The 138827-nt window shown below is 46.5% G+C and overlaps 10 protein-coding genes and 1 long non-coding RNA gene across 24 annotated transcripts; 6 read left to right on the forward strand and 5 right to left on the reverse strand.

The window, feature by feature from the left end:
* Window positions 1-1095: 1095 nt before the first annotated feature.
* Window positions 1096-14114, reverse strand: LOC307207628 (uncharacterized protein). Of its 4 annotated transcripts, none has more exons than XM_079961639.1 (4): window positions 13960-14114; window positions 7096-8029; window positions 4008-4119; window positions 1096-2581 (listed from the first exon to the last, which is right to left on the reverse strand). In XM_079961639.1, exons 2-4 carry the CDS (start codon window positions 7906-7908, stop codon window positions 1326-1328), a joined length of 2181 nt encoding a protein of 726 aa, XP_079817765.1. In that variant the 5' UTR covers window positions 7909-8029; window positions 13960-14114; the 3' UTR covers window positions 1096-1325. The 4 variants fall into 4 exon arrangements, with proteins under 4 accessions (XP_079817765.1, XP_079817768.1, XP_079817767.1 ...); XM_079961642.1 differs by having other exon boundaries at window positions 13945-13967; XM_079961641.1 differs by lacking the exon at window positions 13960-14114 and adding an exon at window positions 11763-12015.
* Window positions 14115-21932: 7818 nt separating this feature from the next.
* On the forward strand, window positions 21933-24076 carry LOC307208793 (uncharacterized protein). The gene is made up of 2 exons (XM_079963761.1): window positions 21933-22010; window positions 22598-24076. Exons 1-2 carry the CDS (start codon window positions 21944-21946, stop codon window positions 23773-23775), a joined length of 1245 nt encoding a protein of 414 aa, XP_079819887.1. The 5' UTR covers window positions 21933-21943; the 3' UTR covers window positions 23776-24076.
* A 5712-nt stretch (window positions 24077-29788) lies between these two features.
* Window positions 29789-60518, reverse strand: LOC307207197 (uncharacterized protein). 4 transcript variants are annotated; one of them, XM_079960992.1, is made up of 4 exons: window positions 59595-60518; window positions 34978-35798; window positions 33018-33126; window positions 29789-31633 (listed from the first exon to the last, which is right to left on the reverse strand). In XM_079960992.1, exons 1-4 carry the CDS (start codon window positions 59998-60000, stop codon window positions 30621-30623), a joined length of 2349 nt encoding a protein of 782 aa, XP_079817118.1. In that variant the 5' UTR covers window positions 60001-60518; the 3' UTR covers window positions 29789-30620. The 4 variants fall into 4 exon arrangements, with proteins under 4 accessions (XP_079817118.1, XP_079817117.1, XP_079817119.1 ...); XM_079960991.1 differs by having other exon boundaries at window positions 29789-31636; XM_079960993.1 differs by lacking the exon at window positions 59595-60518 and adding an exon at window positions 38483-38660 and having other exon boundaries at window positions 29789-31636.
* On the forward strand, window positions 45995-58318 carry LOC307208683 (uncharacterized protein). Of its 3 annotated transcripts, XM_079963543.1 has the most exons (5): window positions 45995-46110; window positions 46642-46850; window positions 51814-52089; window positions 55358-55484; window positions 57254-58318. In XM_079963543.1, exons 2-5 carry the CDS (start codon window positions 46749-46751, stop codon window positions 58234-58236), a joined length of 1488 nt encoding a protein of 495 aa, XP_079819669.1. In that variant the 5' UTR covers window positions 45995-46110; window positions 46642-46748; the 3' UTR covers window positions 58237-58318. The 3 variants fall into 3 exon arrangements, with proteins under 3 accessions (XP_079819669.1, XP_079819670.1, XP_079819671.1); XM_079963544.1 differs by lacking the exon at window positions 46642-46850 and having other exon boundaries at window positions 46012-46110; XM_079963545.1 differs by lacking the exons at window positions 45995-46110; window positions 46642-46850 and adding an exon at window positions 46863-46886.
* A 2066-nt stretch (window positions 60519-62584) lies between the features above and the next one.
* Window positions 62585-68485, forward strand: LOC307208602 (uncharacterized protein). Its single transcript, XM_079963382.1, has 3 exons — window positions 62585-62708; window positions 64476-64601; window positions 66244-68485. The coding sequence occupies exons 2-3, from the start codon at window positions 64568-64570 to the stop codon at window positions 67839-67841; spliced, it is 1632 nt and encodes a 543-aa protein (XP_079819508.1). The 5' UTR covers window positions 62585-62708; window positions 64476-64567; the 3' UTR covers window positions 67842-68485.
* A 7842-nt stretch (window positions 68486-76327) lies between these two features.
* LOC307208519 (uncharacterized protein) lies at window positions 76328-82983 on the reverse strand. Its single transcript, XM_079963174.1, has 3 exons — window positions 82862-82983; window positions 81496-81681; window positions 76328-78956 (listed from the first exon to the last, which is right to left on the reverse strand). The coding sequence occupies exons 2-3, from the start codon at window positions 81527-81529 to the stop codon at window positions 76846-76848; spliced, it is 2145 nt and encodes a 714-aa protein (XP_079819300.1). The 5' UTR covers window positions 81530-81681; window positions 82862-82983; the 3' UTR covers window positions 76328-76845.
* A 4479-nt stretch (window positions 82984-87462) lies between these two features.
* LOC307207827 (uncharacterized protein) lies at window positions 87463-91769 on the reverse strand. Its single transcript, XM_079961949.1, has one exon. The coding sequence runs from the start codon at window positions 91690-91692 to the stop codon at window positions 89569-89571; it is 2124 nt and encodes a 707-aa protein (XP_079818075.1). The 5' UTR covers window positions 91693-91769; the 3' UTR covers window positions 87463-89568.
* A 3759-nt stretch (window positions 91770-95528) lies between these two features.
* Window positions 95529-108029, forward strand: LOC307208555 (uncharacterized protein). 5 transcript variants are annotated; one of them, XM_079963253.1, is made up of 10 exons: window positions 95529-95640; window positions 98160-98294; window positions 98745-98871; window positions 99807-99887; window positions 100400-100470; window positions 100900-101026; window positions 102122-102202; window positions 103284-103364; window positions 104411-104488; window positions 104967-108029. In XM_079963253.1, exons 2-10 carry the CDS (start codon window positions 98241-98243, stop codon window positions 105995-105997), a joined length of 1731 nt encoding a protein of 576 aa, XP_079819379.1. In that variant the 5' UTR covers window positions 95529-95640; window positions 98160-98240; the 3' UTR covers window positions 105998-108029. The 5 variants fall into 5 exon arrangements, with proteins under 5 accessions (XP_079819379.1, XP_079819383.1, XP_079819381.1 ...); XM_079963257.1 differs by having other exon boundaries at window positions 98160-98285; XM_079963255.1 differs by having other exon boundaries at window positions 95560-95636.
* Window positions 108030-111067: 3038 nt separating this feature from the next.
* LOC307209268 lies at window positions 111068-112724 on the forward strand. Its single transcript, XR_013835494.1, has 2 exons — window positions 111068-111192; window positions 112412-112724. It is a non-coding gene; the product is annotated as an uncharacterized lncRNA (long non-coding RNA).
* Window positions 112725-116605: 3881 nt separating this feature from the next.
* LOC307208269 (uncharacterized protein) lies at window positions 116606-124222 on the forward strand. 2 transcript variants are annotated; one of them, XM_079962912.1, is made up of 4 exons: window positions 116606-117410; window positions 118824-119854; window positions 120698-120812; window positions 121739-124222. In XM_079962912.1, exons 2-4 carry the CDS (start codon window positions 119033-119035, stop codon window positions 122812-122814), a joined length of 2013 nt encoding a protein of 670 aa, XP_079819038.1. In that variant the 5' UTR covers window positions 116606-117410; window positions 118824-119032; the 3' UTR covers window positions 122815-124222. The 2 variants fall into 2 exon arrangements, with proteins under 2 accessions (XP_079819038.1, XP_079819039.1); XM_079962913.1 differs by lacking the exon at window positions 116606-117410 and having other exon boundaries at window positions 118778-119854.
* A 5634-nt stretch (window positions 124223-129856) lies between these two features.
* Window positions 129857-134904, reverse strand: LOC307208720 (uncharacterized protein). The gene is made up of 3 exons (XM_079963604.1): window positions 133727-134904; window positions 132216-132342; window positions 129857-130947 (listed from the first exon to the last, which is right to left on the reverse strand). The coding sequence occupies exons 1-3, from the start codon at window positions 134474-134476 to the stop codon at window positions 130385-130387; spliced, it is 1440 nt and encodes a 479-aa protein (XP_079819730.1). The 5' UTR covers window positions 134477-134904; the 3' UTR covers window positions 129857-130384.
* Window positions 134905-138827: the final 3923 nt, after the last annotated feature.

The raw sequence follows: 138827 nt of genomic DNA on the forward strand, positions 1-138827 counted from the left end.
TGGGGGATAATCATAAGAATGGATCACTCTGCTTTTATTCCTAGATTTCCCCCTTTCAACAAGCCTTACAGGTCGATATTTTTTACCCCAGTCTGTTTGTGTGTTAGATGCGATAATGCTTTTATGTATAATAATGGTTTTTCCAATAGATTTCATGCATTGTATTGTGAAATCACTTTGAGATGCTTCACAGAAAATGAGTCATAAATGAAATATAATAAATAATAATAATAATAATACAATCCAGGTGATAATGACTACGTCTGGAACAGATCTTTAGACAAATTTTACTGAATAAACATGTTCAGAACATGTTAGCTATGGAGGAGAGGGGGAAAGAAGAATAAATCGCCACCTAAGGAATATCATGCAAGACATAACAGGAGCAAAGCAACATATTTTTTAAAACAGACATACAGGAAAGGGTTATTAAGAGGAACTCAGACAAAGTTTGTTAGGAAGGAAGCTTAATCTTAAACAATATTATTAAGTTTCTGCCTTTCAGGCCTTCAAAACATTTCCTGATAACTTAGGAGTAAGTACTTCAAAAAGAACAAAATAAAACCCTACATTATTTAAATACTTAGAGTATTAGCCATTTTTCATCCCTATATGCTGCTGACAGATAGATCTGTGTAGCAAACCTTACGTGATTTTTAAGACACGCCCCTGTAGGATTGAGAGTGCAAAATCTCCTGCCAGTCTCTGGGCGGAGAGAGAGATTATCAGCAGAAGCTGAGCTCAGTTACCAAGGGCATAGAAGCAGCCAGACCACAGCAAATCCTGGAATGTGGTGCTGGCCAAGTGCCCTAAAGGAAAATGCCAAAATGCCAAAAAGATTAGTGTTTTTTAAAAAAACAAAAAAGGGAATATAATTATTTCAAATCATGCAATTAGCAATTCATGATATAAGCAGCACATAACAACATGATTTTCAAAAAAATAAAAAATGGAGAAGTTGTCATTTTAAAAGTTTCCTGTGGATGCCAGCTTAAGCAGGCAAAAGAGCGAAACAGGCAGTTTTTGAAAAACGTTTCCCATGAACCCCCCTATCCCGGGGCAGGGGGAAGAAAGAGGGGAAGGGGTTTTTGGGGGGGGGGAGAGTTTCTCATGAACCCCAAGGGGAGGAGAAAAATTAAGAAGCTGGCATGAGATGTAACGATGGTTGTCCAAATCGAGAAGGGATAAAAACCTAAATTCTTGGGATTGCAAAGGAAGAGAAGAAAAAGGCAAGGCAGAGTGTCAAAGTACATCAACGGGCAGGATGATACATTGCACGGATTAGTACATTCTTAGAAGAGAGAGATCTCTTCCCCGGCGCTCCACTATTCGTTTCTAACTTCTTGCTCGCTGTGGGTTTTCTCGCGAGGAAGAACTTCGGGATCCCCGCCGGCCGCGCTTTTCTCACCCTTCTCTCCCGCATGGACTGTGTGATGCCTGTGCAGTTCCGACTTTGACCTGAAGTTTTTCCCGCAGTCCGCGCACAGAAACGGCTTGGCCCCCGTGTGGGTTCTCTGATGAGAGATAAGGTTGGAGTTCCGGTTGAAGCTTTTCCCGCAATCCAGGCAGACGTAGGGCTTCTCGCCCGTGTGGATCTTCTGGTGCCTGGTGAGGCTGGTGCTGTCGCAGAAGCTTTTCCCGCAGTCTGAGCAGATGTACGGGGTTCCCCCCGTGTGGACTCTCTGGTGACGGATAAGGCTCATGTTGGAATAGTAGCTCTTCCCGCACTCGGCGCACTCAAAAGGCTTCACCCCGGAGTGCGTCTTCTGGTGCGTGATGAGGTTTGAGCTCCACCGGAAGCCTTTCCCGCACTCCAGGCACGTGTAGGGCATTTCCCCCGTGTGGATTCTCTGATGAAGGGTGAGATCCGCCTTCCGGCAGAAGTTCTTCCCGCAGTCGGCACAGTTGTACGGCTTCTCGCCCGTGTGGATCCTCTGGTGGATCCTCAGTTCCGACCTCTCGCAGAAGCCAACACCGCACTCCAAGCACTTGTAGGGCTTCTCTCCCTTGTGGATGATGGAGTGCCGGACCAGGTGAGACTTGACCCGGAAGCTCTTCCCGCAGTCCAGGCACTGGTAGGCCTTCTCCCCAGCGTGGATCCTCTGGTGGATTGTCAGGCCCGAGCTCTGGCAGAAACACTTGCCGCAGTCCAAGCACTTGTACGGCTTCTCCCCCGTGTGGATCCTCTGGTGCCGGACGAGGCTGGTGCTGTAATTGAAGCTCTTCCCGCAGTCCAGGCATTTGTAAGGCATGTCGCCCGTGTGCGTCACCTTGAACTCGATGATGCTCGAGCTGTCAGGAAAGCCGCCGGCATCCTCGTTCTTCACCGTGCGGATCCTCGGCTGGCTCACGGTTTCACCGAGCGTCTCGTCCCTCTCCTGAGGAGAAACGGGCTTTCCCCCTGGGGAACTTCCTCGATGCTCCTCAGGCCCCGGCCAACTTCCAGAGGCCTCTTCGGGCTTGACGCACTGGTGGTCTCCCTCCTCTTCCAGGCTGGCCATCACAACCCCGCTTGCTTCGTCTTCGTCATCGGAACGCTCTAGCTGATCTCGTTCTTCGTTGGGGGTCATCGGCTCCTCGCCTGTGAGGTAGACAGAAAGAAGAAGAAGGGTTTGGATTTGATATCCTGCTTTATCAATACCCGAAGGAGTCTCCTTTCCCTTCCTCCCCCACAACAAACACTCTGTGAGGTGTGTGGGGCTGAGAGACTTCAGAGAAGTGTGACTGGCCCAAGGTCACCCAGCAGCTGCATGTGGAGGAGCGGAGACACGAACCCGGTTCCCCAGATTACGAGTCCACCGCTCTTAACCACACAGGAGAGAAGAATTTGAAAGCCTGCTTAGGGTTCAAGATGAGCTACGGCCATCATCATACACGGGACCGCCTATGAAACGCACCTTTTCAAGTCAGCCTCTCTGTGAGAGTGGTTGTAACTGTTGCCAGAGTAAGGCCAGGAAGATCTGTGTTCAAATCCAGACATGCAGCTCACTGGGCCAGTTGCTGCCTCTCTGTCTGAGCTACCTCACAGGGTTCTTGTGAGGATGGAAGAGGAAGGGGTGGTAAGAAAAAAACCGTTTGTGTGCTGCTTTTATTTATTTGCTGCATTTATATCCTGTGTTTCACCCTGAGGAGATCATGGTGGCATGATCCATGCTAACTTTGATCCACAGAACAACCCGGTGAGGTAGGCAGAGAGACAGAGAGAGAGAGAGAAAGAGAGAGAGAGAGAGAGAGAGAGAGAGAGAGCGTCTCGAGCTGTGGTCCACTAGGTCCTAGTTATCCGCCCTAACCACACCACCAACAATGGTGCCTCAAACACACTGGTCAGGTAATTAATAAGGAGCTATAAGAACCCGCCTCTTGTCTTTCAGACCTTCTGCCAAGGTTCTTCCTCAAGGTGACACCCAGATTATAGAAACCTCTTCCTGGGCGCATTGTAAAGAGGCCCCCTTTTAGATCAGACCACAGGCTGTTGAGTCCAGCATCTGGAGGAGCCTAGCTCAGTGGTGGAGCACGAGACACTTAATTTCAGGGTTGTGGGTTTGAGTTCCAGCTTGGGCATTGCAGGGCACTGAACTAGATAATCCTCAGGGTCCTTTCCAACGCTACCATTCTATGACTCTAGAATTCTGTATACCCAATTATTGTTTCGTATAACAGTTTCAAGCAATTTTTGGTCTTGTTTTGCTGTCTCTACACCTTTATTGAAAATTCTCAATAAATATTTAGAAAAACAAAAAGAAGCAAACGGGAGACCCTTAAAAAAACACCACCTGAGTTACTCCAACAAGACATTTTGACTCCCAAACTTTGAGGAGGGAATCTTTCTCCTGTTGCTGTTGCTAAATCCTTGCGAGTCAGAAATGCTTCAGGTGAACTACCAAGAAATAATCACAATCCACTTTCTGCCTCATCTCGGGCATACACCGATTGAGGACAGGCCTCATCCCACCTCCCAATACAGAGCATGATGGCTTCAAAGCATCCGAAACCCTGCTAATCCTTACCCAGTGAGCTGGCGGCAACTGTGTCACCCTCCCCAAACGCCCGGTTCGGGTCACAGTCCAGCAGAGCCTCTTCTGCCGCAGCGAAATCCAGGCCTCTCTCTTTTGCCGGCACCTGAAACAAAAACAAAGATCCCATCTGGCACAGAGGGACAGAGAGCAGGAGAGGGCAGGACTAAGGTGTCAGTTTGCATTTCTTAGTACAGAAAGTATTGATCTGATGTGTAGAGATCTTTCCTATTCTGCATAGTTCCATCTGTGATGGAACTCCTACTTGGGGACTTCCCTGGCTTTTCTCTGGCCCACGTAGGACCAGTCTGGATAATTAGCCTTGGTAAAGATTTGATGTTTTCATCCCCCCAAAAGTTTTTGAGTTTCTGCAGAAATGAGGCTGCATTTTAATGTTGTATTTTAATCTTAAGTTGTATTTCAATCAATTGTTTTTTTATACCTGGTGTTAGCCGCCCTGAGCCCGGTCTTGGCTGGGGAGGGCGGGGTATAAATAAATTTTATTATTATTATTATAGTTCAAGAGGGTCCTTGAAGGTTTCTTCTCTGCGTGAAAGAAACAAGCAGAAGGTTAATGATGTTTGGGTTATTCCTTCAGAGAAGCTGAGTACAGCTGGCTTAAACTGGTCCTGTTATCTCTTTCTGTCAATGTCATGCTGACTATAATAAGAGGCCAGAAGGAGCCTGGGTCTCACACTTTCTCTTTCTATCTCTTCTCCTTCTAGTGTGGTGTTCTGTACATAGATAGTGTTAAGCCTTTAGTCTTATTATAAGTTATTGTAAGTTTCAGTTAAGTCTGCTGCAACTGGATTTTTTATGGACAGTGCCAACCCTGAATGCACTGGATTTGTGACCATTATGCTCATTTGCCTTCAGTGGTAGTAAAGCTCTGCTGGATGAAATATCCATTGCCTTTCGTTTATTTTTTGGGAATCCCACAACGTGTTTAAGTTTTTAGTCTGCTAACTATACACTGGAATCTACTCTGGATCAATATTGAGTAGAATTTCAACGGCATAGGGAACCTGAATTCTCATCTGATTTCATACAGGTGAGGTGGGAAGGATAGCTAGCACAGAGAATAACCAACAAGTGCAGGAGGCAGATTTGGGCCAAAAGTTAGAACATGTAAAAAGGAGTCCATCTTCAAGCAGTGCATGGTTAAACTACAAGGCGCTTCCCCAAATGAGGCAGTGATGGCCACCAACTTTGAAGGCTTTAAGAGGATTAGAAAATTTTGTGGAGAAGAGGGCTATCAATGGCTACTCGCCACAATGGCTATGTTCTATTAATTTTATTAATTGTAATGCCACATCCCTGCTTTACAGAATCTCCAGAATTCGTTCTGGAGGTTCGTTCTTAACCTGAAACTGTTTTTAACCTGAGGTAACCTTTTAGCTAATGGGGCCTCCCGCTGCTGCCACCGTGCAATTTCTGTTCTCATCCTGAAGCAAAGTTCTTAACCCGAGGTACTATTTCTGGGTTAGCGGAGTCTGTAACCTGAAGTGTATGCATTCCAAGGTACCACTGTATATAGCCAGAGTTGATGGTGGCTCAGCTCCAAAACGGAGTCTGGTCCAAAGAAAATATCTAGAATTCTTCTGAACAATGCAGGAAAACCTCCCCACCAAAGTGCAGCTTTGTTCCAATGCAAGAATATTAAAATGAAGTTGAAATAGATATAACTACTAATACATTGTTATTCTTGTTGTTATCTATTAAATTTCTGTACCGCTCTTCATCCACAGATCTCATGCCGGTTCACGACATAAAACGACAATACAACAAACACAAAATACATAATAAAAATAAGAACGACAACAAACCAATCATCCCCCTCCCCCACAGCACATTTAAAAGGATGTCAATCAGCCAAATGCCTGGTTGAAGAGGAACATTTTTGCCTGGCGCCTAAAGGTGTACAGTTATACCTCGGGTTACAGACGCTTCAGGTTGTGTTTTTTCGGGTTGCGGACCGCCGAAACCCGGAAGTACCAGAACGGGTTACTTCCGGGTTTCGGCGGTCATGCATGGGCAGAAGCACTAAACCTGCACAGACGCAGGTTGCGAACGCTGTGGGTTCCAAACGTGCATCCCGCATGGACCACGTTCGCAACCCAAGCATCTGCTGTATAATGAAGACGCCAGGCAAACTTCCCTGGGGAGAGCATTCCACAGACGGGGAGCCATTGCAGAAAAGGCCCTGTTCTCGCGTTGCCACCCTCTAGACCTCTCGTGGGTCAGAGGCTCTGAATACCTGCCTCTGGATACCTGCTGTTGTGGAGATTGCTGGTGAGCAGAAGCGAAGCGTGCTCATGTCCTGCTTGTGGGGCTTCCTGCTGGGGATCTCGGCGGCCAATGTGAGAAGAGGATGCTAGACTAGATGGGCCATGGGTCTGATGCAGCTGCCAAACTCTTCGTATGCTGGCTAGGGAGCACGTATTTTTCGCTCTATAAGATGACGTTTTCCCTTCCAAAAAGTAAGGGGAAATTTGTGTGCGTCTTATGGAGTGAGTGCAGGCTGCGCAGCTATCCCAGAAACCAGAACAGCAAGAGGGATTGCTGCGCAGCGATCCGTCTTGCTGTTCTGGCTTCTGGGATTCAGAATATTTTTTTTCTTGTTTTCTCCAAAAACTAGGTGCGTCTTATTGTCTGGTGCGTCTTATAGAGCGAAAAATACGGTGCTTGAATACTGAGCTATATAGGGAATACAGTGGTACCTCGGGTTACATACGCTTCAGGTTACATACGCTTCAGGTTACAGACTCCGATAACCCAGAAATAGTACCTCGGGTTAAGAACTTTGCTTCAGGATGAGAACAGAAATCGTGCTCTGGTGGCGCGGCGGCAGCAGGAGGCCCCATTAGCTAAAGTGGTGCTTCAGGTTAAGAACTGTTTCAGGTTAAGAACGGACCTCCGGAATGAATTAAGTACTTAAGCCCGAGGTACCACTGTACTTAAATAAATAAATAAGAAACAAAAGATGAAATGGATCACCCCTCCCCCCCCAAAAATAAAATGTTATGCAATGCTGCATAAAACTCGTATGCACCCATGCCCAAACAATGCGCCTCAGCCCCACCTGCTCCTCCAGCTGTTCATGCTTCCTCTTCCTCTGCCGAAACCCCTCCGCCAGGGCCACCGCCTGGGCACAGCTCTTTGGGCAGCCCTCCATGACCCAGCTCTGCACCTCCGGTGGCAGGACAGCCAGGAACTGCTCCAGGATCACCAGCTCCAGGATCTGCTCCTTGGTGTGCCTCTCCGGCTTCAGCCACCGGCAGCAGAGGAACCAGAGGCGGCTGCAGGCCTCTTGGGGCCCCTCCGCCTCCCGGTAGCAAAACTGCCGGAAGCGCTGGCGCTGGATCTCCGAAATGACGGCGTCCTCGTCCGGGGCCCCTTCTTCCTGCAGGGGCCCTGAGGGATCCACGCTCGGCGGGTCATCTTGCAATGCCCTGCCAAGGCCAGGCTGGGTTTGGGTCTCCCACACTTCTGTGGGGCATCCGGTGGCTTTCGTCTCCAGTTTGATGGAGGGTGGAGAAATCTGGATATTCTTCTGGTGTGGAGAGTTCGATCCCTGCGGGCTCCTCTCATCGGAGCTCTGGGAGTCTGCTGCCCTTGGCAGCTTCCGCCACTGTGACTCCACGTCCACAAACAGCCCTGGTTTGTGTTTAACCCGCTGGCCTGGCAAACTCGGCAAATAATCCCCGATGTTGCCGGCCTGGGTGACACCGGGACCATCATTTCCTTCTGCCCACGCCATGGGCTCTGCAGCTCCAGCCTCCTCCTCCTGCTCCCTCTCTTCCATTTCCTCCTCCGTCACCGATGGCACAGTTCGATCCAGCTTGGCTGGGAATGTGGCACCCAAATCTGGCAGCGCTCCCTGATCAGCAGACATCGCGGCAACTTCGCTCCTGCAGGGCAGCCTCCCAAGGCCTCTCTGCCTCTCTCCAGATTTAAATTGGGGAGCGCCGAGTGTCTAGAAACGAGAGCAAATCATGTTCCAAAGAAGCTGTTTCCTGAAGGAAAGACACAGAAACAAAACGTAAGGAGAGACCTGTTGCATCAGGGCGAAGGCCCGTCTAGTCCTGCATTCTCAAAGTGGCCAAACGGAAGTCTCTTAGGCAGGGTTCAATATCCCCCAGATGCCAGGCTCATTTTGCAACCGGCGCAGGTCCAATTACGACCACATGGAGATCTCTGGATGCCAGGCGGGTGACTGGCATCTCCATCTGGCTGCCCCTCCAGCTTTCTTAAGCAGGTAATAATAATTAATAATAATAATAATAATTTATTTAGTTCTTCTACACCCATCTGGCTGGGTTTCCCCAGCCACTCTGGGCGGCTTTCAACAGAACACTAAAAAACAAAATAAAACCTTCAGTGAAGGAATATATGAAAAAATATGGTTCCGGAACTGGAATATTAATAGATAACGTGTAAAACGTGCAGGGGTAAGCAAGGAAATAATAAAAGAATCAGCTGAACAAGGATTAAATTATAACAACACAACAAGGCGGAAGAAGAAGGGGGGGGAAGTGATCACACATGCATGAAGGGGAATTTGAAATATTATTTATAATATACAAGCTTTAATATAAAATCTCTAACTGTTATATTTGTATACAGCAAAGAGAAGTTTAGAGTAATTAGGTATATTTTAATTTAGTTAATTATGTAATAGATTTATGTTAGCAAATGAATATGAATGTTGAATTTGATGTTTGTAATTTTTCTTTTTTCAGTTTTGGAAATAAAAATAAAAAATAAAATAAAACTTCAAACATTAAAAACTTCCCTAAACATGGCTGCCTTCAGATGTCTTATAAAAGTCGGATAGCTGTTTATTTCCTTGACATCTGATGGGAGGGCGTTCCACAGAGCGGGTGCCACCACCGAGAAGGCCCTCTGCATGGTGAGCAAAAGAGCTCATTTATATCCCACCCTTTTCTCCAGGGAGCATTTGGGTCACCCCGCTCCTCAGTTAATCCCCACAACGACCCTGTGAGGTAGGTTAAGAGGCTGTGAATGACTCCCAGGTCACGCAGTGAGCTTTATGACCAAGTGGGGATTTGAACCCTGATTTCCCACGTCCTGATCCGACACTCTAATCCAGGGGTCAGCAAACTTTTTCAGCAGGGAGCCGGTTCACTGTCCCGCAGACCTTGTGGGGAGCAGGACTATATTTTTTGGGGGAAAAAATGAACGAATTCCTATGCTCCGCAAATAACCCAGAGATGCATTTTAAATAAAAGGACACATTCTACTCATGTAAAAACACGCTGATTCCTGGTCCGTCCACGGGCCGGATTGAGAAGGCAATTGGGCCGGATCCGGCCCCCAGGCCTTAGTTTGCGTAAGGTAAAGGTAAAGGTACCCCTGCCCATACGGGCCAGTCTTGACAGACTCTGGGGTTGTGCGCCCATCTCACTTAAGAGGCCAGGGGCCAGCGCTGTCCGGAGACACTTCCGGGTCACGTGGCCAGCGTGACATCGCTGCTCTGGCGAGCCAGAGCCGCACACGGAAACGCCGTTTACCTTCCCGCTGGTAAGCGGTCCCTATTTATCTACTTGCACCCGGAGGTGCTTTCGAACTGCTAGGTTGGCAGGCGCTGGGACCGAGCAGCGGGAGCGCACCCCGCCGCAGGGATTCGAACCGCCGACCTTTCGATCGGCAAGCCCTAGGCGCTGAGGCTTTAACCCACAGCGCCACCTGCGTCCCCATTAGTTTGCGTACCCATGCTCTAATCACTACACCACCATGGCTTCCTAGAGTCCTTCTGCTGTGGGACAGCTCTATAACTTAAGTAAATAAATATGGAGAAAGCAAAACGTCACTTAGAACATGATCTGAAATATTTTCCTTGAAGCTTGAATTTGTTTTACAGTGGTGCCCCGCAAGACGAATGCCTCGCAAGACGAAAAACCTGCTAGACGAAAGGGTTTTCCGTTTTGGAGGTGCTTCGCAAGACGAATTTCCCTATGGGCTTGCTTCGCAAGACAAAAATGTCTTGCGAGTTTTTTTGACTTTCCCCCCCTTTTTCTAAGCCGCTAAGCTGCTTATCCGCTAAGCCGCTAATAGTGCTAATCCGCTAAGCCACTAATGGGCTTGCTTCGCAAGACGAAAAACCGCTAGACTAAGAGACTCGCGGAACGGATTCTTTTCATCTTGCGAGGCACCACTGTATTCTGGATTGTTTTAGCTGATTAGTTGCAGCTCCTAGTACAATCAGTATTCAGATGCATATACTGCCTTCAACAGTCAAGGTAAAACATAGCCATTATGGCTAGCAGTCACGGATCGCGTTCTCTTTGAAACCCAAACTGGGAGACACGTGAACTAGAGTGAGAGAGATCAACATGTTCATTTGACGGCCTGCTCTCTTTCAACCCTGCTCAAAGCAGTTGTCCTAAGAGGAGGCAGAAAAACTTGTATTCAGCCTCTGGAGCAGAGACTCTCTTCCGATCCAGGTATAGACAGTACTGTACAGTAGTGCCTCGCAAGACGAAATTAATCCGTTCCATGAGGCTCTTCGTATAGCGGTTTTTTCGTCTTGCGAAGCAAGCCCATTGACAGCTTAGCGGATTAGCGTTATTAGCGGTTTAGCGGCTTTTAGCGATCAGATGTTAAGCGGCTTATCAGCGGATCAGCTGATAAGCGGCTTAGCAGCTTAGGGAAAGGGGGGGGGAAGGGGAAAAAACCCGCAGGAACTCGCAAGACATTTTTGTCTTGCGAAGCAAGCCCTTAGGGAAATTCGTTTTGCGAAGCGCCTCCAAAATGGAAAACCCTTTCGTCTAGCGGGTTTTCCGTCTTGCGAGGCGTTCGTCTTGCGAGGCACCACTGTACTGAACTAGATGAGCCAATGGTCTGGCTTTGTGTAAAGTAGCTTCATTTTAACTTTATTATTCAGGTCAAAGTCTTGGTCAAAAACCTCACCCATCCAACAAATGACAACAAAATTGGGCAAGTCAGTTTGTTACTGTAACATTTTATACACCTTTAGGTGCTAGGTGAAAAGGTTCCTCTTCAACCGGGCCTTTGGCTGATTGACATCCCTTTGAAATGTGTTGAGGGAGGGGGTGGTTAGTGGTATGTTTTCGTTCTTATTATGTATTTTGTATTTTTTATGTTGTAATTTGATGTCACGAATCTCCCCGAGATATACGGGTGAAGGGCAGTATACAATTTTTTAATAATAATGACACTGACGATAACAATAATATATTCTTGCAGTGAATCAAAGCTGCACTTTGGGAGTTTTTTCTGTGTTGTTCAGAAGCATTCTAGATCTTTTCTTCTTACCAGACTCAGTTTTTGAACTAAGGCACCATCAACTATGGCTATTTACTGGAGATCTGCTGCCTCTGGGTGGGAGATTCCGTAAAGCATGGATGTAGCACTCCTGGACTAGAATTCCCACCATCCCCTGACCTTTGGCCACAATTGATTGGATTATTCATTCACATTTCAATCATGTGATGAGAAAGAACCTTTCCTAGAGACCTTGGAGGACCACTACAGATCGGAGCAGACAATTCTGGGCTAGACAAACCCTTTAATGGGGAACTTTATAGGACTCCCAGATGCTGCTGGATTCATGATTTATCATCCCTCTTGATTTAACTTTCTACATATCATTTGGAATAATGTGGGTTTATTTTTTTTTAAGATGGGAAGACCAGGGTGGGATACATCCATGGCTGCCATATACTGAGTTAGGATGGAATCATCAAATATCTAAAGGGCTCTCACATGGAAGATGCAGCAACTAATGGATTCACATTACAAGATCGGTGATTCTGACCATGAAGCAGACTCCCTCTGGAGATGGTGGACTCTTGGAGGTTTTAAAGCAGAAGTTTGGATGGCCATTGGTCATGTATAATCTAGTTGAGATTCCTGCATTGCTTTGTTTGTTTGTTTGTTTGTTTGTTTGATTAGATTTATCTACCGCCCATCACAAGATCTCTGAACAGTTCACAAGCTAAAAACACAAGGTAAAATTACAAACAAAAAGTTAAAATAAAAACTAAATAATAACCCCCCTCCTACAAACACATTTAAAAGAGTGTAGAATGTTAATCAGCCAAAGGCCTGGTTGATGAGCAACGTTTTCGCCTGGTGCCTAAAGATTCATAATAATAATAATAATAATAATTTATTATTTGTACCCTGCCCATCTGGCTGGGTTTCTCCAGCCACTCTGGGCAGCTTCCAAAAAAGATTTAAAATACATTAAAATGTCACACATTAAAAACTTCCCTGAACAGGGCTGCCTTCAGATGTCTTCTGAATGTCAGGTAGTTGTTTATCTATTTGACATCTGGTGGGAGGGCATTCCACAGGGCGGGTGCCACTACGGAGAAGGCCCTCTGCCTGGTTCCCTGTAACTTTGCTTCTCGCAATGAGGGAACTGCCAGAAAGCCCTCAGCGCTGGACCTCAGCGTCCGGGCAGAATGATGGGGGTGGAGACGCTCCTTCAGTTATACTGAGCTGAGGCCGCTTAGGGCTTTAAAGGTCAGCACCAACACTTTGAATTGTGCTCAAAAACATATAATGAAGGTGCCAGGCAAGCCTCCCTGGGGGAAAGCATTCCACAAATGGGGAGCCACCGCAGAGAAGGCCCTGTTCTCGTGTTGTCATCCTCTGGACCTCTTGCGGAGAAGGCACAGGAGGAAGGGCCTCAGTGAATGATTTCAGTGTACAGTGGTGCCTCGCAAGACGAAATTAATCCGTTCCGTGAGGCTCTTCGTATAGCGGTTTTTTCATCTTGCGAAGCAAGCCCATTGACAGCTTAGCGGATTAGCGCTATTAGCGGTTTAGCGGCTTTTAGCGATCAGCTGATAAGCGGCTTAGCGGCTTAGGAAAAGGGGGGGGGAGAATGGGGAAAAACCCCGCAGGAACTCGCAAGACATTTTCGTCTTGCGAAGCAAGCCCATAGGGAAATTCGTTTTGCGAAGCGCCTCCAAAACGGAAAACCCTTTCGTCTAGCGGGTTTTCCGTCTTGCGAGGCGTTCGTCTTGCGGGGCACCACTGTATGGTTAGTTCATATGGAGAGAGGCAGTCCTTGAGGTACTGCAGTCCCAGCGCCTGAGCCCTGTTCTGCTCTGGCACTCGAGCACTCAGAGCCTGCAGGGAGTCCGTCTACCACAGGCATAGGCAAACTCGCATGATCCCTAGCTAACAGGACCAGTGGTCAGGGATGATGGGAACTGTAGTCCCAAAACATCTGGAGGACCATGTTTGCCTATGCCTGGTCTACCACCTCCTTGGGCCCTATCGGGCACCGCAGAGCCTGCAGGTCCCCAATCCACGGTGTTATTCCCAGAAGAGATGCATGGCTTGGCTACGCCTCTGGCAGTACTGAGGAACAGATGACCCCTTGGGTCCCTTCCAACTCTACAATTCTATTATTCTACCTAGCTCAGCACTGTCTGCACTGACTGGCAGCAGCCCTCCCGGATGTCAGCCCTACATGAAAATGTCAGGGGCTGAATCTGGGACCACCTTCTGCACGCCAAACGCCTCCTCCCTGACATTTGAGATGACTTCATCCCGTTCCCGGATAGGAACGCAGGGCGCCGCCTTGCACAGAGTCAGACCGTGGGGATCCATCCAGCTCAGCGCTGCCCACACTGGCCGGCAGCGCCTCTCCAGGAGTTTCAAGCAGGGGGCGTTCCCAGCCCGAAATCAGGATGGCAGGATTGGAACCCGGGACCCTCTGCGTGCAGAGCTGGTGTCTCTGGGCCCTCGGGGCGCAGCTGCAGGACCTCCCTAGAGCAGGGCGAGGAGGGGGAGACCTCCCGGGGGGGCTGCACCGCTTCCACCCCTCCTGCACCCCCCTCCCCCGAAGCAGCCCCAGCCCCGCCCTTCCCGGCCCGGCCATTGCATCTCCGCGCGCGCCCCCGGCCCGCTGCGCATCCCCGCTTCGAACCTTCCCTTGCCATACCACGCGGCCTCCATTCATCTCCTGCTGTGCAGCTGCTCCGAGCATTCCAACCGGAAGGAACTCTCGAGTCCGCCCCCCCCCCCGCCCCCGCTTCTGCTTCTCCTCCTCCCCTGGAGTCTCCCTCCCACTCCCGTTCCCACCAAGCGCGGCTTCGAAGTTCGCTTTGCCTCTCTAGGACTTTCGTTCGACGGCGCTCGGCGGCTTTAACCCTTCGAATACCCACACTGGAAAATAAGAAGATACGTGCGGGGTTTCGGAAACGCAAAACACAGGAGTGGTTGGTTGGTTGGTTTTCCCCGCAGGCAGGAGAGCAGAGAATCATAGAATCATAGAGTTGGAAGAGACGACAAGGGCCATCGAGTCCAACCCCCTGCCAAGCAGGAAACACCATCAGAGCACTCCTGACATATGAAAAAACAAAATAAAAAAATTCCTTCCAGTAGCACCTTAAAGACCAACTAAGTTAGTTCTAGGTATGAGCTTTCGTGTGCATGCACACTTCTTCAGATACACTCCCCTGCTATCATGCTAATATTCAATATGCTAATAGACCAACTTAGTTGGTCTTTAAGGTGCTACTGGAAGGAATTTTTTTATTTTGTTTTGACTATGGCAGACCAACACGGCTACCTATCTACTCCTGACATATGGTTGTCAAGCCTCTGCTTAAAGACCTCCAAAGAAGGAGACTCCACCACACTCCTTGGCAGCAAATCCCACTGTCGAACAGCTCTTACTGTCAGGAAGTTCTTCCTAATGTTTAGGTGGAATCTTCTTTCTTGTAGTTTGGAGCCATTGCTCCGTGTCCGCTTCTCTGGAGCAGCAGAAAACAACCTTTCTCCCTCCTCTATGTGACATCCTTTTATATATTTGAAGATGGCTATCATATCACCCCTTAACCTCCTCTTCTCCAGGCTAAACATGCCCAGCTCCCTTAGCTGTTCCTCATAAGGCATCGTTTCCAGGCCTTTGACCATTTTGGTTGCCCTCCTCTGGACACGTTCCAGTTTGTCCATGTCCTTCTTGAACTGTGGTGCCCAGAACTGGACACAGTACTCCAGGTGAGGTCTGACCAGAGCAGAATACAGTGGCACTATTACTTCCCTTGATCTAGATGCTATACTCCTATTGATGCAGCCCAGAATTGCATTGGCTTTTTTAGCTGCCGCGTCACACTGTTGGCTCATGTCAAGCTTGTGGTCAACCAAGACTCCTAGAAGCCAGGGCTCATTATTAGTGGCCCGGTGGATGCTGAGAATACGAGCAACTGATTTGGTGGTTTGTTTCTTTGTAAAAAAATTTTTTTTGATCTTTCTTTGCTCTTGTAATTGCGCAAAAAAGTTACAGCATTTTCTCACAAATACAAAGCATCTTAAAAAGCAGAGACATCACCTTGCCAACGAAGGTCCATATAGATAAAGCTATGGTTTTCCCAGTAGTGATGTATGGAAGTGAGAGCTGCACCATAAAGAAGGCTGATCGCCAAAGAATTGATGCTTTTGAATTCTGGTGCTGGAGGAGACTCTTGAGAGTCCCATCGACTGCAAGAAGATCCAGCCTATCCATTCTTAAGGAAATCAGCCCTGAGTGCTCACTGGAAGGACAGATCCTGAAGCTGAGGTTCCAAGACTTTGGCCACCTCATGAGAAGAGAAGACTGCCTGGAAAAGACCCTGATGTTGGGAAAGATGGAGAGCACATGGAGAAGGGGACAACAGAGGACAAGATGGTTGGACAGTGTTCTCAAAGCTACCAGCATGAGTCTGACCAAACTGCGGGAGGCAGTGGAATACAGGAGTGCCTGGCGTGCTCTGGTCCAGGGGGTCACGAAGAGGCGGACACGACTAAACAACAACAACATACTTAGCGGAGCAGCCCAACACCACATCACATCAGTGAGCGCTCTGTCGTTTAGTGTGACACTTTGGAACTCCCTGCCTATTGATAAATTAAAGCAGACACCTTCACTGTATTCTGCAGAAGATATTGCACATTTTATGAAATGGTGTAATGGTTAAGAGTGTTGGAGAGTAGGGTTCGAATCCCCACTCAGCCATGAAGTTCATTGGAGCTGTCACCATCTCTTAGCCTAACCAACCTCACAGAGTTGTTGTGAGGAAGGAAAACCACATACATCACCTTGAAATCCTTGGAAAAAAGGTGGTCTAAACATGCAAATACAGTGGTCTAAACATGCAAACCTCGGGTTAAGAACTTAATTCGTTCTGGAGTCCATTCTTAACCTGAAACTGTTCTTAACCTGAAGCACCACTTTAGCTAATGGGGCCTCCTGCTGCCACTGCGCCGCCGCAGCACGATTTCTGTTCTCATCCTGAAGCAAAGTTCTTAAGCCGAGGTACTATTTCTGGGTTAGCAGAGTCTGTAACCTGAAGCATATGTAACCTGAAGCGTATGTAACCTGAGGTACCACTGTACATCACCTTGAGATCCTTGGGAAAAAAGGTGGTCTAGACATGCAAATAGATTTCAAGATTTGATTTTATTGCATTAGCCATGTGGCCATAGCATAGACATGCAAATAAATAAGTATATACATAACTCAGAAATTATGCCCCACCCCAGCAGCTTCTATTTTAGTTGCCTGGTTTCAGCTATTTGTGTTTTTGTGTGACCTGTCCCATTTAACAACACCCAAGAGGAGTGAGGCCTTAATCAGGGATGTCAGGAAACCGAGAGCGGAAAAATCAGAGAGGGAGGGAGCCCCTTTAGTGCACCAGCTGTTCCTGAAATGAGCAAAAAATGTGAGGGAGGGAAACAGCTGCTGCAACTGCTACAGGCTTTTTTAAAAAATTATTAAATCTTTAGTGGTTTAAAATACAAACATATAAACATACAACGGAGGTAAGTATTTCAGAGTTAAATACAAAAAGAAAAGAAAGGAAAGGGAAAAAAGGAAAATTTTGAGACAAAGACAAAAAAAATGATAAAAAGGAAAAAAAAGACCAAAGACATTATATCTATCAAATAATTTTTATTTGCAGCTGCTACAGGCTTTAATTACAGCAACTGAAGCCTTGCTGAGAATCTCTGAGTTTGAAAGGTCTTACAGAGACCCGGGAAAGGAAGCACATGTTTTTCCTGCCTTTGAGAACCCATTCACCAAAGTCAAAGGCATTTCTTCTCTAAGGGTGCAATCCTAGACACACTTCTCTTGGAGCTGTGGTGGTTGGTTCATGAGGGCAAATGGGGTGCTGCCCCACCAACGCTGATCTGCCCTCTGCCTGCCCTCTGCCTGCCCGCATTCTTACTTTCAACCAGGCCACAGGAGGGCACTGGCTGGCAGCTTCTCTGTGTTGCCCTTGTAGAACTCAGCAGGGAAGAGGATAGGGACCAAAACTAGAATTAATTGCCTGTGCTCTGCCGCCACCTACTGTCGACCTCCCTTCCTCCCACCCTATCAGTCTCAATGGGCACCAGCCCCTGCTGCCAGGGAGTAAACCCTGTTGCTATCATACTCTGTCCCCATTGCTTATCGGCTGCTATCTGAAATATCAGGAAGAGAAAAAGGAAAAACTTCTCCCGGCTCTGCTTCTCCTGGGGACAATTTTACCTGGAAACAGCTGGGAACTGAACCTGAAACCTTTGGCAAAGTGTACTCTTTCCTGTTGAGCAGTGGGTTAATCAACACATTGTCTCTTGACATCTTTGTTCCCCACACCTGTTGAACACCCGCCTGCCTGGAGGGGCTCCTGTCTTTGTTTTTGTGTGTCTTGAACAGATGCCTACTACAGGCACAACTCCAACATGCAGAACTTTTTCTTCCTAGGATGATTATAAAGTTCAGCTGATGGAAGTCATAACCCAAAATATCTGGAGGGCACCAAACAGATAGCATAAAACAACACAAAGTAATCACAAAAAGGACCAAATCATCTAAAAATCAAAATGGAAATTATAAACAACGGGAGAGGCCCCTCAGCATCAATAAAGTCTGTAGGTTACCTTTTCTGTTGGAAAAGTAGCCCTCAGCATGGGGATCTGGTTGAGGAAATCTGATGTAAATAAATAATGTGCAAATAAATAAATCACATGGCAAGCTTTGGGGTGCCAAGACAGAGAACGAGACTCAAGTCCCAGATCTCTTCTTTCCCACACCTTTGTCTTCTTTTTCTTGTTTATATAATTTTTATTTGGTTTTACAAATGTAAAATTATAACAATCCAAATGTGTCCGACTCTTCGTGACCCCATGGACCAGAACACGCTAGGCACTCCTGTCTTCCACAACAATCCAAATTACATTATTATTAATAATAATTATTATTTATACCCCGTCCATCTGGCTGGATTTCCCCAGCCACTTTGGGCGGCTTCCAACAAAGTATTAAAAATACAACAAAACATCAAACATTAAAAATCTTCCCTAAACAGGGCTGCCTTCAGGTGTCTCCTAAAAGTCAGATAGAGATCCATTTTTAGAGATTTCTCCAAATCTCTGGACTTCCCACCTTCCCCTCCATGAGTCCTATTGTACACCCTCTCAACTGCAGATGATTTCATAATCCATATTTTGTTTCTCTCCATATTGTCCATAATATCCACTACATTGCAAGTGTTGTAGTCTTCCTTTTTTAAAAAAAAGCTTTGCAGGCAGTCAGGGGTTCAAGTTACAGGTAGCCGTAGTAGTCGAAACAAAATTTAAAAAAAATATTCCTTCCAGTAGCACCTTAGAGACCAACTAAGTTTTTTCTTGGTATGAGCTTTCGTGTGGAAACTTAGTTGGTCTCTAGCAGTGTTTCCCAACCTTGGGCCTCCAGCTGTTTTTGAACTACAATTCCCATCATCCCTGACCACTGGTCTTGTTAGCTAGGGATGATGGGAGTTGTAGTCCAAAAACAGCTGGAGGCCCAAGGTTGGGAAACACTGCAAGGTGCCACTGGAAGGGGTTAAAGTGACAGAGCTGGGAGGCCTAGAGAGGCTTGGAGGACAGCACGCCACACACAAATACACAGAGATTTCATAAATACGCATTTGAAGGAGGCTGCTGGCGGAGTGTAAATACCGGTGCCCTTTCCTGTTCTGCCCTTGGGCTGCTCCCCCTGGAAACTGGTTCTGACCCAGACGATTAGCTGCTTGCAGGACAGGCAGCCGAACTGAAGGGCAGGAGCAGATCTCAAAGGAGCGGTGAGTTAAATGCATGGAGAGGGGGTGTTGTTGTTCAGCTCTTGCAAGCAAAAAGTGGGCCCTAGGGCCCCCCCCATGGCCCTGCCCTTCTGCATGCAACCCCTCTTGCTCCCAGTTTGTTTAGAAACGGGGTGGAGGCCGATTCAGGCTGAACGCAAACTGCATCTGAAACCCTCCCCCCCCATAATTCTCAAAGAATTATGGGCACTGTAGTCTCTTAAAGGTTGCTGAGAAGTTGGAACTCTGCAGGGAGTAAACTCAATTTATTTGGTTTTTCAAATTAAAATTTTACAGAGATATATCAAACATAAATAATAATAAAACAAGATTCCTAGGAATCTCCTGAACTTCCATCCTCCCCTTTGTGGGTTCTATTGTTAATCATTTCCTCCCACATCTTTTATGGTACTCCAGAATCTCAACCTGTGGGTCCCCAGATGTTGTTGGACTACAACTCCCATCATCCCTGAGCTCTGGCCTTGCCTGCTAGGGATGATGGGAGTTGTAGTCCAACAACATCTGGAGACCCACAGGTTGAGAACTGCTGCTCCAGATCCTTTGCCTCTTCCCTTATGTCCAGAATTCAACCTTAAACTACAAGCAATATTCCAATCCTACTAACGATTTTAACTGTTTACAGTGATCTTTAAGATAAGTTATAAATTTTCCCCTTTCCTTATTAAAATTTTGGTCTTCCTGATTTCTGACTCTTCTGGTCATTTTTGCCATTTCTGCATAATCCATTAACTTCTCAGGTAGGGACTGTGGCGTTTCACCGTCTATTGATTCCTGTGCCACCACTTTATTTCTAGCTGCCACCACCCTGGCCCTACCTGGTACAATACTGAGTCCAGTCAGGGTTAAATTGGAACATAAACTTCTGTTTATTTCTTGCAGTTTAACAAGCGTGTGGTTTCATAAACGGTATCGGTCAATTACAATCATGGGGTGCCTATCCAGACCTATAACTTCTGCTACATGCGCTCACTCACTAAACCACCTCTCAGATATTTACTTGTCTTCCTAGCCCCTAACTGTTCCTGACTCAGCTTATTTCGCTACACTAACTCAAACTCTATCTCAATTCATTCCCACTCCAACCAACCACCCAACTCCCAACAAACTTCCCCCTTCACCCCTCCCAGAGCTGGTTTTATAGTCCCTCTGACTCCACCCCCCTGGGTCCTGATCGGGTAACCTGTTTAACTATTTCACCTCCAGCACTCTCATATGTTAACGTCACAGGGACTTTATCATCTTTCCATCTTTAGGGGCAGCACCCAAGTGATCTCGTGGGGGCGGAAGCCTGGGCAGTGTGTCTGGAGGTCCTGGGCTGGCCAGAAGACAAGACCCTCCTCTTGGTCTCACTGATGGGGTCCAAAGGAAAGCAGAGCAAGGCGTTTGACAGCAGTGCTAGCCCTGCTCAGAGTAGGGCCACTGAACTCAGTAGACACGAGTAGCTTCGGTTCACCAATCTCAATGGTTCTACTCTGAACATGGAATGTAAGAACCTGCTGGATCATGCCTATGGCACATCTAGTCCAGCATTCTGTACTTGCAGTGGCCAAACAGACGTTTGTTGGGAACCCGCAAGGTGGACCTGAGCACAAGAGGCCTCTCCCCTCTTAAGGTCTCCAACAACTGGCGTTCAGGATCATCTCTGCCTCCGAAGCAGAAGTCAAATAAGTTGGAGTTCTTGTTATTAAATATACCAAGAAAAAAGCACACCAAGAACTCTGGCCAATACAGTGGTACCTCAGGTTACAGACGCTTCAGGTTACAAACTCCGCTAACCCAAAAATAATACCTCGGGTTAAGAACTTTGCTTCAGGATGAGAACAGAAATCGTGCTCCAGCGGCGCGGCAGCAGCAGGAGGCCCCATTAGCTAAAGTGGTGCTTCAGGTTAAGAACAGTTTCAGGTTAAGTATGGACCTCTGGAACGAATTAAGTACTTAACCTGAGGTACCACTGTATAAGTTTCAAAAGTGGGAGTGGTCCCTACTCACAAATCAATAGTCAATTGTAACAAAAACTAATCCATTCAAAAGTATGTATTCTGACAAGGATTGCAAACTCAAACAGAGATTACAAACTCAAACTCATAAGGATATGTATAACACAATAATTCGTTACTGTATTAAATATAAGAGTTTATGAGTAGAGATAAGTTCATGTTAGTCCATAGTAAGATTTGACGTGAAGATCTTAGTTTCAATCCTTGAGCAGAAGTCAGAAGTCATTTATGGATCAGAAACCAGGACAGGGCCCCGTTTCAATGTATTCACCTTCATCAGTGGGAAGTATCAAACATTACATGATAATACATTTAAATTCTAAATTATCATAAATTATAAAACAGTATTATGTAACATTTGGTTCCTTACCTAATTTTTAAGGGGTCGTGTAAGTTTGAAGAATTCGTATAAATATATTCTGTTCTGAAGCAGAAGTCAGCATAGAAGCTTGCCTTTGTTAGAAGTAGTTAAATGGAGGCTGGATGGCTGCCTATCAGGGAGGTCGTTGCAGCGGTTTTCCTACATTAGCCGGGTGATGGCGGTTGTCTCCGTCTGTGGATGTTTTATCCTGGAATATTTCATCTGTCTTGCCTCTGATATATTCCCCCCCTCCCGTCAGTATTTTACCCCTGTAATCTACTCCCAAGAGTTTTGGCTGAAGATCAGCCAATAAAATAATATAGGTCTCTGTGAACATTCTGTGACATCATTGAAACCTAGCCAATGAGGAGGGGTGGACAGGGGAGGGAACAGCAAGGATGACCTTCAGGTTACCGTTTCAGGAGCTGCACTCGTCCTCGGATAAGCTGCCCACGCAAGGAAGTCATGCAAGAGGACCACGAGGAGACCACCGTTGTGGATCCCCAACAGCGTGTCTTTCACGCTGAAAGAGGTATGCAATAAAGCAAAATATGAATAAGTGCTGTGCTGCAGCAGGCCAAAGGCAGGGGTGGGGAGCGAGTTCTAACCAAAGGAAAAGGGATCCCTCCATAGAATCAGGAGACATAGTCCAGTCTTGTAATGGAAAGTCTGCATGGAGCTCTGAAGCCCCAGAAGGTCCCAGATTACAACCCCTGGCATCTCCAGGTAGGACTAGAAAAGAGTTCCCTGTCTGAAACTCTGGAGAGCTGATGCCACAGTCACTATACATACAATAATGAGGTTGAGGGACCACAATGTCCTGATTCAGTTTAGGGCCATTTCTTATATCCGTAAGAGCAGGAAGCAGATTTCAGCCAAAGTTTAGGAGCTGTTAAAACTGTGAGAAGTGGCTTTTAATGTGCGGCATTTTAATGTATTTTTAATCTTTGTTGGAAGCTGCCCAGAGTGGCTGGGGAAGCCCAGCCACATGGGTGGGGTACAAATAATAAATTATTATTATTATTATTACTACTACTACTATTGCTTTCGAAAACCAAGGTACCACTGTATCACAAGGACAAATTGAACACCATCACACTTCTCTCCTTCTTCCAGCAGGCAGTGACTCTCTCCGCAAGCGGAAGGCGCAGACATTTCCCACGGAGCGTCCCACAGGACTGGAGGAGCCCACATTTGTATGGGGTGAAGAGAGCCCTCCCCAGGGCCTTACGGAAGGAGCGGTTTTTCATTCTCACCAGGGACTGGAGACACAGCAGAGAAGCTGCCCTTCAGAGGGAGAAAGAAACTCTGTTCCTTTCTGGGGTGGCTACGAAGGACTTGGTGGGTCTACAGTACAACAGAGAACCCCCCCAGGGGAGGTCCAGGAGGGCAGCGAAGGCCACAGCTGGGGGCCAGACTTTGTGATCAGCAGGAGGAGCTGTAAGAAACGGGACAAGCCGTACAAGTGCTCCGAGTGCGGGAAGAGCTTCAGTGTGAGCTCCGACATTATCCGCCACCAGAGAATCCACACGGGGGAGAAGCCGTACAAATGCCTGACCTGCGGGAAAGGCTTCAACCAGAACTCCCACCTGACGGCGCACCAGAGAACCCACACCGGGGAGAAGCCCTACAAGTGCTGGGAGTGCGGGAAAAGCTTCAGCCTGAGCTCGGACTTCACCAGGCACCAGAGGATCCACACGGGGACCAAGCCGTACAGATGCTCCGAGTGCGGGAAGGGCTTCATCCAGAAGTCGCACTACGTCACGCACACGAGGAGCCACACGGGCGAGAACCCGTTCCAGTGCCCCGAGTGCGGGAAAGGCTTCACGTCCAGCACGCTGCTCATCAGACATCAGAGAATCCACACGGGCGAGAAGCCGTTCAAGTGCTCGCACTGCGAGAAGAGGTTCTGCGCCAGCTCCAACCTCGTGACCCACATGCGGACCCACACCGGGGAGAAGCCGTTCCCGTGCCACGAGTGCGGGAAGAGCTTCAGCCAGAAATCCACGCTGATCGCTCACGAGAGGACGCACACGGGCGAGAAGCCCTACAAGTGTTGGTGCGGGAAAATGTTCAGCAAGAGCTCGGACCTCCTGGCGCATGAGAGGACCCACACCGGCGAGAAGCCTTATGCCTGCCCAAGCTGCGGGAAGCACTTCCGAATGAGCTCGCACCTCGTAAGGCACCAGCGCGTCCACACCGGGGAGAAGCCGTACCAATGCTCCGAGTGCGGGAGGAACTTCAGCGCCAGCTCGCACCTTATCAGACATCAGAAAATCCACCTGAAAGCCAACTGACAAACAATGGAAGACCGAGGAAATCCCGACTAAAGAATTATGGCAAGAGAAACGGATGGACTATGCAGAACCAGCAAAATTGACATATAAACTATGGGACAAGGTTAACTGTGACTTTAAAGAGGAATGGGAACCTTTTACAAAGTACCTAAAGATGCAACAAAATGAATTGGACTCCTTGGCAGGCTTTGAATAAACACTCACAAATTTTTTATTGATAGTCATTAGTTAGATAAATTAAGGACTTATGCAATTCTATAACATGCAGAGAATGGCATTTGTGGAGAAACCAGAGATTGGAACTGAGGGAAGTTGGAGGGACGGGCGGGTTGTTTATGGGAGGGAGGGAAATGAGGGGGGAAATTAAGGATGATATGTTTTAAGATAATATGTTTTGTTGAATTACCTAATAAAAAATTTAAACAAAAAAACAACAACAATGGAACGCAGGAGTGTGGCGGGGACAAAATCCCACCGCTGACACAAGACAAGGTGCAATTTCTCAGATGCTCCTTGAAACTAACAGGACTTTCTTCTAACTCGTTTTAGGTCTGGGCTGGTGTCAATAAGATGAGGCGGTTACATCAAGCCCGGGAAGAGTGTCAGTCAGGAATCTGTCCTGATTATGCACAAGGGAGAGGCAAAATGATGTCGTGCTCCAGCCCCCAACCCATAAACACTATTCTGTAACTGGTTGGCCACTTCCAGAAAAGGTAGCAGAGCCATTGTCAGACAGCTCTGCTCAGCACTTGCTTTCTTTGAAGGCTTCCTAGAGCGTTTTTCTTTAAGGAGGCGGCACCTTGCTCAAGATGACATCATCACAGAGTAGCCACTCTAGGAAGCCTGCATGGAACACCCTGTGCTCTTCAGTGGGACAGTAGAGAGACTCTGCAGCTTCTTACAGCTTTACTCCGCAGGTAGTGAAGAAGAATTAAAACCATGCTAAGCTAAGATAGTGGACGTGGGTGGCGCTGTGGGTTAAACCACAGAGCCTAGGACTTGCCGATCAGAAGTCTGGCGGTTCGAATCCCTGCAAAGGGGTGAGCGCCTGTTGTTCGGTCCCAGCTCCTGCCAACCTAGCAGCTTGAAAGCAGGAAGTGCAAGTAGATAAATAGGTACCACTCCGGCAGGAAGGTAAATGGCGTTTCCGTGCACTGCCCTGGTTCCCAGAAGCGGCTTAGTCATGCTGGCCACATGACCCAGAAGCTGTACGCTGGCTCCCTCGGCCAGTAAAGCGAGATGAGCGCCGCAACCCCAGAGTCGGCCACGACTGGACCTAATGGTCAGGGGTCCCTTTACCTTTACCTTAAGCTTTTTATTTTTTAAAGGCAAAATTACACCCCCCCCCCCGATTGGCACTCAAAATCAGTCCCCTTGCCTCAAGGAAGGGCCGTAGCTCAGTGACAGAGCATCTGCTTTGAGTGCAGAAGGCGGGAAAGATTCTCTCCCCCAAACCCTGGAGAGTCGCTGCCAGTCTGTGTTGACAACACTGAGATGGACTCTCCTTCCTTGGAGGTTTTTTAAGCAGAGGTCAGATGGAGCGTCGCAACACCAGTCACCTTTGACTAGACTTAACCTTTTTTTCCCCCAGTTAAGATTTCTGCATTGCAGGGGGTTGGACTAGATGACCCTCGGGGTCCCCTTCCAACGGTTCTGTGTTTCTAATGGTCTCGACTCAGTATGTTCCTCACGGCAAGGCCACCTCTATCCTTAAGCCTCTTGGAGAAAGTAGGACTTTTTGATCGTGTTCACATTTCAAGCATCTATTTTCTTTCTTGGGGCAAAGGCAAATGGAGGGGAGGGGGGAAATTGACCCTGCCGAAAGCAGGATTGAACCCCCCTGCCCCATCAAGGGGGACTGGATGTTGCTGGGTAGGCTGCACTCACCAGTTCCCTGCAGGGAACCCCAAGAATTAACCTATCACCTGGAACCATGATTGTATCAAATGATTGACAAGTGGGTGGTCTTACCTACCTGTCAAACGGGGGGGGGGTGTTAGGAGAAAGATCAGGCCTGCAGTCCCTCACTTCCTACTTCCTACTAAACCCAGTTGGTTTAGTTGCCCCCCGCCCCAGGTAAGGTCTGCAGTGGACGAGGTATCTCATCAATGCAATATTTTAAATAACTGAATAGTGCATAGGGTGTTTTGCCTAGGGTCAAGCTTGAAGTCCACCCTGAAGCAGTCAGAGATGGGCCTCAAGTGTGTGTGGTCAGAGGACGGGTGTCCTTTGGGGGCATATCCTCTGACCTCCGTTTTCTCTCCCCACTCCCCGCCAGTATGAAATCAAGCAAGATTATTTGTGGGTACATTATCTGTTCTTCTTTTTGGGGAACTTACCGTTACAAAATTCTTTTTTCTCCCCTCACTAAAAACACAAATATACACATGCAAATATTTGTTTTCCCCTCTGCATCCCACGTTAACAAGACTGAATAACCAAGTTATATATTATTAAGTCCCTGCTTAGCGCTCTGTAACTTTCCATTTGCCTGTCAGTATTGACAACAGGGATGCGGGTGGCGCTGTGGTTTAAACCACAGAGCCTAGGACTTGCCAATCAGAAGGTCGGCGGTTCGAATCCCCGCGACGGGGTGAGCTCCCGTTGCTCGGTCCCAGCTCCTGCCAACCTAGCAGTTCAAAAGCACCTCAAAGTGCAAGTAGATAAATAGGTACCGCTCTGGCAGGAAGGTAAACGGTGTTTCCGTGCGCTGCTCTGGTTCGCCAGAAGCGGCTTAGTCATGCTGGCCACATGACCCGGAAGCTGTACGCTGGCTCCCTCGGCCAATAAAGCGAGATGAGCGCCGCAACCCCAGAGTTGGTCACGACTGGACCTAATGGTCAGGGGTCCCTTTACCTTTACTATTGACAATGGTGCTATTAAAGAATTGAAGGCAATCTAGTTTGAAGCACAGCCAATTCCTTTGTGGGTTAACGGGCAGCTGTTGTAAGATGTGGGTTGTAGGAAAAAGGATGGAGAAGGCATCTGTCTGTATGTATGTCTATCTGTCTATCTAAATATCTATCTATCTATCTATCTATCTATCTATCTATCTATCTATCTATATCTATCATCTCTTTACTTTTGGCCTGGTGTTTCAGTTAAATGCTGACCCCCGCCTTGGTTTTATGGGTCGTCGCCTGGTCACCTTGAGCAACTTGGAATTTCACCCAGGTGAGCGAGGAGACTGTCAAAAGAGGACGCCGTGCTTGGTCCTCCTCCAGTAGCACAACAGGCGAATGACTCTTGCTTCCAGCTTTGTAGACAGTTGGACTAGATGTCCCTTCCAACTGCAGCTCTGTGAATCTGGGACTATACTGCAGTCTGTTGGCAAAGGGACCCTATGCCTTTGCCGCTGGAAGAACACAAGTACTGACTGCCTGTTCATTCCTGGGCCCAATTCAAGATGCTCACTTTAAAGCCCTAAATGCCGTAGGCCCCCAATATCTGAGAGTGCCTCCTTCCCGAAACCCTCTCGGGTTTTAAGATCAGCAGAGAGGACCTTGAGGTAGTTTTGCCTCTGTCAGAAGTTTGGGGATGCTGGCGGCCCAGCAGAGGGCATTCTTTGTGGCAGCCCCCAAGTTGTGGAATTCCCTCCCAACAGAAGTGCCCCGGTACCTTCATTGCAGCTTTTGGCGAATGAATACACTCTTTTTTCCCCTGGACTGTGACACCAGAAGGGTGTGTGGGCTGGCTAATATATGCTCCAAAACCAGTTTGAAGTCCATATTGTGATACAGTGGTACCTCGGGTTACAGACGCTTCAGGTTACAGACTCCGCTAACCCCGAAATAGTACCTCGGGTTAAGAACTTTACTTCAGGATGAGAACAGAAATTGCGCAGCCACAGCGTGGCAGCAGGAGGCCCCATTAGCTAAAGTGGTACCTCTGGTTAAGAACAGTTTCAGGTTAAGAACAGAGCTCCAGAATGAATTAAGTTCTTAACCCGAGGTACCACTGTATCAGTTTCATAGATTTTGACTTGGCAATATATTGTGAATCATGATATGTGTGAGGGCTGAGCGATATAACCTCCAAAACCAGTTTGGAGCCCATATCGTGATATTGGTTTCATAGTTTTTTACCTGGCAATATATTGCAAACCATGGCGTGCTCTGCAAAAAGGTGGGAAAACCGTGAAGCCAGCCACTGCATTCCCATAGCTCCATCCTTATTTCAAGACATTGTGATATATCGGAATATCGTGATGTTTAGCTAGTGATATATCACAAAATTGAAAGCCAGATATAGTCCAGCTCTACTATTTGCTGCTACGTAGTTCCAGACATTGTGATAGATCGGTATGTCGCGGTGCTGAAAAGCAGATATCGACCCAAACAAGAGTGTGAGGGCCCACCCTATTTCCAGGGCCCACCCTATTCCTGCAGTGGTGATGTGCTTTAACTATCTTTAATACAGAATTTAAAATTGCAATCTCCCCTGGAACCTGCTGGCGAAGAAGAGTGGGGAAAAAATGTCACACCAGATGGATGCCCCAGCAGGAAACCCCCCCCCCCAGCTCAACCTGAGTGCAACTTTCCCCATTCTGACAGGGGCAAGGGGATATTGCAGAGCTGGGGAAAATGGCAGAAAGGGCAGCCGGAATGATTCAGGGAGGTCCTAGAGGCCTCCTACTTCCTTCCCAAAACCTAGTTAGTGCTTCCCCAGCTTTGGGAAGGAAGTGGGAGGCTTCTGGGACCCTGGCCCTCCAAATAACCAGCTTTGGGAAGGCAGCATGAGGGCTGGTGTGGGTGTGCAGTCCCTGTTGTGTTCAGTGGGGCTTCCAGCCAACTGGGTTTAGCAGGAGTTGGGGACCGGAGGCAGTCAATGGGCCAGATCCTTCTCTCTTTCCCCACAAGCCATGTAGACAGGTGGACAGGCTAATCCTCTCATAGCACTTGACCCATTTTTGCACAGCACAGTGTACCAAAGCCTCAACTCTCTGCCCTCTGTGGGAATATGGTCATTTGTCCATAAGAGCATGGGCAAAAGTTCATTATTGCAAGGATGATTTCATAGCAGAAAGCATTGCTTGGAGCATGATCAACGCGTGGAGAGCTCATGCCATCCAATGATTGGTCCACGTAGCATAGCATGATCAACTGCGTGGTCTGGTGTGAGAACATGAGACTAATGTATTGTATTGTCTTTTATCTGCTGACTGAGGCAAAGCTCTCTCCTTGAATTTGTATCTTTTCGTGGACACACAATAAAGGCTGTGCTCCAGCAGCTTCTAGAGAGAGCTGCGGCCAGACTTCTTCAACCCATCTTGGCGTGAGACTGATTATTTACGGATGGCGAGCGGGTTCTCGTCAGCCCTCTTGTTGCTTTATGCAAGGGCCACGACTCAACCTTCCCCACACTTGGCGTCACGCATGACATACGGGGAGCAAGCGAGCATGGCTTGGCCAGACAGGGAGGCCTGGTGGCCACAGTGGCCCGGAGTGCCTTCCATCAGCTTCGGCTGGTGGCCCAGCTACGCCCCTATCTGGACAAGGAACCTACCCAGACCCTGAGATCAGCTTCTGAGGCCCTCCTTCGTCTCTCACCTCCTCAAGAGGTTTGGAGGGTGGCAATACGAGAACGGGGCCTTCTCTGCAGTGGCTCCCCATCTGTGGAATGATCTCCCCAGGAAAGTTTGCCTGGCACCTTCATTGTACACCTTTAGGTGCCAGGCAAAAAAGTTCCTTTTTAACCAGGCCTTTGGTTGATCTGATTTGCATCCTATGCCCTTTTAAAATGTGTTTTTTTGTAGGTGGGTGGGGGGCTACTGGGTTGTTGTTTTTATTTTTATTATGTATTCTGTGGTTTTATTTCTTGTTTTATTCTGTGAACCGCCCTGAGACCCCCAGGTATAGGGCAGTATATAAATTATAATAATAATAATAAGCGAACCTTCCCCCTCCGCAAGGGGACTGTTGGCGAACATTCCATAAAATCACAACAATGCTTAGAAGCAACTCTCTTATTTCTCCTTGCGGCGAATAAAGCCAACCCTCACGTGAATGTTTACTTCAGGATTTATTTTGCAGCCACCGCCACCAAGACAGGATAGGCGGTTGGTCACAGGAAGGCATTCTACCTACCCCACCTTGTAAAAAATCCACTGCCTTTCTGTAAAGTCCCATTTCCAAAGGACACATCTCCCCACCCCCATGAAAGATTCCTTGCTCAGACCATAAGAAGTTCAGCACAAGCAAAACGAGCAGGTGCCCGGGGCACTTTCCCAGAATTCCAGTGGTTCTTTAGTCTGTTTTGGACATGGGGAGAAGGGGGGGAAAGAGAGCCACTGCTGTGAATCCCACTCAAGCCCCACTCGCTCGACCCCCTCTTTTGGCTTCCGAGTCACCTCCAAATATCATTTGTACGCATATAAACTTTCAAACCTATCTTGGCACAAATGATGACTAGAAACTTGCTTTGATTTTTTTAAAAAAACCAAACTCATCAACAGGAGGCAGAATTCTTTGTCAGATCCCAATTTCGGCAGATACATTGGGCAAAAGTTAGTAGTCCACAAACACAAAGTAGTAAGTATACTCGGGAGATGGGCTGAGTTAGTCACTTGTGGAAAACGGCAGCGAAAAGCCGTTTTCGTAAAACGTCCATGCTAGTCGCTCGGGGCGTGTTAAGAATCGGTACCAAGGAAACAGGCTTTTACAAACAAGGCGGACTATAAGCCAGGGGCAGAGCTTGAGGGCAGAGGTCCAGGGCCTACTCAGCAGAAGGAGCAGAGGAAAAGGCCTTCAAACACAGCAGGACTGGCTCGCCACATTTTGAATTAATGCACTTTGCCATTTACAAAACAAAAACCGGAAAGTCCCATCGTGTCAAATTACCTCGCGCTATAAGTAGCCCCACTCGGTGTGGAGAAGGACACACATATGCCCCACCCTCACGTCCTTCTGCGTAGCGATCCTTTGAGCCGCTTCCGCCGCTTCCTCCTTCGCGGGAAGTCCAATCTCGGCCGGGCCGAAGCCTTTCCCGCCCTCCAAGTGCTGCGGGTACAGTTTCTGCCTCGTGTGCCGCCTCTCGTGGGTGCTGCAGTGTGACCTCTGGCTGAAGCCCTTGCCGCAGTCCAGGCACTTGAAGGGCTTCTCCCCCGTGTGGGTCCTCCGGTGGCGGACCAGATCCGAGCGGTGGCGGAACGTCTTCCCGCAGTCCGAGCAGTTGTAGGGCCTCTCCTTGGCGTGCATCCGCTGGTGGCGGCCTAGGAGCGAGGGCTCGCTGAACTTCCGCCCGCAATCCGGACAGCGGTAGGGCTTGTCACTGGCCGTATGGGTCCTCTTGTGCACCACCAGGTTTGAGCTGTCGCTGAACCCTTTGCCGCAGTACGAGCACTTGTAGGGCTTCTCGCCCGTGTGGGTCCTCCGGTGGCGGACCAGGTACGAGTTCTGGCAGAAGCTCTTGCCGCAGTCCAAGCACTGGTACAGCTTCTTCTCTGAGTGGATTCTCCGGTGTGCGATGAGGTTGGAGCGGTCGCTGAAGCTTCTCCCGCAGTGCAGGCACTGGAAAGGTTTTTCCCCCGTGTGGGTTCTCCGGTGTTTAAGGAGGTCAGAGCTCCGGCCAAACGCTTTCCCGCACTCGGTGCACACTTTCCTCCTCCGGTCCTTGTGGATCCTCTCTTGAGCCGCCAGGTCGCCGAGTTTCGGGACAACTCCCGGACAGGCTACCGGTTTGCACTCCCCGTCTCCCAAGGGGACGTCGTGTGGATTCTCTGATTTGTGTTGGTTTTCAAAGGAGCCCAACTGCTCAGGACATAGGAAAGGGTTCTCTCCGTACGACCCGGAAGGCCCAGTTTTCTCAGAACATCTCATCCGAGGTTTCTCTTCTTCATTCTCGCTCGCCCACCCATCGCCTGCTGGGAATTAAGAGAAGGGAGAGACACATCGGTCATTCCTTGCAAATAAGAGAACTGAATAATGAACTAATTTCTTTATACAACCTAAGGAGAGACTGGGCTGCTGGGCCAATGACCCATCTCATCCAGCATAAACGTTCACAGATGCCAGGACAGATAAAATAACTTCTCCACGCGGCACACAGTTCATCTTTGGAACTTGGTTTCACAGGAGGAAGTGGTGACCACCAACTCAGATGACTTTAGAAGAGGCCTGGTCCTGAACGGGGTAACTGTGCCCTGAAGGACCAGGTGCGCAGTCTGGGAGTGATTTTGGACTCCCAGCCATCCATGGAGGCGCATGTCATGGATGGGCAGCTGTCTACCAGCTCCATCTGGTATGCCGGCTGAGACCATACCTGCCCGTACACTGTCTCTCTGGAGTGATGCATGCGCTGCAATGTGCTCTATGTGGGGCTACCTTTGAAGGTGACCCGGCAACTGCAACTAATCCAGAATGCGGCAGCTAGACTGGTGACAGGGAGTGGCCGCCAAGACCATATACTGTAATACCAGTCCTTGAAAGACCTACATTGGCTCCCGCTACATTTCTGACCACAATTCAAAATGTTGGTGCTCACTTTTAAAGCCTTTAATGCCCCAGTATACCTGAAGGATATTATTAATAAAATGAAGGTCTTCATTTTTGAAAGGTTCAGCCCACCATCTTGATTCAAAATGGCATCCAGTGGTATCCATACACAACACCCTGCTCTTTTTCAAAATTTCGGGTATTTTGTGCAAAATTTGGCTGTGATATCCAAATGTGTCCAGATCAGTAGAGGATAAACAACTTTCCAAAATATATAGTAGAAATAAAATATATTTTATAAAATAAAATATATTTTATTTCTCTCCACCCCCATCATCCAGCCTGGACACTGAGGTCCAGCTCTGAGGGCCTTCTGGCGGTTCCCTCCCTGCAAGAAGTGAGGTTACAGGGAACCAGACAGAGGGCCTTCTCGGTGGTGGCACCCGTCGTGTGAAACTGGGCAAAGGCCTAGGCCGTGTTTTGTCAGAGTACCCTGTTATATTTATTTATGATAGCTTTGATATGCTGTGGGGGTTTTTAACCTCAGGCGATGAAAAACTAACACCCTGCAGGGGTTCCCAAGAAGAGTAAAATACAATAAAAACAAGAGACTATAATAAAACAGTTAGAATGTGATCAGTAAAAGAGAAATACCACTGCAAATTAAAAGCAAGGCTTTTTTTATTTTAAGAAGGCTTCATAACTCACCAAAAGAGCAGGGGTGGGAAATGTGGCCCTCTGCACACCTTTAACTGGCCCTTGGAACCTTCCAGAGACCACACCCCCTGCACAGGCAGGAGGAATACTTACCCATCGAGCTGCCATCGCTGTCCTGCTTTGCTTCCCTGTATAGCTGCCACAGTCCCGCGTCTGATGGAGCCTGCTCCGCCTTGGGCATTTCCTGAAAAGGCTTTGAGATCTAGAACCACAAGGGAGAACAAAGAAGGTTTGCGGAAGACAAGGCAAGGCAGACTAAAGAAAAGGTTTCTTCACACAGAGAGCAGAGTTAAACTGCGGAACTCCCTGCCACAAGGAGGAGGAGCGGCCACCAACTTGGCCGGCATTAAAATAGGATTCTAAAACAAAATTCTTCACATGTTGAATGTGTAATTCCCGGGAAATCATTTCTGGTGATGGTGTGTGTGTGTGTGTGTGTCTCTGTGCTGTCTGTCTGCATCCTAACATATACATAGCACTGTAAGGTAAGTCAGGTCACATGCAGTCCATATGAGATTTTAACATAACATTTAGTGAATTTCCTGATGTTGACCATCCTTTTGAAGCAGAAGGCAGTGCATCTGTAGAAAGGAGTGACTGAAGGTTTGGGTTGCTGCAACTCTAATAAATTCTTGACCTCCGTTGAGCCCTGTTCCTGCAGGAAGACACATGTTTGTATTTCAGGCAGATGCTCCTAATCCAGGACTAATTCCGGATGCAGATGCTGTAGGAGTCACAGTTGTGTTAATCACCTGCACCTACAGAGGTCAAAAATTTATTAGAGTTGGCTGTTATGTGAACAGTGAATACACTGAAACAGAATTGAGAGAAAATCCTCTGGTAAAACCAGATTTTTCTAAGCTCCAGAGGAATATTTTGTCATCTAACCCCAGGGTCACAAGATTCCACATTAATTGGGAGGACAACACTGAAAAACTGACAGATGCAGAGAGCAGCAACCCAAACCTTCAGTCACTCCTTTCTACAGACGCACTGCCTTCTGCTTCAAAAGGATGGTCAACATCAGAAAATTCACTAAATGTTATGTTAGAATCTCATATGGACTGCATGTGACCTGACTTACCTTTCAGCGCTATGTACCGTAGATTCCGGCGTATTAGGCGACTGGGCGTATAAGACGACCCCCCAAATTGGCAGCTGCCAATTTGGGGAGTTGGTTTATATGCCCAGTGTTATACGTGGCAGTTTCGCTGGGCAGCGGCAGTGGGTGGCGGGCTCCGCGCCGGGAGGAAGCTGCCTAGTGAAGTTGCCCAGCGATGCTAAGCTGGCTTCACTGGGCGGCTTCCTCCTGGCGCAGAACCCGTTGCCCACTGCCGCTGCCCAGCGAACCCATACCCAGCGTATAAGACGACCCCCAACTTTTTGGAGGATTTTCCGGGGTTAAAAAGTCATCTTATACGCTGGAAAAGGTCCGTATAGTTAAAGCTATGGTTTTCCCAGTAGTGATGTATGGAAGTGAGAGCTGGACCATAAAGAAGGCTGATCGTCGAAGAATGGATGCTTTTGAATTCTGGTGCTGGAGGAGACTCTTGAGAGTCCCATGGACTGCAAGAAGATCAAACCTCTCCATTCTGAAGGAAATCAGCCCTGAGTGCTCACTGGAAGGACAGATCCTGAAGCTGAGGCTCCAATACTTTGGCCACCTCATGAGAAGAGAAGACGCCCTAGAAAAGACCCTGATGTTGGGAAAGATGGAGGGCACAAGGAGAAGGGGACGATGGAGGACGAGATTGCTGGACAGAGTTTGATGAAACTGCGGGAGGCCGTGGAAGACAGGAGTGCCTGGCGTGCTCTGGTCCAGGGGGTCACAAAGACAAATACATTGGGTCACAAACAACAAATACGCTGGAATCTACGGTATGTGAATCTACGGTATGATGTAGACTGATTTAAAATAGGATCCAGCAGATTGAGAGAGGAGATGCTGTTGATGGCTACTATGAGCCACAATGGCTATGCTCTCTCCCCGCTGCGGTTAGGGGCCCTGCTTCTGCCACCCTCCAAAGTCCTGAGGGACGGAAAGCTGCCTCACCTGCTGCTCCCACCTCTTGGGCTCCCGGGGCCTCCTCAGGAAGCCCTCAGCCAGGGCCACCGCCTGGGCGCAGGTCTCCGGCCCCCATTCCCTCACCCAACTCTGGATCTCGGGTGGCAGGATAGTCAGGAACTGTTCCAGGATCAGCAGCTCCAGGATCTGCTCCTTGGTGTGTCGCTCGGGCTCCAGCCACTGGCGGCACAGTTCCCGCAGCCGGACGCAGACCTCGCGGGGCCCCTCGGCCTCCCGGTAGCCGAACTGCCGGAAGCGCCGGCGCTGGGACTCGGCGCTGACCAGGCCCGGCCTCGAGCTCTCGGCCTTTAACTTCCCGCTGGCGCCGTCGCCCCTGTCTCTGCCTTCCGGAGGGTGTTGGGGGGCTGCCTGCGGCTCTACCGAGAAGGGCCGGGCTGCCCAGTCCCCTCGGGGCCACATCCAGGCATCGGCGGCTCCCTCAAAGGCCTTGCTGCTCTCCTCCCACGCCGCGGGCAGCTGCGGGTTGCCCCAGCCTGGGTGCGGGGACTGAACCGCCTTCAGGAACTCCTGCCAGGGACCATCCCAGCCCTGCAGGATTCCGTCACCCGGCTCCTGCTTCACTTGTTGCGACGCCGGCCATCGCAGGAGCTCTGCCGCCATGCTGGCCGGAACGGTTTTCCTGGCTCTTTTGTTGACGTCCTTGTCGGGTTTGGGGCCTGCTGCGTCGTCTTCCTCCTCGCCCGTTCTCTCTCCGGGCCGAGGCCCTTGCTCAAGCACTGGCTGGTAGGGAAGGGCTAAGGGCATCGCGGCGCCACTTCCCACGGCAGCCATCTTCTCCCTCTCTTGGCCTAGAAATGTTAAGAACGCAACAAAATCACCTCTCCAGATCAGGCCTAGCTGAGCCCGGTTCTCGGTTTCCTACCGTGGGCAGCCTGAACACCTCAGAAGGCGGCAGGCTCTCTTTAAAGCAGAGGTTTGAGGGCCATTTGGAGGGATTCTTTAGCTGTGGTTCCTGTGTTGCTGGGGGTTTGGCTAGCTGACCTTTGGGGATCCCTTTAACTCAACAATTCTATGCTAGTAATAAAAAAGAACAATAAAAAGCCTAATGGAGCTGGATATAGGAAGCTACTTTTTATACAATTGCACTATGGCAGCAGCTCTCAGCGTTTCAGGTGTGGCCTTCCCAGTCGTATTTGGACACGCCAGGGATTTAACCTGGAACCTTCCGCAGGCAAGGCAGAATCTCTAGCCGTTCCTCCTTCTCCAGCATCTACAAATAATAAAGCTACAGAGTTGGAGAGGGCCCAGAGTCATCTAGTCCAACCCCCTGCAATGAATGCAATTTCGGACACAGAGACTTTCCTGTTAGATTATCATGGCTACTGGTGATCTAAAACCCTGTCCACCTTGGAAAACAGATTTAATTTAAGGAAGAGCTTTGAGTTGCTAACTATTATTATTGTCACTGATTTATTCATCGCCTTCTGAACCACCCTCTCATGGTGATTTATATACAGTGGTACCTCGGGTTACATACCCTTCAGGTTACATACCCTTCAGGTTACATACGCTTCAGGTTACAGACTCCGCTAACCCAGAAATATTACCTTGGGTTAAGAACTTTGCTTCAGGATGAGAACAGAAATCGTGCAGCGGCAGCGGGAGGCCCCATTAGCTAAAGTGGTGCTTCAGGTTAAGAACAGTTTCAGGTTAAGAACAGACCTCCAGAACAAATTAAGTTCTTAACCCGAGGTACCACTGTATAAGGCAATTAAAACAAGTTAAAAACAGATGAAGGTAACAAATAGGTTTATAACAAGACTAAAATCCCTAGCAAAGAAGACACTTGTAGTAAAGACTCCCTTTATCCAGCTGGGAAAACCTGTTGGAATAAAAATGTCTTCCACAGTTCCCCAAAGTACAGATTGACAGGGATGCTATTCCACAGAACAGGGGCAGCCACACTTCAGGCCCTGCTCTGAGCTTATGGACAGTGGGCTTCTGAGATCTTTGGAACTTGCAGTGATTTTTTCTCCAGACTGCAGCGATGTGCTGGGTACAGAAGGGATAAGGCGGTCTCTTAAGTTGTGGCAAATGGAAACTGCAAGAAAGTTACCAGCATTTCCATTCTCTGGCAACGCTCCTGTGCTATTAACAGCCTCACACAGGGTGGGTTCAACAGGTGCAGCTCCTCATCCAGATCACTGGGCAATCAGATGTAAAAGTGACTGTGGGTTCCCTGTGGCAGTTACACATTAGGGGCTGACCGGAACCAGCACAGCTTGCGGAAGGGCAGTGCTTGGCATGTGACCTATGGGTCTCCATGTGCAGCAGTGGCATGAAATGTTATCTTAAGATGCCTTCTGTTTCCCTGCTCACTGCAGTCAATACCAAGCTATTTCTTTTTATTGATTTATTAAATTTGTCAGTCGCTTTGTCTTGCCCAGGGCAACCCAAAGCAACTTAAACAGTGATTGGACCAATGGCCTGATTCAGAAAAAGGCAGCTTCCTCTCTTCCTCAAGGTTAACCGCAGCCATCAAATATATGAAAAAGCAAAACATAAAAGCCAACAGCGATCGAAGCCTCAAAACAAAACTGATCCAACTAAAAGGGGAAGGGAGGAAACAGCTCAGAGGCAGGACAGATGCTCTGCATGCAGAAGGTCCCAGGTAGGGCTGGGAGAGGGTGTCCCCTGCCTGAGACCCTGGAATGCATCAAACCAAGCTCTACTCATAATAGATCCACTCAAATGAATGAACCTAGATTAGTCATGTCTGTTCACTTTAGTGGATCTGCCTTGAGCAAGACTAGAAATGGCACCATGGGAGAGCTGCTGCCAGTCAGTGTAGGCAAGTCTAAGGTAGATGGAGCAACTTGGCATAAGGCAGCTTCCTTTGTTCCTTTGCAACTTGTCCCCAAGGAACGAGAAACAAAATTAAGCAAACTTGTCAAAAATCCCCTCTTTTGCACAACTGCTAAAAGACCCAGGAATCTCCCTTTCCTTGAGAAGGTACCTTCTACAGAGGCAGGCCACTGGCCCATCAAGCTAAATACTGTCTACACGGACTGGCAGCAGCTCTGGAGGGTTTGGGGGCAAGGGACAACCGTACCTGGAGATGCTGGGAACTGAACCTGTCACCTTCTGCATGCAATACAGATGCTCTACCCCTGAGCTACGCCCCTTTCGGTGAGGATCAACTAGTAACATCTCTGCGCTTCACCTGCTGAACATCTGCCTGCTGCGCTTAAAAAAGAAGAAGAAAAACGCAGAGAAACCTGATTGGGGAACCCGCGAGAGGAAAATGAGCAGCTAGAGATGGGGGCAAGGTTAGTGACAGAACCAGCCCACAAATCCTAACCTGCAAAGGAACATATGCATTTTCAAACCCCACCCCCACCCCACCCAGGGGACCCTCCCATCTCCCCGCTCCCATTTTCCCATCTCAAGGCTTTGCTTCTTCTCCTCCTCCTCCTCGCCCGCCCGTCTGCCTTTTGTCCTTCAATGCAGAAGCCCCCAGCTTAAGGCTCACCCTCGGAAGGCAGCACCCCCTCCCCCACGTGGGAGGCAGGAGGCGGGGCAGGAAGGAAGGAAGCCAGGAAGAAAGAACCCTTCTCTATGGATCGCCTTCACTTCCTGCTCCCGTCTCTTCCCGCGACTTGTCTAGGCCCACGCAGCTCTTTGGCCACCTTAACTCTTTCAGCACCACGCCAGCGCAAACACTTGGCCTCGCCGGTCTCTCAAAGGAGGGGCAGCGAGTGATGCATGCATGCATGAAAAGAGAAACAAAAAAAAGTTTCCATTTTTATATGAAAATTTTGCAATTGACTTTGAACGCATCCTTCCTGAGAGAGAGAGAGACAAATAACAAACTTCCCGGGCCGACTAATATGTTTTGGCTATTGTATGCGCTGCAGGTCAACATCAAAAAAACGAAGATCATGGCCACTGGTCCCATCACCTCCTGGCAAATAGAAGGGGAAGAAATGGAGGCAGTGAGAGATTTTACTTTCTTGGGCTCCATGATCACTGCAGATGGTGACAGCAGCCACGAAATTAAAAGACGCCTGCTTCTTGGGAGAAGGGCAATGACAGGCCTAGACAGCATCTTGAGAAGTAGAGACATCACCTTGCCAACAAAGGTCCGTATAGTTAAAGCTATGGTTTTCCCAGTAGTGATGTATGGAAGTGAGAGCTGGACCATAAAGAAGGCTGATCGCCGAAGAATTGATGCTTTTGAATTCTGGTGCTGGAGGAGACTCTTGAGAGTCCCATGGACTGCAAGAAGATCAAACCTCTCCATTCTGAAGGAAATCAGCCCTGAGTGCTCACTGGAAGGACAGATCCTGAAGCTGAGGCTCCAGTACTTTGGCCACCTCATGAGAAGAGAAGACTCCCTGGAGAAGACCCTGATGTTGGGAAGGATGGAGGGCACAAGGAGAAGGGGGCGACAGAGGACAAGATGGTTGGATAGTGTTTTCGAGGTTACCAGCATGAGTCTGACCAAGCTGCGGGGGGCAGTGGAGGACAGGAGTGCCTGGCGTTCTCTGGTCCATGGGGTCACCAAGAGTCGGACACGACTAAACGACTAAACAACAACAATGCGCTGCAGGGATATTGATTTATTGGTTTTTGGTTTTAAATCATCACTTGCTTTTATCTACTATTTATTTCTTTGATCAGCTGCTTGTGATGTGTCAGTTTGTTGCTTTGGATCCATTCCAGTCCGGCTTCCGCGCTGGTCATGGGACCGAGACGGCTCTGGTCGCCCTAACAGATGATCTCCGCAGGCAGCTGGATCGAGGCGGGTCGGGGCTGCTGATTCTTCTAGACCTGTCAGCAGCCTTCGACATGGTCGATCACGAACTCCTGGACCACCGCCTTGCCGACGTGGGGATCCAGGGCACAGTCCTTCAATGGCTGCGCTCGTTTCTCTCTGGTCGGGGACAGAGGGTGGCGCTTGGGGGGGAATTGTCATCCCGCCACTCCTTGGTGTGTGGTGTGCCTCAGGGTGCAATACTCTCCCCGATGCTTTTTAACATCTTTATGCGCCCCCTCGCCCAGCTTGTCCGGAGTTTTGGGCTGGGCTGCCATCAGTATGCTGATGACACCCAACTCTATTTGTTGATGGACGGCCACCCGGACTCGGCCCCAGACACACTGATCAGATGCTTGGAGGCTGTGGCTGGATGGTTACGTGGGAGCCGGTTGAAGTTAAATCCTTCGAAGACAGAGGTCCTCTGGCTGGGACGGGACGACATGGGACTGAGGGGGCAACTCCCATCTCTTGCGGGGGTGCAATTAGTGCCAGCACCGTCCGTTAAGAGTTTGGGTGTAATCTTCGATACCTCCCTCTCCATGGAGGCGCAGATTGCAGCTACAACAAAGGCGGCATTTTTTCATCTCCGCCAAGCTAAGCAGTTGGCTCCTTACCTCTCTCGCCCTGACCTAGCCACTGTGATCCACGCGACGGTCACCTCCAGACTGGATTATTGTAACTCGCTCTACGTGGGGCTGCCCTTGAGACTGACCCAGAAACTCCAGCGGGTGCAGAATGCCGCAGCGAGACTCCTTACGGGGTCTTCGCTTAGAGATCACATTCATCCGGTGCTATACCAGCTGCACTGGCTCCCGGTGGAGTACAGGATCAGGTTTAAGGTGCTGGTTTTAACCTTCAAAGCCCTATACGGCCTAGGGCCCTCGTACCTACGGGACCGCCTCTCCTGGTATGCCCCACAGAGGAACTTACGATCTTCAAATAAAAACACCTTGAGGGTCCCAGGCCTCAGAGAGGTTAGGCTGGCCTCAGAGACAAGGGCCCTGCAGGACTTGACATCTTTCCGCAGGGCCTGCAAGACAGAGCTGTTCCACCTGGCATTTGGTCAGGGCGCAGCCTGACCCCCTCCTCTGGCAATCTTTACAAAGCTTTAGTTTATGGTTGCCATCAATTTTGATTTTAATTCATTTTTATAATGTTTTATAATGTCATACTGTTTTAATGTTGTTAGCCGCCCTGAGCCCGGCTTCGGCTGGGGAGGGCGGGATATAAATAAAATTTATTATTATTATTATGACGTGTATGTTAAATCAAATTTTATTAAACGGTCACAGACCAGATTAACTCCTACAGCTAGTCAGCGAAGCATAACACCGGAAAAAACAAAGGACAATTTCAATACAGATTAGGCCATAACAGCAATTTAAAATTAGACAGCATGAATAAAATTAAGTATTTGCCTTCGCCTGCATGTTGACATTGGAAAGCTCTTGTTTCCTGCGCCTAATAGCGGCTACACAGAATTTAGCAACATTGATCGTGATTTCAGGAACCTTACCTTCTAACCAAGGCTCTCATACATTGGAGTTCTGGTTCATTTTTAAGCTTTTGTAGAACTGGGGCAATAAAGGTCAGGTCTTTTTTTAAAAACAAATAAACAAAAAAAAACCAGAAAATGTGTGTGGGGGGGGAACATTACAGGTGTCAAAGCACTGTTATACACTTTGACGTGTATAACAGTGCTTTGACACCTGTAATGCTCCCCCCCCCCATTTTCTGTTTTTTGTTTTGTTTGTTTTTTTAAAAAAGATTAACCTAAAACAAACAGGCAGTTGGTGAGGCATCTAATCATAAGCCTGCATTTTTATCAAGCTTATATTTTTTGATCAAGGTTGTATCTTAAAAATGAGTTCAAATTCACAAATGTTTCATGCCAGGCAGGAACTAGGCTGGCTAAGATTTTGGCAGATGTTCATCCTCTTGGCCAGAGAGGCCCTCTGGTTTATTGCGGTCATAAAAGGCTGAGAGCGAGGTCACTGACCTTGCATGTTGCAGAGTACAATTAAGCTACAATTAAGTTGGTAAATAGTAAGAATTATTGTGCCTCCCGTTAGAGACTTGAGCCACATTTTCCTAAGGGCAAGAGCTAATGGAAATAGGGAAAGAAAGTGTTTTTAAGTTTTTTCTTACTTTGAAAACGTCTTTGCTTATAAAAAAAATTATATATGTTATGTATTAAATATATTGGCTTAAATGTAATTATGCAAAGGATTTAAGAAATGTTGGATTCTTATTTCATATAGTTGTAAGAGTTGTAACTATCCTGAAATTAAGTCAGCCATCAGCCCAGCCCCCCTGTCGGGCAGGAAAGCACCATCAGAGCACTCTAGACAGATGGTTGTCAGGTTTTTGTTTAAAGGAACCTCCAATGAAGGAGATCTTTCATTGATGATGCGTACAAAAGATCTTTGATACCTGTTTAAAATAGAATTAGCCACCATCTGTTTTAGCCATCTGCTCTATTTTAGAATTAAGGGGGCAAAGGTGATTTGGTAATTAAGGTGCCTTGTAGAGGTTAATGGCTACTTGTTTGCCAATTATAAATATAGCTTTTATTTCCCATAAAAGGCAATAGGAAATGGTTGTATCTTTTGTGATTGGTTCTAGCAAACAGCCAATAGGAATTTCAACCAGGCTGATTGGACAGAGGCAGCCAAAGGAGGAGCAAGGGGGCTGGGTTAAGGAAATATAAGTGCTGGCCATAATGGCAGGAGGCCAGGCCAGAGCTTGGTAACCATATACCACTGTGCCTCTCATTTATTTGTCTGACAAATAAATTATTATTTTAATTTCTCTATTGCTGCGTTGAATATTTCATTCCAGCTAAGCGTTAACCACAAGCAGGGTGCTACATTGGAAGGGACCCTGGGGATCATATTGTGGGATGTAAAGGTTCAGTCAAGTGCAACATTCTGACAGAGGACTAATGGCTTCCATGTTCTAACCGGTTGCTGTGACAACCAGTTTGTCAGTTTCTGGTAGTTTTGAAAGATAACTGCTCAGTTTTAATCACCCCAGGACCAACTTCCTTCTGGTACAGTTTGCTTGTTATGTAACCTCAGCCGGCCTTCCGGTACAGTTCTGTAAACCAGAATGAATCTGAGAGTAAAATAGTTTCATGTTAACATGAATCAGATTCGTGTATGTACAGTGGTGCCCCGCAAAACGAATGCCTCGCAAGACGGAAAACCCACTAGACGAAAGGGTTTTCCGTTTTTCGAGGCGCTTCACAAGACAAATTTCCCTATGGGCTTGCTTCGCAAGACGAAAACGTCTTGCGAGTCTTGCGAGTTTTTTCCCTCCCCCCTTTTTCTAAGCCGCTAATAGCCGCTAAGTCGCTAATAGCGCTAATCCGCAAAGCCGCTAATAGGGATGCTTCACAAGACGAAAAAACTGCTAGACGAAGAGACTCGCGGAACGGATTATTTTCGTCTTGCGAGGCACCACTGTACAGTGGTACCTCGAGTTACATACGCTTCAGGTTACATACGCTTCAGGTTGCAGACTCCGCTAACCCAGAAATAGTGCTTCAGATTAAGAACGTTGCTTCAGGATGAGAACAGAAATTGTGTAGCAGCAGCGCGGCGACAGAGGGAGGCCCCATTAGCTAAAGTGGTGCTTCAGGTTAAGAACAGTTTCAGGTTAAGAATGGACTTCCGTAACGAATTAAATTCTTAATCCAAGGTATCACTGTATTCTTTAAGAGGGATTCAAAGGGATTTCTAACGAGGAAGGCATCTTTATTAGTAGAACTCCAACGAGTCAGCAACAAGCCGATCGCTGCGTAAACTTATAAAGGGGATTGTTTAACTCTGCTAATTGTATGCACTGCAGGGATATTGATTTATTGGTTTTTGGTTTTAAATCATCACCTGCTTTTATCTACAGTGGTACCTCGTTACAGACGCTTCAGGTTACATACGCTTCAGGTTACATACTCCGCTAACCCAGAAATAGTGCTTCAGGTTAAGAACTTTGCTTCAGGATGAGAACAGAAATCGTGCTCCGGCGGTGTGGCAGCAGCAGGAGGCCCCATTAGCTAAAGTGGTGCTTCAGGTTAAGAACAGTTTCAGGTTAAGAACGGACCTCCGGAACGAATTCAGTACTTAACCCGAGGTACCACTGTACTATTTATTTCTATTTTAAAAGTTTTATCAGCTGTTTGTGATGTGTCAGTTTGTTGCTTTGATGTGTATAACATTGACAGCTGTATTGCTTCCCCCCCCCTTTTTTCTGTTTTAATTTTCTTTTAAAGGATTGACCTAAAAGAAATGGGCAAGTTGGAAGCGACCCCAGACATCATCCAGCCGAACCCCTGCAATGCAGGAATCTCAGCTAAAGCATCCATGACAGATGGCCACCCAACCTCTAAGGAAGGAGAGTCCACCACCTCCCGAGGGAGTCCTTTCCACTGCTGAACAGCTCTGACTGTCAGAAAGATTTTCTGTGTGTCCATCAACTCCGCATGGGGCGAGGGCTTCAGATCAGCCATGATGAAGCTCACTGAGTGAGCACCGGCTCTCTGCCTAACCTACCTTGCAGGGTTGTTGTGGGGCATAGCTGTCAACCGTCCCTTATTTGGCGGGAAACTCCCTTATCCCAGAGCCGTGTCCCGCTGCTGTCCCTTTTTTAAAAAAATAATTTTTTATTAAGATTTTAAAGGTTACAGAAAAAAAAATGAAAAGAAAACAATCGAAGAAGAAAAATAAAAAACAATGCATATAAGAAAACATCATCAAAAAACAGAAAAAAAGAAAAAAGAAATAAAAAACAAGTCAAACCTTTAACTCACTTACTTACATTCACTTATTTTCTTGACTTCCTCACGCCTCCCATTTTTGTATTCTAATTCAATTAGATATTCCAGCAAATCCTTCCAGCTTTGTTTTTATGCTAATAATTTATCTTATCATACTATAATTTTACATTCTCTCACCAATTCATTTTTACTTAATCCTTTATGTCTTTTCTGCTAAAACCACATACTTTTCTTTTCCCAACATCTTTCTAACAATCCTTAATTTTGCAATATTTTTGAAGAGAAACTTTAATTTTTTTCCAATCTTCTTCCACCAACTCTTCTCCTTGGTCCCGGATTCTGCCGTCATCCCACTGCTGTCCCTTATTGATGATGTCCCTTAAATTTCCCGGGTTTCATGCTCGCCTGGCTTGGGAGGGAAGCGGCGTGGGCGAGAGTCTCCCTCCCTCCCTCTCTCTCTCGGGCGGGGAAGGGCCGTTGGAACTCCTCGCACCAGGACATTGGCAGCCCCGACGTGCTGCTTAGCATCCCCTCCAACCAGTGCAGCATCTTAATGTAGTGATTTCCCCCTCTGCATCCCTTTCATAACTCTATTTTTTTATAAATCATTTGTCCATCCATAGTTCAAATTTTTACTACAAGTTTTCTGTCAGTCCTACCAATTTATGTAACTCTTGACAATAGCTTTTCAACTAAATTATAAACTTCCCCCATTCTTTATTAAATAGGTCCTCTTCCTGGTTTCCAATTCTGCCTGTAAGCTTTGCCATCTCGACGTTGTTCCTTAGTTTTGTCTGCCACTCTTCTTTGGTTGGAGTTGTAGACCCTTAGGATCATCTAGTCCAGTGTTTCCCAACCTTGTGCCTCCAGCTGTTTTTGGACTACAATTCCCATCATCCCTTGCCACTGGTCTTGCTAGTCAGGGATGATGGGAGTTGTAGTTCAAAAACAGCTGGAGGCTCCTTGCAAAAGACAGTCAGTGGCAGCCAAAGCAGCATGGCTCCATCAGTGGCGGATTTCTGTATAAGCCAAGCAAAATCCCTTATTTTCGCTGCTGATCCCTTATTTTCGAGGTTGCTGGTCCCTTATTTTCAAATCTGTAAATTGACAGCTATGTTGTGGGGGGGGGTTGAAATGAGGAGGGAGAGAACTGCGTACGCTGCGTTGAGCTCCTTTGGAGGGGAAAAAAGGGGAATATAAATGCAATAAATAAAACATCTTGACCGAAGCACTACCAAGGGATGGATTTCGAGAGCTTGCGAGTCAGAATGGGGCGGGGGGGGTGTCCTTCTCTGCAAAAAAAAAGCTTGCAAAAAAGTGCTGTTGGGTACAATCAACTTTGCACGGCTCCAGCCAGCAGAGGGCAGGTGGGGAAACCGGCCGATCGGCCGGGGAAAATGCACTTTGCACTTTCCCAGGAATCCTACCAAGGCTCCTCCTCTTCCTCCCTTCCTCCTCTCCATTTCTCCCTCTCTCTCTGACTCTTTCTCTCCTTATGTAAGATCCATGTGGTTCAGCGCCTAGGCTTGCACTCTGAAGTCGTCCTTGCAAATATAAATAAACCGTAAGTCCGGAGACTCTTCTCCCCACCCCACCCCCGATTTCCAATAGGGCGCGTTTTATTTGATATTTCAAGCAATGCTAGTTGATGCGCAGATGAGACTGGGGAACTGGGGGGGGATGCCGCTTCCAAGTTTTTAACACTTGCAAACCAGCAGCCAACTAATGAAAAACCCAAGAATATTGAGTCAGACCATCGGTTCACCACGCTTAGCGTTGCCTGCGCAGACTGGCAGCAGCTCTCTAAGGTATCTGGTATCTCCAGTTAGGGCTGAGAGAGACACTCCCTGCCCCAAATCCTGGCGAGCTGCTGTCCGTCAGTGTGGACACTATTGATCTAGGTGGACCAGTGGTCTCACTCCAGAAAGCTGCCTCTATTCCAGAGGAGTTGTATAGATGCTCCAGCCATGCAAGGTTGACACCCACTCTGTGTGTGTTTGTGTGTTTGCTTTCCTTTCATTAGCTAAGCCGGGAGTTCCTGGTCCCTGTCAGTGAAGCACTTGCTTAGAGCAAGATTGCCCTTGTATGTTTGCAGCCGACTCCATCACCTTTGCCACAAGTAGCTGAAGCCAGAGACACACCAAGACTCAGAACCTGGACCTGGCGATCCTGGAGCAGTTCCTGGCTCTCCTCCCCCCGGAGATGGAGAATTGGGTGATGGGATGCAGAAAGGAGACCAGTTCCCTGGCCAAAGGTTTCCACCTGAGCCGGGCAGAGGACGTGAAGCAGGAGGAGGAACAGCAGGTGAGAGATGGTTTAATCCAGGTGTTTACACTTTAGGTCGGTGGTTTTGAATACAGTGGTACCTTGGTTCTCAAATGCCTTGGTACTCAAACAACTTGGAACCCAAACACTGCAAACCCGGAAGTAAGTGTTCCAGTTTGCGAACTTTTTTCGGAAGCTGAACATGCTCCATTTTGAATGCCACACTTCCGTTTTGAGTGTTACGCTGACGATTTGAGTGCCACACTTCTGTTTTGAGTGTTAACGCTGAGGTCTGTCTGTTTTTGATATTTATTTTGCGTTTTTGTTTTTGCGGTTCTTTTTTTGTGACTGTGTGGAACCCAGTTCAGCTACTGGTTGATTGTGTGACTGCAGTACATGGTTTATTGCTTTCATTTTATGGATCAATGGTCTTGTTAGATGGTAAAATTCATGTTAAATTGCTGTTTTAGGGGTTGCTTTTAAAAGTCTGGAACGGATTATTCCATTTTGCATTACTTTCTATGGGAAAGCATGTGGGGAGGTTTACTTGAGCAGAGTTAAACAATCCCCTTTTTAAGTTTATGCAGCGATCAGCTTGTTGCTGACTCAGGTCTGAGTTCTACTAATAAAGATACCTTCCTGGTTAAAAAATCCCTTTGAATCCCTCTTAAAGAATACACACACGAATCTGATTCATGTTAATATAAAACTGTTTTACTCTCAGATTCATTCAGGTTTACAGAACTGTACCGGAAGGCAGGCTGAGGTTACATAACAAGCAAATAAACTATGCCAGAGGGAAGTTGGTCCTGAGGTGACTGTAGCTGAGCAGCTACCTTTCAAAACTACCAGCAACTGACAAACTAGTAGTCACAGCAACCGGTTAGAACATGGAGGCCGTTAGTCGGAATGTTGCACTTGACTGCAGCTTTACATCCCACAAAGCATGCCTTGGTTTTAATAATAATAATAATTTATTATTTATAACCCGCCCATCTGACTGGGTCTCTCCAGCCACTCTGGGCAGCTTCCAACCAAATATCAAAAACAATACAGCATCAGACCCTAAACAGGGTCGCCTTCACAGGTGTCTTTTAAAAGTAAAATAATTGTTTATTTCCTTGACATCTGATAGGAGGGCGTTCCACAGGGCAGGCGCCACTACCGAGAAGGCCCTTTGCTTGGTTCTCTGTAACCTCACTTCTCGCAGTGAGGGAACTGCCAGAAGGCCCTCGGAGCTGGACCTCAGTGTCCAGGCTGAACGATGGGGGTGGAGACGCTTCTTCAGGTATACTGGACTGAGGCTGTTTAGGGCTTTCAAGGTCAGCACCAACACTTTGAATTGTGCTCGGAAACATACTGGGAGCCAGTGTAGGTATTTCAGGACCGGTGTTATATGGTCTCGGCAGCCACTCCCAGTCACCAGTCTAGTTGCCGCATTCTGGATTGATTGCAGTTTCCGGGTCACCTTCAAAGGTAGCCCCACATAGAGCGCATTGCAGTAGTCCAAGCGGGAGATAACTAGAGCATGCACCACTCTGGCGAGACAGTCTGCAGGCAGGTAGAGTCTCAGCCTGCATACCAGATGGAGCTGGTAAACTGCTGCCCTGGACACAGAATTGGAATGCTTTGGTTTTGGAACGGACTTCCGGAACTGATGTAAGTTTGAGAGCCAAGTTACCACTGTATGTAGGTCAGTGATCCACATTTTAAGCGCGGGGGTACACAAGACGCTGGACTGGGATTCCGGTCTTGTTTAAAACTGCACCCATGACTCTGTGGCACAATGCACAGGAGTGTAGGAAGGGGGGGGGCAGTGGGGGCGGCTCGCCCTGGGTGCCCTCACTGAGGGGAGTGACTCGGCACGTCGCCCACCTGCGATTCCCAAGCCTACCCTGAGCCGTCGGGTTAGGACGGGAGCTGCGCTGCTTTGCCAGCAGCATCCCCCCCTTCCCCCTTTGTTTTGACAGCTATGGGGAGGCTTAGGAGTTGCAGGCGAGTGGCGCGCCAAATGTCCACCATGGGTGGCCTGCTCCACTCCGCTCCCCTGGGCGACTCGCTCCGCCCCGGCTGCAGGGCTCACGTACTGCTCCAGGCACCCAAGCAGCTATCCTGTGCCTGGGAGGGCACCCTCCGCACCACGCCCCCCTCGGGAGCGCGCCCTCCCTGGGCAGGGTGGGCATATGCCCCACCACTGACAATACAGACTTTTTGTCATTGGAACAATTCCCCAAGGAGGGAGGGGGCACTCCCTTCTGGAACTAGCTGTGGTTTTGTTATCTTTGGGAAGGAATGTCTGACGTGGCCTTGGAAGCTAGCAGAGAATTTCCACCTGGAAAAAGACTGGATTTGAACACGGAATATGAAGCTGGGAAACAACACTGGACTCTGGAAAAACAAATCACACTTGCTGATATGGAATATAGCTATTAGGGTTTACTTGTTGTTGTTGTTTTGCTGTATACAGGGATATAGAGGGACAGCTAATGGATAAATAATACCGGTAAAAAAATTGGGGGATGGCATCTAGAGATAAATTGAGATTATGAGCAGCAGCAAGGGTTTATCATGGACGTACCTCATAAGGAGAGTGGGAAGATAGTTTTGGAGAATTGTATTAAATTGAATTAATTTGGGGGGGGGACCCAAACAATTCCTCATGGATGGCAAGTTGCACAGAACTTACTGTTTCTCCTGATGCTTTGACCACATTCCCATAATTAAAGCATTTTAAAGCTTTCCCCAAAGAATTCTGGGAGCTGTAGTTTGTTAAGGGTGCTGAGGTTGTAAAGTATCCATAACAGAGGGCCATCCAAAACTCTGCTTAAAAACCTCCAGCGAAGGAGTCCACCACCTCCATTCCACTGTTGAACAGCTTTTCCCGACAGAAAGATCTTCCCAATATTTACTCAAAATCTCCTTTCCTGCAACTTGAAGCCACTGGTTTGGGTCCTGCCCTCCAGAGCTGGAGAAAACAAGCTTGCTCCCTCCTCCATGTGGCAGCCGTAGAGAGAGTTGACGTGGCTCTCATTTCTTCTCTCAGTCTCCTCTTTTCCAAGCTAAACATACCCAGCTCCTTTAAGTGCTCCTCATAAGGCTTAATCTCCAGACCCTTGATCATCTTGCTTGCCCTCCTCTGTACACATTCCAACTTGTCAAAATCCTTCTTAGACTGTGGTGCCCAGAAATGGATACAGTATTCCAGGTGTTGTCTGACCAAAGCAGAATTTTGTTGTTGTTGTTTAGTCGTGTCCGACTCTTCGTGACCCCATGGACCAGAGAACGCCAGGCCCTCCTGTCCTCCACTGCCCCCCGCAGCTTGGTCAGACTCATGCTGGTAACCTCGAAAACACTATCCAACCATCTCGTCCTCTGTCGCCCCCTTCTCCTTGTGCCCTCCATCTTTCCCAACATCAGGGTCTTCTCCAGGGAGTCTTCTCTTTTCATGAGGTGGCCAAAGTACTGGAGCCTCAGCTTCAGGATCTGTCCTTCCAGTGAGCACTCAGGGCTGATTTCCTTCAGAATGGAGAGGTTTGATCTTCTTGCAGTCCATGGGACTCTCAAGAGTCTCCTCCAGCACCATAATTCAAAAGCATCAATTCTTCGGCGATCAGCCTTCTTTATGGTCCAGCTCTCACTTCCATACATCACTACTGGGAAAACCATAGCTTTAACTATACGGACCTTTGTTGGCAAGGTGATGTCTCTACTTCTCAAGATGCTGTCTAGGCCTGTCACTGCCCTTCTCCCAAGAAGCAGGCGTCTTTTAATTTCGTGGCTGCTGTCACCATCTGCAGTGATCCAAAGCAGAATAGAGTGGTGCTATTACTTCCCTTGATTTGGAAACTAGACTTCTGCTGATGCAGCCTTGAATAGTGTTAGTTTTTTTGCTGCTGCATCACGCTGTTGACTCATGTTAAGCTTGTGGTCCACCAAGACCCCTAGATCTTTTTCACATCCAGTGGTACCTCGGGTTACATACACTTCAGGTTACATACGCTTCAGGTTACAGACTCCGCTAACCCAGAAATATTACCTCGGGTTAAGAACTTTGCTTCAGGGTGAGAGCAGAAATTGTGCTCCGGCGGCGCAGCGGCAGAGGGAGGCCCCATTAGCTAAAGTGGTGCTTCAGGTTAAGAACAGTTTCAGGTTAAGAACGGACCTCCGGAACGAATTAATATCCTATATTTGTGCATCTGGTTCTTCCTTCCTAAGTGCAGAACCTGACATTTGTCACCATTGAAATTCATTTTGTTAGCTTGCGCCCAGTTCTCCAATCCTGTTCCCACAGCGGTCAACCAGATGCCCTAATGGGAAACCTGTTGGAATATTCTAGAAAGAACTTGAGGATTGGTCTTGGACAGGTTGCTAGGCAACAGAAAAATCTCCCCAGCAACGGGTTCCTTTATTAAGGGCATGTAGTCAATAAACGTCAGTCTGTGTGTAAATGAACAGAAGTGCAAATGAGTCAGCAATTGAGTTTCTGGCCAGATGGCTAGAGGAGAAGGAATTGTGTTGTTTTATTTGACCAATGTAATTTTTTTTTTGTAAATAATAAAGATTCTCTGTAGAAAGAAACTCTGCTGTAAGCCTTAAAAGAATAAAACCCATCATAGCTAGAGGCCTTCATTAGCTCTCTCCTCCAATAATTTGTCTAATCCTCTTTTAAAGCCATCAGAGTTGGTCGCCATCGCTTGCCTCCTTGGTGGGTGGGTGTGACCCCCCCCCGTGGGCGGAGCCAGAGGCAAAAAGTGGGTGGAGCAATGAATGTGACTCTTAACTTTGGTATAGTAAGCATCGTTCTAGCTGTGCAAGCAAGAGACATGCTCACATTTCAAGTGGCACGTTCCAACCGGGGGAAAGCCCTTGAGGAGGTGTGGCCTTGGAGGGGGGGTTCAGAGGGCCAGGCAGAGAGGTCTGGAGGTCCACATTTGGCCTGAGGTGCCCCCCGCTGTTGCAAAGGTTTAAAATGCCCTCCGACCTTCTTTTGTCTCCCTTGCAGATGGTGAAAACAACAGAACCACAGAATTCCAGAACTGGAGAATTAGAAGGGGCATCTAGTCAGACGCCCTGCGATGCAGGAATCGCAGTCCTGGTCTTGTGGCCGCCACCCCTGGATGAGAGCCCCTGCTCCGTTGCAAAAATGATGGTGACGTTTTCTTCCAGACCGTCTTCTCCTCTGCGTGGAGCAGAAACTGTTTCTGGAGAGCTGCTGAATCGGTTGCAGGAAGGAGGAATGGAGAGCTGTGCAGGATCTGCCCCTTCCCCTCGGCTTCTGGTACTGTTGCCCGATGTGCAGGCTTTGAATGCTCTGCATCAGGCATAGGCAACCTCGGCCCTCCAGATGCTTTGGGACTACAACTCCCACGATCCCTAGGACCAGTGGTCAGGGATGGTGGGAATTGTAGTCCCAAAACATCTGGAGGGCCGAGGCTGCCTATGCCTGCTCTGCATAGTTTCTGGTTTTTTTGCAGCTCTAATATGTTCTTCCTTAGCTGCAGAAGAACTTTGGAAGAGCCTGGCTGCAAGTTCAGGCCAGTGGCCAGCCAGATGCCGCAGTGGAAATCCTGCAAGCAAGATATGAGCTCAACAGCCTCGCTCTCCCCACTTGTGATTCCCAGCGCCTGGTATTCAGTCCCATTGACATCTTTAGGATTTCCTTTCAGTAAGAACATACAAAGAGCCGATTGGATCAAGCCAAGAGCCCATCTAGTCCAGCATCCTGTTCTCACAGTGGCAGTTTCCGAGCACAATACAAAGTGTTGGTGCTGACTTTTAAAGCCCTAAACAGGCTTGGCCCAGTATTTCTGAAGGAGTGTCTCCACCCCCATCGTTGTGCCCAGACACAGAGATCTAGCTCTGAGGGCCTTCTGGCAGTTCCCTCCCTGCAAGAAGTGAGGTTACAGGGAACCAGGCAGAGGGCCTTCTCAGTAGTGGCACCTGCCCTGTGGAACGCCCTCCCATCAGATGTCAAGGAGATAAACAACTATCTGACTTTTAGAAGACATCTGAAAGCAGCCCTGTTTAGGGAAACTTTTAATGGTTGATGTTTTATTCTATTTTCAGTATCTGTTGGGAGCCACCCAGAGTGGCTGGGGAAACCCAGCCAGATGGGTGAGGTATAAATAAATTGTTGTTGTGGTTGTTGCAGGAAACTTAATCTCCGGGGTATTATTATTATTATTATTATTATTATTATTATTATTATTATTAACAACCAGATTCCCCAGTGCAGGAAATGAGCACATCAGTGCTGCTCTCTCTACCCTTCCCAAAAAGTGGTATTCAGAGTGCCTTTGAAAAGCTTTATTAGCTACCAATGATGCTCTGAAAGAGGATTAAACAAATTCAGGGAGGATGAGGCCACTGGTGGGAACGAACCCTGACGGTTGTGGACTGGGCAATAATGCTTCTGAATACCAGTTGGTGAAAACCACAGGAGAGGAGAAGGCTCTTCCGCTCAGGTGCTGCTTGAGGGTTTCGTACAGATTTATGTCTTGCTAAATGCAAGGTGGTTCTTTTAAAATGAGATCCAGAAGCAATACGAAATACACAAGTGAATGAGAAGATTAAATATTTCATTCTGAAACAGCAAGCAATGTATACGGACCAAGCAAACACTTCAATCTGCCACTTGGAAGCCCTCAAGAAGCCTCAGTTTGCACGGATCTGCGGCCGATCAGTCCATGTATGAGCTTCATAGAAACCTAGCCCAGACCATCTGATTTTATATATAGCCTGTGTGGCGACTGGCTACGTGCAGATCATCCATTAGCCATCCCCTCCCAATACAGTGGTGCCTCGCAAGACGAAATTAATCCGTTCCGTGAGGCTCTTCGTATAGGGGTCTTTCGTCTTGCGAAGCAAGCCCATTGACAGCTTAGCGGATTAGCGCTATTAGTGGTTTAGCGGCTTTTAGCGGATCAACTGTTAAGCAGCTTATCAGCGGATCAGCTGATAAGCGGCTTAGCGGCTTAGGAAAAGAGGGGGAAAGGAGGAAAAACCCGCTGGAACTCGCAAGACATTTCGTCTTGCGAAGCAAGCCCATAGGGAAATTCGTTTTGCAAAGTGCCTCCAAAACGGAAAACCCTTTCGTCTAGCGTGTTTTCCATCTTGCGAGGCGTTCGTCTTGCGGGGCACCGCTGTACCTCACTTTCTAAAAAAACAATGTCCAACATCAAAGAAGGGACCGTATTTTTCGCCCTATAGGATGCACCGGCCCATAAGACACCTAGTTTTGGAGGGGGGAAATAAAGGGAAAAAAATTATTTCCCCCCCAGGGGCGGGGGAAGCCCCCGACCCAGCCCACAGAACAGGCAGCTCTCCGCAAGCCTTGGGAGACCGTTGCGACTTCCCGCCGGGCTCCCACTGCTTGCGGATATCTGCCTGAAGCCCAAACCAGGTCGGGGAACAGCGGGGTGGCGGCGCTGCGCCTCCCTGCTGTCCCCCGAACTTGTGGGGCTGGCGGTGGGGAGAAGTGCACTTCTCCCCACCGCCAGCCTCCAAACCAGGTCGGGGAACCGAAGCCTGGGGTGCGCGAGATGCAGGCTGCTATCCACAAGCCTAGGGCTCCCAAGGCTTGCTGAGAGCTTCCTGAAGCCTGGAGAGCGAGAGGGGTCGGTGCGCACCAACCCCTCTCGCTCTCCAAGCTTCAGCGAAAGCCTGTATTCGCCCCATAGGACACACACACATTTCCCCTTCATTTTTGGAGGGGGAAAAGCATCCTATAGGGCAAAAAATACGGTACCCAGCATTATCCTCCCAACTGATTATGGCAGCTGTTACTACCTCCCGGCATTTTCAGGACATTAAAGACTCTTCCCACGCCATCAAAAAACTTAACAAGAGCGAGGAAGGGGGAAGGAACAGAGGCAGGAAGGGTAACCATGTCAGATCACTAAGTCCTCGATACATTCGAAATAAATTAAAAAATTATCCAGTAGCACCTTAGAGATCAACTAAGTTTGTTCTGGGTATAAGCTTTTGTGTGCATGCACACTTCTTCAGATTCTTCAGGTATTCTTCAGATTGTTCACAAAATTTTACACCCAGAACAAACTTAGTTGGTCTATGGTGCTACTGGACATTTTTTAATTTTTATTTTTTTCTGACTGTGTCAGACCAACACGGCTGCCTACCTGATCCTCAATACATTTTTGGCTTCCAAGTGCATTTCCCATACAGTATGTAGTTAGCCATTGTGAAAACGGGGAGTTGAAGTAGATGGGCCATAGGCCTGATCCAGCAAAGCTCTTGACATGTTCTCCAGCAAGGGTGATTGCTTTTCCAGGGAGAAACCGACCTTGTCTAGTAGCCACAACGGCTATGTTCCACCTCCACGATCGGAGGCACCGTAACTCGGAAGTAACATTCGCTGGGGAACAAGAGAGGCCTCGTGCTCAGGTCCTGTATCCCATTGGGGCTTCTGGGCTCTTCAGACATCATTTGGATTCCGCAGGGGAACCTGCAGTCACCTCACCTTAACTACCTCTTTGGATTGCTAAATTATCTGTGAGATAAAGCTCTTCCCTTTTTTGTGCTTTCAGGGCCCGGTGACCTTTGAGGATGTGACCGTGCATTTCACAGAGGAGGAGTGGGCCCTTCTGGATCTGGGCCAGAGGGCCTTGCACAGAGAAGTCATGGAGGAGAATTACAGCAATCTGGCCTCTCTGGGTTAGTATCCTCCTCTTAGCCTGAGGTTCCCCACCCACCCAGGACAGCATCATAAGATCATACCACGAGGTCTCAGTTGTTGTCCCTGCTGCTTTTGAGCTCTGCTGACAGAGGCGCTAAGGATGAAATGTGTGACCTGATACATACCGAGGGCTTTGTTGTTGTTGTTTAGTCATTTAGTTGTGTCCGACTCTTCGTGACCCCCTGGACCAGAGCATGCCAGGCACTCCTGTCTTCCACTGCCTCCCGCAGTTTGGTCAAACTCATGCTTGTAGCTTCGAGAACACTGTCCAGCCATCTCGTCCTCTGCCATCCCCTTCTCCTTGTGCCCTCCATCTTTCCCAACATCAGGGTCTTTTCCATTGAGTGTTCTCTTCTCATGAGGTGGCCAAAGTATTGGAGCCTCAGCTTCAGGATCTGTCCTTCCAGTGCTGATTTCCTTCAGAATAGAGAGGTTTATCTTCTTGCAGTCCATGGGACTCTCAAGAGTCTTCTCCAGCACCATAATTCAAAAGCATCAATTCTTCGGCGATCAGCCTTCTTTATGGTCCAGCTCTCACTGCCATACATCACTACTGGGAAAACCAGAGCTTTAACTATACAGACCTTTGTTGGCAAGGTGATGTCTCTGCTTTTTAAGATGCTGTCTAGGTTTGTCATTGCTTTTCTCCCAAGAAGCAGGAGTCTTTTAATTTCCCAGGGCTAGATACAACTAAATAGTTATGCTAGTGGGATGTAAAATGAACCCCACAAGTGCCGTGGGTCTATTTTTCTCCTCTCTTCTGCTTGTGTGCCCCTCCAAATCAGTTCTGGCAAGTTGGGAGAACCTCAGGCACAACACGAGGGGATTAGGAGAGGGGAGATTTTGTTGCCTGGCAAGTGTGATGTCCAATTTGCTCTGGGCTTCCAGAGCTCTATAATACACAACCTTCAATTTTGAGGGTCTGATTTACAAAGCAAATTTATCTGACCTACCAAGATGTCACAGATTTTAGCAGCAGATGCAAAGAGATGAGGGGTGGGTGCAGCCCAGTGCTCTGATGAGGATGAAGCCCTACTCCTTCCTGCTTCTCAGACCCATCTGAGAACTCCCAGCCCAGCTGATATGCACAGTTCAGGTGTGAGGTGGGGGCTGTGTGTGTCCTGTGTGTGTACATGCAAGGGTGTATGTGTGAGAAAGACAATGTGGAGTGGCCATGCTCACCTTTGGCTACACTTACCACATTTTTCGCTCTATAGGATGCGCCCGACCATATGACGCACCTAGTTTTAGAGAGGGAGAACAAGAGGAAAAATATATCTCCCTCTCTGCGCAGCGCCCCTTCAGCAAAGCAGGAGGAGAAGCGGAGCCCCTTCCATTTCTCCTCCCGCTTTGCTGAAGGGGTGCTGTGCAGAGAGGGAAAGCTGCGCAGCACCTCTCCAGCGAAGCAAAGCCAGGAGAGCAAGAGGGATCGGTGCGCTCCGTAGGCTTCGCGTTGCTTTCGCTGAAGCCATGGAGCCTGCATTCGCTCCATAAGACGCACACACTTCCCCTTAATTTTTGGAGGGGGAAAAGTGCTTCTTATAGAACGAAAAACACGGTGCCTTCGGCATGTGGCCCGCAGGAGCATTGATCAAGGGTGAACGCGGCCCAGTCTTAGTGCCCATCAACAGTGGCTGCCCCCTGACTATCCTTCCCCTTCTGCTTTTCACACAGACATTAATTGGGATTATTCTCGAACTTTGGTGTCTGTTCTTCCCTGATCAGGTGTCCCTTTTTATTCCTGCAGGTGGTGGGAGGGAGAGCAGTGAAGAGAATGAACCCCAGGGAATTAAAACTGAAGCAGAAGAGAATTTGAGGAAGGACACTGTTGTTCCAGACGGTGCTGGCTTCAATGAAACTCTGATGCTGGAAAAACATCATACAGGCAAGAAACAGGAAAACGTCTCTCCTTGTGTAAGAAACCCAGCTAGAATATTGAATCCCAGCACCCTTGGAAGAAAACATAACGGGGATAAACTGTTTCAATGTTCAGAGTGTGAAAGGAGCTTCAAGTACAAGTCACTTCTTCGTCTACATGAAAGAACCCACACAGAAGGGAAACACTATAAATGTTCAGAGAACAGAAAGAGTGTCCGTTTGAGCTCCAAGCTTCCTGCTCCTCAACAAATCCACACTGGGGGGGAACTATATAAGTGCTCAGTGTGTGGAAATAGCTTCGCTGATAGCAATAAACTGTCTAAACATGAAAGAATCCACACAGAAGGGAAACCACATAAATGTTCAGAGTGCGGAAAGTGTTTCCGACAGACCTACAACCTTTTTAATCATCAAAGAATCCATACTGGAGAAAAACCATATAAATGCACAGAGTGTGGAAAGAGCTTCACAGACCGTAGTGGCCTTACTCGTCATCAGAGAACCCACACAGGAGAGAAACCACATAAATGTTCCAATTGCGGAACGTGCTTTAGCCGCTACAGTCACCTTCTTAGTCATCAAAGAATCCACACAGGGGAGAAACCGTATAAATGCTTAGAGTGTGGAAAGGGCTTTGCTCAGAGCTCTGCACTTCTTTCTCACCAAAAAGTCCATTCAGGAGAGAGACCGTTTAAATGTTCTGAGTGCGAAAAGTGTTTCCGTCTGAGCTCCAAACTTCTTGATCATCAAAAAATCCACACTAGAGAAAAACTATATAAGTGCTCAGTGTGTAAAAGCAGCTTTGCGTACAAGAGACACCTTTCCTTACACTCAAGAATTCACACAAGATAAACCATATAAATGCTTAGTGTGTGGAAAGAGCTTCACTCAGAGCTGTGTGCTGTTAAATAAATAATCCATTCTGGAGGGAAACAGTATAAATGATCAGTGTGTGGAAAAAGCTTAAGAGATCATAGTAGCCATTCTCAACATCAGAGAAGCCACATAGAAGCCACATAAATGTTCCAATTGTGGAAAGTGCTTCAGCCGGAATAGTGACCTTCTTAATTATCAGACACTCCATACATGTGAGTTTGGGAAAAGCTTCAATTGTAGCCAAACCCTTGCTTTACACACAGGGGAGAAAGCATTTTCATGTTCAGAGTGTGGAAAGTACTTTGACCATAAGTTACTAACTACCAAAGGGCCCATATAGGTGAGAAGCTGTATGAATGTTCAGAGTGTGGAAAGAGCTCAGCCAAAGCAAGAGCCTCTTTAACCATAAAATAATCCATTTTGCAGAGAAAGAATATCATTGTTTGGGATGTGGAAAGGGCTTCAGCTGAAGGGTATGCCTTAGTATGGAATGCGGGTGGCACTGTGATCTAAACCACTGAGCCACTTGAGCTTGCAGATCGTAAGATTGGCGGTTCGAATCCTCACGATGGGGGTGAGCTCCCGTTGCTCTATCCTAGCTCCTGCCAACCTAGCAGTTTGAAAGCATACCAGTGTGAGTAAATAAATAGGTACCACTGCGGTGGGAAGGTAAATGGTGTTTCCAGGCGCTCTGGCAATCATCACGGTGTTGTGTTGTGCCAGAAGTGGTTTAGTCATGCTGGCCTCATGATGCAGAAAAGCTTCTGCAGACAAACGCTTGCTCCCTCGGCCTGAAAGCAGAGATTAGCGCTGCCCCCCCCCCATAGTTGAATTTGAATGGACTTAACCATCCAGGGGTCCTTTAGTGTACATCAGAAACCTCATACAGGAGCAAAATCATATAAGTCCACTGAATGGAAAGAGCTTCAGCCACCTTGGTGGCTTTAGTTTCCAACAGTGAGTCCACACCAGAAAAGAACAATATACAGTGGTACCTTGATTCTCGAATGGCTTCGGTCCAAAACAAATCGGCTTCTGAACGCTGCAAACCTGGAAGTAAGTGTTGTGGTTTGCGAATTTTTTTGGAAGCTGAACGTCGACTGAAGCTGAACTTCAGCCAATCGGAAACCGTGCCTTGCTTTTCAAACAGTTTCGGGAGTCGAATGGACTCCCAGAACGGATTAAGTTTGACAACCAAGGTATCACCGTAGTTGCCATGGAAAGAGTTTTCAGGTGAGCAGAGTTGGTTGCATATCACCACCAAATCCACACAAGGGAATAAGTCATTTAAATCCTCAGTCAGATGTGGTATCTGTCACAAGGACAGCACTTACACAGGAAAGACCATAGTCTCTTTTGCACATAACGCCAAAGCATGGTTAACAGAAGAAGAGCTTGCTGGATCAGGAAAACGGGTCCTCTCCACTCCTGTGGTTTCCTGCAAGTAAGGACTGAACATTGCTCACAGCACAGCCTCCATCCTCCTCCATTGATGGACTTACCCTCCTTTAATTTCTCTAGACCTCTCTTAAAGCCATCCAAGTTGGTGGCCGTCACTGTTTCCTGCTGGAGTGAGTTCCACAGTTTATCTATGTAAAATAAGTACTTTCGTTTCTTTACCTGTCGTGAATTTTCCAGCTTCATTGGATAGCCACAAGTTTTCGTGTTGTGAGAGAGGGATAAAAACTTTCCTCTATCGACTTTCTTCCTGCCATGCATAGTTTTGCAAACATCTGTCATATCTCTTGCTCGCCTTTTTTTTTTATAAATGATGTTTTATTAAACCATGGCTTAGTGATATTTGTGAAACTTACCCAGCAGTTTAACTATGGTCTGTTAAATATTAAAAGTCACTTGTTAAAAAAAGTTTGTAATCCTCATTTGACATTAGCCAGGGTTTTGTGTTATATCTGAATGCAGGAATTTACTGCTAAAAGCTACAGAGCCATGAATGAAGAGGGGCCAACAATGGAAATGGTTCTCAAGGTTTGGCTGCTCTGATGTTAAGTGACCATCTGCCCAGTGCCTCGGCTTCAGCTATGGCTTGTTAACTATGGTTCACCTTGACAGTAATAAACCACAGCTTAGAATTATGTGAGAGCCAAGCCAGTGAATCCTAGGAATGCTGGCAGCACAGAATGATCATGTCAAAAGATTCACACCGAAGCAACATCCTATAAATAACTAAGACCAGAGTGTTTTTGAGCAGTTGGAACACTAGTCCAGGATTTCAAAGTGACGTCTGGGGGGAATTTCCAGATTTTGGCATTTTGTAAAAAAAATCTAAACTTGGGGGTTTGTTTGGTTTTTTTAAAAAAGTTAATATTTGGGTCTTCCTAGAAAAAATTCAACAACTTTTACTTTTTGAAATATGGCAATCCTAGTAAGAAGCAGAGGGAACTTCAGGGTGGTGGACCATAGTCAGCCTGTAGCAGAAACACATGCCAATTATAAGGGGATTGACATCTCCCACATGCTCCTTTGTTGTTGTTTAGTCGTTTAGTCGTGTCCGACTCTTCGTGACCCCATGGACCAGAGAACGCCAGGCACTCCTGTCCTCCACTGCCCCCCGCAGCTTGGTCAGACTCATGCTGGTAACCTCGAAAACACTATCCAACCATCTCGTCCTCTGTCGCCCCCTTCTCCTTGTGCCCTATGCCTGTTGTCTTTGTCCATGGAGTTTTCTTGGCATGGATACTGGAGTGGCTTGCCGGTTCCTCCTCCAGGTGGATCACGTTTGGTCAAAACTCTCCACTATGACCTGTTCATCTTGGGTGCCCTGCTCGGCATAGTTCATAGCTTCTCTGAGTTCTTCAAGCCCCTTCGCCACGGCAAGGCAGTGATCCATGAAGGGGCCCACATGCTCCTACTGAAATATATTTTAAAAACCAGGTATTCACAAAGAAAGGGGCATGGATAGCAAACGGGTTCAGAAGTGGCAACAGCATAATTAAAGTTTGGGGAGCGAGAGACAGAATAGCTCATATCTTCTTTCATATTGACAGTGACATCCTCCAAGGAAATGTTTCGGCACTGCCGTTTTAAACCATGTGGAGGCCCTTAGGCAGCTGAAATCTCGGGGAGGAGCCTCGCAAATTATCTCCTAATAACGTTTTTTTATTTTACCAAACAACTATTTTAATGAACCAAATCAATATTACTTTGATCTGTTGTCACAGGGTCCCTAAAAGGTCTGGGGCCCGTAGGCTGGGGCCTGCACTGCCTTTGGTAACCCGGCACTGTGTTTCAGCTGTGCAAGAGGGGGAAGGAATCCAGCCATGAATTAACTCCTCAGGAGATGGGCCACAGCTGAGAATGCACAAAGTCAGATCTGTTCAGATCCCCACACATCTTGGCCAGCCTTCCCTGCAGGGTTGTTGTGCATGTTGGTAGGGGAGAGCCATGCATGGCACTAGGCGGTCCCTGGTGGGGTTTAAATGCAGTCCACTAAGATGAATGGTCCAGACTGAACCAGAGCAACCCCCCCCCCCATCCCTCCAGAAGACCCGGGCTGCACAATCCCAGACTCATACAGTGAAGAATACAGTGTTTTAATAATTATTTTCTATTTCTATTATTTATTATTATTTTTATGCGAGTGTCTCAAAATCCTTGCCTGGCTTGAAACTACACACATTTTTGTTCAAATTTTTGACTTCCCTTTTGGGCAAATCTAGCACATCACAAAACATGTATTTCAAAACATAATTTTCTAAAAATTTGCCCACAACGGACCTCGGCTTCCTGGCTTACAGCAGCCCTGACACCTTCGGTTTTGCTCCTCTGTGCAAATCTGATATACAGGTATCTAGAAGTGCAATCCAGTAAAATGAATGGTCCGGACTGAACCAAAGCTCCAACCCCCCGGGCAGCAGAATCCCAGACTCCCTGCTGCCCAGAGATTGCGATTGTTTCACTGATGATTTGTTAAATTATTCTATATGATTGATGTTGTATTTGAGATGTTCTACTATGTTCTATCTTGTCGTTGTTATTTAATGCTTGTAAGCAGCTTTGGGATCCGTTTGAATGGAAAGTGGCCCAGAACTATAATCCAATCCAATGAATGAAATCCACCCCAGGGGATCTTTGAATGGAAGGCGGAGAGAAGCGGGAGCCGAACTCTCCGCAAAGGGCGAATCCTCCCGGAAGCGAGAGCGCGGCGCCACCTGCAGGCCGGGAGCCGCCACTACAAGCCAGAAGGTAATAATAGCAACATACCGCTCTTCTTCCCCCTCCCCTCCCAATCAGCGCGGAGCAGCTGGGCGTTCTAAGTCCTCCCTTCGCATTGGCTGCTGGGAGTCGTAGTTTCCTCCCGCCACGGGGACGGTGAGTTTTCGTGGCAGCCGCGCTCGGCGGCACTGGCTTTCCCGTCATGCCTTGGGGCGAGAGCGAGAGAGGCGCGGAGGGCGGCGGCGGAGAAGGACGGGGGTCGAGCGGCGCTTGAGGTGGGCGCAGCCGGGGGGGGGGTTGAGGTTTCTGGAGGCCGCAAAGGGGGCCTCGGGGGCCGCTCGGGGGATGATGAGGGAGGTGGGGCGAGGGGAGGGAGGGAGGGAGGAAAACCCCGTCGCGGAATCAGACCAGTGGTCCAGCTAGCTCAGTACTGCCTGCACGGGCTGGCAGCAGCTCTTCCCGGCCCAACGGACCTTTGTTGGCAAGGCAATGTCTCTGTTTTTTAAGATGCTGTCTAGGTTTGTCATTGCTTAATACAGGGTGGCAAATGTGACCTAACAGGCATTACTGAAACCTGGTGGGATGGGACTCATGACTGGAATGTAGAAATTGAGGTCTCCAGCCTGTCACTCCACAGCAATGACCAGAGGAGGAATGACTTGTTGGGAAGAGCACAGGTAAAATAAATGCCATGGTGCATCTGCAGCAGCACAACCGGACTCCTTCTTCATCTGCCCCAGCTGCAACAAAACATGTCTCTCCCATTTCAGTCTCCAAAGCCACAGTGGATGCTGTAACTCTCCGATGGTTTGGCTTTACCCTTGAAGGCACATTCTTCCATTGTCTCCTGAGACAGACAGATGCCATCAACAATCTGCTCAAAAGAAATATATCGAAACAGAAGAGAGAAAGAGTAGCAATCCGTAAAGGATGTGTACACTTGGAGTATGGAAGGTGGATGGAAAGCATATTGCAGGAGAGAAATTGTAGGAGTAGAAACAACAGTGACCTTACTGTGGATATCAGCTATAGACCTCCAAGCCAGACTGAGGGCTTGAATTTGCTTTCCTCCCCTCCCCTCAAATGCAAACAGCATTTTATTGATGTCATTCACTTCCAGCCCAGACAACTTCCCTCTTCCCCGTAGTGAATGCCACCTTTTTTAAAAAAAAATCTTTTTAATTAAATTTTACATTTCACATTTAAATTCAAACAATAAACATCATCATCATTAGGATCCCCTGAATCCTTTGACTCCCCTCCACCCTTCCGTGGTTACAATTTTCAATCTTTTCCCACTGCTTCCCTTATTTTGTCTATTTTTCTTAACTAATCCAATTTTACCTTAGTTTATAGTACATTGCAAACGTTACTCAAATCCTGCCAGAGTTTTTAGTTGTTTACAGTGTTCTCTTAAGTACATTGTGAATTTTTTCCCATTCCTTCTTAAATTTCTTCTCTTCCTGGTTTCTGATTTTCCTGGTCAATTTGGCCATTTCAACATAGTCCATCATCTTCATCAGCCATTCGCCTCTGGTTGGGACTTTATCTTCTTTCCATCTGTGGCCCAGTAGTATCCGTGCTGCTGTCATCGCATACATGAATAATCGTCTCTGATGCTTTCCTATAGCAGATTACCAAACATTCGAAAAGGAGAGATATAGTAGTCATGGAAGACTTCAGCTACTCCAACATCAGTCCAGGAATCCATTTTATTGTGCATTCATGGGATTTGTGCTATTCCACAATTCCACCCGCAAGTTTCAAGCTAGTCGTAGCCACACTGCTTCATTTTCAAACAGTGCAGCTTTCATACCTTCCTGCTGTAATCCCACAATTTTTCATACCCCAAACATATTGGTTTATTTTTTCTTTTGTTCCTCTTTTGTTGCTCTAATAACGTGGGGATTTGGGGACGCATCACAGAACGAATAAGATAGAACGATTCCAAAGGAGAACTTGAAGTCACTTCGCCTTAACTGCAATCTTTGGATTGCTAAATTACCTGTGAGATAAATCTCTTCCCTTTTTTCTGTTTTCAGGGTTTGGTAATCTTTGAGGAGGCAGCTGTGTGTTTCACAGAGGAGGAGGGGCCCTCCTGGATCCAGGCCAGAGGGCCTTGCACAGGGACATCATGGAGGAGAATTATAGGAATCTGGCCCTTCTGGGTAAGTCTCCTTCTTCTCTTGGCCCAAAGTTACTCACACACCCAGGACAGCACCATAAGATCACGACACAAGGTCTCAGTTGCAGTTGCTGCTTTGGAGCTCTGTTGACTGGAGGTGCTATGGATGAAATATGTGGCCTGATGCATAATGTGGGCTGGATACTGTAGGGATGAAAATCACGACAGACGAGTAGTAGGTGTCATGTGAGAGGCGTTTGCCGGGGAAGCCCCGGGAACTTTCTTTTATTGAATATTACAAACATTGCCACAGGTGTGCTTGTGGCTGATTGGTTGATACAAACACAAAGAAACTAGTTGCTGATTGGTTAACATAAATGCAAGGCGGGAACTACGTGTGAGAGGTGGGAATTACATGTGAACATTAATCATCAATAGATTAAAGGCTGGGAAACGAGGTTGAAACCAGACAGGCATGAAACCTCCTAATTAAATTATAACTAAAGATTGATAGAGCATAAAACAATTACTAATGATTGATCATAACATGAAAGAATGTAATAATCAAGTTCTGTAGATGTGGTCAGCTATGCATGGAAAACAGGTCATCATGAACTTAAGATGAACTGAGCAAGAAAGGAATGTCTTGGTATTTGGAACAGGTCTGTACAGTGTGTGCAGAAGCAGGGAAAAGAGTATAAGCAAGGCTTCCCAGAATGCAAGAGAAAAGAAGCAATGCTTCCCCATAATGCAACAGTTATGTGCAGAAGGAAAACTTCCCTTTAGGATACAATTAAATAGTTGATATGCTAGGGTGTAAAACAAATCCAGTGAGTGCAATGTGCCTGTTTCCATCCTCTCTTCTGCTTGTTTGCCCCTCTAAATCAGGTCTGGCAGACTGGGGGAAACTAGAAAATGGGAGGTTGTTTTATGTGACAAGTCTTGTGCAATGTCAAATTCACTCTGAGCTCCCAGAGCTCTGTAATATAAAATGAACAACCTTCAATTCTGAAGGTCTGGTCTGCCCTCCCCATTGTCCATGGAGCAAATTTCTCTGACCTCCCAAGACACCACTGATTTTACCAGCAGAGACAAAAAGATGAAAGATATTGGAGCGGACCCAATACTGGGATAGGTGCAGCCCAGTGCAAAAATAAAAATAAAAATAAAAATTATTTATACCCCGCCCTCCCCAGCCAAGACCGGGCTCAGGGTGGCTAACACCAAATATAAAACAACTGATTGAAATACAACTTAAAAACAAGATTAAAATACAACATTAAAATGCAGCCTCATTTCAGCAGAAACTCAAAATGAGGAGGAAAACCGACTCTTCCCTGGTTCTCAGATTGATTATTTGATATGCACAGTTCAGCTCTCTCTCTCTCTCTGTGTGTGTGTGTACAAGGAAAGGTGTATGTGTGAGAAAGACAGTGTGGACTGGCCATAACCACCTTTGGCTGAAATTCCTGTCATCTTGTGTCCCCCAGAAACATTGGTCAAGAGGGAATGGGACCGTCAACCTTCCCTGCTCTATACATACTCCACATAAGCAGCCAGTTATTGCCCATCAACAGTGGCTGCCTCCCTTCCCCTTCTCTGTTTCAGATAGCTGTTAATTTGAATTGTTCCATAATTTGGGTATCCATTCCTCCCTGATCAAGTTCCTCTTTGTAATCCTGCAGGTGATCAGAAGGAGAGCAGTCAAGAGAATGAACCCCAGAGAATTAAAACTGAAGCAGATGAAAATGTGAGGAAGGACGCTGTTGTTCCAGATGGTGCTAGCTTCAATGAAATTTCAGTGCTGGAAGGACCTTACACAGGCAAGAAAGAGGAAAATGTATCTCTTTGTGCAAAAAACCCAACTAGAATTTCAAGCCTTAGCACCATGGGAAGAAAACATGATGGGGATAAACGGTTTCAATGTTCAGAGTGCGGAAGGAGTTTCAACTACAAATCACATCTTCTTGTACATGAAAGAATCCACACAGAAGATAAACCATATAAATGTTCAGAGTGCGGAAAGAGTTTTTGTCTGAGCTACAACCTTCTAACTCATCAAAGAATCCACACTGGAGAAAAACCATATAAGTGCTCAGTGTGTGGAAAGAGTTTCACTCAGAGCAGTACACTTTTTAATCACCAAAGAATCCACACAGGAGAGAATACACATACATGTCCCAGTTGTGGAAAGTGCTTCAGCCAGAAAATTGACCTTCTTAGTAATCAAAGATTCCACACAGGGGAGAAACTGTATAAATGCTTAGAGTGTGGAAAGAGCTTCACTCAGAGCTCTTCACTCAGAGGAGAGAAACGGTATAAATGTTCAGAGTGCGGAAAGAGTTTCCGTCTCAGCTCCAACCTTCTTACCCATCAAAGAATCCACACTGGAGAAAAACCATATAAATGCTCAGTGTGTGGAAAGAGCTTCACTGACCGTAGTAGCTTTTCTCGTCATCAGAGAATCCACACAGGAGAGAAGCCGCATAAATGTTCCAATTGTGGAAAGTGCTTTAGCCAGAACAGTCGCCTTCTTAGTCATCAAAGAATCCATACGGGGGAGAAACCGTATAAATGCTTAGAGTGTGGAAAGAGCTTCACTCAGAGCAGTACGCTTTTTAATCACCAAAGAATCCACACAAAGAAGCCACATAAATGTTCCAGTTGTGGAAAGTGCTTCAGCCAGCAAAGTGACCTTCTTAGTCATCAAAGAATCCACACAGGAGAGAAACCATATAAATGCCCAGAGTGCGGAAAGAGCTTCACTCATAGCAAAAGTCTTCGTAGTCATCAGAGACTTCATGCAGGTGAGAAACCATTTAAATGTGCTGAGTGTGGGAAAAGCTTCAGTCATGGCAGCAACCTTACTTATCATGAAAGAACCCACACAGGTGAAAGACCTTATAAGTGCTCAGAGTGTGGAAATAACTTCACTGACCGTGCTGGCCTTTCTCGTCATCAGAGAATCCACACAGGAGAGAAGCCACATAAATGTTCCATTTGTGGAAAGTGCTTCATCCATAATAGTATCCTTCTTAGTCATCAGAGAATCCACACAGGGGAGAAACCGTATAAATGCTTAGAGTGTGGGAAGAGCTTCACTCAGAGCAGTACGCTTTTTAATCACCAAAGAATCCACACAGGGGAGAAGCCGTATAAATGCTTAGTGTGTGGAAAGAGCTTTGCTCAGAGCAATGGCCTTCGTTATCATCAGAGGCTCCATACAGGTGGGTGTGAGAAAAGCTTTACACACAGGGGAGAAGATTGTTTAAACAACTGTTAAATGATATGGGTCTACCTGTGTTGGAGCCAGTCACAATATTTGAGGACAACCAGACCTGTATTCATATGGCTGAGTCCAAGAAAGTCCAAAAGAGATCTAAACACGTGGATCTCAAATATCATTATGTAAGAGACCACGTGGAACAGAAACTAACTGAATTACGATTCTGCCCCACAGAAAAAAATCTGACAGATATACTGATAAAGCCTCTTGCAGCATGTAAATGTGAATAATGGGTAAACAGGCTAGATTTTCTGCCAGCAAATGAAAGCCAGTATCATGAACAAAATTAAAGAAGGGGTGTTTGAGTAACTGGATATGAGAAAGGGTTAATTTCCTTTATGAGTGTAAATCACCCCTGGGTGAGCTAAACAAGGTGCAAGGTCAGCCAAGCCAGTTGCTATGGTAATGGCCTACTGCCCCTATATCTGTGATTAATGCATGTCAGCTCAGTAGTAGAGTCTATTTGTTGTCCAGTGTTATGTCCTGAATTGGTGAGTTTACTTAGAATAATGGAAATGCCTTGTACTCTTATGTATCTGTATATATCTGTATCTGTAGAAGCCTATAAGCTGTGTATATCTATGTCTGGAACTGTTTTACTGAGCCTCATCTTCTGCAACAGTAAACTATTTGGATCTTAAGCTGCTTCTGTGTGGTGACTGCATTATTATCTCAATACAGTGGTACCTCAGGTTAAGTACTTAATTCGTTCCAGAGGTCCATACTTAACCTGAAACAGTTCTTAACCTGAAGCACCACTTTAGCTGATGGGGCCTCCTGCTGCTGCTGCTGCGCCGCTGGAGCATGATTTCTGTTCTCATCCTGAAGCAAAGTTCTTAACCTGAAGCACTATTTCTGGGTTAGTGGAGTCTGTAACCTGAAGCGTATGTAACCTGAAGCGTATGTAACCCGAGGTACCACTGTATATGTTTCCCATTTTGGGCTGCAACAGTGGATCAAGATACCGGTAAAAAAATCCAGGCTGGATTGTGAATCCTCGCCAAGTGGAAGAAGAAACACCATGTCTTTTGGGTGTAAGTAAATAAATAGGGAGGGACGCAGGTGGCGCTGTGGGTTAAACCACAGAGCCTAGGACATGCCGATCAGAAGGTCAGCGGTTCGAATCCCCGTGACGGGGTGAGCTCCCATTGTTCGGTCCCTGCTCCTGCCAACCTAGCAGTTCGAAAGCACGTCAAAGTGCAAGTAGATAAATAGGTACCGCTCCGGCGGAAAGGTAAATGGCGTTTCCGTGCACTGCTCTGGTTCGCCAGAAGCGGCTTAGTCCTGCTGGCCACATGACCCGGAAGCTGTGCGCTGGCTCCCTCGGCCAATAAAGCGAGATGAGCGCCGCAACCCCAGAGTCGGTCACGACTGGACCTAATGGTCAGGGGTCCCTTTACCTTTACCTTTAATAAATAGGGAAGTTTAGGGAAGTTTTTAATGTGTGGTGTTTTATTGTGTTTTTAATATTCTGTTGGGAGCCGCCCAGGGTGTCTGAGGGAACCCAGCCAAATGGGCAGGGTATAAATAATAAATCGTTGTTGTTGTTGTTACAACAGTGCTTTTTCTGGGGGGTACACAGGGGTACGCATCCCTCTAAACATTTTGTGAATCTAAGTTTGGCCTTAATGAGAGGCAGTATTTCAATATGAATAGGAAAATGAGAGTACCCCTAAGCATTTTTTTTAGGAAAAAAGCACTGATAACAACTTCATGGAGGGTGGCCGTGCATAATGTGTGGAGTCTGAAAAAATACTCCGTGACAGGAGAAGGATTTCTACATGGAAAGAACCCACTCATCTGAGCAGTGTGAAGCAATCTTAGGTCAACACACAATGACACACAAACCATACAGAAAAACGATTTAATTGCATGTTCTCAGCAAACATCACAAGTCGGCAAACCTGAGGTAGGAAACAGATCAACCTTTGGGTGGCCTCTTTCTTTTTTGCTTTTTTTTTTGGTATGGTGGCACATATATAACTACAGTGGTACCTCGGGTTACAGACGCTTCAGGTTACAGACTCCGCTAACCCAGAAATAGTACCTTGGGTTAAGAACTTTGCTTCAGGATGAGAACAGAAATTGCGCAGCAGTGGCGCGGTGGCAGCGGGAGGCCCCATTAGCTAAAGTGGTGCTTCAGGTTAAGAAGGGACCTCCGGAACAAATTAAGTACTTAACCCGAGGTATCACTGCACCCCACCTAACACTCTCCTGGAAAGAAGGAGTAATGAAGCCATGAGCAAAAAATATTCTAGCAGTCTGAGATTCTTCTTATTGACCGCTCTGCCTCCATTCCCACTCCTCCCCGACCACATTATTAAGTTCTGCCCTTCAGCAATGTCACAAAGTTTAGGGGGGGGAGTCAACCTCGTATTCAGGGGTCATCAATGTGGTGTCCTCAATCCCCAGTATGCCTTCAAACAGCACCAGCGAAAAGTTAATATCCTTTCAAAAATCCACAATCCAGGAGAAACAGGGTGACCCTATGGTTCAGTTTCTGTTTGCATTGGTTTGGTTTCCCTATACAGTGTAGGGGTGGTGGGTAGATGTAGGGGTAGGGGTAGGGGTAGGGTTCTCTTCTTGGCAGGGAACTCTGGGAATTGTAGCTCGGGTTAAGGGGTAAAAGTTAGCGTTAGGTTTCCCTATACAGTGTAGGGGTGGTGGGTAGATGTAGGGGTAGGGGTAGGGGTAGGGTTCTCTTCTTGGCAGGGAACTCTGGGAATTGTAGCGGTAGGGTTCGCTTCTTGGCAGGGAACTCTGGGAATTGTAGCGGTAGGGTTCCCTTCTTGGCAGGGAACTCTGGGAATTGTAGCGGTAGGGTTCCCTTCTTGGCAGGGAACTCTGGGAATTGTAGCGGTAGGGTTCCCTTCTTGGCAGGGAACTCTGGGAATTGTAGCGGTAGGGTTCCCTTCTTGGCAGGAAACTCTGGGAATTGTAGCGGTAGGGTTCCCTTCTTGGCAGGGAACTCTGGGAATTGTAGCGGTAGGGTTCCCTTCTTGGCAGGGAACTCTGGGAATTGTAGCGGTAGGGTTCCCTTCTTGGCAGGGAACTCTGGGAATTGTAGCGGTAGGGTTCCCTTCTTGGCAGGGAACTTTGGGAATTGTAGAGGTAGGGTTCCTTTCTTGGCAGGGAACTCTGGGAATTGTAGCTTGGGTTAAGGGTTAATGTTTAGGATTAGGGTTAGCGTTCAGGTTAGGGTTAGAATTCTAGTTAGCGTTAGGAACTCTGGGAATGTAGGTCTGGAAGGGGAACAAGGGGGTCTCCTAACAACCCTCAGCACCCTTTTCAAACTATAGCTCCCAGTTTCTTTGGGGGAAGAAGCCATGAGTGTTTAAAGCGGCTTCATATCGCTTTAAATGGTGTGGATGTGGCCCCGGGCTTCCTCACCCCACTGCCCCTTATTATTAAGAAATTGAAAGGATTTCCCCATTCAAATCTCTCGGGAACAGGAAGAAGAACTTTGTATCTCATGCTATTTTGGGTGGTTTCTAACACTTGATTGTTGAGATCATATGACCATTTCATTTGGAAAATTATTTAATAAAGATAATTTTTTTATTAAAACCTTTGAATGTGTTTGAGTGTATGGAAGTTTTAATTTCATCGTTGTGCGTTTTTACAGTGAAATGCATGGGGATATGTGAAAACACATAAAAATAAAAATATTGCAGCTGCCAAAACAATATGATGCACTTAAAAGAAATGTGAAATCCAGATAAGGAGGTCTGACCTTATTTGACTGGTGAGTGAGTTTGTCTTTTTCCTCTTCCCCCCAGGTCCCTTTTTCCTTTTGTGCCATGACAATCGTAAGCCTGCGGGCAGGAACCACTCTGTTCTACCTGCATATGTTTCAAGGCCCTGTGCTTCTGAATACCATGTGCTGGAAACTGTGGGAGAGAAGTGTTGTCGTCGCACTCAGATCCTGCTGTGGGGCTTCCCACTGGGGAATATGACCCCTCTGGCCTGAAAAAAGCTCCCTAGCTTTGCAATATGTTAGTCGGACATAGCTGTAAGGAAGACAAAGCCAGCCTAGAACCAGAAGCCAAGAATTAGCTGCAACCAATTAATAAGTGTTACAGCACAGGGCTAAGAGACTCCATCACATCCCTGAAACCCACTTAGGTCAAACCTGCCTTGTTGCAGCAGGTTAACACAGGGGTCAGCAAACTTTTTCAGCAGGGGGCCAGTCTACTGTCCCTCAGACCTTGTGGGGGGCCTGACTATATTTTGAGGGTAAAAATGAACGAATTGCTATGCCCCACAAATAACCCGGAGATGCATTTTAAATAAAAGCACACATTCTACTCATGTAAAAACACCAGGCAGGCCCCACAAATACCCCAGAGATGCATTTTAAATACAGTGGTGCCCCACAAGACGAACGCCTCGCAAGACGGAAAACCCGCTAGACGAAAGGGTTTTCCGTTTTGGAGGCGCTTCGCAAAACGAATTTCCCTATGGGCTTGCTTCGCAAGACGAAAATGTCTTGCGAGTTCCTGCGGGTTTTTTTCCCTTTCCCCTCCCTTTTCCTAAGCCGCTAAGCCGCTTATCAGCTGATCCGCTGATAAGTTGCTTAACAGCTGATCGCTAAAAGCTGCTAAACCGCTGATAGCGCTAATCCGCTAAACTGTCAATGGGCTTGCTTCGCAAGACGAAAAAACCGCTATACGAAGAGCCTCACGGAACGGATTAATTTCGTCTTGCGAGGCACCACTGTAAAAGGACACATTCTACTCATGTGAAAACACACTGATTCCCAGACTGTCCGCAGGCCGGATTTAGAAGGTGATTGGGCCGGATCTGGCTCCCGGGCCTTAGTTTGCCTACCCAAGGGTTAACACAAAAGCAGGAAGGCAGAGGCTGCTGAACCAATTTTTGGGGAGGGGGCGTTTATTAACAAATTATGCTGCCAAAGGACTCCAAATCTGAAAGGACTTTCAGACTCCAAGCACTGGATTCTCTTTTCAGGCTGACCCCGGTCCCCTGGCATGTTAACATTCACTCACACACCCTCAAGATATCAATGACTTCCCTTCTTCTCTTTCCATGGTTCATTTTGCATATCCTAAATCCCTGCATATTTTACAAAAACTAAACCATTCAGTGTTCCATTACTGCATCCATCAACACTTGTTTACACTGCTGAATTTATCTTAATGCTGTCCTAGCAGAGTGACTAGAATAAAGCAGGCATGAGTCCATAGAGAGGAGAACCTTTACTGAGGTAAAATTTGACCAAAGCAGTACATATAGCTTGAGGAGAAACATGTGAAGAGGTTTGTCTTTGTTAGGTCAGGCCTACGCTGGGGGAAGCTCCTTCAGAACCCTCTCCCCCTCCGCGAAGGTTGCAGGTTCGATCCCCATATAGGACAGCTACATTCCTCTATTGCCTGGGGTTGGACTGGATGATTTTCAGGGTCCCTTCCAGCTCGGCAGTTCATGATCTGCCAGTCAGGGAATGAACCCCTGAAGTCATACACAGAAGAATTCCCGGTTGTACTTCCAAGAATAATAATGCAACAAAAAAAGAACAAACTGCTGTCTTTGGGCAAGAGGTAGTAACAACATGAATTGCTTCAGCCCTGGACCTTGACGTCTCCATGCCGGAAGATATCCAACTCTATTGTTCTGTGTTAGCAACACCAACTTTCATGTTTTCTTTAGTTAGGGATGCAGGTGACGCTGTGATGTAAACCACTGAGCCTAGGGCTTGCCGATCATAACGTCGGCGGTTCGAATCCCTGCGACGGGGTGAGCTCCCATTCTTTGGTCCCAGCTCCTGCCAACATAGCAGTTCAAAAGCAAGTCAAAGTGCAAGTAAATAGGTACTGCTCCGGCGGGAAGGTAAACAGCGTTTCCGTGCGCTGCTCTGGTTCACCAGAAGCGGCTTAGTCATGCTGGCCACATGACCCGGAAGCTGTACGCTGGCTCCCTCGGCCAGTAAAACGAGATGAGCGCTGCAACCCCAGAGTCATTTGTGACTGGACTTAACGGTCAGGGGTCCTTTACCTTTTTTTAGTTACGGCTCCGGCTGAGAGAGCTCTGAGGATGCTCAGTGGCAGAGCGCATGCTTCTTCATGCAGAAGGCTCATGGTAGAATCACAGAATTGTAGAGTTGGAAGGGACCCCAACAGTCATCTAGTCTAATAATAATAATAATAGTAATAGTAATAATAATAATAATAATAATAATAATAATAATAATGATAATAATAATAATTACTTATACCCCGCCCATCTGGTTGGGCTCCCCAGACACTTTGGGCGGCTCCCAACAGAGTATTAAAAACACAACAAAACATCAAACATTAAAAACTTCCCTAAACAGGGCTGCCTTCAGATGTCTTCTAAAAGTCAGATAATTGTTTTATTTCCATGACATCTGATGGGAGGGCGTTCCATAGCCCTGTCTGGTTCCCTGTATCCTCGCTTCTTGCAGGGAGGGAACCACCAGAAGGCCCTCAGAACTGGAACTCCGTCTGGGCTGAACGATGGGGGTGGAGACGCTCCTTCAGGTATACTAGGCCGAGGCCGTTTAGGGCTTTAAAGGTCAGCACCAACCCTTTGAATTGTGCTCAGAAATGTACTGGGAGCCAGTGTAGGTGTTTCAGGATCGGTGTTATGTGGTCTCAGTAGCCACTCCCAGTCACCAGTCTGGCAGCCACATTCTGGATTAGTTGCCGTTTCTGGGTCACCTTCAAAGGTAGCCCCACATAGAGCGCATTGCAGTAGTCCAAGCGGGAAATAACTAGAGCATGCACCACTCTAGCAACACACTCCAACCCCAGCAATGCTGGAATCCTGCCCACAGCAGTCCCTGAGCACAGGACCTCTGTTAAAAAACCTTGGAGTGCTGCTGCCAGCCAGTGTAGTCAATATGGAGCTAGACAGATCAGTGGTCTGATACTGTGTAAGGCAGAGTCCTTTGGAGAGGGGCTATAGGAGAGCAACTGATTTCTCTGCAGACAGACTCAGGTTCAACCTCTGGTCTTTCCAAGTAGGGCTGGCAATGTCTCCTGCCTGAAACCCTGGAGAATAACTATGTTTGGACACAAGGCTTAGATGTTATTTCCAGGATCAAAAAGAGGAAACCGTTCCTGTGAAATATTCTACAGAAGGAAATCCTGGGCAAAGACAGCAAAACATCACTTGTGTACTTTCTGTCAAATAACTAGTAACATTTCTGTTTTACTTTTTCATTTTTCACATCACTATTGAGTGCATGTAACAGGCAGCAATACCTATACATCTTTACACACCACCACAAGAGAAACAACCCAGTCCTCCTGCTCTCTTTTGCTACAGTGAAATTCAGTGTGCACTTGGAATCCACATTTATTTATTTTTTTAAAGAACAAGAAAAATATTGAGTCTTGAGGCCATGTAAAAGCTAACAGGTTGATTGTGGAATGGTCCTCTTTTGTGAACTAAATCTTAGATGGCTAGTAGTCAAAGGAGAAAACAGTAAGGGGGTAGTTGAATAGCAATGAGGTTCAAAAATTAGAGCTAGTGACTTTGAGCTCAAATATATGTAAAAACAGACACACCACTGACCTTTTACAGTAACAAACTGGTGATTTCAGTAATTATAATCTGTAGGGGAGTACAGAATCATTTGCATGAAACAGGCGAAGGTGGCAGATGTTCTGGCACCGCTTCACTGACTGACACAGGTGATGCAACAAATGCAGCCACCCCAAATCAACAGCGTATATTCACCAGAGACCCATTTCCAACATTATAGAAGAGTCACCTGGTCTGATCTTGGTGCCCTATCAGGGATGTGGTGAATGCTGTAGTCAAGGCTGGACAGGCTAGTAATAATAATAATAATAATAATAATAATAATAATAATAATAATAATAATTTTTTATTTATACCCCGCCCTCCCCAGCCAAGGCCGGGCTCAGAGCGGCTTACAAGCAATAATAAAAACAAGATGAATGATTACAAACTTAAAAACAAAAATAAAATACAACATTAAAATAATGGAACATTAAAATATTAAAATGTAGCCTCATCGCAGGAGGAGAAGGAAAGAAAAAAGAAAAAAAAAAAAAAGAGAGAGGGAGGGAGGGAATCAAATTGGCTGCAAGCCAAAGGCCAGGCGGAACAACTCTGTCTTACAGGCCCTGCGGAAAGAAATCAGATCCTGCAGGGCCCTGGTCTCATGAGGCAGAGCGTTCCACCAGGCCGGAGCCAGTGTTAAAAAGGCCCTGGCTCTGGTCGAAGCCAATCTAACTTCCTTAGGGCCCGGGACCACTAGGGTGTTGTTATTTATGGACCTTGAGGCTCTCCATGGGGCATACCAGGAGAGGCGGTCCCGTAGGTACGAGGGTCCTAGGCCGTGAAGGGATTTAAAGGTCAAAAGCAGCACCTTAAATCTGACCCTGTACTCCACCGGGAGCCAGTGCAGCTGGAAAAGCACTGGGTTAATATGCGCCCATGGCAGAGACCCCGTGAGGAGCCTTGCTGCAGCATTTAGTAGGCTGCATATTTTTAGGTGCCCGTTTGTGGGCGAACCAGGGTCCTGATCCGAGTCCCACGGGTGATCCACTATGCACACCATGTTCCAACCAGGTCTTTCTCCTTCATTTCAGCCAAGCACACCAGCACTTGATATAAGCCGATGGACAGGAAAGCAGGATTCAATTCTGCCTTGGCTGCACGGGCCTGTCCCCGTGATGGAATGGGTGAGTGCAGTCAAGACAGGATGTAACCCTCTGCCTAGCAATTGGTGCATGGGGGATTGGGACCATTTCATTTCGCAAGCGTCGGCAGCAGGCTTGCAAAACACAAGCTTGTTTCTCCCCTCCCCAACAGCTGATAGGGAGGAGAGAAAGAGGCACTTTGCTGGTCCTGGGCTTGGAGCAAAGTGCTTGCGACGCTCCTTCTGCACGGCTCCCAAATGCCTGGCTGACGGCCACCAGGGAACACTGCAAGGGATTTTGACTGGCGAGTGCAGCAAGCCACCTGCCAGTCATGCGATGTCATGACATCATGTGATTGACAGGTGGTTTGTTCCACCCACCTGTCCCGTTTGGCCCTCTTGGTGGGACCAGATAATGATCTGGCTCCCAGAGCCCAAAAGGATCTCCACCCCTGATGTATACGATTTCTCTTCCGTGTGGATTCTCTGATGATAAGAAAGGCTAACACTATTAGTGAAGCTCTTCCCACACTCTAAGCATTTATGCGATTTCTCTCCTGCGTGGATTCTTTGATGGGAAGAAAGGCCACTGCTCTGAGCGAAGCTCTTCCCACACTCCGAGCATTTATATGGTTTCTCTCCCGTATGGAGCCTCTGATGATTAGAGAGGGTATTGCTTCGGCTGAAGCTCTTCCCACAGTCTAAGCATTTATATGGTTTCTCTCCCGTATGGGTCCTTTGATGGTTAGTGAGGTGAGTCTTCTGGTTGAAGCTCTTTCCACACTCTGAACATGTAAATGCTTTCTCTCCTGTATGTAGTCTGTAGTGTATTGTTAAAGTTTGGCTACAACTGAAGCTCTTTCCACACTCTGAGCATTTAAAGATTTTTTCACTTGAATGGGTATTTTGATGGTAAGTAAGGTTGCTGTTGTGACTAAAGCTTTTCCCACATTCTGAACATTTAAATGGTTTCTCGCCTGTATGGAGTCTCTGATGATTAGACAGGCTACTGCTATGAGTGAAGTTCTTGCCACACACTGAGCATATATATGGTTTCACTCCAGTGTGGATTCTTTGATGATTAAGCAGGTCATAGCTCTGACAGAAACTCTTTCCACACTCGCAACATCTAAACGGTTTCTCTCCTATATGAATTTTTTGATGGTAAGAAAGGCTGCTAGTATTAGTGAAACTCTTTCCACACTCTGAACATTTATACGGTTTCTCTCCTGTGTGGAGTCTCTGATGACTAGAAAGACTACTGCTATGACTGAAATTTTTGCCACACACCAAGCATTTATAGGGTTTTCCTCCAGTGTGGATTCTTTGATGATAAAGAAGGCCATAGCTCTGAAAAAAACTCTTTCCACACTCAGAACATTTAAACGGTTTGTCTCCTGTGTGCATTTTTTGATGGTAAGAAAGGCTACTGCTATGAGTAAAGCTCTTTCCACACTCTGAGCATTTATACAGTTTTTCTCTTGTATGGATTCTTTGATGAGAAAGAAGGTGATTGCTCCGGCTGAAGCTCTTTCCACAATGAAAACATTTATACGGCTTCTCTCCTGTGTGGGTTCTTTCATGATAGGAAAGGCTACTACTATTAGTGAAGCTCTTTCCACACTCTGAGCATGTATATGGTTTCTCTCCTGTATGGATTCTTTTATGTTTACAAAGGCTACTGTTATGAGTGAAGTTCTTTCCACACACTGAGCATTTGTATGGTTTTTCTTCTGTGTGGATTCTTTGATGAGAGATGAGGCCACTGCTCTGACAGAAACTCTTCCCACACTCGGAACATTTATATGGTTTTTCTCCTTTATGAGCCCTTTGATGATAAGAAAGGCTACTGCTGTGAGTAAAACTCTTCCCACACTCTGAGCATTTATAAGGTTTCTCCCCTGTGTGGATTCTCTGATGAGAATGAAGCTCACTCCTCTGGCTGAAGTTCTTTTCGCAATGAAAACATTTATAAGGTTTCTCTTCAGTGTGGACTCGTTGATGATATGAAAGACTGCTGCTGCTAGTGAAGCTCTTTCCACACTCTGAGCATTCAAACGGTTTCTCTCCTGTATGGATCCTTCGATGATTAAAAAGGGTACTGCTCTGAGTGAAGCTCTTTCCACACTCGGAGCATTTATATGGTTTCTCACCTGTGTGGATTCTTTCATGCACAATGAGATGTTTCCTGTAGTTGAAGCTCCTTCCACATTCTGAACATTTAAATGGTTTCTCCCCTTCATGCAGTCTTCTAAGATTCCTAAGGCTTGATACCCTAGTTAGGGCTCTTGTACCCCGGGGGACTTTTGCCTGTTTCTTTCCTGTGTGACATTCTTCCGGCATCACAATTTCACTGAAGCCGGTGCCTTCCGGAACAACAGCTTTCTCCCTCAAATTCTCTTCTGCTTCGGTTTTCATTCTCTGCTGCTCATCCTTTTTGCTGCTGTCCCTCCCATCACCTGCAGGAATACAAAGGGAAGCCTGATCAGGGAGGAACAGCTTCCCAAATTAGGGAACAATCCCAGCCATTTACTGTGTGAATGACAGAATGGGAAAGACAGTGGGGAGGCAGAACCTGCAATATACAGGTAATGACTGATTTACACACAATTGTGCACATCCCAGGAAGTGACCCTGAAACAGAAGGCGGGGGCGGGGCAGAGCACTTTACGCCAACGTGTACGGAGACCTAGAACATAATCCCCATGGATTACAAGGATTGCCTGTATTAAAACAACCTTGGGTCTCAGGTCTGGCTCTGCAGCTGCAAGCAAGATTGATTACCTGACAGAAAGAGAGGTTCTCCTTGGCAACAGAGTCGTAACTAAGAAAGACTCACAGCAGGAGAATAACATAGCAGCTGGCTCCACTTTCCAAGGGTGCCACAACTAAGAGAAAACAAGTAGAGGGGAGCTAGAAACAGAGGGTGAAATGTAGAGATTCAGCAAGAGAAAAATACAGAGCATGAAGGAGAGAAGAGGAAGAGGGGGAAGAGAGAGCAGGGTGAGATAGAGAATGGCAGAGGGGAAGTCTGGTGGAAGCTTTACCGTATTTGTCGCTCTATAGGATGCACAAGACGCACCTAGTTTTTGGATGAGGAAAACAAGGAAAAAAATATTCTGAATCCCAGAAGCCAGAACAGCAAGAGGAATCGCTGCTTTCGCTGCACAGCGATCCCTCTTTGCTGTTCTGGCTTCTGGGATAGCTGCGAGGCCTGTATTCGCTCCATAGGACACACACACATTTCCCCTTACTTTTTAGGAGGGAAAAAGTGTGTTTTATAGAGCGAAAAATACGGTACTTTATTTATTGATTTTGTCTTCCACCTTTTTCTCCAAGGAGTTCCAGGTGCCATACTCGGCTCTTCCCAACCTCAATTAACCCGAACAACCCTGTGATGAGAGCTAGTCCCAAGAAACTCATTCTAGTGAGTTTCCTGGCCGAGTGGTGATTTGAACCTTGGGTCTCCTGGGTTCTAGTCCAGGCATAGGCAACCTCAGCCTGCCAGATGTTTTCGGACTACAACTCCCATGATCCCTAGCTTATTATTATTATTATTATTATTTATTTATACCCCGCCCATCTGGCTGGGTTTCCCTAGCTACCCTGGGCGGCTTCCAACACAATATTAAAATACAGTAATGCCTCAAACATTAAAAGCTTCCCTAAACAGCGCTGTCTTCAGATGTTGTCTAAAAGTCTGGTAGTTGTTGTTCTCTTTGACATATGGTGGGAGTGCGTTCCACAGGGCGGGTGCCACTACCAAGAAGGCCCTCTGCCTGGTTCCCTGTAACTTGGCTTCTCACAGTGAGGAAACTGCCAGAAGGCCCTCGGTGCTGGACCTCATTGTCCAGGTAGAATGATGGGAGTGGAGAAGCTCCTTCAGATATACTGGACCGAGGCCATTTAGAGCTTTAAAGGTCAGGACTAGCTAACAGGACTAGTGGTCAGGGATAATGGAAATTGTAGTCCCAAAACATCTGGTCGGCTGAGGTTGCCTATGCCTGTTCTAGCCAGACACCAAAACACACTGGTTTTACCCCAGAGGGGAACGAAAACAGAATTAGAAGGGGTTGATGGCAAGGGAGGGAGGTCTGGGGTAGAGGAAACCTTCAAGAACAGGCTGAATGAAGGGATTTGTTAAATAGGGAACCTATGTTAAAGGAAGACAGGGGGAGTGTATGAAGAAGCACTTCCTGGAGGAAGCAAAACTTACAAACAAGACGGGATCAAAGGTGACAGGCAGTCTCTGAAAGCAAGAGAAATTCTGGGCTTCTGACAATCCTTCAGATAGGCAGAGGGGGAAGGGAGTGACTAGTGCAGCGGCGTAGCGTGGGTTGTCAGGACCCGGGGCAAGGCAAGTAATTTGCGCCCCCTAACCCGGGGCAAGGCAAGTAATTTGCGCCCCCTAACCCGTGGATTTGCGCCCCCAACCCGTGGATTTGCGCCCCCTAACCCTAACCCTAACCCCCAGATGTTGCACCCGGCCCCCCCTGCACCCCCCACGCTACGCCACTGCTGTAGTGCAAATAAAGCAGGGGACCCTAAACAAGTGGGGAAAGGGTTTTAAAGAAAGCATAGAGGAACAATTTATCGTTCAATCCATTTTGGACCACTCTGGTCCTTTGTTACACAGAAAGGCCAGGGTGGTCTGGAACGTAATGGACAATAAATTACCGTATTTTTTGCACCATAACACTCACTTTTTTCCTCCTAAAAAGTAAAGGGAAATGTCTGTGCGTGTTATGGAGGGAATGCCTACGGGTGGCATGCCTACAGATTTTCCTCCTCTAAAAACTACGTGCGTGTTATGGTCGGGTGCGTGTTATAGAGCGAAAAATATGGTACCCTTTCCCCCCTATCTCATGGTTTTATAAAACCTGAGTCTGGAAGGATGTGGCATGGCTGCAGGAGGGTCTTCATACAGCTAATTAAAAAAACAAACCACCAATACTCCCTGCTTTCAGTAACTCAGCTAAGAAAAAGAAGGAGCCTTACCCACAAAATCCAGATTTCCATAATTCTCCTCCATAGGTTCCCTGTGCAGGGCCCTCTGGCCTGGATAAAGCAGAGCCCGCTCCTCCTCTGTGGAAAAGTGCACAGCCACCTTCGCAAAGATCACGGGACCTTGAAAGCTGGAAAAGGAGCCTTCCTCTCGCAGATTGCTGCATCCCAAGAAGGATACTGTAGAGGGGTAAAAAGGGGCAGAAAAAAGCCACCACAATGAAAACACTCTGGTTTTCTTTAAAGTCCACTCCTACGACAGCTGAGTACCATCCTCACCCAGGCCTCTCCCCTTAATAATAATAATGATAATAATTTATTTATACCCCGCCCATCTGGCTGCGCTTCCCCAGCCACTCTGGGCGGCTTCCACAAAAATATTAAAATACTATAATACATCAAACATTAAAAGCTTCCCTAAACAGGGCTGCCTTCAGATGTCTTCTAAAAGTCTGGTAGTTGTTGTTCTCTTTGACATCTGGTGGGAGGGCGTTCCACAGGGCGGGTGCCACTACCGAGAAGGCCCTCTGCCTAGTTTCCTGTAACTTGGCTTCTCGCAGTGAGGGAACCACCAGAAGGCCCTCGGAGCTGGACCTCAGTGTCTGGGCAGAACGCTCCTTCAGGCATACTGGGCATCTTGGGGAAGGGCAGTGGCTCCGTGGGAGAGCACCTGCTTTGCATGCAGAATGCCCTGGGTTCACCTCCAGGTTTTGCTGGGGAAGAAGATCCTGTGCCTGCTATTGGGGAGAGCCGCTGCCAGTCCGTGTGGGCAACACCGTTGCTCTGAACAATGGACTGGGACGCAGGGAGATTTGTGGAAACCTCCATTGTGCGATTCCAGTCGCCTCCTTTGCAAGATGCAGTGGGAGGCGGATTCCAGTGGGAGGCTTCGGGGGGAAGGGAGGAGGCTCACGGGCAGAGCACCTGCTTGGCATGCAGAAGAGCTGCTGCCAGCCCGTGCAGGCAATACTGAGCTAGCTGGACCACTGGTCTGATTCCGCGACGGGGTTTTCCTCCCTCCCTCCCCTCCCCCACCTCCCTCATCATCCCCCGAGCGGCCCCCGAGGCCCCCTTTGCGGCCTCCAGAAACCTCGCCCCTCCCCCGCTGCACCCACCTCAAGCGCCGCTCGACCCCCGTCCTTCTCCGCCGCCGCCCTCCGCGCCTCTCTCGCTCTCGCCCCAAGGCATGACGGGAAAGCCAGTGCCGCCGAGCGCGGCTGCCACGAAAACTCACCGTCCCCGTGGCGGGAGGAAACTACGACTCCCAGCAGCCACCGCGAAGGGAGGACTTAGAACGCCCAGCCGCTCCGCGCTGATTGGGAGGGGAGGGGGAAGAAGAGCGGTATGTTGCTATTATTACCTTCTGGCTTGTCGTGGCGGCTCCCGGCCTGCAGGTGGCGCCGCGCTCTCGCTTCCGGGAGGATTCGCCCTTTGCGGAGAGTTCGGCTCCCGCTTCCTTTCGCCTTCCATTCAAAGATCCCCTGGAGTGGGTTTCATTCATTGGATTGGATTATATTTCTGGGCCACTTTCCATTCAAACGGACCCCAAAGCTGCTTACAAGCATTATATAACAACGACAAGATAGAACATAGTAGAACATCTCAAATACAACATCAATCATATAGAATAATTTAACAATTCATCAGTGAAACAATCGCAATCTCAGGGCAGCAGGGAGTTTGGGGGGTTGGAGCTTTGGTTCAGTCCGGACCATTCATTTTAGTGGATTGCACTTCTGGTTACCTGTATATCAGATTTGCACGGAGGAGCAAAACCGAAGGTGTCAGGGCTGCTGTAAGCCAGGAAACCTAGGTCCGTTGTGGGCAAATTTTTAGAAAATTATGTTTTCAAATACATGTTTTGTGATGTGCTAGATTTGCCCAAAAGGGAAGTCAAAAATTTGAACAAAAATGTGTGTAGTTTCAAGCCAGGCAAGGATTTTGAGACACTCGCGTAAAAATAATAATAAATAATAGAAATAGAAAATAAATAATTATTATAAATTATTATTAAAACACTCCTTCTTCCCCTCCCCCCCTCCCTGCAACAGCAATTTTAAAAAGTTTTTTAATACGGCTGTTTGTTGCAGGAGCATTCCTGCACAAAAGAGGTGGAGCTTTTTGGTTTTTCTTTTTAAATGTGAAATTATGGCCATTGACCTGAAGTATTTCTGATGAGCTCAAATATAAGTGTTTAATTAAGCTCATAAATGCTTTCTCCAAAACCTTGCACTTAAGCAGTTGTATAATAAAACTCCTATGTAGGCAAATACTTCTAGTGAAATAGGTAAAAAGGTAAGGTAAAGGACCCCTGGATGGTTAAATCCAGTCAAAGGCAACAGTGGGGTTGCGGCCCTCATCTCACTTTCAGGCCGAGGGAGCCGGCGTTTGTCCACAGATAACTTTATGGGTTATGTGGCCAGCATGACTACCGGTAAATCTCTTCTGGGAGCCAGTGTGGTGTAGTGGTTAACAGCAGTAGACTCATAATCTGGTGAACCGGGTTTCCGTCTCCGCTCCTCCACATGCAGCTGCTGGGTGACCTTGGGCCAGTCGCACTTCTTTGAAGTCTCTCAGCCCCACGCACCTCACAGAGTGTTTGTTGTGGGGGAGGAAGGGAAAGGAGAATGTTAGCCGCTTTGAGACTCCTTCGGGTAGTGATAAAGCGGGATATCAAATCCAAACTCCTCTTCTTCTGTGACGGAAACTAGAGTGCATGGAAATGCCATTTACCTTCCCGCTGCAGCAGTACCTATTTATCTCCCTGCACTGGTGTGCTTCCGAACTGCTAGATTGGCAGGAGCTGGGACAGAACGGGAGCTCACTCTGTCATGGGGATTCGAACCGCCGACCTTCTAATCGACAAGCCCAAGAGGCTCAGTGGGTTTGACCACCCGCGTCCCTACTTCTAGTGAAATATTTAATTGACAGAGAAAAAAAGATTGGAGCAGCAGCCACTGCAGCCAGCGGCGTAGCGTGGGTTGTCAGCACCCAGGGCAAGGCAAGTAATTTGCGCCCCTAACCCCTAACCTGCCGCCGCTGCCAGCTTCTTCTTGCTGCTGCCTGGGCTGGGGTATTTACGGTAAGGTAGCCACGGCGGCAGCAGCGGGTCCGTGTCAGGTGATCTGAGGCGAGTTGCCGCTGGCGCTGCCGCCCAAACAACGCCGCTTGCCCGGAGGAGGAGGAGGGCAGAGAGGCGAGGAAAATGCAACATGGCCCAGCAGCTGCAGCAGCAGCGGTGACGGCAGGGCTGAGGAGGGGCTGCCTGGCGCGCCCTCCGCGGCCCTGACGCTCGGGGACCGTGGCGAGCGCTGAGAGCCGCTGCCTGCCGGACGCCTTCAGCCCGGATGCGCACACAGCTCGTCGGTTCCGCGAGACATGGGGCTCTGCTACAGCCTGCGCCCGAGGCTCTTCGGCTACTCCGGAGGCGGCGAGCGCCCCCCCCCCAGATGTTGCGCCCGGTGCGGCTGGCCCACCCTGCACCCCCCACGCTACGCCACTGACTGCTGCCCATGGTCCAATTGCAACAAACACTGAAGTCACCTCCTAAAATAATAGTACTGGTTGGAATGGATTGTAACACTTGCAGAGTGTTCTTTAAAAAATTGATCGGCTCGGAGATCCAGGAGTACACTGAGCAAAAGGCAAGTTGTTCAGTTAACAGTGTTCCATTTACATGCACATACTTCCAACTGCTTTCCCCCCTAAAAAAATGTCCAGGGGCACTTTCATTTTCCTACTCATATTGAAAAATACTGCCCCTCAATGAGGCCAAACTTTGATTCAAAAAATGTTTAGGGGTATGCATACCCCTGCTTCCCCTAGAAAAAAAGCACAGAATACTTCCCTTTAGGATCTATCAAAATTTTATTAATAACAAGTGGACATTTCTTAATTACAACCATGGCAACTCTGCAAGGTTTTGAGCCCCCTATGCAAACCTTGAACACAACGGCCCCGCAGGTTCACCAAATTGGCTCAAAGTAGTCTTATTAAGCTTTTTTACATTTCCACCAAGCACAGTAAAATGTCTCTTATTTTTCAAACCTCCAGCAAACATTTGGAACTCATTTCTACTTTCCAAATTATTTCACAGGTTTTAAATACCAACAGAACCTCATTTTATAAAATTTCTCTTGTAAATTTTGACCCTTTGGTCCATATGTTGCCACTGTTCCATCTGTATATTATAACATTTTTTTGCCCATTTAATCATGCATGCCTTACTTAGCTTCTTCTTGCATTTCAGATTTCAACAAATGCTGATACATTTTTGCAACATGCTCGTCGTCTGTCTCTCTTTGGTCTTTACCAAGTCTTTTTATCCGCCTTTTCTATCAGATCCCTTTCATATTGTGATCTCTGGTTCATAAAACCATTTTGCCTAGCTAATTTAAACATTTAATTTTAATTGATGGTATTGAAGCCATTCTGTCACTGCATAACAAGCATCAGCAAAGGTCTGTAGCTTAAAAGTTCCATTTTAAATCTTTATCTCTATCATTTTCCCATCTTGCCTAATGTGTCTAAGCAAAACGTCCACGACCAAAATGAAAAGGAACAGGTAAAACAGCCAGCCTTGTCTAGTCTCCTTTTGTATCTCACAGGGTTTTGTCAATTCTCCATTAACAATTATCTGGGCTGTCTGTGATGTATAAATGAATTTCATCCATTTAATGAGCCTCTTCGGGCTTGAATAACTCAAGAGAAGCTATGAGCTATGTCGTGCAGGGCCACCCAAGACGGACAGGTCATAGTGGGGCATTGGGACTAAATGTGATCCACCTGGAGCAGGAACCGGCAAGCCACTCCAGTATTCCTGCCAAGAAAACTCCATGGACAAAAACAGGCATATAAAAGAGACCCTGATGTTGGGAAAGATGGGGGGCACAAAGAGAAGGGGACAGAGGATGAGATGGTTGGACAGTGTTCTCGAAGCTACCAGAATGAGTCTGACCAAACTGCGGGAGGCAGTGGAAGACAGGAGTGCCTGGCGTGCTCTGGTCCAGGGGGTCATGAAGAGTCGGACACGACTAAACAACAAAAATTAGCCTCTTTAGGTATAAGTGTAATGTTGGCCTCTCTTCTACTATCTGGTACCTTACCACTCTGTAAAATATTGTTCATAGTCCATTGCAAAGGTTGTGAAAGCTCATCTTCAAAACATTTATAATAATAAGCCAATAGCTGATCTGGTGCTTTTCCTTCTTGATGGCCTCAGATAATTCCAGAATAGTTATATGACCATTCACAATGTGTCTTCGAGAAATTGAAATCTTTGGTAAATGCTGTCTCTGTAAATATTCATCTTCTTCTTTTTTCAAAAAAAGAAATCGACCTTTATACAACTTAGAATAATATTGATGGAATGCTTTTTTCATATTTGTCTTATCTGTTATTACAGCATTTCCTTCTTGCAATTTTAATATAGCTTTCCTCTCTCCTTCCGCAGCTTATACACCAAACATTGCCCAGTTTATTAGCAAATAAAAAAATATGTATGGCACAATTCAATATCATTTCTGCAAGATAGACATTGCAAGCATAGAAAACTGTCTTTGCAGCATCTTAATTTGCCAAGTAATATTTGTCTAAGTTGGAGAACATTCCAACTATTTCCCCTCTTGTCTAATCTCAGGCATAATTATTTGTACTTTTTTCCTGTCTTTCTTTTGAGTAAAGAATTGTGCTGTACAAAAGGTTTGCTTGCATCCGCAACCATTTGTATCCCTATGTCCTTACCTGAATTATTCTCAAAGAATTATTTCAGCTTCTGTTTGCAATCCTGTACAACCTTTTCCTGTTGCAGCTACATTTCACTGAGTCACCATCTAAAGAAACCATTTTTTTCTTTTTAAAAGTCACTATAACTGGATTATGATCTGAAGAAATCTATGGCAATATGTCAACTTTATCAACCCCAGTAGCCAGTGTTTTAGATAACCAAAGTAAAGCAACACATTTACAAAATGCTGTTTATTCTTCATTTTGGGTATGGAGGTCTACAACCAAAGTTTGTCCAGCATACATACCTTGTTCACCAGAAAGTATCAACAGAGTTGAGAATGTATATATAAAACAACTCACTTTCTTTTCTTCAGTCCTGTTAATCCTCACCTAGGTTCTTTTTTTTTCTTTCCAGCTGCGGATTGTTTATTGCACAAGAAATTGGCGTCACTGAGGCAGGATGATGCAGTACAAAACTATCCAGGATCCCCATCAAAAGCTATTGCAATTCTTTGTATCCACAGACATTTATATACACATTTTTATACACATTTTATATACACACTTACAAACAAACGAACACACGCACACACACACACACACAGTCCAGCTCTCATATGCAGACATACACCTTGCTGTGAAGGCTTGAGGCATCCCCACCCTTCGCCATGTAGCCATAGGACACACACGCAGATGTATGCCACTCCCACTCTTGCATCTGGTCCCTGTTCTCAGGGTGTGCCAGCCACACATACTCCAATCAGAGGATTTTTTTTAAAAAAAACACCATCCAGAAATAAAGACAGGGGATTCTTCTGGTTCGCCCCCTGCCCCTTCTTCCTGCCTTTTAGTGCAAAAAAGTTCAGAGTTCTGCACTTGGGATAACCTGTTTTGTAGACATTCAAGGTAAAGGCTTCCCCCTACAATCTCGCAGCTCACTGGGCACCCAGAAAAAGAAGATGCCACACTTCCAACAAGACTTGGAACAGCTCAGATCAGGAGACTCATGCTTGCTGAAGCCTGGTTTGGCCTCCCCTGCAATCTGGCCAAAGGCCATCCTCTCTCCTCCTGAGGGCTCTTTGTCTATAGCCTTTAGGGTTGAGTGGGGTACCCATTTGCTGCTTTGAACAGCCCAGATCCTGCTCCATGACACAGCTGGGGACTGCCTGGGGCCCTGCCCAGTCTTCTGCTTCATGGGTTTGGGGAGGAGAGGAGGCTGGGATGTGGGCCAAATCCTGCCCACTGCTCTCAGACCTAGGTTCTTTTTTATTCAAAGTTTATACCCTTTCCCCTGTGTTCCTTGTAAACAATTCTACATGCAATTTCTCCCCTTCAAATTATGAAATATCCATAGCTAAACAAGTTACTTAGTCCATTCCTTTATCACCTAATATTGTATCTTCAAATCTCCACTTTCTGTTGTGATTGCTGTGATTTCCTGGCCCCATCTTGTATTTGTGTTTATTCAATTTCAGATTTAAATTTGTCCGTAAATCTTTGTTCTTCAGAAGTAAAAATTACTCCCTCTGGTATGTCCCATCTAGGCTGGATTCTTTTCTGTTACAGTTTACCTGTAAAAAAAAATTAGTCTTCTCTCTTATGGGGAACCTTCAGGGTAATCTCTTTCAGCACAATTACATCTGTAGTGACCATTTTCAGCCTAGTATCAAAATGTTGCTGCAAGACTTGGTCTCCTAGTTTCCCCCCCTAACAAAATGTAAAAACGCTAAGAAATACAAATATATCAATTGATGCAGAAGATTTTAGAAGTTAATGTTCAATTGAAGCAAGACCATTTCCTTCCAGAACTAATGGATATGCAATTGGAAAATGATTGTGGACGATTATTTGACTACATGATTATAGCAGCAAGACTTTTATTATGCAGAAAGATGGAAAGATTTAACATTACCTGCTATGGAGGAAGCGTTGTGGAAATTACTGGACTTGGCTGAGATAGCAAAGCTGACGTGCTTAATCACAGAAAAACCATTCTTATTTAATAATTATTGGAAACCCCTTATGGGCTTTTTGTGGGTGGGGGGAATGAACTTGTGATATCTAGGTTTGGAGATTGAACAATATACAGGTTTATGGAAAGTATAATTTTGGAGTGAAAATTTTGAATAATTGTTTATATATAGCTGACAAAGAAGGAATTGGAATCCCTCCCTTCTTTCTTTCTTTTTCTCTTTTGCCTTTTTAAAAAGATATTTTGTATTTGATACTAATCTTTGTATCTCTTCTTTACAGCTTCAATAAAAATACATTTTTTTTTAAAAAAAAAGAGGCCTTATTAAGAAAAGGATTTAATCACACACGTGTGTAAAGTTTCTCCCCTTAGTGGTTTCTTTGATGTTGAGCAAGATTTGATTTAAGACGAAAGCTCTTTCCACACTCCTTGCATTCATACGGCTTCGCCCCTGCATGGGTTCTTCGATGCTTAGTAAGACTTCCTGTTTGGCTGAAGCTCTTTCCACACTCCTCACATTTATATGGCTTCGCTCCTGTGTGGATTCTTTGATGCTTCTTAAGGCTTCCGCTGCAACCGAAGCACTTTCCACATTCCACACATTTAAATGGTTTCATGCCTGTGTGGATTCTTTTGTGTGCAGTTAGGTTTCCTTTTACAGTGAAGCTCTTTCCACACTCCTCACATTTAAATGGCTTTTCCCCTGTGTGGGTTCTTTGATGTTGAGCAAGAAGCGATTTAAGACAAAAGCTCTTTCCACACTCTTTGCATTCATACGGCATCGCCCCTGCATGGGCTCTTTGATGGGTAGAAAGACTTCCTGTTTGGCTGAAGCTCTTTCCACACTCCTCACATTTATATGGCTTCACTCCTGTGTGGATTCTTTGATGCTTCTTAAGGCTTCCGCTGCAACCGAAGCACTTTCCACATTCCACACATTTAAATGGTTTCACGCCTGTGTGGATTCTTTCGTGCGTAGTTAGGTTTCCTTTTATAGTGAAGCTCTTTCCACACTCCTCACATTTATATGGCTTCTCCCCTGTGTGGGTTCTCTCATGAAGAGAAAGAGAGCTGGCGACGGCAAAGCTCCTTCCACACTCAACACATTTATATGGTTTCTCCCCTGTGTGGATTCTTAGATGTATAATAAGATAGTGTTTCTTACTGAAGCTCTTTCCACACTGCGTGCATTCAAAAGGTTTCTCCCCTGTGTGGCTTCTTTGATGTACAGTAAGGAGTTGTCTCTGGCTGAAGCTTTTCCCACACTTATCGCATTCATATGGCTTCAAACCTGCATGAGCCATTTTATGCTGGAAAAGATTTGAGCTATATTTGAACCTCCTTCCGCATTCTACACACCCATACAGCTTCTCCCCTGTATGACTGATTTGATGGGAACTAAGGCTTCCGCTGCAACGGAAGTTCTTTCCACACTCCATACATTTATATGGTTTCTCCCCTGTATGGATTCTTTGATGGAGAACAAGGCTTCCGCTATGGCCAAAATTCTTTCCACATTCCAAACATTTATATGGTTTTAGCCCTCTGTGTATTTTTAAATGTCTAGTTAGATAGCTCCTGTTTCTGAATTTCTTTCCACACTCCACACATTCAAAGGGCCTCGACGCTGTGTGGATTGTTTGATGTTTGTTGAGTACTGAAGTACAAGAGAAGCTCTTTCCACATTCCTTACATTTATATGGTTTCTCCCCATTGTGTGTTCTCTGATGTAAAATGAGGTGCGCCTGTTGACTGAAGCTTTTCCCACACTCCATGCATTCATATGGTTTCTCCCCAGTGTGGCTTCTTTCATGGACAGTAAGGGCTCCTTTCTGACAGAAGCACTTTCCACACACCAGGCATTCATATGGTTTCTCACCTGTGTGGGTTCTCTGATGTACGTTAAGGGCTCCTCTCTGAGCGAAGCGTTTTCCACACTCCATACATTCATATGGCTTCAGCCCTGTATGGGTTCTTAGGTGCACCGCAAGTTTTCCAGCATCTCTGAAGCTCTTCCCACATTCTATACAATCATATGGCTTCTCCCCTGTGTGGATTCTTTGATGGATGGTAAGGGCTCCTGTTTGACTGAATCTCTTTCCACACTCCACACAGTGATATGGCTTCTCCCCTGTGTGAGTTCTTTGATGTATAGTGAGGATTTTGATACAACTGAAGCTCTTTCCACACTCCACACATTCATATCGCTTCTCAACTCTGTGAGTTCTCTGATGTGAAGTAAGGTCTTGCCTTTCACTGAAGCTCTTTCCACACTCCTCGCATTTATAGATCTCCCCCCTTGTGTGGATTTTGCAGTGTCTGTTTAAATTTGATTTAGATGTGAATGTCTTCCCACAGTCTGGGCACTTTTCCCTTCTTCTCTTGTGGTCTTGTGGAACAGGGAGTTTGCGGACGTTGGTGCTCTGAGAAGCAGAGGTTTTATTTCTCTGGTTTCCCACATTCCTCTTTCGACCCCTTTTCTTTCCAGCCATTTCTCTTCCAACCTGTTTTTCCGCAATGTCACTTCAGAAGACTGTCAGAAATCGGCTACTGTTAAGTTGTGGGTTGACATAGCAGACGACACAGCGATTTCTCCAAAGCAGCTCTCTTCACTACATAACAGCTACTATGGGGAAAATGAAAAGGTGGGTATCCTAGGAGTTCAAGATTTTAAAAAGGAAGTAAATATTCCAGTTTCTTCCCTTACTCTACAGTTTGATGTGAAGTATGGTTTTCACTACAATTGAAACTCTTTGTACCATTCATGTGTTTATAAGCATTCTTCCAGGTGTGGAATCTCTTATCCTTAGGGCAGGATTGCAACTGAAGCTCCTCCTCATTTATATGGTCTTCTCCCTTCTGTGAGTTCTGCAGTGTCTATTTAATTTATATTTCAATATTTTCGCCAAGACTGGATATTCTTCCCTTCTGTTCAATTCAAAAACTTCTTGCAGGTGCAGGAATTCATGGGCATCAACACCTCAAGCAGCTCAGAATTTCTTCCACTTCTCTTTTCATTCCTGCTGATTTTTAAATATTTGTCTCTTCATGTTATACTTGCTCCTTCCCAAAGAAGCAGCTCCTGATAATTCTCACTCTCCTGCCCATCCACTGCATAGGATTTAAAAACAAAATAAAACACCACATCAGGAGTTTGAACCAGAAACTAAAGATCATGTTAGGGATAAAGGCTAGTTAGCTGCCTCCCTTAATTCAGTTTTCTACCCTTTCCTCACTGCACAAAAACTGCTTAGGACACGAGTATGACTGCTATATTATTCACAGATATTGAAAGCAATATTGGTATGCATCTAATTGAATATAGTAAATAATAAACAGGACACTGAAAAATAGGTAACAGCACATTTGCTTAATGAGAAGTTAGCGCGGGTTTGTAAGAACAGCTAATGGATTCTGCTCTGAGACCTGCAGTTATAGGGCGGTATACAAATCTAATTAATAGTAATAATAATTCCTGGTTGGTTAGAAATCATATGGGTGGGTTGTGACTGTTGTGGAAAAAGGTGTTCTAATTATGTGACCGGTTAGCTTATGAATATATGTTAGTTCAGGGGGTATAAAATATCATGTCTGAGAGCTGCATGTTACGAAAAGGAGCAATGCAGCAGCGAGCTGCAGCTGGCTGGAAAAGCCAAACAGGATGTTGATGTTTGTGGCTGTAGCGTGGGAACGAAGCCACAGCCTATTCACTGTACTGAGCACCGGATGTTAGCTCAGTGTGTCACCTGACATGTACTGGAAGTACAGAGGTGGAGTTGACTCTCTCTGCTGTTGTTGTTTGAAGAGTACGGACGTGTTTCTCTGTACTGCTGCATAGACAGAAATAAAGGCATGTAAATACATTTCTGTCTGTCTCTTCCCCCTCCTGGGGAAAACAGGGAGGAGGGAGAGTGGTGTGTTCTTCTCACGTTTGAGGAGAATCGCCGATAGAGACCTCGCCTGTCTCCTGCCGGGAGTTGCTGGACAGGGAGGTCAACAAAGTAATCGGAGCCGGGTGCCTGGAGTATGGCACATTCCTCTGACTAGGCTCGAAGATTACAACACTGCAACCTTGCAGCCCCTTTGGGAATTCTGGATGTTTGTATTAATAAGGGCATAATTTTTCACTTAAAGCCACTGCCTGCTGGCATTCCTTTTTTTCAAATTTTATTTTTTCTCATATATAATTTTTCCTATATCCACTATGTCACTCTTTCTCTTATCTTTATTTTCTCTCTTCTTACAAAAAAACCCAACGCCTTTCGCTCCCTCTCTATCTCTCTTTGTTTTGAAACAATTCTTCTGTCAAGTTGGCTGTTCCCAAAACAAAGTTCTGTTCACACAAAGAAGAAAGATTCAGGTAGGTAGCAGTGTTGGTCTGACGTAGTCGGGGGGGAAATAATAATTGTCCAGTAGCACCTTAGAGACCAAATAACAAACTTAGCTGGTTGTTGGTCTCTAAGGTACTACTGGACAATTTTTTAATATTTTTCGACAAAGAAGAAAGTTATTTTTAGCCTTTCCTGCTAGTCTCTGCAGCGGAGGGGAGGAAAGGGACCTTGGAGACGGCTTTAGTTTTTTAAGCTTCTTTTCTTAAATCCAGTCAAGGTAAAGGTAAAGGTACCCCTGCCCGTACGGGCCAGTCTTGACAGACTCTGGGGTTGTGGGCCCATCTCACTTAAGAGGCCAGGGGCCAGCGCTGTCCGGAGACACTTCCGGGTCACGTGGCCAGCGTGACATCGCTGCTCTGGCGAGCCAGAGCCGCACACGGAAACGCCGTTTACCTTCCCGCTGGTAAGCGGTCCCTATTTATCTACTTGCACCCGGAGGTGCTTTCGAACTGCTAGGTTGGCAGGCGCTGGGACCGAGCAGCGGGAGCGCACCCCGCCGCAGGGATTCGAACCGCCGACCTTTCAATCAGCAAGTCCTAGGCGCTGAGGCTTTAACCCACAGCGCCACCTGCGTCGCACCTCTAAAAGCAAATTCAAGCCTTCACCCAATGAATAACTACAACAACAACAACAACAACAACAACAGGGCAAAAAGAAGAAGAAGAAGGCAGCCAAGATATCAAGAGGAATTCTCCCTCTAATAGGGAATTGAAGAAGGAGGCCAAGGTATCAAGAGGAATTCTCCCTCTAATAGGGAATTGAAGAAGGAGGCCAAGGTATCAAGAGGAATTATCCCTCTAAATAGGGAATTTTTCTTCCACTCCAAAGCCCCCTCTCCTGCTCTGCATTCCCTTCCTCCTTCTCCCTTCCTGCCATGGGATCTCCTTTGCATTCAAAGGCACTCTGCACTCCTCACACCTCCCCTTGGGGCTGAATGGGGGTTTGGGATATCAGCGGCTGCCTCCTTTCCCCGGCTAGCCCCTGCCGGCCAGTGTAGCCAATACTAGTTGAGCCAAGGGGTGCAAGTCAGCTTCTTTCGCTCCTACTGAAGCAGCTCGCCCTTTTGAACCCCGAGGGAATCTCGCTTCGTTTGCAACGGAAGAGACCACAGATCATGGGCAGAGGGACACACTTTGCATGCAAAAGGGGGGCAGGCAAACACACACACGGAAATCCCGGAGAGCCGCTGCCAGTCCGCGCAGGCAACGCTGAGCGAGGTGAACGGTTAACCGACGGTCTGAACTCAAGATTTTTTTCCTTGGCTGGTTGATGGTTTGCAGCCGAGTTTTAATTTTGGAAGCGGCATCTACCCAGTTTCCCGCGCATCTAGCATTGCCTGAAATGTCAAATAAAACGCGCCGAGGCCCTATTGGAAAAGGGGGAGGAAGGCTCCTTACTTACAGTTTATTTGTATTTGCAAGGACGGCTGCAGATTTCATGCCTACGCCATGGATCTTGCATAAAAAGAGAGAGATTGAGAAAGGGCGGGAAGGAAGGAGGGAGGAAGAGGAGGAGCTTTGGTGGGATTCCTAGGAAAGTGCAAAGTGCATTTTCCCCAGGCGATCTGCAAGTCTCTGCACCTGCCCTCTGCTGGCTGGAGCCGTGCATCATCATCATCATCATCATCATCATCCTTTATTTATATCCCGCCCATCTGGCTGGGTTTTCCCCAACACAATATTAAAAACACGATAAAACATCAAAATTAAAAACTTTCCTCAACAGGATTGCCTTCAGATGTGCACACACACCTCAACACATAAAAAAACAGGCGATGTGTTTTTTTTGGTATACGAAGTTTTATTTCTAAACGTTATTTTTGTCGCTTCGGAGTCCAAGAGAACAAGTGGGAGCCTCCGCTCGCTCTCTGCACGCAGCAACCAAGAGGCTCCGAAACGGTTAACAGCAGCGACAGGGCTGCCGCCGTTCCTAGAGCGGAACGGAAGGCTGGCGGGAGAGGAGGAGCTTCCGCTTCCTGTTCCGGTGGAAGTGGGGGCAGCTGCTTGGCGCGGCTGCGCCTGTCCGTCCTGGGAGAGGCGCTGGAGGCGGGTAACTGGGGGGAGCCGCCAGGTCAAGGGGCGGAATTGGGGGGTGAGAGGGAGGGGGATGCCAGGAGGAAGAGGCGCAAAAGGGATGGAGCCACGTCCCTCCTGGGCGACGGGGAAAGGTGGTCTTCTCCTGGGAGGGGAAGTGGGAGACTTTGAATGGATCATCCTTGAATTGTAAGTTTCCCTTCCTAGGGAACCTGAAGGGCTGCCACAGAATGTCCTTTTCTCTTGACTGCAAATTTGACAGTCTTAACACTCTTAACTGGGACTAAGACATCTCCAGCCCCATTACTTGCACACTTAGAATCATAGAATCCTAGAGTTGGAAGAGACCACAAGGGCCATCGAGTCCAAGCCCCTGCCAAGCAGGAAACACCATCAGAGCACTCCTGACATATGGTTGTCAAGCCTCTGCTTAAAGACCTCCAAAGAAGGAGACTCCACCACACTCCTTGGCAGCAAATTCCACTGTCGAACAGCTCTCACTGTCAGGAAGTTCTTCCTAATGTTTAGGTGGAATTTTCTTTCTTTCTTGTAGTTTGGAACCACTGCTCCGTGTCCGCTTCTCTGGAGCAGCAGAAAACAACCTTTCTCCCTCCTCTATGTGACATCCTTTGATATATTTGAACATGGCTATCATATCACCCCTTAACCTCCTCTTCTCCAGGCTAAACATGCCCAGCTCCCTTAGCCGTTCCTCATAAGGCATCGTTTCCAGGCCTTTGACCATTTTGGTTGCCCTCCTCTGGACACGTTCCAGTTTGTCAGTGTCCTTCTTGAACTGTGGTGCCCAGAACTGGACACAGTACTCCAGGTGAGGTCTGACCAGAGCAGAATACAGCGGCACTATTACTTGCTATTTAAAGGACCAAAGCTGTACATTTAAGATATATTCATGCCAATATTTCTTTTCAGTTTTCTGTGCCACAGTAGTTTCCTGTGCTTTGGCTTTCACTGCCTCCATATGACACTTCCAAGAGAGGCTTTCAATAAAGGGTATATCAAGGTACCTAAATGAGCAAATTTGTTCTGTAGCTTGCTGATCTAAGCACCATTTATACTCTTGTTGGCCAGAAAATCATAATCTTGGCCTTATGTTAATTTATTGGCAGGCTTTCTTGATTACACTATGTGCTGAACACCTCCAAGTTATTTTTGAGGTCCGATCGGAAAAGTGAGCGGAATACTGTATCACCGGCATACATCAAGATTGAGTTCTTTCTGTTCCTAATTCTTGGACACGGGGAGTTTGTATTGCCTAAACATGGCACCAAATGATTAATATAGAAGTGGAAATGAGTGGAAGGCAGAATGCAGCCTTGCTTCACTCCTCACAACGTTCCAAAAACATTAGTCTTACTGTCATTTAAGCCTACTCTGAGCTTCATTTCTGTGTTCTTGTATAAATAGCAGAAGTCTGCAGTTGATGTTGGCAATTTGACATCTCTCTTTCAATTATTCTTAATGTTCTTAGTACGTTTACTTATAATATAGTTCAGATTAAAACATTGGCCCATGGTACAGGCAGTGACCCTCTTAGGTGCATTCAATTGATGTGCAATCACTGACACGGGGAACGGGGCAGGGAGCATTTATATGCGCTCCAACTATGGACGGGGGACCAAAAACAAAAGGCCGCCTCTGTACTGTTTGCAATTTTCTGCTTTTAAGAGATTTATACAACGCTTAATCCCAAAGTGGCAGGTGTTTATTATTATTATTATTAGTTACATTTAGTCACTTTTTATGAAAAGTAAACTCAAAGCAATCTACAATATGATACAAAAATCAAAGGCACTCTAAAACAAAGCAAAACAAAAGCTTAAAGTTCTGTATATGAATGTTTGTCACTCCAAACCAAAATTTTGGAGTCGCTTGCATCAAGGGCTGCTGTTTAATATCCTCTCTTTCATGCACTTTTCTTTTGCTAACTGCTACGCTTGCAAGGGCAAAAAATTATGTTTCTGTTAAGTACAGCAGTTTCCGCAAGAGCATTCCGGGCAAAAGTAGTAAAAAAGAATAGAGAAACAACCAACTTCAGGTCCACATTAAAGTCCAGTATTACTGAGGCCTTATTTATTTCCTTGACATCTGACGGGAGGGCGTTCCACAGGGCGGGTGCCACTACCAAGAAGGCCCTCTGCTTGGTTTTCTCTAACTTCACTTTGTACAGTGAGAGAACCGTCAGAAGACCCTCGGATCTCAGTGTCCAGGCTGAATGATAGGGGTGAAGACGCTCCTTCAGCATTTTATCAAAACAAAAAGTTCCTTCCAGTAGCACCTTAAAGACCAACTAAGTTAGTTCTAGGTATGAGCTTTCGTGTGCATGCACACTTCTTCAGTGTGCATGCACACTTCAGTGTATCTGAAGAAGTGTGCATGCACACGAATGCTCATACCTAGAACTAACTTAGTTGGTCTTTAAGGTGCTACTGGAAGGAACTTTTTGTTTTGACTATGGCAGACCAACACGGCTACCTATCTGTAGCATTTTATCAGTTTGCCTTTTTATTCCACCAGGAGATGTTGAAGGGATGCTGGCAGAAGTGTCACCAAAAGAATCCAAAGAGCAGGCGGAGCAAAGGAAGTTGAGGCTTCAAGATGGAGGCATCAGGCAAGAGGGGAGGCGAAAGCAGAAACCAGAGGGTAAATCAAGTACGTCTCAGGGTGGTGAAAATCAAATTCACAGAGAGGAGAAAAAGTATGATTGTACAGTGTGTGGAAGTAGATTTGGTTATCGCTCAACTCTTACTTCACATCAAAGAGTGCACACGGGACAAACCTTATAAATGTTATGAATGTGCAAAGAGCTTCACTCGCAACAGCCTACTTACTAGATATCAACAAACTCACAGAGGGGACGAACCTTATAAATGCTGGGAGTGTGGAAAGAGCTTCCATTGCAACGGTGCCCTTACTGAATTCATGCAGGGGAGAAACCTTACAAATGTTTTGAATGTGGAAAGCGCTTCAGTGGCAGTTGCTCCTTTACCTTGCATTAAAGAATTCATACAGGGAAGAAACAGGAGGTGTTGTACTTGACTGCTTATGTTACATCGCACAGTTTTGTGTGTGTGATAGGAACTGCCTTCCATTTTCTTCCAGGTTCTGGTGTCTTTTGAGGAAGTGGCAGTATATTTCACCCAGGACGAGTGGGCGCTCCTGGGTCCAGCTCAGAAGGCTCTCTACAGGGAAGTCCTGCTGGAGAATTATGAGGAATTGGCTTCTCTGGGTAAGCATCCTTTGGTTGAGAGATGTGTATGTTTGTTTCCCAAAACCCACTGACCACTTAAAACATTAAAGAAAAAGAACCTCAAAGCAGTTTACAGAAAGAATAAAGCAATAAAATTATCAGGAAAATAGCTAAAGAAACAACTATGGTGGACGCTCGGGTTACGAACACGATCAGTGCGGGATGCATGTTCGCAACCCGCAGTGGCGCGTCTGTACACGTGCAGGTTGCGATTCAGTGCTTATGTGCAAAGCGCAATTTAGCCCTCCTGCACATGCACAACCACCAAAACCCAGAAGTAACCCGTTCCGGTACTTCTGGGTTTGGCGGTCTGCAACCTGAAGGGTCTGTAACCTGAGGTATGACTGTATTTAAACCATTCCAAAAATGATTGAAACCAACACTGCCCTAAAAACCAGATTGAAACACACGGCAACTGTCTTATTTGCCTGGAAAAAGTGCCGTAAACAAAAATGTTTTTATTTGTTGTTGTTTAGTCATGTCCGACTCTTCGTGACCCCTGGACCAGAGCATGCCAGGCACTCCTGTCTTCCACAGCCTCCCACAGTTTGGTCAAACTCATGCTGGTAGCTTCGAGAACACTGTCCAACCATCTCGTCCTCTGTCGTCCCCTTCTCCTTGTGCCCTCCATCTTTCCCAACATCAGGGTCTTTTCCAGGGAGTCTTCTCTTCTCATGAGGTGGCCAAAGTATTGGAGCCTCAGCTTCAGGATCTGTCCTTCCAGTGAGCACTCAGAGCTGATTTCCTTCAGAATGGAGAGGTTTGATCTTCTTGCAGTCCATGGGACTCTCAAGAGTCTCCTCCAGCACCATAATTCGAAAGCATCAATTCTTGTTTTTATTAGCAGGTTCAAAATAGAGAGCCACGAAAAACATACCCCTAACAATGATGTATCTTCTGCTTTTCCCTCAAAGAAGGGCCTCTGTTTCCTCAACCTCGCCTCATCTCGTGGTTGGAAGAAGAGGAAGAGGAGTTTGTCCAGAAGAAAGAAGCAGGTGGGTTCCTAAAGAACACAGGAAGTGCATCGAGCCCAGCTTCCTGTTCTCGAGGTGGCTAAGCAGATCCCTGTGGGCAGGCCATGAGCTGTGAGCACAACAGCAACACTTCCCAGTTGTGATCCCTGTTGTGAGGTTTTTTGGTTTCCCGTTAATTTAATTACTTGTTTTTTTCAAATTACAGTTTTACAATCACATATACAACATACAACAATCTAGTCCGTTTCAAGCACTGAGCTGCTCTGTGGTTGCTCAGTCATAACTGTTTATATTTATTATCTGCTTTGCTCATAAAAAGGACCCAAAACGACTTAACAAAGAACTCAGATGTGTTTCAGAGTAAAACATTCCTTCCTCAGGAGCTTGAAAAATGGTCAAGCTGCTTCCAGTCAGTTCAAGAACCAGCTTAAAAAAGTAGTTGAGCAAACACACGCCACCTTCCTTCCACGTACATTTTGAAGGGGAAAAACAAAATGTTTTATCCTGCTACCTTTTCCATGCCACTTTTGCAGGTAGTCGAAAATGCCGTAGGTCCTCTCCTCTTTGGGATGAAGTGAAAGGAATGGCCCTCCCTTCAGCTCAGGTAATTGGGTCTGGGGGTCTCCTCCTGTGGCTTCTTCATTTGTTTAATAGGTTGGTGTTTTTTGAGGCAGCATGGTAGAAATAGAGTAGAAACGTAACTCCATACAGCAGGGGCACAGAGCCTCTGCCCACAGGTTCCAAATAGGTGGTTGGCACAGATGGTGAGCCCTCCCCTCTTATTGGGATCCCCCTAGTGGAGCTGAGGAGCTGACTGGCGCCGACTCTGAGCCCTGCTTTGTCTGTTTGAAAGCATAGTTTTAAGAATAATAAGAATTTATTATTTATACCCCGCCCATCTGACTGGGTATCCCCAGCCGCCCTGGGCGGCTCCCAACAGAATATTAAGAGCATGATAAAACATCAAACATTTTTTCCTTTTTTTTTTTGGAAAGGCACCATCAGAATTATGGATATTTCTTCCTTTTTTCAGAGTCTGGTATCCTTTGAGGAGGTGGCTGTGTATTTCACCAGGATGGAGTGGGCTTTGCTGAATTCAGGCCAACAAGAACTCTACAAAGATGTCATGCTGGATAATTACAGGAACTTGGCCTCTCTGGGTAAAGATCCCTCTGCACTCGCTTTCTTGAATTCCTTATCGTTCTCTCCATATAGGAAGTCCATGGTCAGTTCTGGCTAAGCCAAGCCTTCCTGTGCTAGCAGTCAAAATTAGACAGGAGCCACCCAGCTCAGGTGCCTAGTGAGGTCATTTGGGGCTAAAGAAGATTTTCCCTTGAGTTTTCACCTACGCATTTGGTCATTGATTCTGCTCGTATTGTTATATATATATATATATATATATATATATATATATATATATATATCCATATACAGAGATTTCTCAGAATCTGAGGACTTTCCCCCACCCCCTCCATAGAGTCCTATTTTAAACATTTAAAACCACATCATCTTCCAAACTCTTAACTTTTATATCAATCCATATTATCCATGGTAATTGTTACACTACAAGTGAAATCAAAATCCTGCCAATGTTTCCATCTGCTTAAAGTGGTTTCTTAGATAGCTTATAAATTTTTCCCATTCTTTTGAAAAGCTTTTGTCCTCTTGGTTCCTGAGTTTTCCTGTCAGCTTTGCCATTTTGGCATAGTCCATCAGCTTGGTTTGCCATTCCTCTCTGGTAGGGACCTTGTCTTCTTTCCATCTCTGGGCTAGCAGCATCCGGGTGGCTGTTGTTCCATACATAAAGAGTCTTTTCCGGTCCTTTGAGATGTTGGTACCTGCAATTCCTAATGGAAAAGCTTCTGGTTTTTCAACAAAAGTTATTTAAAATATTTTTTTCATTTCATTATATATCATCTCCCTTGCAGTCCACTGCCACATTTTCTTTACATTTCCAGCAGATATTTGTACTTGTCCTATACATTTTTGCCAGCTTGGTAGGAGTCAAATACCAGCGGTACATCTTTTTAATATAATTTTCTTTCAAAGTTAAACATGCCGTGAATTTCAGCTCTGTTTTCCATAACCTTTCCCAATCTGCCATCTGAATATTATGTCCCAGATCCTTTGCCCAGTGTATCATTACCGACTTGACCAGTTCATCTTCTGTACATGGTTTGGATTTTCTGCAAACCTTTGCAGTCCTGGGTGCTGTCAATAACGCTTTTTGCTTTCTTTCTTTTTGTTCCATGAAGAAGGGCCACTGATGCCCCAATCGGACCTCATCTCCTGGCTTGAAGAAAAGGAAGAGTGGTTGGTCCAGAAACGAGAGGCAGGTGGGTCCATGGGTAGAGAAGAAGATGGAGAGCGGCGAAACCTGTGGCTTTTCGGAGGTTGCTGAATCAGAATCCCCATGTGTGGTTTCGTCATCTCCTGATGTTTTTGTAGTACATTCGACGTAGAATCAGAATTGTCGAGTTGGAAGGGACCCTGAGGGTCATCTAGTCCAACTAACTGCAATGTAGCAATCTCGACTGAAGAATCCATAACAGTGTGGATGGAGCGATTGGGGATAAATGGAGTTGGTTTGGAGATGGATGGATGTTGCTATAACCACAGTTGCTTTGGTGATGTGGTTGGTGTCAGTGGTGGATGGCTATGGTTGCTTTGGTGGTAGATGGAGTGGTTTGGTGATTGTGGGAGTGGATGGTGCAGTGATGGATGGAGATAGAGTTGCTTTGGTGACAGCAGACTGATGTTTAGGGGTCCATCTAGTGCTCCCCCTCTCCTATTCCTGTCCTGTTTCGAATATCTGGTCCTTTGGGTTGGAGTGGAGGTATGGAAAAGAGACAGTATGGTTTGGATTTTCTATAAATCTAGAACCTAAAAAGCCTAGGGCCCTCGTACCTATGGGACCGCCTCTCCCGGTATGCCCCACGGAGGACCTTAAGGTCCATAAACAGCAACACCCTAGAGGTCCCAGGCCCTAAGGAAGTTAGATTAGCCTCAACCAGAGCCAGGGCCTTTTCAACACTGGCTCCAGCCTGGTGGAACGCTCTGCCTCATGAGACCAGGGCCCTGCAGGATCTGATTTCTTTCTGCAGGGCCTGTAAGACAGAGTTGTTCCGCCTGGCCATTGGTTTGGAATCAATTTGATTCCCTCCCCCTCTTTCTTTTTTCCTTTCTCCTCCTGTGATGAGGCTGCATTTTAATGTTTTAATGTTGTATTTTAATCTTGTTTTTTAAGTTGTATTTCAATCAACTTGTTTTTATTATTGGTTGTTAGCCGCCCTGAGCCCGGTCTTGGCTGGAGTGGGTGGGGTATAAATAAAATTAGTATTAGTATTAGTATTATAAACTTCTGCACTCACATGGGCCATCAATAAAAATTTTTGCTTCTTTTTTAATCCCGTCAAGAAGGGCCTCTGATGCTCCAATCAGACCTCATCTCCTGGCCTGAAGAAAAGGAAGAACTGCTGGTCCAGAAGGAAGTGGCAGGTAAGTCTTTGGATATTGGGCAGGGATGGGGGAACTCTATGGTCTTCTAGTTGTTGCAGTAATGCAACTCCCATGAGTGGTTTCGTCATCTCCTGGCATTTTTGTAGTTCATTCTAAGCAGAGTGGCTGGAGTGGCTGGTCATGGGTGGAGTTTGACGATTGAGAGGGTTTGTTGATGGATGGAGTGCTTTGGCGATGGTGGGAGTGACTGGTGGAGTAATGGATGACGGTCAAATGGCTTTGGTGACCCCAGATGGAGGTTTTAAGGTAGGCACCCCCAAACTCGGCCCTCCAGATGTTTTGAGACTACAATTCCCATCATCCCTGACCACTGGTCCTGTTAGCTAGGGATGATGGGGGTTGTAGTCCCAAAACATCTGGAGGGCCGAGTTTGCCAATGCCTGCTTTAAGGTCTGTGCATTGCTCTCCAATATGCTTGTCTTCTTTCAAATATCTGGGTGGTTGAGAAGGTGTCAGGGACTGGACTGAGGAAGAATGGTGTAATCCCCCCCTTTTCCTGAACCTTCCCAAGGGCAGGAGGACAGTATTGATGTAGTTTGCAGAGGGGCATAGCCCAGAGGGGGAAAGCTGGGAAATACTGGGTGAGGAACAGGAGAGAGACAGCTGGCAGATTTCAGTCCTTGGACATAATTTATGACGCCACGCCCCCCTTCCCCTAAGACTAGATGGACTTGGAAAGTGATGGAACAGAAAGCGCAACGGCAACAAGCTCAGATTACCCGTTGTAGGAGTGAGGTAGATTAATGGGGACAGAAGGGGTAAACCTTTACTGGGAGCAACGCCATTTTTTAGCATGATATGCATTCCTTGTCTTTTGCTGTGATTATTAAATAACTTATCTGGTAAGAGCACTCTTTTCGTTTGATCTGCTTAATTACTGCCACCGGGAGAGGGATCCGACTCCCCGAAGCCTGGCAGATGAGATGGAGGGCTGAAAAGAGAATACATGGTTCAGATTTTCTTCGACCTTTTGCAGTCACAGGTGGCATCAATAACAGTTTTTGCTTTCTTCTTATCCCATTAAGAAGGGCCTCTGGTGTCCCAATTGGACCTCACCTGGTTTGAAGAAAAAGAAGAGTTGTTGGTCCAGAAGAAAAGGACAGGTAAGTCCTTGGATATAGAAGATGGATGAGAGAAACCTTGTGGTCTCCAAGATGTTGCTGAACTGGAACTCCCATGAGTACTTTCATCTTCTCCTGGTGTTTTTGTAGTACATTCTGTGTAGAGTGGATGGAGCTGGTTTGGTGATGGATGGATGTTGCTCATATATAGTTGCTTTGGTATGGAATTGGGGTTGGTGATGGATGGAACTGGTGTTTTGGTGATGGATGGACTGTTTTGGTGATGGCAGAAGTAACTAGTGGAATGATTTGATTGTTGGAGTGGTTTGATGATTGAGAGGGATAGATTTGTTTTTGGCAATGGATGGAGTTGGTTTGGTGATAGTGAAAGTGGTTGGGGAGAGATGGGGCGGTTCAATGGTTAGAGCAGATGGAGTGGTTTGATGACTGAGGGAGAAACTCAGAGTGATTTGCGCTTTTTACAGGATCTTCATTTTCTGTCTGCCCCCTCCTCATGCAGGTGATGGACAGGACAATGAGAATTATCAGGTGCCATATATAACGTTGTCAGAAAAAACCACACATGATATGGGGAAAGAAATGTTTGGAAATCAAAGAGAAAGGCACAAGGTGAACCAATCAAAGCCTAGGCAGAAGAAGCAATCTGCTTCCCAGGGGGCTGAGGTCCATGAACTCCTGACCCCTCCGGAAGACTGTAAAGATAATAAGAATATTACGTGTCCAGTGTGTGAGAAAATATTCCAGTATAGATCACAGTTAAATACACATAGCAGAAGTCACACAGGAGAGAAACCGTACAAATGCACAGAGTGTGGGAAGAGCTTCAGTACAAGCAGTTCCCTTACTGCACATGGAAGAACCCACACAGGAGAGAAACCATATAAATGCATGGAGTGCGGAAAGAGCTTCAGCCAAAGAGGAAGTCTTATTGCCCATCAAAGAACCCATACAGGGGAGAAGCCATATAAATGCATGGAGTGTGGAAAGAGTTTCAGTCAACTTGGACATCTTATTTCTCATCAGATAATCCATAAAGGGGAGAAACACTGTAACTCCGGACAGGTGGACTGTGGAAAGGGCCTCCATGATAGCATAACCTTTACTGAACATCAGAGAACCTGCACAGGAGAGAAGCAGTATAAATGTCTGGAGTGTGGGAAGAGCTTTGATATGAGAGGAACCCTTGCCAAACATCAAAGAATCCACACAGGGGAGAAACCATATAAATGCATGGAGTGCGGAAAGAGCTTCCGGGCTAGCTGGACCCTTTGTATACATAAACGAATCCACACAGGGGAGAAACCATATAAATGCTTGAACTGCGGAAAGAGCTTCCGGGATGGCGGAACCCTTGCCAAACATCAAAGAATCCACAAAGCGGAGGAAAGATATATCTGCACAGACTGTGGAAACGTCTTTCGAGGGAGCGGTAGCCTTACTTTACATCAGAGAGTCCACACAAGGGAGAAACAGTGTGCTGGGTGGAACCTTTCCGAACATCAAATAATCCACATGCGAGAAACCATGTAAATTTATGGGATGTCAAAATGCCTTCTAGTATACAGTTACTGACTCATCCTTTTATGCATGAAAGCATTAACCTGAGCCAGAAATGAGCTCTAGTTAACTGCTCCCAGCAGCCATTCTTTTTCCTTCTCTCTTTCTCTCCGACTTCTGAAAGACACCATTACCCGGCATGGCTCCCAGCTTGAATGAATCTTTCTACAAGAGTTTTCTATAGTTCCCGTCTTTGCCAACACAAAGAATACATGGTTCCTTTTTTGTAACAAAACCAATTTCTTTTCTTTTCAAACAGTTTGGAACCTTTTCTTCATTTCTTCATTGCTTTTACCGCCAATGGATGGAGACTTGTTTGCTGTAACTTCTGAAACTAGCCCAGCTGCTTTCATGGGGAACATTTGTTTAAAGGCGAATGAGGGCAGATGTAGAATCTAACCAAATTTTTATGTGCTTGGTAAAAAGGTAAAGGGAACCCTGACCATTAGGTCCAGTCGTGGCCGACTCTGGGGTTGCGGCGCTCATCTCGCTTTACTGGCCAAGGGAGCCGGCTTCTGGGTCATGTGGCCAGCATGACTAAGCCGCTTCTGGCGAACCAGAGCAGCGCATGGAAATGCCGTTTACCTTCCCACCAGAGCGATACCTATTTATCTACTTGCACTTTTGATGTGCTTTCGAACTGCTAGGTTGGCAGGAGCAGGGACCGAGCAACGGGAGCTCACTCCGTCGCGGGGATTTGAACCGCCGACCTTCTGATCGGCAAGTCCTAGGCTCTGTGGTTTGACCCACAGCGCCACCCGCGTCCCTATGTGCTTGGTATCAATCGGCAATTGTTCTAACTCTGTATGAGAAAGTAAATCTTTTTGTCCAAACGTCTCTCCGCAGCATCAGGTAATGTGGCTCAGGTAACACGTAGGTCAGAGATTTTCAACCTTTTTGGGTCCATGACTCCCTTGACCAACTAACTTCTTTCTATGGCACCCCTGTGGGGCTCAGGAGCTCAGTTAGGTCAATCCTTGCCTGCAGAGCTGGCAGGCTCTTTCCCTTTTTCCAACACCCTCCCTTGCGGGGTGTTTCATCAGTCTAATCTCCTCTCCCCTCTCCTTGGGAGTCCTCCAGCCGTTGCTGCCACCTCTTTAATGAACTTGTCTAGAGTAGTAAGCTCTTTCATAGAACCATAAAATTGTAGGGTTGGAAGGGATCCTGAGGGTCATCTAGACCAGCGCAGGAATCTTTTGCTTAATGTGTGGCTCAAACCACGCCGTGAGACTGCAGACCTTGGACCGAGTAAATGTGAACCTATCCAGATGATATAGGTCAGCAGTACAAAGCTGTCAAGGACCAATAAATTCCTGGCATGCACAAAACACATTGGGGTGAGATATCACTACATTTGTGAACATGTCCAGAGTGGAATTGTGGAACCAGTTTATTGTCCCATCAGACAGCTGACATACTGAGCAAACCTTTACATGTGAGGAGCTTTTGGTCAAGATGGGACTCTTGAGGGGGAGGGACTTAACATGCTATGTTTGTATGTTCTTTCCATGTACACATCTGCTTGTCAGAGAGGAGAAACTGGCAATATACTTCATATCTGAAGAAGTGTGCATGCACACGAAAGCTTATACCCAGAACTACTTAGTTGGTCTCTAAGGTGCTACTGGACAATTTTTATATTTGTTTCGGCAATATACAGTTACTGACTTACACCTGTGTGCATGAAATTGTTAACGGGAGCCGGAAATCAGCTCGTTAACATGGGAGAGACTCCTAGCAGCCTTTGCTTCTTCCTCCCTCTCTCTTTTGCTCTTGCCTTCCTGGAAGACGCCAGTAGCCAGCATGGTTCCCAGCTCAAGAAAAATCTACATCCTGTACCTTTGTTAATGTAATTTTTGTTACTTAATTCGTTTTGTAATATAACTTATTTATTTTGCTTTTAAATTGCTTGGAACCTTTTCTTCCCTACTTTTACTTCCAATGGATGGAGACTTGTTTGTTGCAGCTTCTGAATCTCTGCAAGTAAAATCTTCACTTTTCCAAAGCTATGTGTCTGAGATTTATTCTAGCCTAAGTATTTTCATGGGGAACAATTGTTTGAAGATGAATGAGGGCAGATGTAAAATCTAACCAAGTTTTAATGTGCTTGATACCAATGTGCTATGAGAAAGAATATTTTTTTCAATCTCTCTCTCCAGCATGGGAAAAACATATGAATGTATGGCATGTGGGAGGTGCATGAACACCTTACACTGTATCAGGAGTGGGAACATCCAGTCTATGCTTGTCTCTCCCAGGCAGGGCCTCCCATTAGCCTCTAACTCTTATTCCGGCACCCCTTTGAAACATCTCCATTCTCCCAGGTGTTTCATAAAATCATACAGTTGGAAGAGACCCCGAGGGTCATCTAGTCCAACCCCCTGCAGTGCTGGAATATTTTGCCCAATATGGGGCTCACACCCATGACCCAGAGATTAAGAGTCTCATGCTCCACCTACTGAGCATGTCCAGGTCTTAGGATGTGTTGAACTAGTTTTAAAGTTAACATGGTATTAGCTAGGTTCCCCCCCCCCAATTATTTCTAGCTTTAATATTTGAGAGGCTTTAATTCGGCTGTCATTTGGTGTTACGTTTTTGTGATTTTGTTGTTGTAAGAAATCGTCAGAGTAGGAAGTCTGCAAGCTCTTCCCATCTTGGGCGACTGATGTACCGGGTATCTGTTGTCTCCATGAGCCTCCCACCTTTTTCTTCTCTGCTTTGTCACAGCCCATCCCAACTCTTTATTTGGCAAGAGAAACATTTACAGCAGCTTCTACACACTTACACACACTTCTCTAGGCAGCAATCCGTAGGAGGTCTGAGCCCTGTAGAGTAGTTGCAGCAACAGAGGTGGTTGCAACTTTTCCTTCTGGCTTATATACTGTCCTTTGATGGGTTACACACCCACAACCTTATACTTTTCTTGTATGGAAGACATCAATGCTCTTTTTGAGATTCTCTATTATATGTTACTCTTTTTAATTTATTTTTTTACTATTATCATTTAGCCTCACCTGTCTTCGGTTTTCCGAAAGGAGCTTATGTGCTTCTTTACCAAACGTTGACCCTATTCTGAACTTAAAACTACAAAGCGTAATGCTGGTGGTCAACAAAAGACGTTTAAAGATTCAAGGCAAATCTTTTAAAATGTAGTATAAACACTGACAACTGGGAAACACTGGCCTGTGAGCACTGCAATTGGAGAACAGCCTTTACCAAAGGCTTTGAAGACACTCGAACTCAGGACCTCAGGACGAAAGGGAAAAATGTGCTAAGAGGAAGGCACGTTTGGCAAACTCTCACCGTGATCAACTGCTGCCCGGAAACCTATATCCCCACTGTGGAAGGATGTGTGGACACAGTCACGGACTCACTGTTAAAACCGTGTTTATGGAAGACAATCTCTCTCGGCTACAAAAGTTGCCCGCTCACAAAAATAAAAGCAGGTTTGAATTCCTCACACCCATTTTTTGTGGCTGTCATTGGAGATAATGAAGGTGCACCCTTTGAGGGTGCAACGTATTTTTAAGTCCCATTGCTGATTCCCCCCCCAAACCCCCCCCCCTAAATTTCACCTCCTGAAGTGCCACGTACTGTGCCCTGGCTAGGGCTGGTCAAACGCTCCCGCCTGCAGAGCTGCTGCCAGTCTGTGCCTGCAATAGTAGGTGGGCCAGTAGCTAATCTGTATAAGGCAGCTTCCTAGAATCATAGAATCATAGAGTTGGAAGAGACCACAAGGGCCATCGAGTCCAACCCCCTGCCAAGCAGGAAACACCATCAGAGCACTCCTGACATATGGTTGTCAAGCCTCTGCTTAAAGACCTCCAAAGAAGGAGACTCCACCACACTCCTTGGCAGCAAATTCTACTGTCGAACAGCTCTTACCGTCAGGAAGTTCCTCCTAATGTTTAGGTGGAATCTTTTTTCTTGTAGTTTGGAGCCATTGCTCCGTGTCCGCTTCTCTGGAGCAGCAGAAAACAACCTTTCTCCCTCCTCTATGTGGCATCCTTTTATATATTTGAACATGGCTATCATATCACCCCTTAACCTCCTCTTCTCCAGGCTAAACATGCCCAGCTCCCTTAGCCGTTCCTGATAAGGCATCGTTTCCAGGCCTTTGACCATTTTGGTTGCCCTCCTCTGGACACGTTCCAGTTTGTCAGTGTCCTTCTTGAACTGTGGTGCCCAGAACTGGACACAGTACTCCAGGTGAGGTCTGACCAGAGCAGAATACAGTGGCACTATTACTTCCCTTGATCTAGATGCAATACTCCTATTGATGCAGCCCAGAATTGCATTGGCTTTTTTAGCTGCCGTGTCACACTGTTGGCTCATGTCAAGTTTGTGGTCAACCAAGACTCCTAGATCCTTTTCACATGTACTGCTCTCAAGCCAGGTGTCACCCATCTTGTATTTGTGCCTCTCATTTTTTTTGCCCAAGTGCAATACTTTACATTTCTCCCTGTTAAAATTCATCTTGTTTGTTTTGGCCCAGTTCTCTAATCTGTCAAGGTCGTTTTGAAGTGTGATCCTGTCCTCTGGGGTGTTAGCCACCCCTCCCAGTTTGGTGTCATCTGCAAATTTGATCAGGATGCCCTTGAGTCCATCATCCAAGTCGTTGATAAAGATGTTGAATAAGCCCTGCAGCAGGGCTTCTTCTTCCAGACAACTTGAAAACACACAAACAGACACACCCAACACACTTTGCATCTCGCGCTCATCTCGGGGCTCCTCCTGGCGCTCACCCGGCGTCGCTTTGCCAGGGCAGGAAGCGGCCGCCCCTTCCTCCTTTCGCTGCCTCTCTAGGACGCCGCGCATCTCTCGGTTTAACCCCCAACAAGCCGGCAGCCGCAGAGAAGATGGAAGGGTTCCGAGGGTCATCTAGTCCAACCCCCTGCAATGCTGGACGAGGCAGCTGTTCCTGTGAACAGGGGCCAAGCAACCCAGATGATCAGATCACATCTCTTTAAAAAGCAGGATAAGGCGGCAGGATTGTGAACCTTGCATTTAAATATATTGTTCATTGTAGTATTGAAGGGGTACAGTTAGGGTTACCCCAGAAAGCCCTAAAAAAACCTGTTTGTGAATCCCCCCCCCCCCAGTCAGGCCTCGGCGTACGCATTTTAAAAACAGCATTTTCCTCTAAGACAAAAAGCACGAGCTAAGCAGTATGTGGACCGAGAACTCCCAGAAGTGCAAGCTGGATTTAGAAGAGGCAGAGGAACCAGAGACCAAATTGCAAACATGCGCTGGATTATGGAGAAAGCTAGAGAGTTCCAGAAAGACATTTACTTCTGCTTCATTGACTATGCAAAAGCCTTTGACTGTGTCGACCATGGCAAACTATGGCAAGTTCTTAAAGAAATGGGAGTGCCTGATCACCTCATCTGTCTCCTGAGAAATCTCTATGTGGGACAAGAAGCTACAATTAGAACTGGATATGGAACAACTGACTGGTTCAAAATTGGGAAAGGAGTACGACAAGGCTGCATTTTGTCTCCCTGCTTATTTAACTTATATGCAGAATTCATCATGCGAAAGGCTGGGCTGGATGAATCCCTAGCCGGAATTAAGATTGCCGGAAGAAATATCAACAACCTCAGATATGCAGATGACACAACCTTGATGGCAGAAAGTGAGGAGGAATTAAAGAACCTTTTATTGAGGGTGAAAGAGGAGAGTGCAAAATATGGTCTGAAGCTCAACATCAAAAAAACGAAGATCATGGCTACTGGTCCCATCACCTCCTGGCAAATAGAAGGGGAAGAAATGGAGGCAGTGAGAGATTTTACTTTCTTGGGCTCCATGATCACTGCAGATGGTGACAGCAGCCACGAAATTAAAAGACGCCTGCTTCTTGGGAGAAGGGCAATGACAGGCCTAGACAGCATCTTGAGAAGTAGAGACATCACCTTGCCAACAAAGGTCCGTATAGTTAAAGCTATGGTTTTCCCAGTAGTGATATATGGAAGTGAGAGCTGGACCATAAAGAAGGCTGATCGCCGAAGAATTGATGCTTTTGAATTATGGTGCTGGAGGAGACTCTTGAGAGTCCCATGGACTGCAAGAAGATCAAACCTCTCCATTCTGAAGGAAATCAGCCCTGAGTGCTCACTGGAAGGACAGATTGTGAAGCTGAGGCTCCAGTACTTTGGCCACCTCATGAGAAGAGAAGACTCCCTGGAGAAGACCCTGATGTTGGGAAAGATGGAGGGCACAAGGAGAAGGGGGCGACAGAGGACGAGATGGTTGGATAGTGTTTTCGAGGTTACCAGCATGAGTCTGACCAAGCTGCGGGGGGCAGTGGAGGACAGGAGTGCCTGGCGTTCTCTGGTCCATGGGGTCACGAAGAGTCGGACACGACTAAACGACTAAACAACAACAAAGCAGTCCTCTGTAACGAAAACGCTGTAACAAACCCATAGCTGAGAACAGAAAAGCTTTTCGCTTCCCAGATCCCAGATAACCTTGTCCTGGTACATTGATTTGCAACATACTTCCGGGAACAGAGCCAGAGAACGAAAAGCAACATTTCTATGTAAGAATCTGTGAAGGGGGAGAGGAAAAAGGGGTTTGAAAAAAGGATAAAACCTGCTTGTAAAATGTTTTCGGTGCGGCCTGTCTTTTGTGAACTGAATCACACAGGTGCCTTCTGCCCCCCCCCCCCATGGCAGAATAAAACGCTCTTTCTCTGGATTAACACCTTGGTGTTGTTTGACTCCTTTTGTCTCTGCTCGGGTGCAACAATTATTCCTACCCATGGATTAAAAAGGCTACAGTATAATATACTTCGCTAATTTTCCCCTTTGCGGAATTCACTGTTTTCTGTAGCATACAATCGAAATGAACGAACGACTCTGTTAATTAGAGCCTTTCTCTCTCTCTCTCTCTCTCTCTCTCTCTCTCTCTCTCTTTCTTTCTTTCTTTCTTTTCCTTAATTCACCTGCCCATCTGTCATGGATGCTTTTTTAAGTAATTAAATTTGTATATTTGGTTGACCTGATTGACATCCTATACCCTTTTAAAATGTGGCTCTTCTTTGGGGGGAGGGATGCTATTGAGTTATTGTTTCTATTTTGATTTTATATATTGTCATCTTTTTTGTGAACTGCCCTGAGACCTCCGGGTATAGGGCGGTATATAAATTCTAATACAGTGGTACCTCGGGTTAAGTACTTAATTCGTTCTGGAGGTCCGTTTTTAACCTGAAACTGTTCTTAACCTGAAGCACCACTTTAGCCAATGGGGCCTCCCGCTGCCGCTGCACCGCTGGAGCACGATTTCTGTTCTCATCCTGAAGCAAAGTTCTTAACCTGAAGCATGATTTCTGGGTTAGCGGAGTCTGTAACCTGAAGCGTATGTAACCTGAGGTACCACTGTAATAATAATAATAATAATAATAATAATAATAATAATAATAATAATAATATACCACACATCATCTGCTCTCAGAGCAGTTCACAACATAAAAATAACAAAATGCCTAAAAATAACAAGAGCAAATAATAATAATAATAATAATAATAATAATAATAATAATAATGTACACAAACCAATAAACCCCCTCCTCCCCCACATTGCTAGGGGTTGGACCAGATGACCCTCAGGGTCCTGTCCAACTCGACGATTCTACGATTCTCCAGTTGATGCGCCACTTTGAAAAGACCAAACTTTTTTACATGCCCTCGGGGCGTTTCTTCATCCCTGCAGCAGGGAATTCAGAGATGCAAGAACATTGCTGGGGGGCCATGGGTAGCCTTGCTCATGAATTTGGCCAGTCCTTTTTTAAAGCCTTCCCATAGGAGACCCAATGGGGGCTTATCCAATGAAGCTGAATTACAGCTCATCACTTGTATAAAATACAGTGGTACCTCAGGTTACATACGCTTCAGGTTACAGACTCCGCTCACCCAGAAATAGTACCTCGGGTTAAGGTGGTTGTCACCCATGGAGGCAAAGGCTCTGAAAAGACTCAATATGGAGGCCAAGTGGCCGAAATATTGGGAGATATTAGAACAAGAAGGAGATAAATGGAAATTGCAGAGTTTTGAGAAACTAAAAGATAAATTGCGAGATCAGGCTTCATTATTATCAAATAAGAGAGGCCTATAATATGGATAAAAAATTGGGCTTCCAGGTGGAAAAATCGAAATTGGAAACAGAATTGTTGGAACCTAAAACTAAGATTCTTTCAAGAATGTATAACTTGCTGCTGAAATGGAATACTCAGGATGAAACAGTTAAATCAGCTATGATTAAATGGGCACAGGACATTGGTCATAACATTATGTTTGCTCACTGGGAAAAGTTGTGGACCACCGGTATGAAGTTTACAGCATGTAATGCCTTAAGAGAAAACATTATGAAAATGATCTATAGGTGGTACATGACCCCAGTCAAGCTTGCAAAAATTTATCACTTGCCTGATAACAAGTGTTGGAAATGTAAAGAAACTGAGGGTACATTCTTTCACCTTTGGTGGACGTGCCCGAAGATTAAGGCTTTCTGGGAGACGATATATAATGAACTGAAAAAGGTATTTAAATATACCTTCCCCAAGAAACCAGAGGCCTTTCTCTTGGGCATAGTCGGCCAATTAGTGTTAAAGGAAGAACTTTGTTTCAGGATGAGAACAGAAATCGCACGGAAAGTTTTTAAAGATTTACTTTGGGAATTAGTGTAAAATTAATGAGTATTAGGAAAAATGTTGGAATGAAACTATTTGGCTTTAGTAGAAATGATATAAGGAGTTATGTATAAATAAGTATTAAGTTTTAAGCTTTAAGGTATTTTATGGTAAGATAAGGTTAAAATAAATTAAGGCAAACTGAATGACAGAATATAGTGAAAGATGGAAAGGCTTTGTTGAGTTAATTAATAGGTTAGACTGTTAAGATAATAATATGGACTCTAAATGGCCAAAATATTGTGAAATTTTAGAACATGATGGTGAAAGGGTTAAACTTCAGAGTTATGAGAAATTAAAGCCCAAAGTTCGAGATTGGTTGCACTATCATCAGATAAATGAGACATTTAAACAGGACAGGAAAATAGGATTTCAGAAAGAGAGGTCAAAACTAGAAACAGAATTGTTAGAACCCAATACTAAGAACTTATCAAGAATGTATAATTTGCTGTTGAAATGGAACACACAGGATGAAACGGTGAAATCAGTTATGATTAAATGGGCACAAGACATCGGTCATGATATTATGTTTGCTGACTGGGAACAGTTATGGACTACCGGTATTAAATTTACTGCATGTAATGCTTTAAAAGAAAACATAATGAAAATGATCTATAGGTGGTACATGACCCCAGTCAAGCTTGCAAATTTAATAATAAATGTTGGAAATGTAATGAGACTGAAGGTACTTTTTATCACCTTTGGTGGACCTGCCCGAAGATTAAAGCTTTCTGGGAAATGATCTATAATGAAATTAAGAAGGTCCTTAGGTGGACTTTTCCTAAGAAACCAGAGGCTTTTCTCTTGGGCATGGTTGGCCAATTGGTGTTAAAGAAGGATAGGATTTTCTTTATGTATGCCACCACAGCAGCAAGAATTCTACTGGCAAAGTATTGGAAGATGCAAGAACTACCTACTCTGGAAGAATGGCAAACAAAGGTGATGGACTTTATGGGACTGGCTGAGATGACGGGCAGAATCCGTGACCAGGGGAAGGAGACAGTGGAAGAGGACTGGAAGAAATTTAAAATATACCTTAAAAACTGTTGTAAAATTGAGGAATGTTAAGATGTCAAGGGGTAAGAAACAGAGAATTACAGCTGTAACTAAAAAAGTAAAGGAAATTTAATGAAAGGGAATTAAGATAAATTGACCAAAGGGCTGCTAAAGAACCATAAAACAAGGATGCAGGGATGGGGAGGTATGGGGAAGTCGAAGGAAAGAAGGTGTATGAAAATACGATTATGAAGTTATACTTGTTTAAATGTTTTGTATGTTTTTGTTTTGTGTTTTGTTGGTTTTTATTATGTGTTTGAAAAATGAATAAAAATTATTTTTTTAAAAAAATAGACTGTTAAGATAAATTACCCAATAAAAATTGAGAAAGATGGAAAGAATTTGCTGAAACAAATAATTAAACTAGAATACAAAAAGGGAGGTGTGAAGAGGTCGATGAAACAAGTAATTGGAAGATTAAGATATGGAATATTGGATGTGTGTTTTTTCTTTTTTTATTGTTATTGTTGTATTGGTTTTTATGTTTTTTCCCCCTCCTTTTATATGTATTGTAATGTATGTTTTGTTAAATTTTTTTGTTGTTTTCTTTTTTTCTTTTTTCTGTAATATTTAAACTTCTAATAAATATCATTTTTTTAAAAAAGAGAGAACAGAAATCGCACGGCAGCAGCAGCCTGAGGCCCCATTAGCTAAAGTGGTGCTTCAGGTTAAGAACAGTTTCAGGTTAAGAACAGACCTCCAGAACTAATTAAGTTCTTAACCTGAGGTACCCCTGTATTGGGGGGGGGGTAAGCCCTGCCCTGCATAATCGATCAAATGACACAGCACACACACCATTTGAATGGCAATGCCCATTAACTTTTTTTGGGGGGGGCACAAGCCTCTCAAATATTTTATTGGGGGCCCCAGAGGGACTTTGGCACCTAGAATTTGGCTCCTATGCAGCACATCAACCCTTAGTGTGGAGCATGGGTAGGCAACCTAAGGCCTGGGGGCCGGATCCGGCCCAATCGTCTTCTAAATCTGGCCAGCAGACAGTCCAGGAACCAGCATGTTTTTACATGAGTAGAATGTGTCCTTTTATTTAAAATGTATCTCTGGGTTATTTGTGGGGCCTGCCTGGTGTTTTTACATGAGTAGAATGTGTGCTTTTATTTAAAATGTATCTCTGGGTTATTTGTGGGGCATAGAAATTCATCCATTTCCCCCCCTTCAAAATATAGCCCGGCCCCCCACAAGATCTGAGGGACAGTGGACCGGCCCCCTGTTGAAAGGGTTTGCTGACCCCTGGTGGAGGGTCTATAAGGAGAATTTTTTCACGCACCAAGTGTCCCTCGCACATGGGAAGGGTTAAAGTAGCAAATGTGCCATTCCTAGAGAGGTCTGCATGTGAGAAATCACATGCATATGACATTTAAAAAAAATATATAACATCTGCTTTTCCGGTTCCTCCACCTTCTTTTCTTAATTATTTCCTCTTTTACTTATTGGAAACAGAAGCCATCTGCCTTGAGACTTTCTCCTAGCCGAAGATCCAAGGTGAAGCTGGCTGGTGAGTGGACAACAGGAAAGTTGGGGTGGTGCCCCCTAGAAAAAACTGCCCTGTCCCCACATTCTGACCCTTGGTGCATCTACCCCAGTGCTGTCGACACTGGCTGGCAGCAGCTCCCCGGGGTATCAGGTGTGTTCCTTACCTGGACATGCCAAGAGCTGTCAGATGACATTCTCTATTTCCATGCCTGCAGAGTTACAATTCCCAATATTTCCCTGGCTAGAGGGATTGGTTGTTAAGCCGCACTGGTCTCCTAACATCTCTCAGCACCCGCTGGCAGACGAAATTGATGGAACATGTAGAAATGGCTAGTTTAACTGGAAGAATAAGTGATCAGGAAGAAAGAACTTTAAAAATAATAATGGGGAATTGCGGAATGTTTGAAAAACTACTGTAAACCATGTTAAACGTTGGCAGGACTAGAATAAATTGAGCAGTTACATTTATAATGGAAGGGAAAACCAGGAGAGGAAAAGTGAGGATTAATTAGAATATGCGACAGTAAAGGGAAAATAAAATGAACCATAGAAGGGAGTGAAGGGAAGTTGAATATGCTTGTATGGTTTAAACTCTGTAATTTATGTCAATGTAAAATGTAAAATGATAAATAAACCTCCCACCACCCTTAACAAACTATACTTCCCAGGATTATTTGTGGGAAGTCATGGCTGTTTAAAGTGGTATGATAACACCTTTAAATAACTGTTCCTGTGGAAATTGGAAAGAGACCTGCCATCCTGATATTTTGTTGCCTGCTGTTTCTCCAAGACTTTGTAGAGAATTCATTTGATTCCATGTCGGTCATTCCTCCTGTATTTTATGATTTGATTGTGTTAAGGTTTTTAAACGTTTTTAAATTATTTTTATTATTATTTATTAAACTTCTATACCGCCCTTCACCTATACTGCGCGCTGCGAGAAGCCAAGTTACAGGGAACCAGGCAGAGGGCCTTCTCGGTGGTGGCACCTGCCCTGTGGAATGCCCTCCCATCAGATGTTAAAGAGAAAAATAACTACCAAACTTTTAGAAGACATCTGAAGGCAGCCCTGTTTAGGGAAGCTTTTAATGTTTAATAGGTTATTGTATTTTAGTGTTTTGTTGGAAGCCGCCCAGAGTGGCTGGGGAAACCCAGCCAGATGGGTGGTGTATAAATAAATTATTATTATTATTATTATTATTATTATTATTATTATTAATCATCATCTTATTCATCCGTAGATCTGAGGACAGTTCACAACATGAAAATACAAGATAAAACCACAAAATATGTAATAAAGAGGGCAACAACAACCAAACCAATAAAACCCACCTTCCCTTCCACCCCATCCCAGAAACACATTTGAAAACGTATAGGATGTTTCTGAAAATGCAAATGACAAATTAAGAAATAATATAAATAAAAGGGTATGGGATATTCTGTGATATTTCCATGATTTTACTGGACACTGCCAAACTAAAAAATTAAAAAAGAACTGGGGGTTTTATATCTATTCTTCCAAATAAATTAATAAAATATTTTGGTCTGTGTTCTTTTCTCCTGTAGGCAGATTTGGTTTATTCTGGAGTTTTCACCTCATCTTTGGCAAGAAAACAATAGATGCCACCCCAGGAGAACTGGGCACCTATTACTGCTCCAACAGTTATAACTGCCCTTCTACGGAATCAGGTCACTGGTCCAGCAGGCTTAAGACTTTTTTTAGCTTCCAAGGTTCAGGAGGAAGATTCCCCATCCTTAACCTTGGGTGGTGGGCAATGGAAATGGCAGAGGGGTTTGTCATGGCATCGCCAGATTCCCGAGAAGAAGTCCCTTCTGGGCAGGAAGGACGGCCCAAGATCAAAACAGAGGAGACCAGCTTCTCAGAATTTGAACCCGAGATGGGGGCGAAAGGGTCCGAAAGAGCCCCTCGCGTCTTCCAGGCGGGGAGCATTCGGGAATTGCTTTGCAAGGCGTCGGGAAGACAGCTGACGCAGGTTCCAGGCGAAGGGCTCCTTCAGGAATGGGAGAGCCAGTGGCAAGAGTTCCTGGGGACCTTGGAGTCCCCCAACTTGAGGTGGGAGGCCACCCAGCTTCTGGAGGAGCCCACCCCCTGGGACGACGCCAAGGCCTTCCTGGCCTCCTTCGAGCAAGTGGCCAAAGCCTGCCGGTGGCCCCGGGAAGAGTGGGCGGCCCGGCTGCTGACGGCCCTCAGCGGGGAAGCTGAGCGGGCCTTTTGGAGCCTGGAGGCCAGAGACAGAGAGGATTATGGGAAAGTGAAGGCGGCCATCTTGCGCAGGGACGCCCTCACCAGGGAGAAGAACCGCCAGTACTTCCGTTGCTTCTGCTACCAGGAAGCCGAGGGGCCGAGAGGGACCTACAGCTGCCTCCAGGATCTGTGCTGGCGGTGGTTGAAGGTGGAGAGGCACTCCAAGGAGCAGATCCTGGAGCTGCTGATCCTGGAGCAGTTCCTGGCCATCCTGCCAGCGGAGATCCAGAGTTGGGTCAGGGATCGCGGCCCAGAGACCTGCTCCCAGGCGGTGGACCTGGCGGAGGATTTCCTGCTGAGGCAGCTGCAGGTGGAGGAACAGGAGCAGCAGGTGTGACGGGGTGGTGAACCCCCATTATAATTCTGTTAAATCTCAGGAATGGGGTGGGGAACGTACAGAAGAACCTGGACCATCTCATCTAGCATCTTAATCTCACAGTGGATCCTTAGCAGGACCTGAGGTCAACTGCCCTCCCTGCACTTGCATTCCCCAACAATGGACGTTGTTGGTCTTGGCCATGAAAGGTCTTCATCAATCAGTGTGACAGCCATTTTGTGTGACGCGACACACAGCCAACGTAGCTGTTTTGTGTCATGCCGCCCTCCACTGGGGAGCCATTTTGTGACGGGCGGCCATTTTCATGAAATTCCAATTGTGTCCTCTGGCCTAGAAAGGTTGGTGATTGCCTCTTGCCATATGAACCTACCCGGACCCTGAGGTCATCTTCTGAGGCCCTCCTTCGTGTGCCACCTCCTCGAGAGGTCCAGATGGTGGCAACGCGAGAACAGGGCCTTCTCTGCAGTGGCTCCCCACATGTGGAATGTTCTCCCCAGGAAAGTTCACCTCTTGACTTCACTATACACCTTTAGGCGGCAGGCAAAAACATCCGTTTTTGAACAGGCCTTTGGTTGACCTGACTGACATCCTATACACTTTTAAAATGTGGCACTTTCTGGGGGGTTGTTATTGGGTTGTGGTTTAGATTTTGATTTTATATATTGTGATCTTTTTGTGAATCGCCCTGAGACCTCCAGGTATAGGGCAGTATATAAATTCAATAAATAATAATATTATATTGACAACTTTCAGTGCAATTGGCGGGTGCCAAATCCGATTTAAGCTCACAGCGGCCACACTCTTGATTTTTCTTGCTGTATTTTGTGCCTGATTCAGGTGCCTACAGAGGCGAATGTGAATCGCCGCAAGGAAGAGGAGGTTCTGGAGCCCGAAGAGGTGCTGGGGCCCAGCTGGGAGATCAGTGATGCTAACCATGCTGGTTTTCTGTTGTGTAAGGCTGTCTTCTTCTTCTTTAGACCAGGGATGGAGAAATCTGTGTTATTAGATGACTCCACTTCCCACAATGCCCATTTCTGCCTTCCTCCTCCAGCATGCTGGAAATTCAGATGTTCTTGCACGACTCCAATTCCCATAATGCTCCTTTCCGTTCTTCTGGGACTTCTCCCATAATTCTGTTCTGGGGCTTCTCCTTAGCCTCCAGATCAGATCTGAGGAAGCCACAGGGGGCACATGGGAGGAAGAAGAGGAGGGTTAGGGTTAGGGTTAGGGTTAGAGTAAGGGAAGGGATGCGGGTGGCGCTGTGGGTTAAACCACAGAGCCTAGGACTTGCCGATCAGAAGGTCGGCAGTGATCAGAAGGTCGGCAGTTCGAATCCCCATGACTGGGTGAGCTCCCGTTATTCGATCCCTGCTCCTGCCAACCTAGCCGTTCGAAAGCACATCAAAGTGCAAGTAGATAAATAGGTACCGCTCTGGCAGGAAGGTAAACGGAGTTTCTGTGCGCTGCTCTGGCTCGCCAGAAGCGGCTTAGTCCTGCTGGCCACATGACCAGCTGTACTCCGGCTCCCTCAGCCAGTAAAGTGAGATGAGCACTGCAACCCCAGAGTCGGTCACGACTGGACCTAATGGTCAGGGGTCCCTTTACCTTTAAGGGTAATGGTGGGAGCTAGACTAAGATGCCTTTGAGGTCTTCTCCCAACTCTACAATTCCAGAGAATTATTAACCGGGTGATTAATCAATGCAATAAATAAAAATTAAAATAAACCGAAATAAATAAAAACAATACAATAACTATTTTCTGCATTGGCTGGGAGAGGAACTTGATGCCCTTTCGGATCTCAGCCACTTCTGCAATTCTAATTAAATAATGTGTCGACGTTTTAAAAGTTGTGCCATGTTCTTTCTCCCTCTTTCCAGGCGAACCCACACTAGACGAGCCCGTTTCTGGGGACGCAAAGACCTGCCACCTCTTAGAAAGTTCCTTGCAGAGAGAATCCCGGGGGCCGCAGCTGCAAAGCACGGGGCGAGATGTTCCCTCGTCCAACAATCAGGAAGAAGTAACCAGAAGTCCTCATGGGCTGGCGAGAGGGACAGAAGCAAGTCCAAAGAAAACAGCTGCCTGGGAGCTGCCAGAGAGCTCGGAGACCGAGGCCACCGCCTCCCCAAATGGGAATAGCGTCAAACCGAAGCCGCCGCAGGGCCTCTGTCCTGGGCCAGGACCCTACAAATGCTCCGAGTGCGGGAAGAGTTTCTGCCGGCGCTCCTACCTGTCCCAACACCACCTCATCCACACCGGCGAGAAGCCCTACAAATGCTCCTACTGCCAGAAGGCCTTCCGGGCGCGCTCTCACCTCACGAAGCACAGGCGCCTGCACACGGGCGAGAAGCCCTACAAGTGCGGGGACTGCGGCAAGGGCTTCCACCAATCGTCCAACCTCCAGAAGCACATGAAAATGCACGTGGGCGCCCCGATCTACCGGTGCCCCGACTGCGGGAAGAGCTTCGGCCAGCGCGCCAAGTTTTGCCAGCACCGCAAGGCGCACGCCGGTGGCAAGACCTACCGGTGCTCGCGGTGCGGGGAGAGCTTCGGCGAGCTCCCGCTCCTCCGCGCACACCGGCGGAGCCACGCAGCAGAGCGGGCCTACCAGTGCCCCACCTGCGGGAAGGCCTTCGATCACAGGTCCAGCTTCCTGAAGCACAGGGTAACCCACACAGGTGAGAAGGCCCACAAGTGCCCCACCTGCGGGAAGGGCTTCAGCCAGTCCTCCAATCTTCACAAGCACCAGAAGATCCACACGGGGGAGAAGCCTCACAAATGCCTCACCTGCGGGAAGTCGTTCACCCAGAGCTCGCACCTCAACTTCCACCAGAACACCCACAAAGGGTTCAAGTCATACAAATGCTTAGACTGCGGGGACAGCTTCACCGACAGGTCGCACCTTATGAAACACAAGCTGAGCCACGCCAGCACAAAAGCGGCAACGTCGGCCTGAAATCCCCCTTAATTTTATAAGGCGGGTAAATTACGTTTATTTTTTACATTTATATGGCGCTTAGGCCTTTGCACATTGACTGTTTCCCTCCGTTCCACAAATTCGTTAGGAAGACTTGGGCAGTCCTCTCTCTCGTTTCTGCTCCCGCACTCAGCCCCACTCATCCACAATATGTGGGGCAGATGATATTGATCTACCTTAACAACAACTATAACTTTATTATTTATACCCCGCCCATCTGATTATTTATACCCACTCTGAGTGGCTTCCAACACATATTTTAATGTATTTTTAATCTTTGTTGGAAGCTGCCCAGAGTGTCTGGGGAGACCCAGCCAGATGGGCGGGGTACAAATATTATTATTATTATTATTATTATTATTATTATTATTATTATTATTATTAGAAAAACAATAAAATGTCAAATGTTAGCAATAACAATCTGATCTGATGCAAGAAGAATGAGAATAACTTTTCACATAACTTACATCAAATAAAGCAGTATTCTAAACAGTTAAATAGCAGCAAATAACTAAACTTTGCAGGAAGGTTATAAGCCTGGAAGCAGCACTGGGTGCTTGCAAAGTGCCTTTGGTGAGGGATTTTGGCGGAAAGACCAAAGTGGCTTGGAGGTTTAGAGGACCAAAAAAAAAAAAAAAAAAAGGATGTGAAAGGGAAAGGGGTGGAAACGAATTGAACTTCCTAGCATCATTTTAATAATAAGTTATGACCAGATGAATCAGCATTGATTTCCCCACACCCCGTTGAAATTGTTGTTTGGATGACTTAACTGTGCTTTAACAGTGAAATCTGATTCTTAAAAGATGAATTAGCAGTGAAGTTGTTGCTTTGCCGAGAAAAGCATAAAAGACTTTGCAGCACCTTTTGAGATTTACATAAATCTTTTTAATAGCGGGTGCTTTTATGCACCATTTCATCAGGTGCCTGCAGCATTATCTTAAGATACCTCCCCTTTCCATGGTTTAATCTTCCCCTCCCCACAAGATCTGCAGCGTCCGTTAAATTAATTAAATAAGCAGATTAAATCAGTTTTAATATATGTTTGATCAAGCGCCCCTCCACCCCAAGATACCGTTGAACTAAAGCTCCCACCACCTCAGCTCCAGTCAGCCCCAGCCAACACAGCCAGTGGTCTGGGATGATGGGACTTGGGAGTCCAGCAATATCTGGAGGGCACCAGATTGGGGGAGGCTGGTTTAAGGCCTTGTGGCGGGGAGTTCCGCAAATGGGGTGGCCAATTCCTTATTGGACTCCGACTCCATCAGCCCTAACGAAGATCGCCAATGGCAAGGGATGATGGAGGTGGTAGTCCACAGGCCCACCCCTGTTCTCGACTAATGAAATATCCTTAATGCTGTTTTTAAAAATAAAAAAGTTATCTGTTTTATTCTCTCTTTCGTTGCCTGTCTTTTCAACTTCCCTTTGAGACAAAATTACAGGTCTAAAAAGTGATTTTGCACGGTCCATTTAAAGTACCACACTGCTTTCCCAAAGAGCTGTGGGAACTGTAGTTTTTTAAGGGTGCGGAGAGAAGTTAGGAGACCCCTCTTTCTCCTGTTTCCCCTATTTCTCTCGCAGAACTGCAACTCCCACAGCTCGCCAGCAAGAGGGATGTGTTGATGAATCATCCTAGCTCTGTGAGGGACTTCCTAACAACTCTCAGCACTCTTAACAAACTACATTTCCCAGGATTAAAGTGTTGTGACACTGCTGTAAATGTACCATGAGGATGGAGCCGTAGTCAGTCATTTCAGCCGAGTGAAAGTTAATTGAGGACAAGCCAAAGTGGCCTCCCTGTGGTGCCTTGACGAAAAGTATCTAGTAGGCCACGTAGAGTGGTACTTCGGGTTGCATACGCTTCAGGTTACAGACTCCGCTAACCCAGAAATATTACCTCGGGCTAAGAACTTTGCTTCAGGAGGAGAACAGAAATCGTGCTCTGGCGGTGCAGCAGCAGCAGGAGGCCCCATTAGCTAAAGTGGTGCTTCAGGTAAAGAACAGTTTCAGGTTAAGTATGGACCTCTGGAACGAATTAAGTACTTAACCTGAGTTACCACTGTATTGAGATAATAATGCAGTCACCACACAGAAGCAGCTTAAGATCCAAATAGTTTACTGTTGCAGGCTCAGTAAAACAGTTCCAGACATAGATATACACAGCTTGTAACTCTCCTAAGCCCAGTTAAGTCGCTCTGAACTAGCTACATCCCAAATATTCTAACTGGAGCCAAAGTCTCTTCATACATTTAAAACCATATACAGTGGTACCGTGGTTCTCGAACGTAATCTGTTATGGAAGACTATTCGGCTTCCAAAACATTCATAAACTGAGGTGCGGCTTCCCATTGGTTGCAAGAACATCTTGCACTCAGCAGAAGCTGCGTCACACGTTTGAGTTCCGAAAAAAGTTCCAAAACAGAAGTATTTACTTCTGGGTTTTTGGCGTTTGAGAACCGAAACATTCGACAACAGAGGCGTTCGGGAACCGAGGTACCATGTTCTACGTTGAACGGTCCTGGCTTCCCCCAGAGGATTCTGGGAGCTGCAGTTTTTTAAAGGTGCCGAGAGTAATCTGGAGATGCCCCTGCTCCCCTCACAGGACTACAATTCCCAGAGTGCTTTAACAATTGAGCACTTTTCCCAGGGAACTCTGGGACCTGTAGTTCTGGGAAGGGAACCGGAACCCATACCAGACCACAGCTCCCAGAATCCTTTGGGGGAAGCCAGGACTGTTGAAGCCTTTAAATGTATGGTGACTTGTGCAATGAAATTTGCCCTCCCTCTCCTCCCCCCCCACCTCTGTAAGAGGATCAGGGTGGGGAATCCAGTGCCCATTGAGACAGATGGGGCCGAAGGCAGGGGGGGGGGCAGAAAAGGAGGCGGAGCCACAGTCAGTGACTGGCAGATCCAGCTAATTCCAATTCGGAAGCTGCCATATACAAATAGTCCATCTAAGTCAAGATTGTGTACACTGGCTGGCAGCAGCAGCTTTTAGGCCTCTCCGTGGAGGTACCAAGGATTCAGCCTGGCGCCTTTTGGGTGCAGATGCTCCACCAACTGAATCATAGAGTTGGCAGGGGTCCCCGAGGGTCATCTAGTCCAACCCCGTTTTCTCCCAGTGCGGAACTCAAACCCATGACCTCGAGATTAAGAGTCTCATGCTCTGCCAACTGAGCTAGGCCTCTGCCGTCCCCATTGTCTGACAGGCAGTGCCCTTCTCTAGACTGATTGTAAGTCGGGAAGTGGGCAGGAGGCAGCTGGATGAACCAGCCTTTACTGGGTGGTGAGGAGCAGAGGACAATAAGGGGATTTAGGTGCTCCAGCCAACTTCCACCTGTGTGATGTATTTTTTATTTTACTACTAAATTTGTATTGAGAGTGGCAGCTGCCTCGGATGTAGAAGCAGGAGATCTGCACCATTTTCGATCGATGGCTCTCAAATCCCATGAAAAATAATTTTATTAGGAATGAATAATGCTAACAGTGCTGTTTGCTTTTTTAAAAAAACAAACACAAAAACACAGTCCCCTGCCACTAGGAACTTGCAGTGTGAATTTCAGGGAAGAGCTTTGCTTCATTTCAGGAAGGGATAAGGACAGCAGCTGCACACACGTCCTGCTTTCATAGCACGAGGCTTCCTCACAAAAATCCTGGGAGTTGTAGTTTGCAGAACTACAATTCCCAGCACCCTCAATAAACTACAAAGCCTAGGATGGGGGGGGGGAGAAGGATATGCTTTAAATGTATGTTGCATACGCAAGGAAAATATGAGTTTTGAGAAGTGGGGAGAGATGGAGAGAGATTGGTCATCCCCTGGTTGCTAGAGCAGGGGGAAAATATCCTTGGCGGCTCATGCAACCCACTATTCTGAATAATGTTTTTATAGGGTAGGGAGCAGTGGTGATGCCTTTGAGACTTTCAGATCTTTTGCGTTTGTGATGGCTTCTTTGGAGGAAGGAAACTGAATCAATAGTAACAAATTAATTCCGAAGGGAGGCTCCAGCTTCAAATTGCTGGACTAAAACTTATCAGGAAGTCTCGTTTTATTCATTTGCAAATGAAGAGAGACAATGGTTGCTGCAGGCGTTAACCAAGAAAGCAAAGACCAGGGTGATTGCATTATCACCATTTACCAACTGTGAATGGGACACTTGGGCTTGTTCTGCATAGGATTCAACTTTTATCTGAATTGTCTCAAGGAGACTTATGCATTTCCTTGCAATCTGTCTGCACCTTTTGGAACTTATTTCCCTCTGCACGCCACTTAGTGATGCAATTACAAATTTGCTGCAATGTAGTCCTACGCGTATTTTACTCAGAAGTAAATCCCCAAGGTGTCACAAAACACAGCTTTGTGAAAAGAGAATAGTAAGGTCTGTAAAATCTGAGCATTGTTAACTAGAATGTTGCGAACCTACAAAGACAGGATAAGCAAGCCGTATTGGAGTAAATATGATTTAAAATTATGATTATTTATTTATATGGATCAAGAAAGGAAGATTAATTGTATTTGATTAATTGGGAAATTAGTCAGGTAAATGTCTAAACAGGAACTGCACATGCAGATGATGGAAACAGGAATGGATGGTAAAGTAATTTTTAAATTGCTGTTAAATTCTAATTAAATTATTAATTTAAAATTTGGAAAACCAATTAAAAATTGATGGGTTAAAAAAAGAGAAGTAAATCCATAAGAAATATTTGTTATATGTTTGCAGCACTATCTGTTGACGCTGCCTGTTAAAAGTTGCCAGTCCGTGTTCTGCAAAATTTTGGCGCATGTCACACCACATGCCCCTGAGCATGTGCAGAGTGCCACCCCATACCCCACTGTTGAGGAGATCTAGATAGATCAATGGCCTGGCTCAGGTACAAGGCAGCTTCTTATGATTCTCTCACCATTTGGCTTGTAAAAGTAGGTAGGCAAAAAATCGAGAGAAATGTTCAGCAGCAACTCACAAGTTAAGCCCCAGTGGAATCTGGGAAACACAAACAACCCTCCTATGCTGTACACTAAACGCCAGGTTCTTTTTTTGGGGGGGGGGATGGGGGGTATATTTCCTCTGAACCTGGATATTCCATTTTTTAAGAAAAGGAACCTATCATGTTTAGCAGGATCTGCAACGAAGTGTGGCAGTATGCAATGCTGGCTGCTGTTCAGGTTTCTAACCACTCCACTTTAACAGTGACATTCCCTCTAGTTGTGAACCTCAACAGGTGGGTACCAATCATTATTTAGCCAAAATGGAAATACAGTGGTACCTCAGGTTAAGTACTTGATTCGTTCCGGAGGTCCGTTCTTAACCTGAAACTGTTAACCTGAAGCACCACTTTAGCTAATGGGGCCTCCCGCTGCACGATTTCTGTTCTCATCCTGAAGCAAAGTTCTTAACCTGAAGCACTATTTCTGGGTTAGCGGAGACTGTAACCCGAAGCGTATGTAACCTGAAGCGTGTGTAACCTGAGGTACCACTGTATACATGAATAGGCCTGGAGAAACTCTCAAGTTTTGCCGAAGTGCCTAAAAGGTTATTGGCAAGAAGAGCCCTTAACTAGTGGGCGAGGGAAACAGCCCACAGTGGACAGTTGTGTTCAGTGGTGACAGAATACAACCTACTTGCTTGTTGGGGGGGCGGGGGAGAAGAGATGGAATGGAGTATTCTGGTATAGGGCAAGGCTGGCTGGCAAGCACCCTGTTGTCAAGAACAACACACAGGATCCATTGAGCAACTACCCAATTTTTAATAGCTCCAAACATAACAAGCTCCAAACTTGTCACAAAAGACTTTTTTAAATTTAAGATTACAAAAAACTTGAGATAAGAAACTTTATAAATAAAACCTCAACATGTTTTGACAGGAGTATAAAAGCGTGGGCATTCAGAACTGTAGGATCAGCTTCTGGGACAGATATTATCTGGATTCACACATCAATAGCCAAACCACAGTGACTGTGCTTGAGGCTGATTTGCTCTTACTCTATCACTTCCTGGTTCGGCCAAACCATAGTTTACTGGTATGTTCAAATCAGGCAGATGGTAGCATACTGAGAAGGGGGAACTTGCTGCCCTCTCGATGCTGTCAGACAACCAATCTCCATCCTTTGGCCATGGTGGCTGAGGAAGATTGGAATTAGGAGTCTTGAGGGCTGAGGCTTCCCCACCCCTGGCTCCTGCAAACCATTGTTTGCCCAGTTCGAAATGTGTGTGACCCCAAGTTACTGTGACTGTGGCTGAACTCTGTGTTGCCCATTAGATGAAAAACAGCACTTTTGTATGGGGGCATATCAGTGTGTTAAACAAGTCTGGGACCAAACCATCCTTCTGGGGGTTCAAGAGAATGTAAATATAGTTATTAAATTTGGGGGACTAAGGTATGGCTTATCCGTACAGTAGAATGAAGTGGTATAGTCCTGGAGGGGGGGGGGGAAGAGCTCAAGTACAAAAACTGATCCAAAATAGAATGTCTCCCCCATGACAAGGGGTGTTTTTCTCATTTTTACTCACTAAGGTTTGTTTAACATAGCAGAGCTTTCGAAAATGGTACCCCCCCAACAACATCCTAAAATAGTACAGTCCACTTTCAGCCCCCAGCTCCCTCAGGATGCTTCCCTTTAATTCTCTCCCCACAACCTAATCTGTGGAGTAGGCTTTTAAAAGAAAGAACCCTCAACCGATGTTATTGAGAAGCACCCGTCAAATTTCTTTTCCTTCAAAAAGGCAAAAAAACACAGAAACACCAGAATGCAGATAATTAAAACACACATGTAACATGAACAGTAGAATTAACTCTCGCTTGCAAAAAGCTCAACGTGCCGCGTAATGCCTTATACTTTCCCCACTACCAACATCGAATTCAAAACTGCTTCCCTTATTCCACTTTCCCTTCCAACTCAACTCCTTCAATAAATTCATGGGGCTTAAAGCCGTGTAAAAAAGACCCCGATATATTGCCTAAGCTTGGTCGCTGATTCAGAACAGGATAATGCAACATATAACTTTTTTTGGGGGGGTGCTTTATTTTGGGATAGCTTCACCATGAGGAAGGAATAACAAGAGGCGTGGAACAGCCTGCCAAGCGATGCAGGATGTTTACATGTAGAAGAAACACATGCTTTAAGAGGAATTTCAAAAATAATTCACTTTGGCTGGACGATGGCTGGATTTTTTTTTGGGGGGTGGCCCCACACGATGGGTTGGGTCATCCCTATCCCTGATCCATTTGGGCATGGCTGCCTCCTCCACATAGGCTGCCGAAACCAGGAGATGCACTCAGGTGGCCAGAAAAACAACACACATTGTTGGCAAGAAGAGGAAGGAGCTGGAACGAGACTGCAGGTCCTGTCTGAGGCAGACTTTGGAAGCTGGGATATTCTGGACCACAAATCCCACCAGGAATTGTGGTCCAGAACATCTGGAGGGCGCCAGGGTTGGCAACGAGAAGCCCCCTTCTCCGGTTCTGCCCCAGAGAGATTTAACCCAGCAACGATATCCGCTCCCACCCCTGTTCCTAAAATCCAGCTAATTCCCTCCCACTAAGTCGCAGGCCGCTCACAGCTTCGCCTTGCTCTTGGTGTGGATCAGCTCATGCTTCTCTCGCTGCCACTTGCGGTCAAAGCCCTCCCCACAGAAGGGGCACTCGTGGGGCTTCTTCCCAGTGTGCTGGCATTCGTGCCGGACCAGATCCGAGCGCCAGCAGAAGCCCTTGCTGCAGAAGCAGCACTCGTAGCGCTTCTCCCCAGTGTGGAGCATACGGTGGCGGTTGAAGGTCGCCAAGCCGTTGAAGCCCCGGCCACATTCGGGGCACATCTTGATCTGGCTCTTGGGGGCGGCGTCTGGAGGGGGGGAGGGCTTCTTGAGCTTCGGCTTGACATCCCGAGGTGGAGGAGATGGAGGAGGCGGCGGCGGCGAGGGAGGCGCCTCGGCCAGGTTCGGCAACTGGGCTCGCTTCAGCCTATCTGAGCGGCGATGCTCCTGGGCGCCCCCAGCCTGCTTCCAGCGGGAAGGGAGGACGGCGTTTGCTCTTCCGGGAAACCGGGCTCGCAGCTTCACTTCCCCGTAGCGGCCCCACTGGAAGGTCTTCTTCTTCCTTGCCACGCCGGCCTGCCCATAACCTACCAGAAAGACAAAGTGTAGAATCGTAGAGTTGTGGAGTTGGAAGGGAACCCGCGTGTCACCTAGTCTGACCCCTGAAATGCAGGAAGCTCAGCAAGCAATAAAGAAATAAAAACAATTTATTATTTATACCAAGCATCCCCAAACACCGCCCTCCAGTTGTTTTGGGACTACAATTCCCATCATCCCTGACCACTGGTCCTGTTAGCTAGGAATGATGGGAGTTGTAGTCCCAAAACATCTGGAGGGCCGAGTTTGGGGGTGCCTGACGTATACCACTCCCAGTCACCAGTCTAGCTGCCGCATTCTGGATTAATGGTAGTTTCCGGGTCACCAGCCCCACGTAGAGCGCATTGCAGCATCCATAACAGATGGGCATCCAACCTCTGCTTAAAAACCTCCATGGAAGGAGAGACCACCACCTCCCGAGGGAGACTGTTCCACTGTTGAACAGCTCTTACTGTCAAAAAGATTTTCCGTATGTTTAGTCGGAATCTCCTTTTTTGGAAGGGTGCAGAGTTGGAGAAGAGCGGCAAAAAGGTGAGAGCCCTATTAAGCCTTTCATTCAGAACTAGAGAACTAGGACTTTCTTTTAGGTAGAGATGGGGAGCCCTTTACAGCCCCGGGGGCCGTACTGCCTTATGGGCAACCATTTGAGGGCCAAATATGAGTAGTGGTTAGGGCCAGAGCCAAAAGAGTTTTATTTAGAGCATTTTTAACCCACTCAAAAATACTCCCAGAGTGCCTTGCATACAACCAATTGCGACATGACCATCCCTGCCCACAAGCATACAATCTGAAATGACAGGGCACAAAAGGAAAAAAGGGATGAGGGGAGAAGAGGGGGGGAAACTAAACACAAGCACCAATAAACAATAAACAGTAGTTTTTATAAAGATCAGGTGGTTGTCTCTAGCTCATTTCCTGTCAAAAATGTTATGTGTTAACTACTCACACCAATCAATATACTCCTCTTCATCTGAAACAGAAAATTTTAACACAAGCTGGCTGCAACATAAGCCTTACAGCTGGTTGATAGAATTCAAAATTTTGTTTGTGGGTGGGTGTTTCCTCTATCCTTTTTTCCTTTTTATTATTTCGCTCTCTATTGGCTTTGTTTGGCTTTTATTGTAGCGTATGTTGAAAACCTTTCATAAAATTGATTAAAACAACAACAACAACACTGCTCCACACTGGATCTCTTTGGAGCTAGGGACATCCCCTCTTCCCACCACTAATTCCAGGCAAAACTAAGACCCCTGCTTACCTGTGTAAGTCTTGCGTGATGATGAACTGGGCTCCCCTTGGACCTCCCCCGTAGCCCAAGTCTGCAGCGGCACCGTTTCCAGCGGAACTTCCTGCTTCTTGCGAAGATCTGCAGCCTCTTCCTGCTCCTGGGAAAAAAATAAAGAGCAGAAAAAAGGGAGAACACTGAGGAGTGGAGGAAAAGGAACAGAAGGCAAAGTGCTCAAGTCACCAGTGTGGTGCAATGGTTAGAGCGCTGGATTTTGACCTGAGAGATCAGGGTTCGGATCCCCACTCGGCCATGAAACACACCTTGGGCCCAGTCACCAGGGCTCTTGTCAGGGGAAAGAGGAGAAACCTGTAAGAATACAGTGGTGCCCCGCAAGACGAATGCCTCGCAAGACGAAAAACTCGCTAGACGAAAGAGTTTTCCGTTTTTGAGGTGCTTTGCAAGACGAATTTCCCCATGGGCTTGCTTCGCGAGACGAAAACGTCTTGCCGCTAAGCCGCTAAAAGCCGTGCTTCGCTAGACGAAAAAACTCGCAGAACGAATTAATTTCGTCTTGCGAGGCACCACTGTAAACTAGAAGCAGCTCTTTAGGTAAGGCACTGAATGTATTCAATTTTGGCTTCCTGTTTCTGGTGCTCCTTGAATGGAGTTTCTCCCAACACTGCGTAAGAGAGACAGATGGAGATAATCAGATAATGATGGGGGAATTTCATTATCTGTTTTCCTCTTTGGTTGGAAGAGGGACCAAGTTCTCACCCGGTTTGCCTGGCGGTCTGGCACTTGCTTCCCATTGGAATACAAGGGCAGGCAAAGCCACTGGGTGCATGGAGTACTCTGGCTGCCACAAAAATGCCCTCCCCCATCCCGTTCCTGGAAGCACAGGTTATCCTGTTAATTGGGCTTTAATTGGAGCAAACTACAGGCCAGAGACAATGAGGTAAGAAACTGAAAACAACCCAGCTACAAAGATTTAAAAGGTTTGGACTGAGAGCGGATTTCTGAGAGCAAAGGGCCTTCTCCGTAGTGGTGCCTGCCCTGTGGAACTCCCTCCCAGCAGATGTCAAGGCAATAAACAACTATTTTACTTTTAAAAGACAACTGAAGGCAGCCCTGTTTAGGGAAGTTTTTAATGTCAGATGCTGTATTGTTTTTAATATTTGGTTGGAAGCTGCCCAAAGTGGCTGGGGAAACCCGGGTATAAATAATAAATAATAATTGTTGTTGTTGTGTGTGTGTGTGTGTGTGTGTGTGTGTTGTTGTTGTTGTTATTTTTATTGGGCCCCAGAGGCTCGCTCAGCTTGAACTGGAAACTGGGGGTTGGACAAAAACAATCCTGCATTGCACAGGGTTCAGTGAGATGATCCTGGTGTGTCCTTCTATTTCGCCAAAAAAAGAAAAAGCGAAGTTGAAGCCATTGGGGTTTGGTCACTTGCACTGCTGGGATATTTGACTTTTGCAACCATTTGCTGGCTAGGAGCCACTTGCAAGCCTGAGGGGGGCGGGAAGGAATGCAACCTTCTTACCGGTTCTTCCCCCCTTTCGGCCGCTTGCAACCTCCTCAGGAAATCTTCCGCCAGAGCCACGGCCTGCAGGCAGCTCTCCGGCACACGCTCCTTGACCCAGTGGTACATTTCCTTCGGCAGGACGTTGAGGAACTGCTCCAGGAGCAAGGCCTCCAAGATCTGCTCCTTGCTACTCCTCTCCGTGTTCAGCCACTGTTGGCACAGCTCCTGGAGCCGTGCAAGGACTTCCCGGGGCCCGTTGGCCTCCTGGTAGCAGAAGCGGCGGAACTCCTGGTGCTTCTTCTCGCGCGCCAGGGCCTCGCGCCTCAAGATGGCCGCCTTGACCTTCTGGAAGTCTCCGCGGTCCTGGGCGTCCAGGCTGATGAAGGCCTTCTCCGCTTCCTCGCCCAGGGCCGGCAGCAGCCGGGTCACCCACTCCCTCCTGGGCCATTGGCAGGCCACGGCCACCTGCTCAAAGGAGGCCAGGAAGGCCCGGGTGTCGGCTCGCGGGGCAAACTCTTCCGGGGTCTGCTCCTCCCAGACGGAACCTTCCAGAAACTCCTGGAACTCGGTCTCCCACTGATAGTGACCGCTGCTCCCTGCTCTCGGCTGGCTCTCTTGGCGCACCGCGTATCCCCCGGCGTCTGCCGAACGGCTTGCCGAGGGGCTTTCGAGGGTTCCTGCCTCACCGGCCCCCGATTTGAGACCTTTGGGGTCCTCCCGGAGCCGGGTGCGCTCAGCTTCGGCCCTCCAGCGGCGTGTGGCGGCCATTTTAGCTCTGCCGGCTGGACGTTCTGAAGCTCGCAGCAAATGAATGGCAAAAAAATGGCAACTTCTGGCCCTGTGCTTGTGCAGCTGCTCCCGACACAACGGGACTCCCTGGGCAAGTCGTGCAAGGGTTTCGCGGCCAGCAATTTTGTCGCAGAAGAACAGGAGAGCTTGCAAGCAACTTTTTTTTTTTGTTTTCAAAGGCTCCTTTCCTGAAAGAGAACCAAAACAGGGATGTCAGAAAGAACAGAAATCCACATGCCAACAGCCACTTCCCAGGTCTTCTGAGCGCTAGGAAATTTCACACTGCACCTTGCTGACAGACCTGGAAAAGGCAAAACTTGCAAAAGAGAGAGAGAGAGGGGCTCCTCTCGCTCTCTTTGCAAAGTCTTTTGCTACGCTTTTGCTGCTAAACCTCACACTGGGCTGGACCAGGAGATGCACAGCATTCATGCTAAATTGCTACAAATTAAAAACTTCTGCAGGGAATACAAGAAGCTGTCTGTCTTACTCCTTTGCCCTTTCATGGAGGTTTTAAAGCGGAGGTTTCGAGGGCCATCTGCCATGGATGCCTTAGCTGAGATTCCTGCATTTCAGGGGGGTTGGACTAGATGACCCTCGGGTCCCTTCTAGCTGCTCTACAATTTTATGACCTAGGTAATGGAAAGGGCTGTAACCTCAATGGTAGAGCATCTGCTTTGCATCCTGCAGTTCCCAGGTTCAATTCCAGGATGGGCTAGGAAAAGTCCCTGCCTAAAGTGCTGCCAACCAGGGTAGACAGAACAGAACTAGACTGACTAAAGCTGATTTGGGATAAGGCAGCTTCTGGAGACGGGACTGAGCTCAGCAACAGAACAGCTGCTCCGCAGGCCTAAGATCCCAGGTTCAATCCTGGCATTGAGAGCTGGGGATTTCCCCTGCTTGACACCCTGTGGGACACTTCCAGTCAGCATAGGCCAGTGCTTCCCAACTGTCTCCCACTGTCTTTGGACTACAGTTCCCATCATCCATGACTAGGGATGATAGGAATTGTAGTCCAAATAAAAACACACAGCAGGAGACCAAAGTTTGGGAAACCCTGGTGTAGACAAGAATGTGGTGGACAAAGGTTCTGTCTCAGTATGAGGCAACTTCCTATATTGCTCAGCCCAGGGACCAAATGGGGCCCTCCAAGCCCCTCTACACAGCCCTTGGGAAACTCTCCCCAAGCCTGCATACCCTCCAACATTTCTCTGATGAAAACAGGGGCCCTTTTTAAGCATATTTGCTGAAATTAACCTGCTATACTGAGGAAAAAACTGACACACCAGTGACTTTGTCAGCTGTGGCCCCTGGCCCCATCTATGTGGCCCCCAGAAGGTTGCAGCTCAGCCAACAACGTGCAGAGGGGTTCCCACTCCTTGCCCCTAGACCTTGCTTCCAGATCCCCTTCCCAGGATTCCTCCTCCTAAACCTGGTTTTTAAAACTTCCACATTAAAGCAGATCCACCATCTAGCCTCAAACATTTAGGCCCCATTTGCACTACACTGGGGGGGGGGGCAATTTGAATGAAATATTGGGAGGCCGGTTAAGGCTCACCCCACATAATCGATCACATGACATGGTGCACGCACACCATTCGAATGGCAATGCCCATCAACTTTTTGGGGGGAGGCTGGTCCCCTCAAATATTCAATTGTGGGGAGCCGGGAGCCCCCAAAGCCCCTGGGAGTTTGCTCCTAGGCACTGTGCATTTGAAGCAGCCACCATTCCACTTTAAACAGCCCGACATAACTCTGGGAGTTGTAGTATGTGAAGGGTGCAGAGAGATGTCAGGAGACCCCCCCCGTTCCCTTCAATTCCCAGAGTTCTCTGGGAAGAGGGATTCGTTGTTAAACCACTGTGGGAACTGTAGTTCTCCAAAAGGAATGGGTGCGTGTGTCTCCTAGCAGCTCTCAGCACTCTTATCAAACTACAGTTCTCCAGGATTTATTTATTTTTTTTGGGGGGGAGAGGGAACTATGAGTGTTTAAAGTGGTATGATACTGCTTTAAATGTGTAGGGCAGAGGACCTAATCCAGGGATTTGATATTATATATATATACACACACACACACACACACTGTACACACACACACTTGTTTTTTAAATATATATAATTAAATTTCCACAAATTCACATATAATTCAAATACATATTTTTTCTTTTGTTTTATTTACTTCCCATCCCACTTTTCATGGGTCGCCCCCCCCCATCTTTTAAAACATTTAAGGCTAGTGCCTCCCCCATTCTCCGACTTCCTGTGTTGTTTTTAAGACAGATGTTGGCTAGCCAGAGATTGGGAAAAGCTGTTTGGAAGGTGCCTCCAGGGCAGAGATTGGCAAATCCCATTTTATCACTTTGCTTTAAATAGATTTGGGAGGGCAATCTTTTGTCTCAAGTACACTGCCATTGTCCCCGCCAGGACTAACACAAAGCCAGACTGAATGCTTTTGCAAAAGGTCTCTTCAGGACATGTGTTGACATGGAAATGGCTGTAGTAGCACAGGTGAGGAGTTTTTTTAAAAAGAGAAAAAAATCCCTGCTGCCTTTGCAGCTTACAATTTAACTGATCTTTAAAAATAAACTTGAAGAAAGAATGAAAAGCTTTAAAAAAGCAACAGCGCTGTTCTAATCATACGGTGAGATCTTTCAATGAAGGGTGGTGTGTGTGTGTGTCTGTGTATGTGTATATATATACACACACACAGTTTAAGGTTGTTGTTTTTTACAATGACACAGTGTGCAATTTTTTTACTAAATAAAAAAAATCTCTATCAGATCCATGTTGCTTAACACACATTTATCATATAAGCATGCCGCTTTTCAAAACACATTACAAAACAACAACAACATCCTAAGCCCTTTTTAAAATGTGGTTTTTTTGTGGGGGGGTATTGGGTTGCTGTTTTTATTTTTATTAGGTATTTTCTGGTTTTATATCTTGATTTTATTCTGTGAACCAACCACCCTGAGACCTCCCGGGTATAGGGTGGTATATAAATTCAATCAATCAATAAACAAACAAAACATTTTTGTGACTCATTTTGCCCTGGTTTAATATTTCTTTTGTTTTGCACACCGCCTTGAGTTCATTGGATGAAAGGTTGGACTCAAGTATAATAATAATAAATAAAACAAAATAGTTGATACCCCCAGCTCAGCCTAACCTACCAAACAGGGTTGAGGCAAGCATAGATTGGAGGGAGACCTCCCCTTAACTGCCCCCACCCAAATATCTGTGAGCACAAAGGATATAAACAGTATATAAACGCAATAAATAATTTTTTTAACCCTGTTTTATTTGCTCTTATGTGTTTTTATATCCCCGCTTTTCCAAGCCGGAATTAAGATTGCTGGAAGAAATATCAACAACCTCAGATATTCAGATGACACAACTTCGATGGCATTAAGTGGAATTAAAGAACCTCTTAATGAGGGTGAAAGAAGAGAGTGCAAAATATGGTCTGAAGCTCAACATCAAAAAAACGAAGATCATGGCCACTGGTCCCATCACCTCCTGGCAAATAGAAGGGGAAGAAATGGAGGCAGTGAGAGATTTTACTTTCTTGGGCTCCATGATCACTGCAGATGGTGACAGCAGCCACGAAATTAAAAGACGCCTGCTCCTTGGGAGAAAAGCAATGACAAACCTAGACAGCATCTTAAAAAACAGAGACATCACCTTGCCAACAAAGGTCCGCATAGTAAAAGCTATGGTTTTCCCAGTAGTGATGTATGGAAGCGAGAGCTGGACCATAAAGAAGGCAGATCGCTGAAGAATTGATTCCTTTGAATTATGGTGCTGGAGGAGACTCTTGAGAGTCCCATGGACTGCAAGAAGAACAAACCGATCCATTCTGAAGGAAATCAGCCCTGAGTGCTCACTGGAAGGACAGATTGTGAAGCTGAGGCTCCAGTACTTTGGCCACCTCATGAGAAGAGAAGACTCCCTGGAGAAGACCCTGATGTTGGGAAAGATGGAGGGCACAAGGAGAAGGGGATGACAGGTCCATGGGGTCCCAAAGAGTCGGACAGGACTAAACAACAATTTTCTAGTTGTAGGCCGCATTTCCATAACTAAACCAAGCTCAAGGCAGCTTGCAACATGAAAAAAATATCTATCCAAACATAGCAAAAGTGGTAATAGGTAGCAAATAAAAACATCTCAATAGAGTGAGGTCCCAGACTTGGGAGAAAAAGGCTTTTTAATAGGCCTTTTGAGATCTTTCCCAGTCTGCATCTGTATTGGAATCATTTGGGAGGTGTTTTTGGTTTTAAATATGTATATTTATTTTAAAGATGTTTTATTACTGGGCTGCTCTGGGAGGAAGG

The sequence above is a fragment of the Podarcis cretensis genome (assembly GCF_951804945.1).
Source record: "Podarcis cretensis genome assembly, chromosome: 2".
Taxonomy (NCBI): domain Eukaryota; kingdom Metazoa; phylum Chordata; class Lepidosauria; order Squamata; family Lacertidae; genus Podarcis; species Podarcis cretensis.

Coding starts and splice junctions, on each gene's coding strand:
- LOC307208602 (XM_079963382.1), top strand. CDS start 64,568: ATGGAGGAGAATTATAGGAATCTGGCCCTTCTGG. Junction 64,602..66,243: donor TAGGAATCTGGCCCTTCTGG/GTAAGTCTCCTT, acceptor GTAATCCTGCAG/GTGATCAGAAGGAGAGCAGT.
- LOC307208555 (XM_079963253.1), top strand. CDS start 98,241: ATGGAGGCATCAGGCAAGAGGGGAGGCGAAAGCAGAAACCAGAGGGTA. Junction 99,888..100,399: donor TGTCCAGAAGAAAGAAGCAG/GTGGGTTCCTAA, acceptor CCACTTTTGCAG/GTAGTCGAAAATGCCGTAGG. Junction 100,471..100,899: donor TGGCCCTCCCTTCAGCTCAG/GTAATTGGGTCT, acceptor TCCTTTTTTCAG/AGTCTGGTATCCTTTGAGGA.
- LOC307208269 (XM_079962912.1), top strand. CDS start 119,033: ATGGAAATGGCAGAGGGGTTTGTCATGGCATCGCCAGATTCCCGAGAA. Junction 119,855..120,697: donor TGGAGGAACAGGAGCAGCAG/GTGTGACGGGGT, acceptor TGCCTGATTCAG/GTGCCTACAGAGGCGAATGT. Junction 120,813..121,738: donor CCATGCTGGTTTTCTGTTGT/GTAAGGCTGTCT, acceptor CCCTCTTTCCAG/GCGAACCCACACTAGACGAG.
- LOC307208793 (XM_079963761.1), top strand. CDS start 21,944: ATGCAAGAGGACCACGAGGAGACCACCGTTGTGGATCCCCAACAGCGT. Junction 22,011..22,597: donor TGTCTTTCACGCTGAAAGAG/GTATGCAATAAA, acceptor TTCTTCCAGCAG/GCAGTGACTCTCTCCGCAAG.
- LOC307207197 (XM_079960991.1), bottom strand. CDS start 60,000: ATGACAGATGTTTGCAAAACTATGCATGGCAGGAAGAAAGTCGATAGA. Junction 35,799..59,594: donor GAGACTATGGTCTTTCCTGT/GTAAGTGCTGTC, acceptor TAACATTTCTAG/GCCAAGAGAGGGAGAAGATG. Junction 31,637..33,017: donor CAGCGATGGCAGCTCGATGG/GTAAGTATTCCT, acceptor CTTAATTCCCAG/CAGGCGATGGGTGGGCGAGC.
- LOC307208720 (XM_079963604.1), bottom strand. CDS start 134,476: ATGGCCGCCACACGCCGCTGGAGGGCCGAAGCTGAGCGCACCCGGCTC. Junction 132,343..133,726: donor CCGAAAGGGGGGAAGAACCG/GTAAGAAGGTTG, acceptor TTTTTTTCCCAG/GAGCAGGAAGAGGCTGCAGA. Junction 130,948..132,215: donor ATCACGCAAGACTTACACAG/GTAAGCAGGGGT, acceptor TCTTTCTGGTAG/GTTATGGGCAGGCCGGCGTG.
- LOC307208519 (XM_079963174.1), bottom strand. CDS start 81,529: ATGGAGGAGAATTATGGAAATCTGGATTTTGTGG. Junction 78,957..81,495: donor TGGAAATCTGGATTTTGTGG/GTAAGGCTCCTT, acceptor GTATTCCTGCAG/GTGATGGGAGGGACAGCAGC.
- LOC307207827 (XM_079961949.1), bottom strand. CDS start 91,692: ATGGCTGGAAAGAAAAGGGGTCGAAAGAGGAATGTGGGAAACCAGAGA.
- LOC307207628 (XM_079961639.1), bottom strand. CDS start 7,908: ATGTCTGCTGATCAGGGAGCGCTGCCAGATTTGGGTGCCACATTCCCA. Junction 4,120..7,095: donor ATGAACAGCTGGAGGAGCAG/GTGGGGCTGAGG, acceptor TTTTTGTTTCAG/GTGCCGGCAAAAGAGAGAGG. Junction 2,582..4,007: donor AGTTGCCGCCAGCTCACTGG/GTAAGGATTAGC, acceptor TCTACCTCACAG/GCGAGGAGCCGATGACCCCC.
- LOC307208683 (XM_079963543.1), top strand. CDS start 46,749: ATGGAGAATTGGGTGATGGGATGCAGAAAGGAGACCAGTTCCCTGGCC. Junction 46,851..51,813: donor AGCAGGAGGAGGAACAGCAG/GTGAGAGATGGT, acceptor TCTCCCTTGCAG/ATGGTGAAAACAACAGAACC. Junction 52,090..55,357: donor CCCCTTCCCCTCGGCTTCTG/GTACTGTTGCCC, acceptor TTGTGCTTTCAG/GGCCCGGTGACCTTTGAGGA.